The sequence below is a fragment of the Rattus rattus genome, chromosome 7, assembly GCF_011064425.1.
Source record: "Rattus rattus isolate New Zealand chromosome 7, Rrattus_CSIRO_v1, whole genome shotgun sequence".
Lineage (NCBI taxonomy): Eukaryota > Metazoa > Chordata > Mammalia > Rodentia > Muridae > Rattus > Rattus rattus.
The window spans coordinates 68113644-68232246 of NC_046160.1; the positions used below are offsets into that span (position 1 = coordinate 68113644).

Consider the following 118603-nt stretch of genomic DNA (forward strand, 5'->3'; position numbering starts at 1 on the left):
GATTCTGCCTCCTGTCAGCACCTCATCTCCCCCTCCCCCACACTCCTCCATCTAACGAGAGCTTTCCCTCTGCACCGATCACTGTACAGCTACGGTAGCCTCCATGTGGCTCGGTTGGCAAATGTTTCACGGTTATCTGACAGATAGGAACAGGATCCAGTGACTTGGAGGCAGGAATCCAGGGAGTTATGAAGCTCCTACATTTTGAAACAGTGCACTGAGAAGACTGGGTCACTCTTGGTGAGGTAAAGCACTCAGTGAACCTGGCTTGGCCATTTCAAAAGAAAGGGGGGAGGGGAAGAAAAAAGACCTGCACTGTAAAGCATACTAGCGGAGTAGGTTTATTATGGCTACCCCGAATTCCAGAGCGATACAAGGAGCACGGAGTAAAAATGCCGCTGGTGTCTCGGCGGTTTACAATATTGGTTTAGTCCACGAGTTTAAGGCAAACATACTAACGCATCTGCTTCTCTTCAGAGATCATACGTATAAAGCTTACATAAAGTCTGACCCAAAACTTCTACGTTCATTAATTCAAAGTAAGTCTCATTAAGATGCTTTACACGAATACATGAAAGAACTAAGGAACAGGATGCTTAAAAAAATCAGAAAGGCAACCTTTATCTTGCGTGAACAATGTACTGAGAATGTTAAAACTGGACGAGCGATTCCTAGGTAATAAGGCCTGCAGGCACAGAATCGCCACATACGAGATAAACACAGTTGAGACAGGCTACTTAAAGAAAGAGAGGGTTCAACTTTGGGCTTCTTGGAAGGTGGAGTGCGAGGTGGCAGGGTGAGCCCTGCTGCTCCACGGTCTCTCAGAAGAGCTGATGCACTGTGCCCGCTGTTTCTTTTGTTCCCAGTGAGCTTAGATGCCGGAGGTCGTCAGGAAAACAAACCAGATTTGAAGGCAGCCCTTTTCAACAGAAGGTGGAGTGAAGCCTATGTGTCTCCATTTAAAACCGCAAGGCAGTTCTGCAGTAGCTGGAGGTTACCCTAGTAAGGAGGAAACAATCAATCACCATTTTTTTTTTTTAGTTCTGACAGCTTGAAAGAGTTGTTGTTTGTAAATATTTTTTATTGTTATTTGATGTATATGGGTGTTTTGCCTGCATGTATGTCAGGGGCCACACACAAGCAAGAAAGCATAAAAGAAAAAAACGTGGGGTTGGGGATTTAGCTCAGTGGTTAGAGCGCTTGCCTAGGAAGTGCAAGGCCTTGGGTTCGGTCCCCAGCACCGAAAAAAAAAAAAGAACCAAAAAAAAAAAAAAAAAAGAAAAAAAAGAAAAAAGTATTCTAATGTCACAATTCTAGAAACATTTCTATAACAGTTTAAAGAAGCAAAGTACCAACTTGTTCAGTAAATAAATTTCTACCTAGACGAGAATGGTTTCGATTGTTTTACTTAAAAGAAAAAAGGATTCATTTTTATTTTCTGTGTGTGAGTGCTTTGCCTGTATGCATGGCACCCCTGTTAGTCTGCAGAGGGCATCAGGCCCCCCGGAACTGGAATTACTATCACTCTAAGTCACCAGGTCAGCGCTGGAACTGAAGAACCTGGGTCCTGTACAAGAGCAGAGCAGAGCAGCCTACGCTCTCAGCAGCCAAACCATCTCTCCACACCCATGACATGTTTTTGGCAAGGGTAAAATAAGACTTTTGAGTCCAAGGTTAACTAGTGAGTTTGATTTCTGTTTGTGTGATAGGCCATTAAACTAGTATAAAAAAAACCCTCACTAATACTGCACACAAAAGTATTTTACAGAATTCACACGCAGTAGCTATTTGTAGAACATTTGAAGTTGCCTCAAAGCTTAAGAGATATTCGTGGGGTCTGGTGAGACACAGCTTTACTCCAGCAGGTGGATAGAGTTCAAGCAGAGTCAAGACTAGAGAGAAAGCCCCTGTTTAACGCCCCACAATATGGTGGTCTGAGTAAAGACACCCCTCACAGACTCAGGGCTGAATGAACACTTAGGGAGTGGCATTAGGAGCTGTGGCCTTGTTAGAGGAACTGTGCCCCGGGGCGGGTGGGGATGGGGTGAGTTTTGGGGTTTCAAATGCCCAAGCCAGACCCAGGCTCTCTTTGCTGGTAGCGTGGATCTGGATATGAAGGTCTCAGACTATTCTAGCTACTGCCTGCATGCTTCCATGCTCCCTGCTATGGTAATAATGGACAGAAAAATCCTGTTTCAAAAACCAAAAAGGAAAAAAAAGTTGTCTTGGTCATGGTGTCTCTTCACAGAATTAGAACAGTGACTAAGACACAACATTGTGCTGCTATCAGGAAGAACTTCCCATTGAGTAGGGGCAGAGGATTATGCCAGTAACTCTAGCCTCTGGGAGCCTGAGGCAGGAGACTGTCAGTTTGAGACCATGCTAGACAAAGCCCTGTCAATTTAAACCTGAGGCGTAGGGAACAGGTGGCAGGGCAGATTAAACAGGTAAAGACATTTGCTTCACCAGCCTGGTGACCTGCACTGGGTCCCTGGAGCCCTGTGGAAAGCTGAGTGTAGTGGAACATCTGTAATCACAGATGGTGGTTAGCTAGGGTTTCTACTTGCTGTGAAGAAGCACCATGACCATGGTAACTCTTGTAGAGGAAAACATTAAGTGGGGCTGGTGTACAGGTTCAGGGATTCAGTCCATTGTCATCATGGTGGGAGCATGGCAGCTTGGAGGCAGGCGTGTGCTGGATAGGTAACTGAGTGCTCTGCCTCTGGATCAGTGGAGGAGAGGGTAGAAGGAGGGGGTGAGAGGGAGACGACGATTATAGCATAATCTGGGAATCCCAGAACTCAGGACTGCCATGAGTTTACACCAAGCCTGAATTACAGAATGAGTTTAGTCTCAAATTAGAGAGGGAGGGAGACAGAGAAAGAGAGAGAGATGAATGGAGTATAGCTCAGTGGTAGAATACTTGCCTAGCATATGCAAAGTCCTGGATTTGACCAGCATCACAGAAAAGAAAAATGAAAATCAACATTCCAAAGCCAGCATAATAGTAGATTCAAGCAAGAACCGTCCATGGATTAAAAAAAAAAAAACCAAAACTCAGACTTATTTTATGTATGTGAGTTTTCTGTATATGTTTGTATGCCCACTCCAACTGTGATTACAAACCACATGTGGGTACTGGGAAAGAAACCCATCCCCTCTTACAAAACCAAGTGCTTTTAGCCTGTTGAGCTATCTCTCAGCACACACTGAGGTTTTAAAAAGTATCTTGCACTGGCTCAATGGTTAAAAGCACTACCTGTTCTTTCAGAGAACCTGGGTTTAATTCCCAGCATGGCAGCTCACAACTGTGTGTAACTCCAGTTCCAGAGGATCCAACACCCTCACAGACATACATGCAGGCAAACACCAATGCCATGAAATAAAAATAATTTAAAAAAATTACCTTGCTGGGTGGTGGTGCACACCTTTAATCCTACCACTTTGGAGGCAGAGACAGGCGGATCTCTGAGTTCAAAGCCAGCCTGGTCTATAGAGCAAGTTCCAGAATAGCCAAGGCTATACAAAATCCCTGTCTCAAAATAAAAACCTTCCGTGCTCTATTAGGACTTTATTTTATTTTTGCTTATCGTAGGATAATGGCCGGTGTATGAGTAGACTACAATCCATCCCTTCACTGGGTGGGATATTGGTTGCTTTCATGGTTTTCTTTTTCTGAGACACTTTCAGCTTTTAAAAAGATATGTTTTTATTTGTATGTGTAGAGTGCATATATCCGGGTGCTTAGAGAGGCCACAGAAGGATGTTCTATCTCCTAAATATGGAGCCAGGATGGTTACGAGCCACCTGATTCAGTTGCTGCTTGTAACTGCTGTGTCTTCTCTCTAGCCCCAAAGATGTGACCCAGGTTAGCCTTGAACTTGTGACCCTACCTCTGTCTCTTCAAATGTATCCTACACCAAACAGTATTTTTACATTATTTTGTGTGTGTCTCTGCATGTGTGTAGGTCAGAGTACAGACTCCCAAATGGAGGTTGAGTCAGAAAGATCACTGAGTTCAAGGCCAGCCTGGTCTACCCAGTAAGCTCTAACCAAGCCTATAGAGTTAAGAAGCTGCCTCAACTTCAGACAGACATCTAATTCCTATGCCATAAGGATGGGAATGAAGCTTAGTGACAGAATGCTGGCTGGCACGCACACGATCCTAGGTACAATTCTAGTACTGAAAACAAACCCCCAAATAAGGACCGGTGAGAGGGCTAATCAAGTATGAGCCCTTACTGCATAAGCCTGAACCCTTAGTTCATCAGGAAACTTATTCAAGGGAGAAGCAAACTCAAGGTGTCCTTTGACCTCCACATGTACATACATGCAAATGTGTACGCACATAAGTGTAAAAGGAAATATCCAAGTAATCCGAGGACAGTTGTGTCAATCTCCTGTAGGAGGCTGATCAAAGGATTAGCATCTATTTATAACTGATTCAACTTAAATTTACATGATTAAATATTCTCTTAAGATTTATTTATTATATGTAAGTACACTGTAGCTGTCTTCAGACACACAAGAAGAGGGCATCAGATCTCATTACAGATGGTTGTGAGCCACCATGTGGCTGCTGGGATTTGAACTCAGGACCTCTGGAAGAGCAGTCAGTGCTCTTAACTACTGAGCCATCTCCCCAGCCCCATGATTAAATATTTAATGACGCTACCTTTGCATGCTTCAGTTCTAGTTCTGCAAGTTCCACTAAATTTTTTCTGAATGCAGCAACTCTTCTTGTCTTAAAATCTATCAGTTCTGTAAACAGAAATAAAACAGTTAGGATGGCCACCACAAGGCAGGGCTGAGGCGGAAGGCGGGTCACGGTACCTTGTTTTGCAGATTCGGATATCTTTTCAAACTTCTGACAGCACAGCTGTTGGGAGGTCTCAGCCTGCAGTACATCTTTGTTTTTTGCTCTTGCTTTGTCCAGTGCTTTATTGGCATTTTCATAGTCCACCAGCGACCTAGACCTTCGATAGAGAAGGTCCTGCAAGACAACATTCACAGTGTCTGCTGGGCCCTTACTGCAGTTAGATGCAACACCACCATCAGCAGCAGTGACACTCACACAGTGGGGACTTCTAAATACTTTGTTTAGGGCCTAGAGCCAGGGCTCACACTTCATCACTAATTATGCTCCCAGCCCCTAAATGTTTTTAGTAAATAATAGCTTGATTGAAATAGAATTCACATACTTTACAACACACCCATTTAAAATATACAACTCAGGGCTTATACTGTGTGCACAGAGCTAAATAACTATCTGAACCAATTTTAGAGACTATTCACCTTTCAATAAGAAAACCCATATTCACCATCGGCTTTCTGTCTCCAAGAATTTACTATGTCCCAAGTAGTCCAGGGCAGTGCAAACTCACTAGAGCTGAAGGTGACCCCGTCTCCACTTCCCCAGGGCTAGGACTACAGGATGCCCAGCAATAGACCCGATTTAGCCCACCCCAGCCCCTTTTCCTCTGTGAGACAGTGTGTGTTACTATGTAACCCTGGCTGGCCTGGCGTCAAGTTCAACAGGGATACAGCTGCTTCGGCCTTCCCAGTGCTGGGATTAAAGCAAGTGCTACCACACCAGCTAACTTCTTCCTTCTTCAATCCCACAGTAGTTATTAAAAGGTAAATGCTCACCCTCAGGTGGGCTTAGAAAATACTGAACAGGGTGTGGCGATGTGTGACTTTAATCTGAGGAGGCAAAGGCTGGCAGATCCCTGTGAGCTGTAAGCCAAGGCCTTACAGTGGGACCACTCCACCTCAATCCCCCAGGATTCATGAATTTGCAAGTCATTCTTACACAGGGGTCACATTAATCTTCTCCACACATCCAAGCTAATACACGCGCTGCTGAACACTGCCAGGTTTACTTTTTTTTTTTTTTTTTTGGTTCTTTTTTTCGGAGCTGGGGACCGAACCCAGGGCCTTGCGCTTCCTAGGCAAGCGCTCTACCACTGAGCTAAATCCCCAACCCCCCAGGTTTACTTTTAAAGCCCTGTCTACAGGTGGTTACCTGTTTCAACCACATTTTAGAACAAAGCCTTCAGAAGTGAGTAACTGGGCTGGCGATATAGCTGAGCAGCAGAACAAATGCAAGAACCATGTTCAAGCCAGCTGGGGTGCACGTCTTAAACCCCAGCACATACCATTGAAGTTCACAAACCACAACTGATTTGAAAATTATGGTATTCTCAGTGCCTTTTATGCATATATCTTAAATATTTGTTTTATTTGTTTTTTTTTTTAATTTATTTATTATGTATACATCATACAGCTTTCTGCCTGCATGTATTCCTGCAGGCCAGAAGAGGGCACCAGATCTGATTATAGATGGCTGTGAGCCACCATGTGGTTGCTGGGAATTGAACTCAGGACCTCTGGAAGAGCAGACAGTGCTCTTTACCTCTGAGGCATCTCTCCAGCCCCTCTAGGTCTTTGCTATATGATAACTAAGTCTTTTATACACAGCAGGAAATGTGAGTTGCTTTAAAATACAAGGTACTTCTATTTTAATAGTGTTCTCAAGTCAGCCAGACACTTGTTTACAACAAATCAGAAACTAGCAGGTATACGAATCTTATCTGAGCATTTCACTTTAAAAAAAAAAAAAAAAAAGACAGGGTTTTGCTGTGTAACCCAGGCTGTCCTGGAACTTATATACCAGGCTGACCTCCAACTCAGAAATCCACCTGCCTCTGCCTCCTAAGTGCTGGGATTAAAGGCGTGCACGACTATGCCTGGCTCTGGGAAAGGCACTTTGATACAGCGTTTATTTATCTTTTGAGACAAGGTCTCACTACACAGCCCAAGATAGCCTCACACTTATTTCTCCTGTCCACCCCATTAAGTAGTTGGTTCCCAGCCATAACAGAGCACGGCACACCATGTAGAAATACAAATCAGTGTCCCATAAACCAATCTTCACTTTTCTATCCAATCATAGCTGAAGATGACAGCGGTTACCTTAGCTGCTTGAGACTCCCGCAAGTAGTACTTTAGTAGGTCAGAAAGCTTGAGGTCCTCATCAGCAGACACCCGAGCTTCTATTTTCTGAAAAAGGGGGACCTGTGTATTAGATTACCTGCTACATTCTACTTTAAGTGAAAACTCTGAAAACCTACAGACCCCACTCTTCTTTTTCAGGGTGTCTTTTGTAATTCTAACAAGAAATGAGCAGAAAAGTCAAATAACATTAATGAATGTCTACATTTGAAAACTGGCTGTCCTACCATTTTAGCTTCAGCATTATAGAATCTACTGAAATGGCTCTGGTGGGTGTCAATGAGATGGAAAGACGGTAGTGGTGGTGATGGCTCACAGCACTCTGAGGCAGGCCTTTAATCCCAGGCCAGCCAGGTCTTCAGATCAAGTTCCAGGACAGCCGGAATTACAGTCTCCAAAAGCCGTCCCCCTCCAAAGACAGTTGATGTGAAGGCAATGTTTTGTAGAAAGCATCTCACTATGTAGCGCAAGATGGCCTGAAGTCATGATTCCCCTCCCGCAGCCTCCAAGTGCTAGGGTCGTAAGCCCATTATATCTGGCTCATAATTTGGAGGGAGTGGTTTCTAAAGTTATTACTATTGTACGTATGGGTGTCTGGTGTACACACTACGACATGTATGGAAGTCAGAGAACAACTTTTGTACATTGGTTCCCTGCTTTCAATTTACATTGGTTTCAGGAATTTTGCAAAGCCTTTGCTTGCTACTCATCTTACCAGCTTCCTCCCACGTCATCCTCTCTCCCTCCTTCTCTCCCGCACCCAAAATAGGGTCTCACTCACAAGCCTAGGAAGCCCTAAACTTAGGACCCTACTACTGCTGCTCTCAAGTGTTGGAATCAATGTGTATACTGTACCATCAGACCCAGCTTAGAAATGTTGCTGATTTATTTTCTGAGAGAGTGAGTGTTTCACTGTGCAGCTCTGGCCGACCTTGAACTCAGAGATTCAACTACCTCTAATTCCTGAGCACTGGGATTAAACATGTACACCACACATCTGTCCAAAGAAATGTTTTATATGCTAAATGCAATGAGGGATCTAATGTGTTTCCTGACTTAAGTTATACCACTTAGAAAGTAAAAGAAGAAATCTGTATTTGGTAGCATTGAGAAAAACAATATTACTGGCTACATTTTTGTTTGACACAGGGTTTCTCTGTGTAGTCCTGGCTGTCCTAGAATTCTCTCTGTAGACCATGATGGCCTTGAATTCAGAGATCCACCTGCCTATGCCTCACAAGTTCTGGGACTAAAGGACTAAAGTATTGACTATTGTACTGGCTGGTTTTGTGTGTCAACTTGACACAAGCTGGAGTTATCACCGAGAAAGGAACCTTAGTTGAGGAAATGCCTCCATGAGATCCCAGCTATAAGGCATTTTCTCAATTAGTGATCCAGGGGGGAGGACCCAGCCCATTGTGGGTGGTGCCATCCCTGGGCTGGTAGTACTGGGTTCTATAAGAGAGCAAGCTGAGCAAGCCAGTAAGTAACATCCCTCCATGGCCTCTCATCAGCTCCTGCTTCCTGATCTGCTTGAGTTCCAATCCTGACTTCCTTTGGTGATGGACAGCAATGTGGAAGTGTAAGCTGAATAAACCCTTTCCTAACTTGCTTCTTTCTTGGTCATGATGTTTGTGCAGGAATAGAAACCGTGACTAAGACAGATGTATTAAGAAATAATTCAACCTTAAAAAGTGAATCAAGATGAAAATAGACTCAACAGACAAGCATGAGTATCTGGAATAAAAGAGCAAAGAAAATAAAAAATAAATAAAAAGCAACATATAAATGATGGTTTTCAGGGAGCCTTGGTAATGTGTATGTGACATTTCCTACTACTATATTCTTCTCTATACTATACTTACTACTCTACTTCCCTATAAATCTGCAATGAGGTCAGGTATGGTGGTACACACATGTAATCCTAGCACTTGAGAGGTGGAAACAGGATGACAGTATTCCAAGGTTATCCTCAGCTACACAGAGTTCAAGGCTAGCCTGGGCTGGACTCTGACTCAAAAATATGTATCTAAAATTACTGTTAAAATTGTGTGTTGTTTATTTCTTTTTTTTTTTTTTTTTTTTTTTTTTTTTTTTCGAGCTGGGGACCCGACCCAGGGCCTTGCGCTTGCTAGGCAAGCGCTCTACCACTGAGCTAAATCCCCAACCCGGTGTTGTTTATTTCTTAAAGGCATGCTCACCAAATAGCTAAAACACAGGTGACAAAGAAACAAGTGTGAGCAAGCCCACAGAGCAGCAGTTAGTCAAATGGCAACAAAAAGGGGTAAAATGGAACAACATGTGGTGCTAGTATTGAAGGTCAGAGGTCAGACTTTAGAAGTTGGTTCTTGGGGCTGGAGAGATGGCTCAGTGGTTAAGAGCACTGAGTGATCTTCCAGAGGTCCTGAGTTCAATTCCCAGTACCCACCTGGTGGCTCACAGCCATCTGTAGTGGGATTGATGCCCTCTCCTGGTGTGTCTGGAGACAGTGACAGTGTGCTCACATACATGAAATAAAAAGAAGCTGGCTCTCCTCTTCCATCATGTAGGCTCCAAGGATCAAACTCAGGTCATGACAGCAAAGGCCTGCACTTTAGCCCTTGAGCTATCTCACTGCTCCTAAAAGATTTTTTTTCTCAGATAGGTCATGCTATGCAGTCCAGTTTGGTCTTGAATTCAAAATCCTCTTTCCTCAGCTTCCTGAGTGCTAGGATTATTGGTATGGGTCACTGTAGAGAAATGGCGAGAGGAGACAGCTCCCGGCCTACTAGCTGCCAGGTGACTGAAGGACATCTGAGAATCCCAGCATACTGGGACAAAGAGTGAGCATCCTTTCTCTTCAGAGAATCCTGATGTTCTGCCAAGTGAGCTGCATGCTGAGGAAGTGGCCTTCTGATCCTTTTCTCATGAGAAAGTGACTTTGTTTTTAATTTTAAGAAGCAACACATCTAAGAGTTGGACTGCTGACAGATTCCTCAGTCTGTAAGGAGGCTTGGGCCACTCTGAACCAAGATAAGCTATTGCTAGGGAAACAGCAGCTGGTGAGAGCTGAAAACTGTACTGTGGGAAATCTTTATTCTGTTTTGTCTTTAAAAGAAGGCGAAACTTTGAATAAACTGCATTGGCTGACTAAGCCATGCACCCACTGTATCTTGTTAATGCAGTTCTATCCTTGGGACCCCAACATTCTTGATACTGACAGGTCACCACAGCTGATGTTTTGGACAATTTTTTTACATTACTATTACTTTTACTTAGTGCACATGTGTAGAAGTGTGATGGTCTCTTCTGCTTCATTGTTTTACAGTACGATACAATGTTAGGTTTATAATGCGATACAACGTAGTTTCTCCATACAGCACAATCTGTGCAGCAGTTCTCCTAAGCTTAGTACTTACTCTTGTTTTATCAAACAGTTCTGAAACTTTGAGGAAAAACCTGCAAGGGAAAAACACTTTCATCAGAAGCATCAATTGATTAATTTTTCACCTTGTTTAGAGATAATGACTCCAAACCATATTAATAAAGGACATTTTTGTTTCATCACATAAAACATGTGATGGTCTTGTTAACTAAAGACTTCAACAGTTAAAGAAAATACTCCCTGTACCTCTAACAATACACTGTTTATTTAAACCCCAGAACAGTATTCCTTTGATTCTCTAGCTCTGCACGGTGTTCAGAGAGAAAAACCTCCCACAAGTTGTCCTCTGATCTCCACTTATGCACACAAAAGTGTATCCAAATGAATAAAATGCCAAGCATGGTGGTGCACACCTTTAATCCCAGCACTCAGGAGGCAAAGGCAGGTGGCTTTCTGTGAGTTTCAAGCCAGTCTGGTCTACAAAGGTCTATAGAAATACAGTAAGACACTGTTTCCAAAAACAAAAAAAAAGTTAAAAAAAATTTTTTTAAAAAAAGCAAGCAATTAAAGGAAAACATTGACGTCAGAACAGCTTTTAGAATCCTCTGATAATATAGTTTGGTTCTAGGGCTGGAGAGATGGCTCAGCGGTTAAGAGCACTGACTACTACTCTTCCAGATTCCAGAGGTCCTGAGTTCAATTCCCAGCACCCACTTGGTGACTCACAACCACCTGTAATGGAATCCGATGCCCTGTTCTAGTGTGTCTGAAGACAGCTACAGTTTTATTCATATACATAAAGTAAGTATTTAAAAAAGTTGTTTGGTTCTTTATTTTTGGCATTTAAGACAATCAAGCCAGGGCCTCATGTACTCTAGGCAAGGACTCTACCACCAAACTACAGCCCCAGTTTAAACACTTCTAGGTAGAGCAGCTTTGTTCTGAACAACTAAGCAGCTGCTATCTCAGAACTCACTTTCAAATAGATAGCGTGGCAGGTCTAAATATCAATTCTTCAATACTCCAGGCTGGGTGGGTGAGATGGCTCAACTCTCAAATCACAGCACTTGGGAGGCAGAGGCAGGCAGATCTCTTTGAGTTAAAAGACTAGCACAGTTACACAGTAAGAATCTATCTCAACAAAAAGAGGGCTGGAGTGGGAAGGGCCTGTAATAGACGGCTCAGCAGTTAAAAAGTCCTTGCTGCTCTTCCAGAGAACCCAAGTTCTGTTCACAGCACCGTGTCAGGCAACTCCCAATTATCTATAACTGCAGCTCCTCTGAGGGCTCTAGCACACAGCTGTCACACACTCACACAGACACACACACACACACACACACAAATGGGAAGAAAAATATGTATGTATATAAAATATACAAAGTATATATATGTATAATTTATTTTTATGCATATGGGTATTCTGCCTATATGTAAATATATATAATTTAAAATTTTTTTCATTTATTTAACGTATGAGTGCTCTGCTACATATATACCTGCAGGCCAGAAGAGGGCACCAGATCCCCTTATAGATGGTTGTGAGCCACCATGTGGTTGATGAAAAGTGAACTCAGGACTTTTGGAAGAGTAGCCTATGCTCTTTTTTTTTTTTTTTTTTTTTTTTTTTTTTTTTTTCGGAGCTGGGGACCGAACCCAGGGCCTTAAGCGCTTTTAGGCAAGCGCTCTACCACTGAGCTAAATCCCCAACCCCTAGCCTATGCTCTTAATTGCTGAGCCAACTTACCAGCACCCTAAATTTTTATTAAACTTTAATGTAGGTATGTTGTGTGTGTATTCTATATATGTGCAGAAGAAGGTGTTGGAACTCCTGGGACTGAAATTACAGGTTAGCCACAAACATACCTGCTGGGGGATCAAACTGCTCTAGTTCCGAGACTTAATTTTTCCCTTCCTTCTTGGTTTTATGAGACAGGGTCTTACTATGTAGTTCAAGATAGCCTAGAATTTAAAATTGTTCTGTCTCAGCCTCAGGTGATAGGATGTGATGTATACCATATCTGTTCCCCAGTTTTACTTTTGAGACAAAGTGTCATGCACACCAAATTTGATCCAGCCTCAATTCCACGATGTGCTGTGATATACATCCCTATCACACATACATACACAAAATAAATAAATGTTAAAATCCCAGTGGCCAGCATTTAGGTAGTAGAAGCAGGAAAATCCAGAGTCCAAAGTAACTCTTGGCTACATAATAAGTCTGAAGCTTGCATGGATTACATATGACCTTGTGACAAAGTGTTGAAAAGGGGTGGGGGGGGAGTGAGGTGGGGCACTGGGTATTTAGCTCAGTAGTAGACTACTTTAATTGTTTAACACCTCACCGCTGGAGGAGGGAAAAAGGTAACCAAGGCATTATAAAAAAAGTTTAGTCTGACTTCCAATGAAATATATAGCAAATTTGTGGAGTGTCCAATGTCAATCTGTCTGTCTCTGTTTGCCTATCGGGAGGTTCTACCTGTCTATCTGTCTATCTATCCATGTATCTATTATCTATCTATAGAGAGGGTTTCACTATGTAGACAGAGCTGGCCTGGAACTATGTAGACCATGCTAGCCTCATACTCACAGATATCTGCCTGCCTTTGTTTCTTAGGTGATAGGATTAAAGGATGGACTACCATGCCCAGCCTGAAGTGCTGAACATTTTAAAATAAAATTAGAAAATGAGAAGATAAAATAAGAATCCAAGTATTTTATAATAATAAAAACCCAGTTTATAAAAAATACCCTAGAATGCCTATGGAAATTACAAGTACTATAGTACTATTTCCTTTGCTGGCAGCAGAGCCCTTCGTTGCTTTACTTATATTAATGTTTATATTAATGCTCTTCACTATAACTCTTACTTGCATATATCTGTGGAGTCCTGAGTTCCTAAAGCATATAGTGAAGACCCAATTCTATTGTAATCATCAGCAGCACCTATGGAGAAAGTTTTAAGAATTAAAAAACAAGTTTTAATAATATATTAACCTGTTGATTTAAAAATACTTACTGATCACCTATCTGCAAAACGTAATATAAGAAAGACACCCAGTAAAGGAATAAGCAACTGTAAAACAGCATGGCGGACAGCATCAGACATGTGCAAACTGCTTTAGGATGGGTGGGAGCAGAGGTGTATACACACACACACACACAGTTTATATACACATACACGCATACGTAAAATGCCACCTAGGCTGGGGAAACGGTGAAAACCACAGAATGAACTCGTGTGTAGGATGAGCACATCTTTACCAGGCTCTCTGCACCCTGACTAACGAGAATTGCATGGAGAAGGGTCAAAGCAATAGAGAACAACACACCTTAAAAGGTCTGGGGACAGCTGGGACAGGAAGCTCGTAGTTCAAGGCCAGACTGAATCAAAATAGGTGGGGCTATTAAAATAGGACTGTGGCTTCACTGGGGGTATTCTCTAAACATTCACAAAGCACTGGGTTTGACGGCCACCACCACATAAAAACTGGATATAACACATACCTGTAATCTCAGTTATGGCAAAACAAAGGACATTTTTTGTTACACAGTGATTTCAAGAACAGTTTGGGACACATTCTGACCCAAAGAAGACCTTAGGGCGGGCACCTGAATGTCACGGGCACTGTTCTATATTCAGATCTTTAAATTGTAAAAACATGTCGACTTTACAATTATTCCAGCTAAAAATCTAAGCTTGGAGGGTAGCAACATGGCGTAGTGGTTGAGATCTTGTAGAGGACCTGCCTCGGTTTGGTTCCCAGCACCTGTATCCGGTGGCTTACAACCACCCACAACTCCAGTTCCTCTTCTGGTCTCCATGGTACACATCCATACACCAAAGCATATGTGAACACACATTTTGGGGGGGGGGGCAGTTGGGGCCGGGTCTCTTTACAGAGCCCTGGCTGTCCTTGAACTAACAGACTGCCTTTTGAATACTGGAATTAAAGACATGCATCACCATGGCCAGCAAAACAAACAAATCTTTAAAAAAAAGTTTTACCACAGAAGCCTTACTTTTGTGAGATCTTGTCATTCTGTCAGACTTAGCAGATGCATCCTTAACTCGGTTGTGATATTCTAGAAGGAATGTTCTTTCATGTTCAAAGAAGTCATCTACATCCTGCGGGATGAAGAGAGAGTACTGGCTGTTTACACAAGCTTGCTCTACTGTGATCTAAAGCCTTGCCATCATTTACCATCAGGAAAGGAGCCACTACCTCCAAGCACTCTGCTTTACCCCATCAGCACAGGTAGACTTTAGCAGACAAGATATGGTTTACAGATGAAGGCTGGAGTGCCCACACTTATCCTCAAACAGGCACTGGCTGCGCTCTGCTGTCACAAACATCACTGCAGGAGTGAACAGGTGCTTTTGAGGAAAGGGGGAAGTTCTGGTATCTGTAAATGAGAAACCTATTGTTCCTGGCCTACTGTCCATTGCATGGTCACTCAGGGGCTGCCTAGCCAACAAGCTGCTTGGACAGACCTAGCCACATGAGCTCTGGGAACACCGACATTTAAGCACCACTTTCAATCTTTTTTGTCTTAACATTTATCTATTTTTCTTTCACACGTGTTGGTGTTTTGCTTGCACAAATGTCTGTGCACCACTTGCGAGCCTACTGCCACAGAGGAAAAAGAGGGCATTAGATCCCCTGAAACTGAATTGTAGACCATATGGATACCAGGAATCAGACCTGGGTCCACTGAAAGAAAGTCAGTGGTATTAACACTGAACAAATCATTTCTCCAGCCCCTAATCTCTTCTTGAAATAAGGATAGATCTATGCTTTAAATTAAAAAAAAAAAATCACTATTAGTGTTTTCTAGCAACTGTTCTTTGCATTACTGATATAATTCAGCATTTATAGCAACAGAGTCTGAGCAAGAGTCTGCTCTAAAGAAAGTGCCATCTACCATCACTTCAAACACACTACTTTTCTTTTTTTTCTTTTTTTTTTTTTTCTGGAGTTGGGGACGGAACCCAGGGCCTTGTGCTTGCTAGGCAAGCGCTCTACCGCTGAGCTAAATCCCCAACCCCCACACTACTCTTCTTAAACCACGAAAATGAGGATCATTATCTCTAACTTGTAGGGTTATAATGAACACTGTATGCACAAGCCTCAAATGAATATTTTATACACATTCAAAAACGTCCACTGACTACCAAAATCATAGCTAACAGTGGTTATGTTTACTACCTAAGAAAACCTTAACTATCAATGCACAGCAGCAGCAGAGAGGGCGCAGACCGAGTCTCCTCCACAGGAGAGCATCAGCACCACCCAGCCTGCCAACACCAGCTCAGAGTGAGTCAAACAGCACATAGGCTGCTTTCCTGCAGACCTAAGGGCTGGCAGCAACAATGAAATAAATAGAAGCACTATTTATCTTAATCTTTGCTGATATTGTAACATTTACAGAAAAAAAGATGCCAGATAAGTAAATTCTCATACCATTTAAAAAACATCATTAAGAAAAAATTTGTTGCTATTTAGTAACTAACATATATTTTCTCTCATATTTATCTTTCCCGAAATCCCATGAACCAAGTGATGCTACTTTATTTCAAGACAGAGAAACGGATTCAGAGAAGGCAGTTTTCCCGAGATCACACTTTACACAAAGACACTACTGAAACCTCAGCTGATATCTACCTAAATCCAAAGCCAGGTCTGCCCCAATATTTGCAAGCGAGAGCAAGCGCTCGGAGGCAGCCCATCCTACAGCTCTGCCCTGTGCCCTGAAGGCCCCATGTACGTGGGCTTTAACATCCATCTACACAAACATTTTCCCTTATCTCTCTCCTCTACCCAGCTGCCTCATGGTCAAACCTCCAGAGCATTCATAGAAGACACAGGGCAGCCAGGTATAGGGCACACACCTTTAATCCAGAATCTGAGAGGAACAGACAAGTAGGTCTGTGTGAATTCCAGTCCAATGAGGGCTTACAGTAAGACCCTACCTACAAAGCAAAGTCTGTATTCTCAACTAACGCTGCTTATCAAGTATAAACTTTACCTTTACTCCTGAAACAATTACTCCATCCGCTGACTTAACCATGTTTTTAAAGAAATCCTCGAGTTTTTCTTTTTTGTTTTTTCCTCGAACACTCAACTGAAAGGCAATTAAAAAAAAAAGTAAGTTTAATACAGGACTTTCTTTATACATAGGAAATGTAGTGCGGGCTGGAGAGATGGCTTTTTTTTTTTTTTTTTTTTGAGAATACTTATTGTTTTTCCAGAGGTCCTGAATTCAATTCCCAGCAACCACATGGTGGCCTGCAGGCATATATGTAGGCAGAACACTGTATATAATAAATAAATCTTAAAAAAAAAAAAAAGAATTATAGTGGATAACAAAATACTGTTATTCTTTATTAGCTGAGATACATTAGGCAATTTCTTTTTTTAATAAGATTTATGTATTATCTTATATGAGTACATTATATCCGATTTCACACAAATCTGAAGAGGGCATTGGATCCCATTACAGATGGTTGTGAGCCACCATGTGATTGCTGGGATTTGAACTCAGGACCTCTGGAAGAGCAGTCAGTGCTTCTAACCACTGAGCTCTCTCTCCAGCCCAAGGCAAATTTCTTATTCCCCTTACTCTGGACAGGACTTTTGTCTTGTGTTGGGGTTAGCAACCTAAAGTACAAGGGAGACAAAAGATAACTTTGAATAGCATGAGTGATTATTGGGTGAAACTGTCTAACAAAAATCCCCACATCAAACACGAGAAGCCTTTTGAGTTGCTGGCTCACCAGGGATGTCTGAGAGAATCCTAAAACGTACAGTGCTTCTATTCCTCTTGGTTATCCCCCCACCCTCCACATAAGTGTACTGCTGAAGATACTATGCACTTCAAAAACAGCCCAGAGGCTCTGCGCTGGAACCGACCTGAATCTCCCCCCCTCCATCAAGTCTAGCTTTCATGGTACCTGAAGGTGTCATGTATGCTTCCAAAGGAGGAAGGCAACCAACAGCCTAGCTAGCTATATGCCTATGAACCATGTCAATGACCAGCGTGATAACCCTACAGGTGCAGTAGTGACATGCATATCTTAGCAGGAAACAACAGCTCTCTAATTGGGCTTAAACCTGCTCAACAAGAGGGATCATGCCTGAAATCATGGTTATTAAAAGAGAATCTACAACTATTAATTTACTAAGCCAGTACAGTCCCTAACAACAGTCTATAAATAGGTTTTTATATCCATAGATAATTGTAGTTCTCACCTCTCATCAAAGAAACCCATCTTTGCAATAGAAAAGCACAACCAATCAAAATATACAACCGAGAAGCCCAATCCTAATGGGTACAATGTTTCAGAAGTGGGGGTGTAAACATTTTAATAGCCAGACGATTGAGGAGTTTGCTATAAGACTATGTCTCTTAGTAACATCAGGAACCCCCACCCCCAATCTCACCAACATGGCTTGCCCAACTGTGACCTGAAATACAATGACATCACTGAATGCATCAAACTGAATGGGGAAAGCCGATGAGGCTCAACCCTACACAAGGAATTACAGGCAAGCACAGTGCTTTGAATTTGAGCCCCATAGGCTCATAGATTTGAATGCTTAGGGAGTGGCATTAGGAGTGTGGCCTTGTTGGAGGAAGTATGCTTTGAGTTTCAGAAGCTCAAGCCAGCCCCAGGGTCATTTTCTCTTCCTGATGCTGGCTACTCCAGATGTAGAACTCTCAGCAACTTCTCCAGCACTATGTCTGCCTGCATTCTGCCATGTGTCCTGAAACCTCTGAAATGTAAGCCAGCCCCAATTAAATGTTCCTTTATAAGAGTTGCTGTGGTCATAATGTCTCTTCACAGCAATAGAAACAACTGTTGTAAAGCTAGGAGAGGTGGCTCTCCCTAGAGAACAGCACACCAACTGGTTGTCTAGTGCCCAAAGGCCTGCCCTGAAAACATACATACAATTAACATTATATGAACTCAACAGGTCTAGACATATATGTATATACAAATACACAGATGCCTGTGATAACCATGAGTGATAAAAAGAGGCCATGAGTTTGAAGGAGACTGGGGAGGGGTGCATGGTTTGGAGAGAGCAAAGGAAGGGAAAATGCTACATTATAATGCTAAAAACAAAGAAACAAACCTCACACAAACAAGAAGAAAAAACTCAATTAATATAGTTAGACCTTGTCTCAAAAAACCACAAGTAAAGCACAGCCAGGCATGATGGCACACACTTTAGTCTCACCACTCTGGGTGATAGATAGAGGTAGGAGGATCTCTGAGTTAAGAGACCTGACTCGTCTACAGAGCGAATTCCAAGACAGCTAGGGCTGCATAAGGAGACCCTGTCTAAAACAGACAAACAGAAGTGCTGCATAAATCATTCTCTTTACTCAGCCTCTCTAAATGAATACAAGAAAGGCACACTGGATGGTCAGGTGCTAACCATATAATCTCTAACTAGGTGTGGTCATGTGTGCCTATAATTCCAACACTGGGAACACAAAGCAGGAGGATTCTGCAAGTTTGAGGCACAACCTGTTTCAAAGAGCCAAAATAAAATTAAAACCTAATCTCTATTCCTCTTTTTAGGACGGGGGTGGGTGTACAGGGTCTCTCTACATAGCCCAGCCCGGTTTTGAGAGAGCTACCTGTTTTCTTGGTCTACCACACTGGCTTTGTTAAAAACTTAAAAGTGGGGCTGGAGATAGCTCAGAGGTTGAGAGCACTGACTGCTCTTCTAGGGGTCCTGAGTTCAATTCCCAGCAACCACATGGTGGCTAACAACCATCTGTAATGAGATCTGATGACCTCTTCTGACACACAGGCATATATGCAGGCAGAACACTGTGTATACAATGAAAACAAAAACAAAAACAAAAAACCCTTAAAAGTATACAACTTCCTTTCTGACAACTCAAATGCTACCAACGGCTGTTTCAAATATCATTCAAAATGAAAGACATGAGTAATAAACTGTATTAAATAAAGGACAAACCAGGAAGATGGCTAAGTAGGTAAAGGAACTTACTACTGAACCTAGCAACCTGCACCTACAGCCCTTTTACAATTATTTAATTTTTAAAAACTTTACTTTTATTCCACGTGCATTGGTGTTTGCCTGCATGTATGTCTGTGTCAGAGTGTCTAATCCCCTGGATCTGGGGATTATCATGAGTGATAATTTTGAATTGCCATGTTGGTGATGGGACTTAAAACTCAGGTCCTCTGGAAGAGCAGCCAGTTCTCTTAATTGCTGAGCCATGTCTCCAACCCACAGGTATTTATTCTTAGAGGTACTTTTAAAATTACATTTTACTTTCATATTTGCATACTTTACTTAAAAACAATACACTTAGAGCCACCAAAATTGAATATCATCATTAGCTTATTCATCCCCTGAATTTAGAAAAGAAACTTAAGAGCTCTTAGTTCCTATTTAGTTGTTTTGGTTGTTTTGTTTTGTTTTTCAAGACAGCTACTCTGGGTAGCCTGGCTATCCTGGAACTCACTCTGTAGACAAGGCTAGCCATGGAACTTACAGAAATCCACCTGCCTCTGTTTCCAAGTGCTTGGATTACTGCCTGGCCAAAAGAAACTTCTTACGCCACAAAAATAAGCATTTGGCCTTACATTAATTGATATAACTATAAAACTTAGAATACTTGAATATCAAACAATCTGGCCCAGACTCAGCTGGGAGCTTGGTGTTAAAAGAAAAGGTTATTTGGAGCTCAGAGGATAGAGCTCACATTAGGTGTCTTCTCTAAGGCATCTCATAGGCCCTGAAACTTACTAAGTATTAAAAAAATAAATAAATAAAAGGTTTGGATTTAAGTACTAAGTAAGCAAGCAGAGACAGCATCGAGTTGGAAGCTAGTCTGAAATACAGACTAAAAAATAGAAAAAAAGGCTAAGTAAATCTCTAGGTTCTATCCCCGTACCACATTCAAACTGGATGTGGCAGCACATGCCTATAATCATAGCAATCATGATGGGGAAAGAGGATCAGACATCCTGTACCATCCAGGGCTGCTGCAAGAAGTTTGAGACAAAGTTTTCGATTTCAGGCTTTTGGATTACGGAAGTTCAATTTATAATTTGATTTAACTGATCCACTCAAGTTCTACTGAAACTCTACTTCACTACTGAAAATGTGGCACTTTAAACTGCCCTGAAAAATCCAAGCATTCAGACCAGTAAGATGCTCTGCAGTTAAAGTGCTCACTGGCAACTCAAGTGTGACCTCCAAGTCCCACGTGGTGGAAGGAGTTCTTCAGTGTTCCCTCTGACTCAAATGGCTGCTGGCATCAAGCCCAGCTGGGCCAGGGCAGTGCTGCTCCCCCACCTTCCAAACCCTTGCAAAAATAAGACAGCCGCAACAACTCCCATCGCTGCTTTCATTGATCTGACACTCACATCTTGATTATATTCCAAGAAGACGTGGAAATTTAAATCTTTTCTCAAAATGGGATGCGCGGCAACACGACACAGGAACACCTCATGCATCGCAACTGTCTTCTTGAAGATTGCCAGATACTCACTAGAAACAACATGAAGTTAAGAGTAAGCAAAGCTATCAACTACAAAGTCACCCCACGCTCCATTAGCTGGAGCGTTCTAAATGTAAAAAAAACCGCAAACACATAATTCACATCAACAAAGCTTTTAGTTGAACTGTTAAATAAAAGTCTAAGATTCATTTCTGAGAAAGCCTCATGCTATTTTAGTATTTATTATATCTAGATGTTAAAATCTTAACTCTTAACAAACTTTTCTATTATGCAAGTTGATGTTAGGTTGGGATATTTGTTGTTTTAGGTATAGAGTAATTATTTGATACAATCGTAACAACACAATTTTTGTATAATTACAGCCTGGATATACATTTGCAAAAAAAAATACCCAAATTTCATTAATCATTTTCAGTGTTAATATTATTTTCACACATACACCGCAGAGCAACTATTTGTGACATTATATTGAAGAAATGTGTTTAAGTTATATTATCAATGAATTCAAGCAACCATGGAGCAGCATACAACAGTTTTGTTATATATGCATGTGTGTGCATGTGTGGGTCTGTCTCTGTCTGTGTGCAGTGGTGCTCACTCAAGGGAAAAGCCTGATATTCTTGCTTCAACTTTATGCAAGAAGTTTAAGTACGTTTTATGTACCAGCACCCCAGCAGGGTCAGTGTTGGGAGCAGTCTGACCTCTGGGAGGGTGGTCGTTATCAGTGGAGAGAAAAAGGGTGCAGAGGATGCAGGTGGCAGTAGGACAAACTCAGTGTTCTGCTATCAACCCCTAACCAGACCACAGAAGAACCATGATCAGGGCCACGCACGGGGAAGCCAGAGGCTTCGACAGTAATGTGTTCCGCTAGTTTCTAGCTTCTATCTTATTGGACTACTGCTGCACCCAGACCTGACAGAATTCTGATGTGTCGCTTCACATTTTAACAACGATCTGCTTTGTTCATTTATTGCTTCACAATAACTCAGCATTCTGAAAGGAGTTTAGTAGCACTGTGATTAGATGCTTGAAAGCAAACAAAGATAAAGAAAATGCACAAAGAGAGAGATGGCCATATTGTGTTCAACGGTCACCCCATTACTTAAGATCTGGACAGGTGGCTGGCAAGTACCTCTGCTGCAGGCAGCGGGACGGATGCTCTGGGATATGAGATCACACATGATGGCAATCCCTACTGTCATAAAAACTAAAGTAAGTTTCCACACCTCCTAAAACTACAAAGTTCAACAGAGAGTAAAACTATTTTGTCAAATGTGTTAAAAGTAAAAAAATATCAAAATTTCAAGGACTTAATATGTTGAGTGTATATAAAAATAATAGTTTTGTCTGCATGTGTTTGTGTACACGAACGAGTTTGATTGCCAGGGAGGTCAGAAGAGGCGGGAGTTATAGTTGTAAGCCATCTGATCTGCTCTGGTCCTCTGTAAGAGCTGAAAGCACTCCAGCCTCTGAGCCATCTCTCCACCCCCTAAAAGAAATTAATGAGAAAAACACTTGTCTAACTCTTCTCGTTAGTGTGGTCCCAGTCACCTAGAGCTGGCAGAGGAAAGAAAATGAAATATACATGCACTTTATGCTTTTTGTTATTGTTGTTGTGGCCCGGGTTGGCTTTAAAATCACTATATAGATGAGGCTGGCCTTGAACTCCTGATCATGCTGCCTTGACCACCCAGGTACTAGGATTAGAGGTCTGTGCTTCCCCCTCCCCCATTTTGTTTTTTGAGACTGTTTTTCTTTCTAACAGATCCAGCTGACCTGGAACTCACTCTATAAAGCAGGCTGGCCTCAAATTCAAAGAAATCTGACTGTGTCTGCCTCCACAGTGCTTGGACTAAAGGTTTGTGCCAGCAGACCTGGTTGGTTTGTGCTACTATGATTAGGCTCTTTTCATTTGGTTGACTGATTTGTGGTTTTTGTTTTTGTTTTTTTTGAGACAAGAAGTCACTATGTACACCTTGGCCAGCCTGGAATTCACTGTGTGGACTGGGCTGTTCTTGATCTGAAACGTATCTGCTTTTGTTTCCCAAGTGTTAGGGTCAAAGGCATGCACCACCATGCCTGCTTTGTTTTATTCTTTATCTTTGGTTTTTGGGTTTTTTTGAGGCAGGGTTTCCCTGTATAGCCTTGGCTGTGTGGAACTACTCTGTAGACCAGGCCATAAAAGAGAACTGTAAAGAATTGCTCAGCACACTTTCTACAAGAAATGGAAGCTGCGGAGCAGATACAGGTTGAGAAAACAGACTAGGCTGCTATGACGGAGGCCTTACAAATACTTTTCAGAAAATGTATACTGTTTTAAAGTCATACTGCCTTCCTACTACTTCAATAAGGTTTTAGAACCTTACTTTTCAATTTTTAGAGTCTATTTAAATAATGTAAAAATCTGACAATGGAGACAATGGTATACTTTTTCTGAAGAGGCTCTGATCATGGTCATTAATAGACTTACTCTGGCTTTTTCGGTCACTTTGGTGAAATGGGTATCAGAGAGCAGAGTTAATATAAGTAACAAATAACATCACATACGCTTCCAGTTCCTGTTTCATCTTTGTGAATTCTTCCTTTGTCATTGACCCTTCCCCTTCTCCAAGCTTCTGCAGTTTTTCCCGTGAAGCATCAAAGTCGGGTCTTGGTGGTGCTGGTGGGATCTATAACAAAACAAAATAACTAACTTTAATGAAAAATTTCATTTTTTTAAACATTTATGTGTGTGTGCGTGCATGCACACACTAGTCCTAGCATGTGTAGAGTGATCAGAGAATGACTTGCAGGATCTGGTTCTCCTCTTCCGCCATCTCAGACCTGGGGTCAGACTCAGGCCTTCAGGGCTCGGTGGCAGACGATCTCACCAGCCCTGGTCCATTTCTTTCAGTACTGTGCCACGGTATCTGGGGATGATGGCTCCAGTGCTCAGGAAACTGAGGTAGGATGGCCGCAAATTTGAGACCAACCTAATACTTCTGAGTACAGTCTTAATTACAAGTAAAACCCTGACTCAAACAAAATACAACACTGTATTGATAAAGTACAAAATATGAACTGAACACCAGAGATATCAAACTTCAGATTAGAAAACATCTCCAGTTCTAGAAGTTGAGATCTGTGGGTTCTACTGGTGGTGGTGGTGGTAGTGGTGCACATCTTTAATCCCAGCCCTCAGGAGGAAAAAGTAGGCTGATCAGAGTGAGCTATATAGAGTAAGCCAGGGGCTGGAGAGATGGCTCAGAGGTTAAGAGCACTGTCTGCTCTTCCAGAGATCCTGAGTTCAATTCCCAGCAACCACATGGTGGCTCACAACCATCTGTAATCAGGTCTGGTGCCCTCTTCTGGCCTGCAGGCCTACATGCAGGCAGAAAGCTGTATGACGTATACATAATAAATAAATAAATGTTAAAAAAAATCTTTAGAGTAAGCCAATCTTGAAAAAACTAAACCCTCTTGCCTCACCCCTCCAAGCGGCCAGCCCCCATCATACTTTGTTTACTTGTTTGTTTGTTTGTGCACAGTCCACAAAGGGTGGGAGTGGTGGTGCCCTGGGAAGCAGACTGGTGGGAAGCCGATGGGAACAAACACAGAGAGCCACTGTTGGACCATGTACAGACAGTGAGAGACCCTGGAACACCCAGTCCTAAACGGATGTCTCTACCAAACTGCCCCTCAGTGCTCTGAACAAGGCACCAAGGAAGCAAGGGCTTCGCTCCTCCTAGACACAGCAGGACTGACACACAAACGAACTTCCAGACCTGCAGCACATATAGGGCCTGCACAGGTCTAAGTCAGACAGGATCCCAGCCAAGAGAGGAGGAAGTCAACACTGAGCTCCCATCCCTAACCAAGAAGCTAACTCCAACCGATAATCTCTCAAAGGAAAATTAGTTTCCTCCAATAGAGTCTCACTGGGTATAAAAATCACACTTACGGGCAGGCCCCACCACAGCGGCAAATGGACAACACAAATGAACTCATTAGTGTTTTTTATAGATTTTTTTAAATATCATAATGTTTTGTCTGGGCATTTCTAACCCTACCAGTCTTTCACTTATATATTCTGTGTGTGTGTGTGTGTGTGTGTGTGTGTGTGTGTGTGTGTGTGTGTGTGTGTGTGTGAGCTCCTCTCCCTATTTGTTTTTATTTGTCTGTTTTCTAAACAGAGAAGGATAAATGGGTGGGGAGTTGGGGAGAATGGGAGGCAATGAAGGAAGGGAAACCATGATTAAAATACATTGCGTGAAAAAAAAAATCTATCTTCAATCTTTAAAAAGCCCAGATAAGGGGTTGGGGATTTAGCTCAGTGGTAGAGCGCTTGCCTAGGGAAGCGCAAGGCCCTGGGTTCGGGTCCCCAGCTCCAAAAAAAAAAAAAAAAAAAAAGCCCAGATAAATAGATACATATGCATTGAATTTTTTATTAAAAAACTTGATGTGCATTTGTGTAGAAAACATGCCCATGCACTATATGCATTCCTAGTGCCCACAGGGACAGAAGGAAGCATAGGAGCCCTGCAGTTCCCAGGTATCTGTGAGCTGCAATGTGGGTGCTGGGAACTGAACTTAGGTCTCTGCAAGAGCATCGAGTGTTCCTAACTATCAAACCATCTCTCGGGGTTGGGGATTTGGCTCAGTGGTAGAGTGCTTGCCTAGCAAGCACAAGGCCCTGGATTCGTCCCCAGCTCAAAAAAAAAAAAAAAAAAAAAAAAAACAACTCTTTGTCCCCCAAAACAAAACAAACAACAACAAACTGCTCTGAGAACAGGGACAGAGTCAAATAGCATCAGATACATTTCAGGATATATATATTAAACAGATCCTATATAGCAGGTACCATGGTGAGCAAGGAGTATAAAGATAACCGAGACAGTCTTAATTGATGAGAAATAGCCTCCTGGTAGAGAAAGCAGAGAAAAGGCACCACCATTTGAGAGGTTGAGAGAAAAAATGGGATTAGAATGCAAAAGAAGGGGTTGGGGATTTAGCTCAGTGGTAGAGCGCTTGCCTAGGAAGCACAAGGCCCTGGGTTCGTCCCCCAGCTCGGGGGGGCAAAAAAAAAAACCCAAAGAATTCAAAATCAAGTAAGAAATGTAACAGACTCAAAATTAAGACATGCCAGCCCAGGGTAAAGGTGATAAGTCAACGCCTCACGGCTGCCATTTCTTAAGTCACATCAGTTACTAAAAATGCTAAACGAAACCACAGGAGTTTCCAAAATACTCTTAAAAAATGAAAACTTAGGCTGGGGAGATGCTCAGCAGTAAAGACACCGGTGTCTTGCAGAGGACCAAGATCAGTTCCTGATCCTGTCGGGTGAATCTGTACTTACCACTTATAAGTCCAACTCTAGAACATCCGATGCCTCTGGCCTCCACAGGCACCTGCACTGCATGCACACAGCCACACAGATACACATATGCATCATTGAAAATAAACTAAGAGCTGGAGAGATGCATCAGCAGTTTATTACTCTTCTATAGGACCTGAGTTTGGTTCCTAGCACCCATGTCAGACAGCTTACAATTTACTGTAACTCAAATTCTAGGGTACCTCTGCTGGTCTCTGTGGGTACTCACACACAACACCCAGATACGTGCACATCAAAAAAAAAAAAAAAAAAAAAAAAGACCCCCCCCCATACTTACAATGTAACCTGCATAGTCTTCATTTTCAACAAAGGAATCATGAAGCCAGATAAATTCCTCATGTTGTCGAACGACTGAAAATTCATTTTGCTTAAAATTTGGCAATGAACTCTGTAAAGACAGCAATTTTCTTGAATAAAAATAAAATTATCGTCAGATCTTTAAAAAACAAGTTAAATTACTAAGCACTTATATATTACACTGCTATCCTTTTAAATTCATACTTTAGCTGGGTGTGAAGGTGATCACCTTGAACCCCAGCAGTCCAGAGGCAGAGGCAGAGGCAGAGGCAGAGGCAGAGGCAGAGGCAGAGGCAGAGGCAGAGGCAGAGGCAGAGGCAGAGGCAGAGGCAGAGGCAGAGGCAGAGGCAGAGGCAGAGGCAGAGGCAGAGCAGGCAAACCTAGGAGTTGAGATGAGCCTCACCTACACAGTGAGTCCCTGGACAGCCAAAGCTACTTGGTCAGACATATGTGCATACACACACACACACACACACACACACACACACACACACACACACAGAGAGAGAGAGAGAGAGAGAGAAAGAGAGAGAGAAAGAGAAAGAGACAGAGAGAGAGAGAGAAACCGAGAGTGCAGAAATAGAAATTATAAGTAACTTTTCCAGCCTGATCTACATAGGCAGTTCCCAGACAGGTAGAACTACATACTATTTCAAAAACAAAAACAAAACAAACAAAAGTAACTTCCCTAATCTTGTTTGTTAAAATAGTCAATTAAGACCCATGACTCTTCCCAATATATTTAAAATTTAAGTTCAAATCAACATATTACACAAGTAACAGCCTTTCTAAAGTAACGCAAAATACAAAGCCCCACTTTACCTTTGTGTGAACAGTGAATTTGACTTTATCCCTTTCACTAAGAGCGTCCGAAATGTCCACTTGTAGAGCAGCATCACTTTGGAGATCTACATTTATTGACTTAAGCTAAAAAAGAGAAAATACAACATAAAGATAAATTTCTGTCTTATCTGTGTGTGAGTGTGTGAATATGTGCACCCTGTGCATGAAGGGGCCCAATCGGGTCAGAAGGGCGCGCAGGGCCTCTCTGGACTGCAGTACTGGCAGTTATGTGGTTTTCACCAAGAGGTCATCTTTTCAGTCTTTTTTTTTTAAAGTCTCTTTTTAAAAGACAAACTTGTGATCGTCCTCCCTCTGCCTCCTGAGGGCTGGAATGAAAGGTATATTACAAAGCCTGGTTCTGTATACTTAAGTAATTCCACTCTTCCTCCAACAAGACAACACAAAACCAACAGAGGCCAGGCCTGTTCTCTCCTGTGGTTCAGCACACAGGAGGCGGAGACAGACCCCATCTTAAAACCTCCACCACCAAAACTTTGGGACTCTTTTTCCTTTCTGGTTTGTTTTTTAACTCATGTTCAAGCCACTTTTAAAATAATTACTGTGGCCGGCTGGCTAATGACTCCCAAAAGGTTTCTATATCCAAATCCCCACAATCTGTCAATGGGCCTTATGCAGTCAAAAGATCTTGCAGATGTGATTCACTTAGAAGAGGAGGTCATTCTGGTGCACCTTAAGTCTTATTTATTTTTATTCTATATATTTTATGTATATGAGTACACTGTCAGGGTCTTCACAGCAGAAGAGGGTGCCAGATCCCATCACAGATTCTGGAGGGAAGATACTGGGTCTCAGGGCAGCCATGCTGATTTCTGACCTCTCCTCTAGAACTATGGAAACCGCTCTTGATTTAGCACATTTGAGGTGATCTTTTTTTATAACACCCAAAGCAAACTAGTACATTAATCATATAGTTTTGAGACTAACTTTACCTATATTTTGTTCTTTGTGCAGGCCTGCACGAGCTGGGGTGGGGTGTCATGGTTGATCCTTGCACAAGGTAAGTGTAGCACTGAGCTACACTCCCAGCTCACATTTCCTAAACACAACTGATCAAAACCAACTTGGTACCAGGGGTGCTGATGCACACCTGAAATTCCAGACACAAGGTACATAGGAGTGTACACAATGACCATGGGCCAGCCTGAGTGTACACCAGGACCCTGCCTCAGAAGGCAAAGATTACTCCAGATTACAGGTTTTTTCTTCAACTTCCTCATCTTTCTATACCAAATACAATGCCTGCCCCCACCCCACCCCCACCAATGGCACAACACTTGGCTTTTCCTTGTTTGTTATCTGAGCTAAAACCTTTACAGTCCTGGTTGACCTTGAGTTCAAGGGCTCCTGAGGGCTGGGATTCACAGGTTCCATGGAATTATAGGCAACCACCACCATGCCCCAATTGTCTTTTGGATTCTTCTATCTTTATAAATATCCCTGTGTCACACAATGAACTTTTATTTAGTCCAGTGGTTCTCAACCTTCCTAATGCTGCCACCCTTTAATATAGCTCATCATGTTGCTGTGATCCTCACCTATAAAATTGTTTACATAGCTACTTCGTAACTTTAATTTTCCTGGTGTTATGAACCATAATGTAACTATGTTTTCCAATTGTCTTAAGCAACCCCTGTGAAAGGGCTGTCTAGCCCCCAAAGGGCTCAAAACCCACAGGTTGAGAACTGCTGACTTAGTCCTTGACTATAACTTGTAGATATGATTTACATATAATATCCAAGTCTTAACAATCACATGCACCTTCCACATGTTCAGAAGCTGCACACAAGAACCAAAGGCAGAAAAGTAAGTTTGTTAAAGGGATGCAAAGGAACTCTCCGAAAGAGCATGTGTTAGGTGCCATTAAAGACAAGTGCCAATGTCAAGTGTCACCCTCTGTCACGCTGCAAATCTATATTTGTTTTATTTTTCTATTTTTTTTTTGAGATAAGCTATCAACTGTGTAGCCCTGGTCATATTAGAATTTGCAAACACAGATAAGATAGCTTGTTCCTCTCAAGTACTAGGATTAAAGGAGTATGACACCATGCCCAGCTGATACTATCTTTTGAGACAGAGTCTCTCATCAAACCTGAAGCTGACTGATTGGTCACCCACCTCCTGGGACCTGCCTTTACCCATGTCCTCAGTACTGGAATCAGAAGTACACACTGCCATGTTCAACTTTCTTTTTCAGCAGGTTCTGGAGGTCTGTACGGTTTTTACCCAGTGAAGCATCTCTTCATCAGCCTGTTTTATGTGCATTGGTTGATTTACCTTTATGTATGTCTGACACCTAGTCAGATCCTTTAGAACTGGAGTTACAGACAGGTGTGAGCTCTCATGTGGGTGCTGGGAATTGAACCTGGGCCTTCCGAAAGAGCAGTCAGTGCTCTTTTTTTAAAAAATATTTTATTTATTTAATGGATATGAATACATTGTAGCTGTCTTGAGATACACCAGAATCTGTTACAGATGGTTGTGAGCCATGATGTAGTTGCTGGGAATTGAACTCAGGACCTCTGAAAGAGCAGCTAGTGCTCTTAACCACTCAGCCATCTCTCTAGTCCTGAGAACTAGCTCTTAGCTTCCTAACTTTTCTGTTACTTCTCTTTGCACACCTTATTAAAGTATATTATACACTTTACATAATACCTTAAAAGTTATTAATGCAATCTACCATGTCTTTTTCACTTTAAAAACTGAGTCACCACAATGTTCCAAAAATAAAATCTAGCTCTACAGCTGACTTTAGGAAGTACACACCAAACAGGCAGTGGTGACACAGGCCTTTAACCTCAGCACTCCGGAAGCAGAAGCAGGCAGATCTCTGAGTTCAAGGCCAGCCTGGTCAAGAGAAACCCTGTCTTAAAAAAAAAAAAAAAGTGGACATAAAGGATTATTTTATTTGACAGTAAGTTGCACTTCATACTATATATACATAAGACTTTTCAAGACTTGTTTATAATAACCAACATATACAGTGGAGAAGCCAGTCTCTAAAATGAAATCCCTCTGCTTCCTTATCTCAAGTGGTACTGTATCACATCAACACAAAATTCCACTGAAAGTTATTTTGCTATATTGTTTCAGTGCTTTTTTTCCCCCCTTCTGGTTTTGAAACAGGGTTTCTATGTATAGCCCTGGCTGTCCTGGAACTCTCTTTATAGACCAAGATGTTCTTGTCCTCACAGAGATCTGCCTGCCTCTGTTTCCAGATTAAAGGTGTGTGTCACCACCTCTGGGTGTTTAGTGAGCATTTTTATATTTCAACACACTTGAAATAGATCTTTCAGTTAACTATACTTCTTGGTATTACACAGAAAATATTTTTAATCACCTTCACTAGGCATCATAAAACATTATATTATAAATCTATCAATCACATAAATGATATAGATTTCCCAGGTAGACTCTGTTTTCATTCTGGAAAAAAAAAAAAGGCCAGTAACTTTAGAAGGTTTTAATAAGGGAAAGACTTAATGTAGACATCCTATGATCATGAACATTTAATCAAATTTCTGCAACTAGTTAGCTCAGCTTGAGGAAATTTCTAACTAGACTTAACTGGTTTTATCTTTATTTGGACAAATAAAGTTTGTACTTTAGAGAGAGTGGGTTAAACATTCATGTTGTTCTTCCTAAGAGAGACAAGGACACAAATGTTAAGCAACAAAAAAGTACAGAATCATTAAAAATAACTTAAAAAGCCAGAGAAGGGGTGCACAACTTTAATTCTAGGGCCGGAGGCAGCACCAGACAGCTCTCTGGGAATTTGAGGCCAGACTGGTGTATATAGCAAGCTCTGACTCAAAAAAGAAATACATATAAATAAATAAAATAGAAATTTAAAGATTTTGGGATGGAGAGATGGCTCAGCCGTTTAACAGTACTTGCTGTTTTCCCACAGGCTGGAGGACAGACATTTGATTTATAGCACATGCACGGTGGCTCATAACTCTTCCAGCTCCAGAGGATCCAACACCCTTTTCAGGCTTTTAAGGGTACATGCACTGCAAACATGTACACACACACACACACACACACACACACACACACACACACACACTTACTTAAAAATAAATAAATCTTATAATGATGATAATCACTTAGAGACCTCTAAGTCAGGTGTGGTAGTGCACTTGGGAGGTGGAATCCCTTGGGTCAGAAGTTCAAGGTCATTTTTATCTGTACAGGAAGCTGAAGCCAACCTATGCTGTAAAGACCTAGGCTCTAAGCACCAGAACACAAAAAGAAAAAGATGCTGATCAGTTGCTGGGAAGTTAATTCTCCACTTACAGCTACTTAGACAAACGGCATTTTCAGGGTGGTGGGATGGCTCAGCTGGTAGATGTGCTTGCTGTCAAGCCCGAGGACCCGAGTCTGATCCCTAGACCCCACCGGAAGGAGAGTTATTTATCACATACATGTGTGCAGACATGAGATAAATAAATATTAAAAAATTAATATTTTCTTTTGCTAGAAAAGCATTAGCATTAGTAAATTGTAGAGATGGATGAGAAATAACAATTATTGAATCTCCTGATGGTTTCTTGCTTCTGTTTTGCCCTTCAGTAACATGTTCCTTATAGACCCACTGCTACAATCTCATCATACTAGATATTATTCCTGAGTTCAAAAAGGTTTCCACTTGGAAAAGCCAAAGTCACTACGGCAGCCCACCAGGATGTCTAATCCACTATGACTCTGGCTCATTTCAGCCCTGCCATGGGTCCTTGTCACCTCTAGAACATACAAGCAAACTGCCATTTCAGAAGTCTCTACACCATACCACAAGGGAACTCAATGCTTTGTATTCTAAGTAAAACAAATCCCAGCCCTCAGGAGAATTGCTGAGTTTGAGGCTAGTCTAGGCTATACAACAAAAACTAAATGAAACTAAGCTGACCATTGCGGGACATGCCGTTAACCCCAGGACTCCAAAGACAGGCGGGCGGATCTCCAAGTCAGAGGAAGCTTGGGCTACGTAGTGAGACCGTGTCTCAAAATCAAAGTTATTTTTATTTAAAGGGGGTGGGGGAGCTAAATTCATGAGCAAGACTGCTAAATGTTCCAGAATTAAAACTTTCTTTCCGGGGCTGGGGATTTAGCTCAGCGGTAGAGCGCTTACCTAGGAAGCGCAAGGCCCTGGGTTCGGTCCCCAGCTCCGAAAAAAAGAACCAAAAAAAAAAAAAAAAAACTTTCTTTCCAAGGCTTACAGGACGGTTCAGTGGGTATAAAAGCTTGGCACCAAGCCTAAGCCCGATGACCAAGTTCTATTGCCTGATCCCATTTACACCCAGGGGAAGGACAGAATCAACTCCAGCACGGTGTTTCCTGACTATCACTACTACCAGGTCTCATACATGTACACACACACACACACACAGAGTAAATGTATTTTTTTAAATATATTTCCTTTTACTATATTTTATTTGTGTGTGCATGTGTTTTGTATGTGTATGTACATGCATACCATGCATACATAGTTCTCTCCTTCCTTGTTGGTCCTGGATTGAATTCAGGTCATAAGGTTTAGTAGCAAACACCTTTATTTGCTGAACCATATTGCTAGGCCCTAAAATTGCCTTATATTTTCTGGCTAAAGAGATGGCTCAGCAGTTAACTGCACTTGCTGTTCTTGGACCCAGGTCCAGTTCCCAGAACCTACATGACCACTTGCAACTGCCCTTAACTCCAGTTCCAAGTGTCTGCCACTTTCTTCCTACCTCCATAGGTACCAGCATGCACAAAATACACTTACATACATGAACAAAATACTTATTCATACACATTAAATAAAAAATAAATCCATAAACCTGGCAGTGGTAGTGCATGCCTTTGATACCAGCACTTGGGAGGAACAGACAGGCAGATCTCTGTGAGTTTAAGGTCAGCCTGATCTACAGAGCTGGTTCTAGGACAACCAAGGCTACACATTAAAAAAAAACAAGGGGCTGGGGATTTAGCTCAGTGGTAGAGCGCTTACCTAGGAAGCGCAAGGCCCTGGGTTCGGTCCCCAGCTCCGAAAAAAAGAACCAAAAAAAAAACAAAAAACAAAAAACAAAACAAAACAAAACAAAAAAAACAACAACAAAAAAAAACAAACAAAAACCAAATAAAACATGTCTTGAAAAAACAAAAATGAATAAATTAAAAAACTTTATTAGAAAATTAAATTTCTTTAATAGAAAATTAAACTAGGGGCTGGAGAGATGACTCAGTGGTAAAGAGCACTGACTGCTCTTCCAGAGGTCCTGAGTTCAAATCCCAGCAACCACATGTGGCTCACAACCATCTGTAATAGGATCTGCTGTCCTTTTCTGGCATGCAGGCATACATGTAAACAGAGAACTCACAGGCAAAGATGGATGGATGGGCGGGCAGATAAATAGGCCAGCTGCTGGTGGCACATGCCTTTAATCCTAGCACTTGGGAAGCAGAGGCACATGGACCATGTGAGTCCAGCCTAATCTATGTGACACACTTCAGGATAGCCAAATCTCCATAGTGAGACCCTGTTTTAAAAAACCATCAAATAGCTGTAGAGATGGCTCAGTGGTTAAGAGCACTGACTGCTCTTCCAGAGGTCCTGAGTTCAAATCCCACATAGTGGCTCACACATAGTGTCAACCACATAGTGGCTCACAACCATCTGTAATGGGATCCGATGCCCTTTTCCGGTGCTAAGATATCTACAGTGTACTCATATACATAAAAAACCATCAAATAAGGGGCTGGAGAGATGGCTCAGTGGTTAAGAGCACTGACTGCTCTTCCAGAGGTCCTGAGTTCAACTCCTAGCAACCACATGGTGGCTCACAACCATCTGTAATGGGACCTGATTCCCTCTTCTGCTGTGTCTGAAGACTGCTACAGTGTACTCATATAAATGAAATAAATAAAAAATAAATCTTCAAGTTGTAGCTTTATAAAAAATAAAAAGAAAGAAAACCCTCAAATAAAGAAATGAAATAGAAATCACCTTGTATATGAAAGGAGGAGGGACTAGTTGAAAAGAGGAAAGCGGTACTGGGAGTTGAGTAGGGGTACAAGAGAGGATGGCTTATTGTGAGTATGCTCAAAGTACGTTACATATATGTATCAAAATATTATAAAGTGAGCCAAAGAGACGGCTCAGTAGATAAGGGCCCTTGTTACCAAGCATGATGACCTGAGTTTGGTTCTTAGTACCTACCTACATAGAGAGCAGAAAGAGAAAACTGGTCCTGCACGTTATTTTTTATCTCCAATTGAATACTGTGCATGACATGCCCTTTTACTTCCTTACACACAAAATAAACAAATTTAATCTTTTTTAAAAAAGAAAAAAATGACATAATGAAATGTATTGTGTATGCTAATAGAAATCTTTTTCATATATCGCATATCAATCTGACCATACTTTCTGTATACATTATGGTCATGTAGCTGAGTCTACTGTTTTTACAAAGATCAGGTTGCCGACATTTGTTGGCATTAAGTGAGCATCATAATTATCCCAAGCTGAATTTCAATCAAGTGCATGCACACAACAGACTAGAATGTGTGCTAATTTTAGTTATGTATGTTTAACTTTTACAAAATAAACTGATTTTAAATAAATCTTTTTTTTTTTCTTTTTTTCAGAGCTGGGGACCGAACCCAGGGCCTTGCGCTTGCTAGGCAAGTGCTCTACCGCTGAGCTAAATCTCCAACCCCAATAAACTGATTTTAAAACAAATAAAAATAGGGCTGTAGAGATGTCTTAGTTGTTAAGAACATTCACAGCTCTTGAAAAATCCCCAAGTCCAGTTCTCAACACACAGGTCAGGAGGCTCACAACTGTCTCCCCCTCTAACTTCAGGGGATTCTAGAATGCTCTTGCAGCCTCATGTGTTCACCATGGGCTCTTTGTGTACAAAGACATACATACAAACATGTAATTAATATAACCAAAATAAACCTTGCCTGGAACTCACTGCCTTCTCCATCCCAGGACTCCTTCAGCCTTAGCTCCGCTCTTCCCATACCTCAGCTGCTGTATTCCAATTCCCTATTAACTGCTTTGGTTGCTTTTCTGAAAGGAAGCATCAATCCACTCTCTATGTCAGGAGTAAGCTATAACACTGGCAGTGTCTGAACACCACAACCAATGTCTCAAGCAGGTCAGGCGCCCCACGGAGAACTAAAGAGGGCGCTCACATGCACACTATCCATCTTCAGCTCTCCTCCTTCCCTCTCTCAGATTCTACAATATTCCTCATCAATATTCAGGAATTAGCTCATTTTGGTGGCAACAAAAAGGTTAGCAGTCCATACACTAGAGCTCAATAGTGTGTTTGACTACAGCTCCTAGTAGTTATATATGACCACAACCAGTTCTTCAATCTTTCTGAATCTGTGTAGATGTATAAACACTGTACAGGCACATGAATAAAGCAAATATCTGTTTCAGATTTTAAAAGAATTTATGTGAGGAGACAGGCAGACAGGGCTTGTGTGGGTGGGAGAAGTATGGGCCAGCCAGCCACAAAGGGTTGTCAACAGTGATAAATAGAGCTGAAGGTGTCTGGACTTTACTCCAAAAGAAATGGACAGGGCAGTCCTTTCGGAAAGTGAAGTGATTTAATGATTTAATTATGAAATGGTGAGAAAACAATGAGGGAGAATGGAAACCAGAAGGGTGGAAGAGCAGCAGTGAACACTGCTACGTCCCAGAGAAACACCAAGCCTGCAGAAGAGAAAGACAGAGAGGGCCAATGGGATGTCAGGGGATGAAGGCACTTGCCACTTGTGCTGGGTTTTGTCAACACAGATTAGGAAACGAGCAAACTTAAGTGAGGGACTGACTTTATCAGACTAGCCCACAGTAGGTAGTGCCAACCTGCTCAGGTGAGCCTGGGTGCTTAAGTAAAGCGGCTGAACAGGCCAGCAAGCAGCATTCCTCCTCCTCCTCCTCGACTCTGCTTCAGTTCCTGCCTTGAGCTCCGGCCCTGGCTTCCCTCACTGGACTATATAACCTGTAAGCCATATAAAGCCTCTCCTTCCCAGGGTGGTTCTGATGAGTGTTGTATCCCAACAGAGAGCAAACCAGAACACCATTCAACGATGAGAGCCTATGTAAAGGAAGAAAGAACCAATTTCATGAAGCTGTCCTCTGACCTCCACACATCAATTAACAATAAATAAAAGTTTTAGAAACCTTAAAAAAAAATACAGCAAATATTCCCAAGGTGAAATTAAACTGGTCTCCATGACTGTTCTGATCTGAGGATCTGTGTGTGACTGAGAGTTCTTTACACAGCTGGAATATGACATCACTAAGACAGGGAGTCCAGAAGATGCAGTTGCCCCACCCACTAAGGTTGTTTTTTAAAACAGCGTGCCATTTAGAATTGAAAGCACATGCTAAGAGAATTAGGCCATCACTCTGACATGCATTGCACATCAAAACATAGTGATGTTCCAGTTCAAAGGACTCATCTGTTTATTAAATGGTGTGTTACCGTCCTTCATTTCTGTATGTGGCTCCTGAAGAGGTGGAGCTAAAGAAAACAAGGTTTAGCCTACAGCTGTGATGCTGAGTGAGGTTTTGTTGTTTTTTTTTTTTTTTAGCTTTTTGAGGGTAGGGAAGCACACCAAGATAGGGTCTCATCCCTCTGCCTCAGTTCTCTCAATAACATGCATTACTGGTAGATGCCATCAAATACACTATTTTAAGCTTTCTTTTTAGTCGCCATAAAACATTTTCCTTTTGTCCTCAGAGCCTGTCCTGATAAAAATACCATGATGAAACCCTGTGTCTGCTTTAAAAGATTTCCTTTAAAATATTGGCTTTACTTTTACCTGCTCATTATTCTATATGCCTGTGTTATTTCTGAATCTTTAATGTCTCTTTTTGCAGCCTAGATCAGACACTCACTTTATACTTTTCTCTCAGACTCTGTTTCAAAAGCTGGAGGTGACAGTCCCAGTGCTTGGGAAGGGGAGGAGGAAAACCAGGGACTTGGAGCTACACAGGGAACCCTATGTAAAGAACAAAACAAAGGAAAGAGGGGTAGGAGAAAGGCTGGTGCAATGACTCAGTGGGTGAAGGAGTCTGAGAATGTGGGTTCCCACACGGCAGGAGACAACCAACACCCACTAGTGGTCCTTTGTCCTTAAATGCACACCCCCCCACCCAAATAAACAAGTACAATGAGAAGGGAAGGGGGGGAAAGAGTCCCTTTTCTATAGACTGAGCAAAATGATCTAAAGCAGTGGTTCTCAGCCTTCCTAACCCTGCGACCCTTTAATATAGTTCTTCCTGTTGGGTGGTCACCTCTAACCAAAGTTATTTTGTTGCTATTTCATAACTGTAACTTTGCTACTGTTATGAATTGTAATGTAAATATCTGTTTTCTGATGGTCTTAGGTGACCTCTGTGAAAGGGTTCTTACACTTCCCACAAAGGAGTCACAACCTACTGGTTGAAAACTACTGATCTGAAGTCTCAATGAAAATTGCAATGCTTTAAACTCTGACTACTGGGATCTACTTCTAACAGACAGACATGACATATGCAAATTCAAACAGGCCAGACATTTCTATTCCTAAAATGAGGAAATAGCAAACTCAATGTGCAACAATAATCAAACTTCAGTGAACAAGAAACTTCATGGGTTGCTGGAGGCAGAGAGAAAGAGCTCAGTAAGGGAACTGTGTGCTGTCCAGGCCTGCTGACCCGAGTTTGGGCTCAGGGACCCACTGTCTATCACAGAACTGACTCCTGAAGCTTGTCTTCTGACCTCTGTACATGGGCTGGAGGGATGGCTGTGTGGCTGTGATGTCTGCAGCCCTTCCAGGAGACCTGTGCTTGGTTTACACTGCTTGTGCCGTGCTGCTGCCACCTGTCACACACTCACTCTTCCCAAATAAATGTAAAAGGAGAGAAAAACTAGGCTTCAGATATTGACCGAAAGGTCTGCACAGTGCGTAACACAACATCCAGTCGTAACTGCTGACTCACCAGTTCCACAGCCCCACAGTACAGAAGAACTGGACAGTGAGTACAGCCACCCCTACATCCGAACACCCTAAACATTTCTTTTTAAAGATCCAGTGTTTCTTTTTCTCCTTTTCTTTCTTTCTTTTTTTTTTTTTTTAAACATTTTACTTTTTTTCCCGTGAGGGATGAGGCAAGCCACTGAATGCATGTGGAGGTCAGTAACTGGGCAACTTGTGAGAACTGGTTTTCTCTCCATCATCTGCATCCCTGGACTGAACTGAGGCCTTCCACCTCGGTGTGTGGAACCATGCTTACAGTATACAATTTCTAACTCATGATGCCTTTTTCCACTTAGGGGAGGGGAGCTCAAACGCAGTCACAGAACTGTGCAGAGCCAGCTGCCCCACTGGGTTATACCTCGAGCCTCTGTTCTGTTTGTGTTTGTTCCACTTAGAGTATGCCTCCTTGGAACGCTTTCCACTCTCTGGAGTCTTTCTCACTTTTCCTTAATAAATTGACATTTGCTCTACTAAAAATAGATAACTTTTTCATTTACAATGTTCCACAATTACCCCACCCCGACAGCTCTGCTCTTTGTTTTCTCTCCAATTTTGTGACATGTAAAAAGTTCCCAGACTTATCACTTTTCATTTACAACGTTCCACAGTTACCCCCACCCTGGACAGCTCTGCTGTTTTCTCTCCAATTTTGTGACATGTAAAAAGTCCCCAGACTTATCACTGAAGAACTTTCAGTTCTATACACAAAGGCAAAAGCCACCAACACAAGCTATGAATTAGAAAACACTCCACTTTTCATATCATTAATGTAAAAAATATTTAAAACATTAACACTTTAGCTGGGCTGTGGTGGTGCAGGCCTTTAACCCCAGCAGATCTCTGAGTTTGAGGCCAACCTGGTCTACAGAGGGAGCTCCAGGATGGCTGGGGCCACACAGAGAAACCCTGTTTTGAAAAACCAAAACCAAACAAAATTAACACTTGAACAATTCTTGTTTGCTTTTTATTTATTTATTTATTTTTTGGTTCTTTTTTTTTTTTGGTTCTTTTTTTCGGAGCTGGGGACCGAACCCAGGGCCTTGCGCTTCCTAGGCAAGTGCTCTACCACTGAGCTAAATCCCCAACCCCTGTTTGCTTTTTAAACAAAAGACAGTTTTTATCTAAACAAAGACTACATGTTTTTTTTTGTTTTTTTTTTGTTTTTTGTTTCGGAGCTGGGGACCGAACCCAGGGCCTTGTGCTTCCTAGGCAAGCGCTCTACCACTGAGCTAAATCCCCAACCCCTGTTTGCTTTTTAAACAAAAGACAGTTTTTATCTAAACAAAGACTACATGTTTTTTTTTGTTTTTTGTTTCGGAGCTGAGGACCGAACCCAGGGCCTTCCGCTTGCTAGGCAAGTGCTCTACCACTGAGCTAAATCCCCAACCCCCGAGACAACATGTTTTTAGAACCATCAATTTAACCGAACTAAAACTAATCTCATTTCATCAATAACTGCTAGTTTCTTCTATTTTATTTCCAGTATCAAGGATCGAGGCCAAGGTCTTACACACACCACTGATTTTCAATACTACTGCTTTTTCCCTTAAAATCCAAACTATGCCAAGCAGTGGCTCATGCCTTTAACATTAGTACTGAGGAGGCAAGGCATGCAAACATCTATCAGTTCCTGGCCAGTCATAGCTACAAAGAGGGACCCTGTCTCAAAAAACAAACCAACTAATTCTGTCTTATCCAAAAATCACACAGACACAGACACAGACACAGACACACACACACACACACACACACACACACACACACACACACACACACACACACATTGTTTTGTAATTAATGCACACAAACATTGTTTTGTAGTTTTAGAAACCAGAAATCATATGGTGCTGCTATGTAAACCGAGGGAGTTAATTTAATCATTTACAAAAGCATCTGGCTGCAACTCTCAAGTCCACCTTGATGAGTCTATATCCACACAAGTCTTGTCTTTCTTTCTGAGAGAATGGCTCTTTCCTAACCTCCTAACCCTCATGCTTGAAGCCTGTATTAAATATCTTTATTAAACCCCAACCTTGGCCAAGATGGCTTTAGTAAAAGTAAAGTGCTTGCTGACAACCTGAGTTCAATCCCAGAACCCATGTATAAGTGGAAGGAGAGTTGTTCTCTGCAATGGAATACAGAAAAGCAGGAGCTCACACTCTGTTAGAAAAAGCAGAAAGGAGGAAGGAAACGGATTAGCAGTAGTAGTTTGTGCCTCTCTATGATACTAACTTTTAAAAACTCTGCTTCAGGGGCTGGTGAGATGACTTCAGTAGTTAGAGCACACTGCTCTTACAGACCTGAATTCAGTTCCCAGCATCCACACAGACTGTTCTCAACCACCTGTAACTCCAGCGTCTGGGATCTGACACTGTCTAGCCTTACAGCACACAGTTCACAGAGCTGCATCTACCCACTACTCTGTCAAAGAATTAATCACGAACCAACAACATCCTTCAATGTTTATCATCTATCCCAAACCCACCACTAACACCTGCACCTCTCACATTATTTACGATGGATAAGGAAAAGCAAAAGGAAAACCGGGCTGGGTGACGTACACCTATCATCTACACTTGGGAGGCAGGAAAAATGCCTTGTACAAGGAAACTTGTCAAAAAAAAAAAAAAAAAAAGCCTAACAAAGTGTGAGCTGTTAAATGATAAAATGGTAACAATGAAACTTTGCTTAGTGACAGTGATTCAGTATTTTTCAGTCTTGCACCTGTACAAGGCACTACATGTTACCCTTCACTAAGGCTTGGGGGACCAACTTGGAGGGAGAAATCAGACCTTTAAATAAGAGGCAGGAAGAGGGAACGGGGAGGGGAGGGGGGAGGGAGTGGTCAGAGGATACAACTTTCAGTTTTAAGTTCTGGATACTTAATGTACAGTGGAGTTATTAATAATAATGTATACTTGAAACTGCCTGGAGTAAACCAAGTGTTCTCATCAAAAACAAAACGAAGGTACCTGAGTGAGGTCTATGTTAATTAACTTGACAATGGTAATTATTTCACAACCTCTACACGCATCCAAATATCAAGCTGTATATCTTTATGTAAATTATTATTTTGTAAGTCATACCTTAATAGAGCTAGTGATGGGAAACAATACCGAGAGAACCCTGAAAAGGATGGGGGTTGAGGGATATACTGGGAAAAAGTAAAGATACCGAAGGCTATCAGTTCTTTGCAAAATCTTTTAGGGCACAACTGAGATTTGCTGATTGAAAAAAAAAAAATCACTACAAAAGAATAAATTTAGACCAAATCCATACCATTCAGCAGAGAAAGGAGAAACGAGGTCCCAGAAAGCCACAGAAAGATTTTGACGGTACCACCGGGAAGACCTGAAAATGGGTTTCCTGACCCAGAGAGTCAAGGATGGGGGCGTTCCAACCCGGCCACCACCTTCGCCACCCCACCTGCAGCGAGGCCTGGAAAAAGCAAGCTCAGCACAGGGTTGGATCGCCCGCCCAAGGCGAGAAAGCGGCCACCGGACCAGCGGAACCAAGAAGCGCCCGACCCCAGGGAAGAAGGGCTGCAGAAGGGCGGGGCGCGCGCCGCGGAGGTCGGAAGGGCGACTCAGGGCGGCAGCGCAGCCTGGGACCCTTCCTCAGGCCACGGCGGGGGAGGGACGGAGGGTCCTAGACGACAGAAGACACAACTTACTCCGCGGTCTTCCTCCGAGAGGAAGTCGGGGCCGTCATCCAGGCCTTCCTGCGGAGTCAGCGGGCCCAGCACACCGAAAGGGAGGAAGGGAAGGGAGAGACACAAGGAGAGATATTAGCGCCCAGTCCGCGCTGTCCCCGCGCCCGCCACCCCCACCGCGCGCCCCGAGTTCGGCGCCGCCGTGAACACCCACCATCATGGCTGCTTCGAGTCCAGGTCTCGCGCAGACTCACAAGCAAGGCCACGAACCGAGCCGGCCGCGCGGGTGGGGCTGAGGGCGGGGCCGAAAGCCAGCCCCGCCCCCTGCCCGCTGCAAGAGGGGGAGCTGTCCCTGAAGGGGAAAGGACGCAGGATCCTTTGCTCCAGGTAAGAGGGAGGGTCGGCCCCAGAACAATAGTCGCTGTTCACTGCTGGGGAGCTCAGGCTTAGGAAGGCCCCAGGGCCACCCGGAGAACCGTCCAGTTCCCTTGCCCCGAGGGCCCCTAAAAATCTGTACAAGCACTCCCAGGAAGTCACAGTAAATATTCTTGTCTTTGTATTGAGTTACATGATGATTAATCACCATTAATACAATATTGCCTGTGGAAGTTTAAGGAACCATAAGCCTTCACACAGTAAGCAGTCAGGGGCTATAATCAAGCTTTTACTGCTGGGGAAGTAATAACTACCTCAGTTCGGGGTGCTAATGACTGAGCACTATAAAAACAGAGCTGTTCTCATTACAAGAGTATTCCTTGCCTTTATACTAAGAAACAATCCCCAGACCTGAGCTAACTGTCCAGCTGAATAGCGCCAAACCAATATCTACAGACACTTCAAGAAAATAATCCCCTGGGCCAGCATGATGGCTTAGCAGTAAGGAAAAGTACTTGCTGCTAAGCCTAGAGACCTGAGTTCAATCCACAGGACTACTGACCCACAAGATAGAATGGTACTGCAGTTGACATTCATTCATTCTCTTTCTCCTCCTCCTCCTCCTCCCTCCCTCCTCCTCCTCCTCCTCCTCCTCCTCCTCCTCCTTCTCTCTCTCTCTCTCTCTCTCTCTCTCTCTCTCTCTCTCTCTCTCTCTCAGAGATAGGGTTTGATCCACGGGTAGAAAGGTACTGCAAGTTGTTCTTTGACACATTTGACACACACAAACACATGCACACACAACTAGTAAATAGATGTAATTTTATAAGGAATAGCTATTTCTAACTTACCGCACCTCGCTTCTACAAAGGGTCACTCAAGCAAAGCTCGTGTCTCCATTTAGTGGCATCATCACTTTCAAAGGTTCAAGCCAGGTTTCTACTGTCCTATTCGTATCCTTCATCTCCTCACTCCTCACATCCAAACAAATACCACCGTGTCTGCAGTTGATTCATCTTCTCCACCTCCCTTCCTATATATATACATGCATATATCCACCCCCTGTCATGAATCTTCTCCCCGCCCCTGGCCTTACCAGCATCTCAGCCTTCCTGGGCCCTGACAATGACACCTTAATTTCAGCTAAGAAGCAGTTACAGATTACATTGCCCCTTATCATCAACAAAAAGTTTAAATGTCAGATCCAAAAAAATGGCTGGCTGTGGTACCTATTAGCCACCAAAGTGCATGCTGGCCTCCAGGTTCTCTAAGCATCTCAAATATCTACTACAAGGCCCATGCTGGCTGCCTGGCTCCTCTCCACTCTTCTCAACTCTCCCTTACCCTAAACAGCTCCAGTTCATGGGCGTCCCCTCCCCAGCTTCCATTCCTATATAGCCCTGCCATTCTGACGATGTGCTTTCTTGGTCCCCTCTCTCTTGGTTCTCCTTTCCCTTCCTCTTTCACTCTCCCCATCCTTCCTCTTCTCCTTTCATGGCCTGGTTCAGTCTGCTGCTCATGTGCTATCCATTTTCTCTCCTTGCTTCAGACTATTCCTCGTATCTACAATAAGAACCTCCCCTCAACCATGCCTTGGAGAGACCATTGAAGTGAAAACCTAGGGGGTCTTTGGAAAGTCGATTGGATGGTGTTTTGCTGGGGCAAACACGTGAAGGAACGATTCCTTAAAGTGGACACAGGTATGAGAGACTAAGGCAGACTGGTGAAGGAACATTTGGCTGAAGCACACACAGGACAGAGGATGCTAAAGGAAACACGTGAAAGGGCATGTGATGAAAGGCTCTTGCTAATGACACACATGTATTGGTCCACCTTACATTGCCTGGTTTAGCTGCATTTGTCAGGGATGCCATAGAGAGAAACCTATCAAGAAAACTTCTGGTGGTGTATTACGGTTTGTTGTGGCTTCCAAGGACTCGGGCTGATTGGATGCGCATGCTGAGGCAAGAGCCATGCTCAGGCACAGCACGTGGAGGACACGTGACATTTAGAGATTATAAATAAGACTCCATGGAATGAGAGAGTGCCCCTTGTGTACATGTATGAAAGGTCAAAGGTTGAAGGGTATTATCTTCCTCCACACGCTCTTCTTCATTGCTAAAGACAGGGTCTCTCACTGAACCTGAAGTTTACCTATTGGCTAGGCTGCCTGGCCATCAAACCCCATGACTCTCCTGTCTGTGCCTCCCCGGTCCGGGATTATAGGTTCATGCTTCCACGTTCATGGTCATGTTTTCTTTTGTTTGTTTTTTGTTTTTAATGTAGCTGCTGGGGGTTTAAGTTCAGATCATGGGGTAGAGACTTGAGTTCAAATCCAGGCAACCACATGGTGGCTCACAACCATCTTTAATGAGATCTGATGCCCTCTTCTGGTGTGTCTGGTGTACACTATCGCTGTCTTCACACACACCAGAAGAGTGCATCGGATCCCAAGACCTCTGGAAGAGCAGTCAGTGCTCTTAACCGCTGAGCCATCTCTCCAGCCCAATAAATAAATCTTTAAAAAAAAAAAAAATCATAGCAATGAATATCCTAGTAAGAGCACCAGTGGAAGGGGAAGCCCTGGGTCCTGCAAGACTGAACCCCAGTGAACTAGACTGTTGGGAGAGGGAAGCAAGGGGGAGGGGTTGGGAGGGAACACCCATAAGGAAGGGAGGGGAGGGGGCATGTTTGCCGGAAACCGGAAAGGAATAACACTCGAAATGTATATAAGAAATACTCAAGTTAATAATAATAAAAAAAATATAAAAAAGGAATATAATGTAAAAAAAATAGTACATGTACTGAATAAGTTATGTATAGGAATATATATATATATGTATATACATGCATGGTAGTGGAATAGGTTATGTATAGGAATATATATGTATATACACACTTGGTAGTGAAAAAGGAGGACAAGGATTTCAAGGAGAGTAGGGAAAGTTATACAGGAAGATTTTTCTGTGAGGAGAGGGAAGGGAGAAATAATATTAAATTATCTTTTCAAAAAAAAAAAATCAGATTCTGGAGTTTGCATAGAAGCACTTTACCCTCCCAGTTGTCACTATTCTGTAATGGTCCAAACTGTTCATACTGCCATTTTAAGCCCTCCCAGTTTGAATACCTCCCGATGTGCCGTGTCCTCCATCCTGTCTCACAGAAATGAAGCTCTTAAGAAATGTGAAATTTGCTAATAATTCCATGAAGTTATTTTGTGTGCCAGGAAAGCTGAGACAGGAGAGCTTTAGTTTCTGCTCCAACAAAGATTACTCCCCAAAATGGTGTGAAGAAGGACTTTACATTTTTTTTTTTTTTTTTTGGTTCTTTTTTTGAGCTGGGGACCCAACCCAGGGCCTTGGCGCTTCCTAGGCAAGCGCCTACCACTGAGCTAAATCCCAACCCCGGACTTTACATTTTGTCTTTTGTTTCTGTTGCCCCAGAGTACTGTAATGGCTACTAAAGAGGTCTTTAAAAAAATGTATTGCTGGGCGGTGGTGGCACATGCCTTTACTCAGAGGTAGAGGCAGGTGGATCTCTGAGTTCAAGTCCAGCCTGGTTCACAGTGTGAGTTCGGGACAGCCAGGGCTACACACAAAAAACAAAGCCTCTGTCTGTTCGTGTGCACATAGGCGTACGTGTGTGTAGGTCAAAAGACAACCTCAGGTGCTCTCCTTAGGAAGGTTGTTGCCTTTCTCTGACACAGGGTGTTTCATTTGGCTGAAGCTCACTAACTAGGCTGGACTGTCTTGCTAGCAAGATTCCCTCATTTTAAACACTGGCAACACAAGCGTGTCGTGGCATACACACAGGCAACGCCATGTCTAGCATTTTCCCACCGGTTCTAGGGATGGAATTCACTGGTTCAGATCCACAGCCCCTAAAATAGTCTTCTACACTTCGAGCCATGAGGCATCGTGCCATATCAATTAGGTGTGATAAAGTACCAGGAGAGATGTTTTAAATGCCAGCCAGGCATTTGTAGTGGCTCACATTCATAATCCCAATACTTAGGAGGCTGAGGCAGGAGAATTGCCAGACGTTGGAGGCCAGATTAGGCTACATTGTGAGTTCTGGGAGAGCATGGGCTACATGTGAAAACCCACCTCAAAAAACAACACTATAATCCCAAGCAGGTAGAGGTAGGAAGATCAGGACCACAGGGTCTTCCCCAGCTGGAAAGGGAATTTGAAACCAGCAAAAGCCACATGGGATCCTCCCACCCTTTCTCTATCCCTCCCTCTGTTCCTGCTTCTCTCTCTCTCTCTGTCTCTCTCTCTCTGTCTCTCTCTCTCTCTCTCTGTCTCTCTGTCTCTGTCTCTCTCTCTCTCTCTCTCTCACACACACACACACAACACACACACACAAAAAGGAGTCCTTACGTGACTTATTAACAGATAAGAAGATGCTAATTTGTTTCTGACTGAAGATAATGTGTCTGCCGTGACTAGGTTGAGAAAGAGGAGGGGAGCTGCAATTAATGAGCAGGATTTGTGCACAACTCATAGCAGAGTCATGTTTGGCCATGTGGATGAAGGTTGAGAAGGATCACACCAAAACACTTCATGTCTTATTTATTACTATTTGCGTGTGTGTGATGTGAATGATTGTGGGTAGGCACATGCCACGGTGTACATGGGGAGGTCAGAGACAACTTTTGAGAATTGTTTCTCTCTTCCCTCACCATGTGTTCAACGTCTTGAACTGAAGTACTCAGCTCTTCACGTCACCTTTACCCACTGAGCCATCTTGCGGGTCCTACCTCAGTCATTACCCAAAAGTCTTAAATGGCGTTTAAATGAAGCCCAGAAACACTGTAATCTTTACATGCCAAAGGGTTAAAATCCCTATAAAAAACACACAGGACAGGACTGAAAATACAAGTAGCACAAGTTAAATGACCAGCAAAGACCTATGGTACTGACTGCAGCTGAATTCCACAGCAGAAAACTCGTGTGCATAAAGAATCTGTCCTTGAAACAATAAGGTTGTTAATACCTAAGCTTTCCTTCTGCGCAAAGGTCACAAGCAATATTCTGTGAGAGATTTAGAAAGTAATTATCAGCAGAGCATGGAGGCATACACCTTTAATCTCAGCACTGGAAGCCAGAAGCAGGTGGGTCTCTTCAAATTCAAGGTCAGTCTTATCTACATAGTAAATTCCAGGATAGGCAGAGCTCCATAGAGAGAGACTATCTCAAAAACCAAAAACATAAGTATCAGTAACTGATAGTAAACAACCCTCCAAAAGTTATCAAAGTTGAGGAGAGACCTGGAGAGGGGGTCCCGGGGTCAAAAGCATGGGCTGCTCTACAAAGCACTCACTTCTTGTAACTCCAGCTCCTGGGGTGTGCTGCCCTTCCAGCTTCCATAGGCACCCATGGCATTTACACACCCATATACTCATAAATTTAAAACTAACTAAAAATAATTTCGGCCAGCCTGGTCTACAGAATGAGTTCCAGGGCAACCAGGGCTACACAGAAATTCAGTCTCCAACCAGCCAATCAACCAAACAAACAAATCTTTTTTCGAACTTTAAGGATGGGTTTGGGGAATGGTTTGGTGAATAAGAGCATTTGTTTTACAACCACGAGGACCTGAGTTTGAATACCTAGCACCCACATAAAAACACCAAACAAGGCTGTGTTTTCCTGTAACCCCAACACTAGGAGATAGACTGCCCTGCGAGTTGACTGGCTGGCCAGCCTAGCTGAACTGTTGAGCTTCCCGTTCATCAAGAGAGCCTATCTCAAGCAGTATGGTGGAAAGTGATAGAAAAGGAACACAAGACATCCTGCTCTGGCCTCTGAGTTCTCACTCAGGCTCGTGCACATGTGATCTCATATGTATGCCTATATACAACACACACACATGTTAAGGAATTTCTTTCTCTGTCTCACACAGCCCAGATGGCCTCAAACTCTCTATATACCCCAAAATGTCTTTTAAGTTCTGATCTTCCTGTTCCAATTCTTGAGTGCTGGGATTATAGGCATGTGCCATGGCACCTGGCTGTGAGCCTATACTTAAAAGACTTTGCAGGGGGTCGGCCAGATACTCAGTGGATTAAAGGTACTTGCCACCATGCTTGACAACCTGAGCTCAATCTCTAGAACCTACATGGTAGAGAGAATTAATTTTTACAGTTGTCCTCTGACCTACATAAGTGCTCTGTGGCAAACACACACACACACACACACACACACACACACACACACACACACACACACCACAATTAAGTTTTGAAAAGTGATGAGATGGTTTGGTGGATAAAGGAACTTGCCTCAACACCTTACGACCTGAATTCAATCCCTGGGGGCCTCGTGGTGGTAAGAGAGAACCTATCCTTGAAGTTGAGCTCAGACCTCCAACTCAGGCCACAGTGTGTGTATCCACATACATAAACACACATACACTAAATAATGTTTTAAAAGACCCTGTACGGCAGACATGGTGGTGGTTTGAATGAAAATGACTCCCCAGACACAGGCAAATGACTCCCTGAAGGCTTGTATGTTTGAATTGGCCCCCAACTGATAGAGCTGTTTGGGAAAGATTAGGAGGTGTGGCCTTGTTCGAGGCGTGTCTCTGGGAATGGGCTCCTGTTCCCAAAGAGTCTCCATTTTCAGTGTCTCACTGTCTCTGCTCCTACTTTCAGATCAAGATGTGAGCTCTCACCTGTTGCTGCCACCACGCCTTTGCCTCTCCATTATAGACTCCTACCCTCTGAAGCAGTAAGACAATTGAGCAATTTCTTAATAAGTTACTTTGATGTTAGTGTTTTGTCTCAAAGATTGAAAAGTAATTAAGACAGAAGAAGGTGAGATGACTCAGCAGATAAAGATGTGTTCTACCACACAGGGACCTGAGTTGTTCTCTGACCATATGAGTGCCATGGAATACGTGTGCGCGTGAGTGCACACACACACACACACACACACACACACACACACACACACACACACCCCTTGGGCCTGGGGTCCTATGTCTTTAATCCCATCCAAGAGGCAAAGGCAGGCGGATCTCTTGAGTTCAAGGCCAGCCTGATCTACAGAGCAAGTTCCAGGACAGCCAGGGCTACACAGAGAAACCTTGTTTTGAAAACCCTACACCAGGGCTGGAGAGATGGCTCAGAGGTTAAGAGCACTGACTGCTCCTCCAGAGGTCCTGAGTCCAAATCCTAGCAAGCACATGGTGGCTCACAACCATCTGTAATGGGATCCGATGCCCTCTTCTGGTGTGTCTGAAGACAGGGACAGTGTACTCATGTACATTAAATAAATAAATCTTTAAAAGAAAGAAAGGAAAAAAGAAAACCCTAAACCCAAACAAACACACTCACACGTATTTTACAAAGCAAAGACACAGAAGAGGACTCAGCACACATTTGCAGCTCATCCGCTGTTTGTTTGTTTTTTGTTTTTTTCTTTTCTTTTTTTCAGAGCTGGGGACCGAACCCAAGGCCTTGTGCTTGCCAGGCAAGCGCTCTACCACTGAGCTAAATCCCCAACCCCTCATCGGCTGTTTGTTACAGTGACATTATTATTGCCTGGCCCATTAAGAACACGTATGTATCTGTCCGTGTAGGGGTGTGTTCATATGAGCATATGCATGCCTTGGGAGGACGAAGAGGGTGTCAGATCCCCTGGAGCTGAGGATAGTTGTTTGAGAGCTGCCAGTATGGGTTCTGGGAACTAAACTCAGGTCCTCTAGAAGATGCTCTTAACCGCTGAGCCGTCTCTGCAGCCCCCACTTAAATCTTCAAGAAAGCTGTCTGTCTGTCTACTCTGAGAAATGTGTGCTGTGTACCACTAGGGAGAAATCCTTTTTCTGGCCTTTTTATCATTTTATCATTTAAAAATATCAGGAATATTTTTAGTTGAGTTGCAATAAAATGCAGAAAGAAGCTGGAAACTAGGAAGCAGGACTAATAGGGGGCGGAAAGGCCAGAGAATGGGCTTCCCAAGCACTGGCTTAAATCAGACAGAATTGCTTGGACTTGAGTCTTGGACTTGCCACTTAAACAAAATGGAGTTTGCTTTTTGTAAATACCAAAATACCAAGTTTAGCCAGTGTCACACGCCTTTAGGCCCAGCACTTGGAAGGCAGAGGCAAGCTGATCTCTGAATTGAGGCCAGCCTGTTCTACATAGTGAGTTCCAGGACAACCAGGCTGCATAATGAAACTCTGTCCTGAATGAATGAATGAATGAATGAATGCATGCATGCATGCATGCACGCCAAATGTAAGTCTCTAATTTTGATGTCTAAACTTTATTCTATAGCTTTCCATTTGTAGGCTAAGATCCTGGAGGTTTACTGCCCCAAGCTGAGGCTCTTCCTTGCCACAGGAGCACAGTGAGGTGAGGTACCAGCAGGCAGGCCCCTTATTAGTCAGCGCAGCTCCATTCAGGCAGAGGGAACTCTGGAGGTGTGGCTTTCTCTGTGGTATGATGGAACCTCCAAATCTTCCTTTCTCAGCCTGCGTGAGCCCATCCTCAAACTCCAGAGTTGGCTGAGTCTGGGCAACAGGTCTTCCATGGTGGAGCTCCTGTGAAACTGGAAAGAGGTCTTCAGAGGGCTCAGACCAAAGGGAAAAGGCTTGGTAGCAGATCCTGTGTTTGGGAAGCTGAGGCAAGAGGATTGCCACAAGTTTAAGAACAATCTGGTTTATATACTAACAGCAAGACCTAGGCTCCATACCAAGACCTGTTTCAAAGAAGGAAGGGAGAGGAGGGTGGAGGGAAGAAGTGGGAGGAAGAGGAAGGGGAGGGAAGAAGTGGGAGGAAGAGGAAGGGGAGGGAGGGAGGGAGGGAGGGAGGGGGAGGGAAGGAAGGGACAAAATGAAAAGAAAGCCTGACCCTAATATAATGGTTACCATGCCTGACTTAGGCCCTCTTCCTGTCTATCTCTACCCTTTTTCTGTTCCCGTTCCTCACCACATCTAGAAGGGATTTAGTCCTGGCCTTCTGAGAAGCCTAGAGCCAGCACCCATGACCTCCTGCTGTTTGTTTCTGCTCAGGAGTCCAGAAATGAGTTGAGTTATTTACTCTGAGATTCCACAGCCAGATTAGTTAGTCCCTTCCTCAGCCTTGATGTTTACATAATTTCCTTAGCTCTGGAGTTTCTAAAGGCAGGTAACACAGAACACATGTGTGTCCTCACTTTAGAACCATAGACAGCATACGCTGAATTCTAAATTTATTCAGATTATTTCTTTACCCCCTCTTCCATTTAACAAAACAGGTACCTTCCTTACCTGTGGTTTAGGAAACCTTCAAAACTTCCAACAGAAACCAACCTCGGTTGTGCAGAATTCACCAAGACACTGAGATAGATGGTAAAGGTCATGAAAGTATGGTGTGACCAAGATGTCACACATATTCTTTTTCTCTAGAAATTTCCATCAAAGTCTATAAAGGAGGCAGGTCAGGAGCAGCTGTGTGAGAGATTTAATGGACAATGGCTGGAAATGAAGTTCTCACACCTACCCCCAGTAAACTTTCTTGGCAGACCAGGAACCAGGTGGTTGTGAGCCACCATGTGGTTGCTGGGAATTGAACTCATGACCTCTGGAAGAGCAGTCGGGTGCTCTTTTTTTTTTTTTTTTTTTTTCCTTTTTTCTTTTTTTTCGGAGCTGGGGACCGAACCCAGGGCCTTGTGCTTGCTAGGCAAGTGCTCCACCACTGAGCTAAATCCCCAACCCCTCAGTCGGGTGCTCTTAACCGCTGAGCCATCTCTCCAGCCCTTGCTTAATCTTTAAACTTTATTGTAAAGTATATCCTATGAGCAGTGTAACTTAAATAGTCATGGATCTGGTTCTAGTAGCAGTCTTGTGATCCCAGTACTTGGGAGGTGGAGGTAAGAGGAGGTAAAGTTTAGGGTCACCCTTGGCATCATCATCATCATCATCATCATCATGCATATATATTTCTCCATCCATAAAGGGGTCTCTCCCCATTGCAAAGCACTTAGGTTATGTCTGCTCCATTTTTTAAAGCGTCCATTGAAATTTAAAGTGTGTATTCTCCTTTATCTTAATAAATTCAGACACAGAGCTGGAGAGATGGCTCAGTGGTTAAAAGCATTAGCTGCTCTTCCAAAGGACCTGGGTTCAGTTCCCAGCACCCACATGGCAGCTCACAACTGTCTGTCCAGTTCCAGGGGCTCTGGCATCCTCACACAGACATACAGGCAAAGCATCAGTGCACATAAAAATAAATAAACCTTAAAAAATAAATTTAGACTCATCCCAAAATCGTTTTCTGAGACATGATCAAGAATCGAGCTTTACCTGAATGAGTATCTCTAAGTGGGAAGGGATGGCATCCCCTGTTTTGACTAACATAGACCAGGATTACAGGCATACACAATCATACCAGGCTTCCTATGTTTCTTTGTCGTTTGTGGTACTAGAGATAAAGTCCAGGCGTTGTAAATGCCAGGCAAGCACTTTGCCACTGCATGGCACTCTTTGCCCTTAAATGAGCTTATTATGCAAGAGAGAGAGAGAGAGAGAGAGAGAGAGAGAGAGAGAGGTGGAGTTTTCGTGTGGGTGAACATCAGGATCATTTATTAATCTTGCTTTTGCAAAGGTCTGTAGGACTCCTAACCCCGTGGACCTAAAATAAAACAACAAATTGGACTTGGTAGGCTGTGTATGCATCCCAGCATTTAAGAGGCCGAGGCAGGGGAAGGCTGAGTTTGAGGGCAGGTTGGGCTGCATAGTGAGCTCCCGGCCAAGCTTTGGTAGAAGTAAGACAGTACCTCACAGCCAGTTGTGGTGGCACATGCCTTTAGCCTCAGCGCTGCAGAAGGGGACACTTGATCCTTGTGAGTGTAAGGCCAGCCAGCACTACATAGTGAGGCCTTGTCTCAAAAACAAACAATAAAAAAACCCCACAAAGACAAAGACATTTTAAAGGGGATTAGTGGGATGGCTCAGCAGTTAAAAGAACTTACGGCTTGTCACCGAGCCTGGTCACCTGAGTTTGACCTCTGGGACCCTCATGGTAGAGCAGAACCAATTCCTAAAACCGCTTTTATAGCATCCATAAACATCCCTTCCCCCAACTGAATAAATGTTAGAAAATATTAAGGACTCAGTAAGACCGAGTGGCATACCTTGAATCCCAACACTCAGGAAGCAGAAGCAGGTGGATCTCTGTGAGTTTGAGGCCAGCCTGGTCTACATATCGAGTTCTAGGGCAGCCAGGACTATTTAGTGATATCCTGTCTCAAAAAAACCAAACCAAGCAGACAAAGAAGAAAGAGAGTAGCAGGAGGAAGAGGAGGAGGAAGAGGATGAAGAGGAGGAGGAAGGAGGAGGAAAGAAGAGGAAGAGGAGAAGAATCATCTCATCTTCTGGTAAAGAGCTCACTGTGCAAGCCTGAACCCCAGAATCCAACTCTCCCTCCCCTGAAGCCTCTGTAAAGGTGGGAGGAGAGAGCCAACCCCACACACATGTCCTCCGACATCTGCATGTCATGGCCACCATCATACGTTCACACACCTATGAAATCATAATAAACCTGTTAACCCCATGCTCTGTGGCCTGTGGCCTGTGGCCTGTGGCCTGTGGCCTCTGGCTGGGCAGTGTTGGGGTTGGAGGGAAAAGAGTGTAGCATATTATTACTAAGACTCAATTTGCAGTTTACTCAGGCAAGAAGCCACAAGCTAAGTCCTGGAGAGAATTTATTCCTTTAGCCTTTTGGGAAGCTTCAACAGCACACGTGGAAAGGACTGGGTTCTTGGGCCTTAAGCCTGACTGTGTCTCCGCTGTCTGCCTTAAGCCCAGTCTAGTCAACCAAACTCATTGCCCCAACACCCTATTTTTGGGGGGACGGTGAGGGGGGTTCATTATCCCAGACTGGCCTCAAACCTACTATGTAGCCAAGGGTGACTTTAAACTTCCTGCTCTCCGGGTTGGGGATTTAGCTCAGCGGTAGAGCGCTTGCCTAGAGAGCGCAAGGCCCTGGGTTCGGTCCCCAGCTCCGGAAAAAAAAAAAGAAAAAAACAAAACAAAACAAAAAAAAACCAAAAAATTTCCTGAAAAACAAAAACAAAAAAAAAAAAACCACAAAAACAAAAACTTCCTGCTCTCACCCCTCCAGTGCTGGGGTAACAATGGTTCATTACCACCACACCCAGCTGGCGGTTTGTTGGTTTGTTTGTTTGTTTGAGACAGGAATTCACTTTGTATCCTAGGCTGGCCTGGAACTCACTGTGTAGCTTCCAAGTTGTGAAAATGACCCTGCCTTAGTCCCTTGAATACTAGGATTTCAGGTGTGAGCCACCACGCCTGGTTGAATGATTGTGAAAGCAGTCACTGGAGTAACCACTGAAATGTTTCCTTTATTAAAATAAGGTCTCACCATATAACCCAGAATGGCCTTGAACTCATGGTGGGTGATCTTCCTGCCTTGGTCTTCCAAGTGAAGGGATTACATGTGTGTGCTAATAAACCTCCTGAACACTGACTGAGACTTTATCCATCCATCCTGTCTGTCTGTCTTTCTGTCTGTCTTTCTTTCTGAGACCAGATGTCACTGTGTGGCATTAGCTACCCTGGGACTCCCTGTGTAGACCAGGCTGGACTCAAACTCACAGAGATCCAGTTGCCTTTCTGCCTGCATGTGCTACTGTGCCTAGCCTGAGACTGGAATTTTAATATTGAATAGAAGTGAGGACATGACTGTTCCTAGGTGTGGTCGAGGAGAAGGTTTCTACTGTAGATGTGAGGGAAAATGCTGCAGGATATTTGATCACATTATGAACCCTAGATTGTGAACTAGAAAAACCTTGGGTCGTGGCTCAGCCCTAACACTCACCTCTAATCCAAGAGCTAAATAAAGTCAACTCTAGGTCAAGAGACGGAGCAAGCAACCAGCTGACAGACACCGAACGTAAGTAAACAGAAAGGAGGGACACTGTGTTAAGGGGGATTTAAGACAGCGTGGAGAAGGAGCTTTTTCCTTCTGGGACATTGGCTGAGGAGGAAGGTCAGCTGACTGCTTTCTCTGCCTCTCTGAGCTTGCAGGTTTTCACTCCAGCATCTGGTTCCTGAGTCTTCCATGGTAAGATTGAACAAATGGGATTTAGTTACTTAAAACAAGAGAAAACAGCCAAGGGCATCTGGAAAAGTCCAGACTGAAGAAGACCAGCAGGAAGACCAGGGCACGAGAGGAGAGAGGTAGGGGGAGAGCAAGAGAAGAGGAGAGGAGCAAGAGAGGGGACCAGGAGTCAAGAGCAGAGGACCAAGATGACAAAGAAAACAAAGAGGCAGGGTGGCTGAAATGGCAGGTTTTTATAGGATATGGAAGCTGGGAGAAGGGAAGCTAAGCTCAGGGGGGCTGGTGAGGTTTAGGGTAGGGGGCAGGAGTGAGAAGTGCTGGGAGGGACCGGGACTCTGGGACAAGTACCAGAGGCCAGCTTGTACTTTGGTCTGTTAAATGGGCACCCAGTTATCCATTTGCCCTGACGTTCTTTGGGACCTGACAATATGTTTCACACACAGGTTAGTATAAAACAGGAGTTAGGGCACTAAGTAAATGGGGATGCTGTGGAAATGGAACAAGGTACCCCAGAGTAGAGACTGGGAGTCCTACCCAAGTGCAGCAGCTGTCTTCAATGACAGACTGAAAGTGCCATGTGGAAGAAAATGGAGGAGAGGGCACCAGACAGGAGCAGATCAAAGGTAACGACAGAACCCGAGATGGAATGCAAGGCCCGTCACATGACAAACACCTGAGCCACTGCTGACTGGGTAGCCTGGGCTTGAGACTGGAATGCTAACTTTGGACAGAAAAAATTCAAGTTGTTAGAATGTCCTTTGAACTGTTCCCCGTGGTGCAGAGGACTCTGCACACTGGTGAGAATGTGGTGGTGAGAGTTGGAATGTCACAGATCCAGAGTCACAATTGTCTTGGGGTATCCCTTTATCTCCTTAATAGTAACTGACTCCCATTTCTATATCAAACTTACTATTCTTTAAACCAGTGCCTCTCAACCTTCCTAATGCTACCACCCTGCAATACAGTTCCTCATCTATGCACACTCCCAACCATAAAATTGTTTTTGTTGCTACTTCATAACTGTATTATGAATTGTCTTATTTGACCCCTGTGAAAGGGTTGTTTGATCCCCAAAGGGGTGGAGACCTCAGGCAGAAAAATACTGCTTTAGACTATCGAAATCTTTGTAATATATTAACTTAGCTAAGAATGTCATTTGAAAGCACCTGAAACCCACTGAAGAATTCTATCTATCCTCTTGGCTGTAACCCAGATACCTGGTGCCCCCATTGGTGTATTTGATGAATGTATTTATTTATACTTTTGCTCTGTTACTATAAAAAGGTCATGCATCTGAACCTGGGCATGGTGGAGCACGCTAGCAATCCCAGCACTTGGAAGGTAGAGGCAGGAGGACCAGGAGTTCAAGGTCATACTTAGCTACATAGGGAGTTTGAGAAGAGCGTGGGCTAGAGACCTTGTCTCAAACAAATAATCCAATCTGGCTGGGTAAGGTGATGCATGGCTTCAACCCTAGTAATCAAGAGGCAAAGTTTGCAGATCACTGTGAGTTCAAGGCCAGCTTGAGCTGTCTCAGAAAGATAATAATGCAATCCTAGCAGGTATAAAATTTGAGTACTAAGTGTGGTGGTGCACTCCTGGCACTTGGTAGGCAGAGGCAGGGGCTTCTCTGTGAGTTCAAGGCCAGCCTGGTCTACATAGTGAGCTCTGGAACAGCTAAGGTTACACAGAGTGAGACCCTTTCTCAAAACAAAAAGAGACAGAGTGGCCAAGTACCTGAGACCAGATAGGCCAGGGACCTAGGGGAAAACCAAATACTACTGTTCTGCTAGGGGAACACAGCCAGAAAAAGACTCCTAACAAAATTCCGCTCTACTCCTAGACTAGTGTCTTTCTCCGTCAACATCAGAAGAGTGTCCTCCTGCAGTAGATGAGAACAAATACAGAGACCCACAGCTGGACTATGTGCAGAGAGTGAGAGATCTTCCAACACTCAGTTCTTTTTTTTAAAAAAAGATTTATTTATTTCATGTATGTGAGTACACTGTAGCTGTCTTCAGACACACCAGAAGAGGGCATCAGATCTCATTACAGATGGTTGTGAGCCACCATGTGGTTGCTGGGAATTGAACTCAGGACCTCAGAAGAGCAGTCAGTGCTCTTAACCGCTGAGCCATCTCTCCAGCCCCCAACACTCAGTTCTAACTGGGATGTCTTCATCAAATTTCTCCCCGCAGGGCTCAGGGAACTCTGTGGAAGAGATGGCAGAAAGAGACAAGGGATGAAAGACACCAAGGAAACAAGGCCCTCTAAACACAGTAGGACTGGTACACACATGAACTCACAGAGACTGTGACAGCATGCACAGGCCTACCTGGGTCTAAGCCCGATGGGGTCCCAGGACCAAGAAGGGAAGTGAGCAGAAGCCCATGTTCTTAACCCTGAGCACCCAAGAAAACCCCAACCCCAACTGCCCCTCCTTTATCACCATATCCCGGCCTACACCTCCAGTGGCCTCCTATCCCATCAGAGGCCAGACCAGAATCCTGAAAACCAGGCAGAAATCTCCTATTCCACCAGAGACCAGGCCAGAATCCTCAACTCCAGAGGACCCCCAGGGCCATCAGAAGGCACACACATCAACAGACCTTCAGACCCAAATGTGGGGAGAAACCCCCTACTTAATAAGAGTCATTCAGGCCATAAGAAGTCCAGTTCCCAACTCAGGTGATCCTCTATTCAACAACAGGCCACTCCAGCCAGAAGACCGGATAGGAAACAGAAACCAAAGGATAAAACACCCATCCAACAGAGACAAGCCCAGAAGTCAGCACCTAGACCTATAATCACTCCAAACCCACATGCTTAAAAATCAGTAAGAGTACAGAGGACCACAGCCAGGGCAGTGTGCCACTACTAGAGCCCAGCCATCCCACTACAGCAGGCCCTGTCTCCAACACAGCTGACGCATCAGAAGACAACCTCAAGATGGGCGTGGTGGCGCACGCCTTACTCCAGGCACTGGGGGCAGAGGCAGGTGGATCTTGTGAGTTGGAGGCCAGCCTGGTGGCTCACAACCATCTGTAATGAGATCTGATGCCCTCTTCTGGTGTGTCTGAAGACAGCTACAGTGTACTCATATATAATAAATAAATAAATTTAAAAAAAAAAGGGGTTGGGGATTTAGCTCAGTGGTAGAGCGCTTGCCTAAAAAGCTCAAGCCCCTGGGTTCGGTCCCCAGCTCCAAAAAAAAAAAAAAAAAAAAAAAAAAGAATCCCTGCTCAAAGGCCCAGAAAATGTTTTTAACAAAAGCATAGAAAAATTTCCTAACATAAAGAAGGACATGCCTATAATAAAGGTACAAGAAGCTTACAGAACACTAATAGATTGGACCAGAAAAGAAAATCACCACATAGTAATAAACCCTAAACCCTAAACACACCAATCAAAGAAAGAATATTAACTGCAAGAGAAAAGGCCAAGGAACATAAAAAAAGCAGACCTACTAGAATTACACCTGACTTCTCAATGGAGGCTCTAAAAGCCAGAAGGGCCCGAACAGATGTGCTGTAGACTTTAAGAGACCTCTGATGCCAGCCCAAACTACAATATCTACCAAACTTTTTTTTTTTTTTTTTAAGATTTATTTATTTTATGTATGTGAATACACCGTGGCTGTCTTCAGACACACCAGGAGAGGGCATCAGATCCCATTACAGATGGTTGTGAGCCACCATGTGGTTGCTGGGAATTGAACTCAGGAGCTCTGGAAGAGCAGTCAGTGTTCTTAACGCTGAGCCATCTCTCCAGTCCTCCCACGCCCACCCCAGCAAACTTTTTAATCACCATAGGGAGAGAAAACAAGATATTCCATGATTAAGTTAAATTTAAACATTGGTCCACAAATCTGCACCGTAGAAGGTACTAGAAGGAAAATTCCAATCCAAGGAGGTTAACTAATCCACAACCACTAGAGACAATAATTGCATATAGCAAAACCCAAAGAAGGGAAACACACACACACACACACACACACACACACACACACACACACACACACACACTACCAACGACAACAAAATAATCAATGGACTTAATTCCCCAATAAAAAGACACAGACTAACAGAATGGAACTGAAAACAGAAACCATCCTTCTGATACATACAAGAAACAGACCTTACCATGAAAGATACACATTACCTCCAAGTAAAAGGTTGGAAAAAGATTTCCCAAGCAAATGCCCCAAGTAGCAAGCTAGTGTAGCTGTTTCAATATCTAACAAAATAGACTTCCAACCAAAATTAATTTAAAAATATGGGGAAGGATACTTCATACTCATAGAAAAAAAAACAAAAAACCAACACCAAGATGACAGCTTCAAGTCTTAACATCTATGCTGCAAATGCAAGGGCACCACATCTGTGAAAGAAACACGACTATAACTTCGGTCACACATCGACTCTCACACAGTGATAGTGGGAGTCTTCAATAACCACCTCTCACCAACAGATAGGTCATCTAGACAAGAACTAAACAGAGAAATGATGGAGTTGACAGTTATCTATAGAACATTTCACCCAAACACAAAAGAATATACCTTTTTTCTCAGCACCTCATGTAACATTTTCCAGAATTGTCCACATACGCTGTCACAAAGCAAATTTCAGCAGATACAAGATAATTGAAATAATCCCTCGCATCCTATCACACTAATAAAGTTGGACTTCAATAACAACAGAACAATTTGAAACAGAACAATTCTATATCGAGTGACTATTGGGTCAAGGCAGAAATAAAGCAATCGAAGACTTCCTAGAATTCAATGAGACTCAAGGCACAACACACACAAACTTATGGGACACAAAGAAAGCAGTGCTAAGAGGAAAAGTTCATAGCACTGAGTGCCTTCATAAAGAAATTGGAAAGATCCCATACTAGTAACTTAGCAGCACACCTGAAAGATCCAGAACAATAGAAGCGAACACACCCAAGACAACGAGTAGAAGGCAGGAAGTGTTCAGACTACTCCTAAGGGTAGGCCCCGTACGCAGCAGTAGTTGGCCAGCACAAACTGAACTCAGTGGCTCTGTGTGTGCACATAAGCTTTGCTCTGTGTGTGCACATAAGCTTTGCACTGTGTGTGCACATAAGCTTTGCTCTGTGTGTGCACATAAGCTTTGCACTGTGTATGTTTCTGATGCTTTTTCTTTGTTTTTTCTTCTTCTTCCTGTTTTGTCCTAAGCCAGTTTTGTTTTGTTTTATGTTATCTTGTATTATTGTTGTTTACATGCCTATTTGTTTTCTTTTTTTAAAGATTTATTTATTTTATGTATGTGAATATACACCAGAAGGGGGCATCAGATCCCATTACAGATGGTTGTGAACTGACAAATGGTTGCTGGGACTTGAACTCAGGACCTCTGAAAGAACAGTCAGTGCTCTTAACCACTGAGCTATCTCTTCAGCCCTCCTGTTCGCTTTTTTTTTTCTTTTCTTTTTTTCGGAGCTGGGGACCGAACCCAGGGCCTTGTGCTTGCTAGGCAAGCGCTCTACCACTGAGCTAAATCCCCAACCCCTCCTGTTTGCTTTTTTAAGGAGATATAGAAAGGGTGTGGATTTGGAAGAGGGGAAATAGGAAGTAGAAATATATTCAGAATAAATTGTATGAAAAGATCTATTCAATAAAAGAAGAAGGGGGGGGTAAATCAAAGACAAACAAAACTTTGAGTGCTGCTAAGAAAAAGTTCCCATGAAGCTTTGTCTTCCCGGTTGGGGATTTAGCTCAGTGGTAGAGCGCTTGCCTAGCAAGCGCAAGGCCCTGGGTTCAGTCCCCAGCTCCGAAAAAAAGAAAAAAGGAAAAAAAAAAAAAAGCTTTGTCTTCCTCTCTTTCTGCCAATCTGAAGGCATCCTGATAGAAAGCCTTCCGCTCAGGCTGACCCTGTCCTGTCGCTTGCCCAGATGACACATGTCCCTGACACATGTCTCATACTTGCTTATTATTTACTTATTTAGGGACACACGGATGTGGAGGTCACAGGACAACTTCTGGGAGTTGGTTTTCTTCTACCATGTAGGTTCCAGGGATCCAACTCAGGTCTTCAGGTTTGGTGACAGTCACCTTTTGCCTGCTGAGCCATCTTTATCCCACAGTGGTGGCACACTTCTATGTTGCACACTTCTGTTGTGCAATAGGCAAGATACTGAGCACACCCTCTAGTCCATGTGCTAACCCCTAACAACTGCGACTGTACTGGCTTTCATGACAAAGGACAACTAACTTTACAGAGGAATCAAAGACCTGCAGATGAGGAGATCCTTCTGGCCTACACAGATAAGCATACGTAGATCTGACATAATCCAGAGGCTGTTACAAGTGGGGGATGAGGCCGAGTAGGAAACTAACATAGCACTGTGAGAGAGACCAGTGCAGCCCGGCTCCTGAAGCAGGACAAGACCAGGAAACCGGCTGTCTCCAGAAGGACTGCAGCTCGGCCAACGCCCTGATTATAGGCCTTGATTTTAGTTGTTTCTTTTGCACTCTGACAATCCACAACCTTATTAGTGTTTTGTTTTGGGGTTTTGTTTTTTTGAGGCTTTGTTTGTTTGTGTTGTTTTATTTTAAGATTAGGTCTCACTATGTGGGCCTGGCTGGCTTGGAACTTGTTATATAGCTCAGGCTGGCCTTGAAGTTACAGAGATGCACCTGCCCCTACCTCCCAAGCGCTGGGCTTAAATGTGCACAACCACACCAGGCTTGTTTTGTTTGTTTTAAAACGTCAGTCCAGGCTGGCCTGGGACTCATGATGTAGGTCACCACGACCTTGGCCTCTGGACTCTCCAGTTTCCATCTACAGTTCTGTGATTACAGGCAGGTACCTACCACTACCCAGAGCTGGAGATCAACCAGGGCTCTGATCCAGCTTGCTAGGCAAGCAGACTGAGCTACACCCCAGTTCCAGGCAAGGGGAAAGGAATGCACAGAGCACTCTACCTTCTGTGGAGCTCAACTTCCCTTAAATTCCCTTTTACTGAAGCTCGTTTGTGCTGAGTTTTGCTCTTCAGCAACTCAGTTTACAAAGATCGCAGAGTCATTCAACAGTGCTTCTCATTAGAGGGGAAAAACAGATATTCAGACATAAAATCTATTGACTTCTACCCACTTTACTTCTTTTCAGTGGGTTCTTCTCACAGCCTGAAGGCTGCTGGGTGTGGCAGCAACACCTCGGTGGCCCCAGGCCCCACCTTTTAGCACTTTTCAAAGACCACTAGCAGACATCTAAACTATTCCTTCAAACTTTTGTTATCCTTTAGAGAGAGAGAGAGAGAGAGAGAGAGAGAGAGAGAGAGAGAGAGAGAGAGAGAAAGCTAGCTCTGTGGCACATTTACTCCCTGTTACTCAACTGGCAGAAAGCAGAAGTCAGACATAGCAATTACAGATGCAGGACCCTTCCCTGAACACGTTAGTTACCCCTGATGATGTTCTGTCCTCAAGGGTCTCAGATTCAACAGATGTATAGACCACCTGTTGGTTTCATAGATCTTCCCAAATCTTTTGAAATTCAGACAGTAGTTCAAAACCTTTCTCAGTTTGGGGAAGCTGTCGGGATGGTGTCCTTCTTAGGGTTACTATTGCTATGATGAAACACCATAACCAAAGCAAGTTGGGGAGGAAGGGATTTGGCTTACACCTCCACATCATTGTCCATCACTGAAGGAAATCAGGATGGAAACTCAAATGGCAGGAACCTGGAGACTGGAGCTGAGACAGAGGCCTTTGTGGAGAGGTGCTGCTTACTGTCTTGTGCCCATGGCTTTCTCAGCCTGTCAGCCCAGGGATGGCATCACCCAAAATGGGCTGGGTCTTCCCTCATTAACGTTAATAAAGAAAATGCCTAGGCTGGGTGTGGTGGTGCATGCTTCTAATCCCAGCACTGGGGAGGCAGGGGTAGGTAGACCTCTGTTAAGCTTGAGGCCATCCTGGTCTACAGAGGGAAGGACATCCAGGACTGTCACCTTCTTGAAAAACAAACAACAAAGAAACGAAGAAAAAAGAGAGGAAGAAAGAAAGAAAGAAAGAAAGAAAGGAAGGAAGGAAGGAAGGAAGAAAGAAAGAAAGAAAGAAAGAAAGAAAGAAAGAAAGAAAGAAAGAAAGAAAGAAAGAAAGAAAGAAAAGAGAGAAAGGAAGTGCCTGGCTCTTACAGAGGCATTTTCTCAGTTGAAGTTCCCTCCTGGCAGATGACTCGAGTTGATAGAAAACCAGCCAGGACAGATGGGTCAGGAGTTAAGAGTATGTGTTACTCTGGCAGAGAACTGCATTTGGTTCTCAGCATCCTCATAGCAGCTCACAACCTTCTGTGACTTCAATTCCAGGGGTTTGGTCAGTCACCCTTCTGGCCTCTGAGGGAAAGTGGTGCATATGCGGTGCACAAATAAATAAACAGGCAAAGGCTTACACGGATAAAATAAAGTGTACTTATTTTACTTTATGTGTATACATGTTGGCCCGCTTGTGTATGTGTACCACATGTATGCTTGTTGGATCCCCTGCAACTGGGGTTGCGATGTTGGTAAGCCTTTGTGTGGGTACTGGAAATGGAACCCTTGTCCTCTATAAGAACATCAAGTGGGGCTGGAGAGATGGCTTGGTGGTTAGGAGCACTGACTGCTTTTCCAGAGAGAGGCCCTGAGTTCATTTCCCAGCAACCACATGACAGCTCTATAATGGGATCTGATGCCCTTTTCTGGTGCATCTGAAGATAGCAACAGTGTGCTCATACACATAAAATAAATCTTAAAAAGAAAAAAAAGAGCATATGTACTTTTAGCCACTGGACCATTTCTATAGTCCCCCAGATAAATAAGTAGACAAGCAAGCCATTCCCAGTTGGGAGCACAGGGGTGCCCTTTGACTCTTGAGGTCTCGCCAGAATTCCAGTAACATCAGTGAGGGGCATCTTGGAGAGAGGCCCTCAGTTGAGAAAATGGCCTATAAGCAAGTCTGTGGGGGCATTTTCTTAAGATTGCCTTGGGAGGGCACAGCTCATGGTGGGTATGTCACCTCTGTGGCACTGACAGGTATAAGAAAGGCAGCTGAACATGAGCTGAGATGCGTAAGCCAGAAAGTGGTGTTCCTCCATGGTCTCTGCTTCAGTTCCTGCCTCCAGGTTCCTGCTCACTTTAGTTCCTGCCTTCCATTCTCCAAAATAATGGGCCTTGATCGGGGTGTATAAGCCAAATAAACCCTTTCCTTCCCAAGTTGCCTTTGGTTGTGATGTCTAGAACCTCTGGTAAAAAGAAAATCTCTCTAAAGCACCACTCCTCCCTAGTATATAAGAACAGACAATATTGAAGGCAGAAGGCTAGGACCATGACTTCTGGAGTCGAGGAACCTATACTGGAGTCTAACATTTCTGAACTTCAAACCTACAGTTCATTCTCTCTTAACATGAAGCTATACAAAGCTATACTGTCTTATCTCCTCCTTTCAGCCTGTAGCCCCTGGACAATATGCTAGGTCCTTCCGAAGGTCCCTGCTGTGAACACTTTGAAAAAGGTGTCACAGTGGCAAGGCCGCAGACCTCGAGGCCTGACAGCAGAGAGTAGGCAAGTCCCCCTCCTATTTTTTCTTTTTTAAATATTTATTTATTATATAAGTGCACTGTATCTGTCTTCAGACATACCAGAAGAGAGCATCAGATCTCATTACAGATGGTTGTGAGCCACATTGTGGTTGCTGGGATTCGAACTCAGGACCTCTGGAAAGGCAGTCAGTGCTCTTAACCACTGAGCCATCTCTCCAGCCCTCTCCTGTCCTTAATTTCTCAAAATCATCTTCGTTTCATTTTGTTTGTTGTTGTTTGTTTTTGTTTTTTCTAGTCAGGGTTTCTCTGTAGCCCAGACTGTCCTTGAACGCATTCCGAGACCAGGCTGGCCTTGTACAAAGAACAAGACTGCCTCCAGAGAGCTGGGATTGGAGATGTGGGCCAGCGCTGCCCAGCTCGTTCCTTTTTTCCTTCTTTTTTTAAAATTCAAAATATTTATTTTATATTGCTTGCTTGCTGTATGCGTATGTGTATGAATGTATGTATGGGGTATGTATGTATGTCTGTGGGCATGTGTATGTCACAGGATACATGTGGAAGTCAGAGGACACCTTGAAGGACTCAGTTCTCTACTTGTACCATGTGAGTTCCAGGGATTGAACTCTGGTCATGGGTAGTGGTGGGAGGGTGGGGGTGAGGGTGGTGGTGGTGGGGGTGGTGGTGGTGGTGGTGGTGGGGGTGGGGTGTTAGTGGCTTCTGAGTCTGCTGGGCTGTCTGTCTTGCTGGTTCTTGTTCATTTTCCATGGAGAAGTTTAACTCTTTCCTGAATGGATCCCAGGCCATTTGGCTTGTTTTCAGAGTGCCTCATCCTTATAGTTAATTGTAAAATGTGTCCGTATATGTCTACAGTTCTAAGACTGGAGAGAGTTGAGGTTTCATGAACACCCTGAAGATGGTGGTGACAAGGAATAACAACACCTGGGTGATTGTGTTGGGTTTTGTTTTGTTGTTGGCTTTGTTTTTGTTTTGTCTTTTTATTTTGTCTTTTGTTTTTCCAAGACAGGGTTTCTTTGTGTAGCCTGGAACTCACCCTGTAGACCAAGCTGGCCTGGAACTCACAGAGATCCGCCTGCTTCTGCCTCCTGAGTGCTGGGGCTAAAGGCATGTGCCACCACCCCCTGGCACAATCAATATGTTTCATATAAAGGAAAAAAAAAAGACTTTTCCAAGAACACAGATGGCCTTTTATTTGACACAGAAGACATATTGCTGTTCACTGTGGAATATAAACCGGTGTCTCTAGAACACTTTCCGCTTTTAAAATGGAAGACGCTTCGCTCTGCAGATGGCTTCTGTAAATGTATGCGTAGGGCAGCATGCCAGCAATTCCTGGAAGGCAACAGGATATGTGCCTCACTCTGTGAAGCATGCGTCTTACTGGCGTCATCAGATTCTCCACTGCCCAAGGAGAAGGAAAAAGACACAGGCACCGTTTGACATAGTTTCTTCTGCAATTCAAATAAGCGCTGACAGTGCCCGAGGACAAGGAAAGCAAGTGAAATGTGCATGCCAAGCACAGGCTCCGTTCCGATTTAAAATTTAAATAAGCTATATCTTGGGACCAGAGAGAAGTAGGAGCTTCTGCTACACACTCCACACACATTTCTTTACATCCTCAGCAGTGTTGTGATTAAACAAACACACAGTAGATTTTTGGTGTTTTGTTTGTTTGTTTTTGAGAGGGTCTTATCGCATAACTTTGACTAGCCTGGGACTCCTTGCATAGGTTGAACTAACCATAAACTCACCAGACCTACCTGCCTCTACCTCCCCAGTGCTAGGATTAATGTAGTACCCTCGGCCCGCAATGGGTAGACGCTTAACTAGGTGTAAGGTCAATAGAAAGTCTCTTTTGAGATTTCTATCAACTATGGCAAAAGAAGAATTTGATGAGGATTAAGAGATCTGAGATGGGCCAGCAAGATGGCTCAGTAGGGAAAGGCACTTTCTGCCAAACCTGAAGATTGGAGTTTGACCCCTGGGACCCACGCGGTGGGAGTCACAATCAATTTCTGTAAATTTAAATTCTCCTCTGACCTCCACTCATTGTCATGGTGCCCCACCCCTCCCTTCCCCCACATAAATAAAGCTGAAATGAGCCAGGAACCAGCCTCCTGTGCCTCACTGAGCCTCAGCTTCTCTCTCTCTCTCTCTCTCTCTCTCTCTCTCTCTCTCTCTCTCTCTCTCTCTCTCTCTCCCCCCTGTCTGTCTTCTAGACAGGCTCTCTATGTAGTCTTGGATGTCTAGAACTAGTTCCATACACCAGGTTGGCCTCAAACTCACAGAGATCCCTCTGCCTCTGCCTGCCAAGTTCTGGGATTAAAGGTGTGAGCCGCTACTCTGGGTTCTTATTTGTTTGTTTTAAACATATATTTGTAGCTGTGTCTGGGTCTGTGTAGTATGTGTATATGAGTTCAGTGCCTGAAGAGGTCAGAAGAGGCTGCCGAGTTCTCTGCAGCTAGAGTTGGAAGGAGTTCTGAGCCACTTGTAGGTGCTGGCAACTGGGCTCCTTGGCCCTGTAAGAGCAGTGAGCATTCTTACCTCTCCAGCCCAAGGCTCAGTTTTCTTCCTCTATGCCCTAGGTAAAATAAAGTATTACCCCATAAAATTAGCGATGAAGATGAAATTTAGGAATAATTTTATGAAGTTCACAGTGTAGGTCCTGAAGCCCGACAGTGTCCACTAATACGTGGCAACTCAAAGCAACTGCAGAGAGAAGCTAGGGGCACATTTATCCTAGAGTTATTCTGTCACCTCGAGGTATCTTAGGCCAAACATTAGGTTTCAAGCTGCTCTACAAGAGATAAAGAGTACTGATGCGCTCGAGGGAGAGGGAGGCTGGAAGAACACTTTTCTAGCATGCAGTAGGAAGACCCTGGTTTATTCTCTGTAGTGGAGAGAGAGAGAGAGACAGAGAGACAGAGAGAGAGAGAGAGAGAGAGAGAGAGAATATAAAGAATATAAAGAAGAATATAAAGAATATAAAGATTTGGGCAAACAATTTTTATTAACTGAATGTTGGTTTAAATGATTACATTATAATTAAATTATCAAATATACCGAAACCTATACACTAAGTATGCTATGTTGCTCTAAATATACACGTATAATTTATACAGGTCTGTACAAATGACATAAAGAATGCTAAGGGGGCTGGAGAGATGGCTCAGCGGTTAAGAGCACTGACTGCTCTTCCAGAGGTCCTGAGTTCAAATCCCAGCAACCACATGGTGGCTCACAGTCATCTGTAATGGAATCTGATGCCCTCTTCTGGTGTGTATGAAGACAGCTACAGTGTACTCATATATAATAAACAAACAAACAAACAATCTTTAAAAACAAAAAGAATGCTAAGGATACAATATTGCAGTCTTAGTGGCTTTAGCCTTTCTTCTTCCTCCTTCTTTTTTTGAGACAGGATTTTCTGTAGCCCAAGCTGGCTGGGAACTCATTATGGGCCAGGTTGACTTTGACCTCCTTACATTTCTGATCCTGCCTCTACCTCCTAAAGGCTGAGATTTCAGGCACTTAATTCAAAGTACTTTGTACTTTAAGAAACTTAAAGCAGTCAGGCATGAGAGCTAATACAGTATTCCCAGCATTCATGAGGCTGAAACAGGAGGATTCCTATGAGCTTGAGGCCAGGCTATGCTGTAGTGTAAGACCTTGTATCAGACAACAGAAAGAGTAAAAATAAAGAACTTAATGAAGTTAAGTAGTTACTAGTACTTAAGAATAAATCAACTGACTAAGAACTGTCCCTTGGGGCTGGAGAGATGACTCAGAGGTCGAGAGTAATTGATTTTCTTATACAGGACTAGTGTTTGGTGATCAGCAACTCCCCAGGCAGTGAACAACTGCCTCTTACTGCAGTTCCAGGATGCAGTGGCCTCTTCTGGCCTCCATAGGCACCTGCACATGCATTCTCAAGGACACACACAGAGGCACAGTCATAAACATAAAAAAAAAAAAAAATTAAAACCTACCCCTTAATTTGTACTGTGGCACAGGCTCGTAATGCCAGCACTTGGGAGATGGAGGCACAAGGATTGGGAGTTCAAAGTTACCCTCGGTTACATAGTGAGTTTGAGATTAGTTTGGGCTCCTTGAGACTGTCTCAAAAAATAAACACAAGAACAAAGTTCAACAGCGAAGAACTACCCTTTATTTCTGATCTAGCACATGTGGAGACGTGCTAGAACACGGCCCTCATTTATAATAATAAGAACAAATGAAGGGGTTGGGATTTAGCTCAGTGGTAGAGCGCTTGCCTAGCAAGCGCCAAGGCCCTAAGGTTCCATCCCCAGCTCGAAAAAAAAAAGAAAAGAAAAAAAAAAAAAAAAAAAAAAAAAAAAAAAAAAAAAAAAAAAAAAAAAACCAAAAAAAAAAAAAAAAAACCCAAAAAAAAAAAAAAAAAAAAAAAAAAAAAAAAAAAAAAAAAAAAAAAAGAGCAAATGATCTTATAGAGAGCCTGAAGGATGTCAACTAGGACAAGCGATTTGTACTTGAACTTCCAGCATAGGGAAGTACAGGAGGGAGGATCGGATCAGGAGCTGAAGGTATGTGGTACCACCCACAGTGAGCTGTCCCCCCCCTCCCACCTCAGTCACTAACCACCCACAGTGAGCTGTCCCTTCCCACCTCAGTCACTACCTACCCCACAGTGAGCTGCCCCCCCACTTCAGTCACTAACCACCCACAGTGAGCTGTCCCCCCCCACCTCAGTCACTAACCACCCACAGTGAGCTGTCCCCCCCCACCTCAGTCACTAACCACCCACAGTGAGCTGTCCCCCCCCCCCCCCGCCCCAAACACCCACAGTGCGCTGTCCCCCCCCCCCCCCGTCCCCAACCACCCACAGTGAGCTGTCCCCCCACCTCAGTCCTAACCACCCACAGTGAGCTGTCCCCTCCCACCTCAGTCACTAACCACCCACAGTGAGCTGTCCCCCCCCCACCTCAGTCACTAACCACCCACAGTGAGCTGTCCCCTCCCACCTCAGTTCCTAATTACAGATACATTACTGAGCTGCTCACAGGCTGAGCCCACAGGAGGCATTTTCTCAAAGTTCCCTCTTCCAGGTGACCTTTGCTTGTCTCAAGCTGACTTAAAATTGTACCAAGCTTAGGGTGGCTTTGTGACTGAGACAGAATGAGGAGATGCTTCACAGAATTGGGGGATTTTAAGCAAAGAGGCAAACAAAAGGGTCAGACTCAAGCTTCCGAAAAAGCCCTCTTCTACCAGTGCAGAAGAAAGTGGAAAGACAGGGACCAAAGTTAGGAAGCTATTAAGCCAGGCTAGGGACGTAGGTCAGCAGAAAAGGAGGAAGAGGAAGAAGAAATGGGAGGAGGAGGGATGAGGAGGGGGGTAAGGGGGAAGAGAAGAAGAAGGAGGGGGAGAGGGATGAGGGGAAGGGGGAGGAGGAGGAATATCTCTGCCTCCCTGGTGCTGGGATTAGGCATGTGCCTCTAGGCTTTATCATTTTCATTTTCTTTTTATTTGTTTGCTCAGTTTTTGTTTTTGTCTCTGTGTAGCCCTGGCTGTCCTGGAACTCACTCTGCAGAACAGGCTGGCCTTGAACTTGGAGATCTGCCTCTGCCTCCCATGCACCACCACATCTTCATTTTTTCTTTCTTTCTTTTTTTTTCTTTTTTTTTTTTTTTTTTTTCGGAGCTGGGACGGAACCCAGGGCCTTTGCTAGCTAGGCAAGCGCTCTACCACTGAGCTAAATCCCCAACCCCTTCATTTTTCTTAATGAGGTTTTCTTTTTTTTAAAGAATTGACCAGAGCCAAGCATGGTAGCTTACATCAGAGGCTGAGGAAAGAGGATTGTAGGTAGATCTAATGAGGTTCTATCTTAAAAAAAGAAAGAAAGGAAGGAAGGAAGAAAGAAAAGAGAGAGAGAAAAGAAAAGAAAAAGGAAAAATAAAACTTCCCCAAGAAAAATAGTAACTTTATTATTTTTTAACTTCTTATTTTCTGTCTGTCTGCTGGGTCTTCTATATCTTGTATAATGCTCAGGCTGGCCTCAATATGGCTGAAACAACAACACAAGAATATCAATAACTTAAAGTTTATTAACCTATATGCTTGCTTCAACTTTTTTTTTTTTTTTCTTTTTAGCCCAAGAACAATCTTTAGGAAGCTACCATCATTTACATGGAAGAAGCATTTCTTGGAATTCCTGACCTTACCTCAAGCTCTCCCCTGGAACCGCAGGGAGACAAAGCTCTGGTCTCCCTGCCCCAGTTCTCAGATGCGCCTCCTTTGCTCAACAGGGCCCTGACAGACAGCAGCATTGCTGAGTGCCTGCATGGGAACTGTGCTGGAGTCACTGTGTGGGGCACGGACTGTGACGTGATGTCCTTGGAAAAGCATCCCTCAACGACTTGTCTTCTTGGTGCTTCCCAAAGAGCCTGCCACTGCATGAGGAGGGGAGTCAGTGTGAGATGATTCGAGGGGCCTTTCTGAATCATGCCCGTGTGCTGTGTTAGTTTTGTCCACTTAACACAAGCTGGGGTCATCTGGGAAGAGGGAACTAAGAGCTGGAGTCAGCCTCCATCTCAGGCACAAGGCCATCTTACAATAAAGACAAACCAGGTTCCTGTTTGCCAACCTCTGTTTCTCAAGGACTGGGCTATGCCTCACCTGTAACCTTTATTCGGTTGCTTGCTTTGGTTAATTTGGCCATGCTGAATGGTGTCAGTAGTCTTTCTCCTCCCATCTTTGGGATTGATAGGAACCTTGCTTGAGAAAATGCCTTCCCATCATATCAGCCTGTATACAAATCTGGGGCGTTTTCTTGATTATGATTGATGTGGAAGGACCCAGGTGCAGGTCCTAGGTGCTTTTAGAAAGCAGACTGAGCAAGCCAGTAAACATCATTCCTCCACGGCCTCTACTTCAGTTCCTACCTCCACATTCCTGCCTTGAGTCTTGTTTTTGTCGTGATGTAGAAGTGTGAACCTCTTCTCTCATGTTGCTTTTGATTATGACATTTTTTTAAAAGATCTATTTATTTATTATATATAAGTACACTGTAGCTGTCTTCAGACACGTCAGAAGAGGGCATCTGATCCCATTACAGATGGTTGTAGCCACCATGTGGTTGCTGGGATTTGAACTCAGGACCTCTGGAAGAGCAGTCAGTGCTCTTAACCGCTGAGCCATCCCTCCAGCCCTGATTATGACGTTTATCACAGCAATAGAAACCTAACTAGTACAGCATGGATGCGTGTCTCTTGTGTTTGCGTAGGAGCTGCTCTTCAATCATCTTGCTCTTCAGAGCCATTGACCTGCAGAGAGTAGGTCAACGCAAGCCACTAGAGTCCGACCGGAGAGATGTCCCGTGGAGACCGGAAGAGGTCAGGCTGATGGAGGTATTGCCCAACTTCATCCTGGAAAGCTCTACTAGGGCTGGCGGGTGCCCCTCCACGGCTCCCTCCTTCTCCCAGCCCCCAGGAGTCAAAGCTTTTCTGTTCCCTTGAGCAGCAGTGCACACTCTCGAGAAACTGTGATACACAGACCCTCCCTTGAGTCCTGCTAATTGAGTGTGCCACCTGTTTCGTCTTGGGACTTTGACAGATACACCTTGATTGAAGCAATTTACTACGCTAGGCTTATCCATAAACACCCAATTACAAATTAGCTTATGGAACTGCTTCCAAGGACTAATGACATACAGCCGGCCCGGAGAGGGCAGGACAGAGAACAAATACATCTTTACGAAACAGGAGGAGGCCGGGGGTGGAGCTCACTGGTAGGTTCCTGCCTCATAGATATACAAAGACCTGGTTCAGATTCTGTGTTGAAAGAGAAGAGACTCAATGCAGGGCAGGAAGCAAGGCTCTCGAACACCACCTGAGGGTCCACATCAGCAATTTGTAACCTCTGGAACGCCTCTCTCTCTCTCTCTCTCTCTCTCTCTCTCTCTCTCTCTCTCAAGAGCACCCATTTCTCTCTTTCTCCTTCCCTTACCCCCTCCTACCCCTTTCCCCACAGGCGACTTCCTTGGCCTTGGTCCCTGGGGCCAGTGAACTCACCAACTGGAGAGCAGCTTCCCAATAAACCTGCCTTTATTCTAATCTAATCTGGCAGCAATAACAGAAATGTGGAGATGCAGAAGAAATAAAGAGATAAATCTGACTTAGTCGCTGTTCTATTTCTGTGAAGAGACATCTTAACTAAGGCAACTCAGGAAAGCATTTAACTGAGTTCTGCTTACAGTTTCCAGGACTTAGTCTGTTATCATCATGGTGGGGAGCACGGAGGTAGGCAGGTATGGTGTTGAAGTTGCTAGGAGCTATGTCCTGATCTGTAGGCTGAGCCTGGCATGGGCTTTTTGACACTTCTACCCGCCCCACCCCCATACCCCGTGACACACTTCCTCCAACAAGGCCACACCTCCTAACCATTCCAATCTTTTCAAAGAAGAGTTCCACCCCCTGGTGTCTAAGCATTCAAATATCTGAGCCTAAGGGGCGGGGATCCAATAAAAACAAAACAAACAAACGAACAAAAAAAAAATGGCAGGACTCAGAAGAGTGAAGCAGCTGGGACTGGGAGGTTGAGCCTGAACTATATATTTTAATAGACCCTCAGACCTTAGCACAACTGACTCCATGATGGAAGTACCATTAAGGCTGTAAACTTCAGCACGCAGACAGTACCACCTGCCAAAATGAAAACAGAGACCTAATCCATAAAGGCTGGAAAGTTCTGGGAAAGTCTCTGAATATATGAACTCTTTTGCTCCTTTTGTAGTTCTACTTTCTTTGGTTTTTGTAGCTCTGCTTCTGGCTAACTGTTCTTGTTAACTGAAGTGTGTGGAGCTAGAACATGTTTTTGTGTTTAAAATCTCACCGAGAACTAAGCCACTACCCAAAGACTATACAAGGACTGACCCTGGACTCTGACCTGGGTATCAGGTAGCAATGAATATTCTAGTAAGAGCACCAGTGGAAGGGGAAGCCCTTGGTTCTGCCAAGACTGAACCCACTGTGAATGTGATTGTTGGGGGGAGGGCGGTAATGGGGGGAGGATGGGGAGGGGAACACCCATAAAGAAGGGGAGGGGTAGGGGTTAGGGGGATGTTGGCCCGGAAACCGGGAAAGCTAATAACAATCAAAATGTAAATAAGAAATAAAAAAGTTAATAAAGATGAAAAAAAAAAGAGAGATAAAAAAATAAACTCTCGGGGTTGGGGATTTAGCTCAGCGGTAGAGCGTTTGCCTAGGAAGCACAAGGTCCTGGGTTCGGACCCCAGCTCCGAAAAATAAAAAAATAAAAAATAAAAAAAAAAACCTCTCAAGGTGTGGATCAGCTAAAGGAAGAGAGAGCTACACAATTTCCCAATAACTTCAACTTACATACATGGACGAGACAGAAGTACTCAAGATATTTCTGTTTAGCTCCTTCTCTGATTCTATCCCAGTACCATGTTCAGTAGATGTTGCTATTATAGTAAATTCTGAACAAATGGTAAATTAAATTTCTGAAGAAAACAAGTATGAAGCTCATTGCTGTACTTATTTACAAACAACTATTATATTAATAATATGGAAGTAATTGACTGTTATGTATAATTTTACACAAAAATTATATTCATATTTACAAGGCTTAACTCTTGAAAGAATTTAAGGTATCTACCAGATATGTTTATGAATGTAACATGCCTAGGGATGTTTTTATGTGGGTGGCTATGGGAGGTCATGGAGGGGTGGGAAAAAGGAAAAATGTGACCAAATATATTATCGGAAAATTCTTTTTTTTTTTTTAAAGATTTATTTATTTATTATATATAAGTACACTGTAGCTGTCTTCAGACACACCAGAAGAGGGCATCGGATCCCATTACAGATGGTTGCGAGCCACCATGTGGTTGCTGGGAATTGAACTCAGGACCTCTGGAAGAGCAGGTCCGTGCCCTTAACCACTGAGCCATCTCTCCAGCCCAGAAAATTCTTAAAATAAATTAAGAAATAGAAAAAAAAATCTCACCCTGAGAAAGGCTCAGGGATACCCGGGGATCCCCAAACCCAGTACAGTTGCCATTAGAGACTTTTAATTGGCTTAAAACCAAGTATGAGCAGTCTTCTCTGGTGACTGCCCCACAACAATATAACAAGACTATTGTTTTAAAAAATCAGATAGAGACAGGTCTTGTGGCAAACACCTTTAATCCCATCACTCAGGAGGCAGACAGACCTCTGTGAGCTCAAGGCCAGTCTGGTCTACAGAGGAAGTTCCAACAACAACAACAACAACAACAACAACAACAACAACAACAACAACAACAACAAGCCCCAAACATTTCTCTACTTTTAATAGGATATTACCAGAGACAGAGAGTTGTATTTGCGAGTCTACAAAGCTTTAGTGGTGCATGGCTCTGCTGAGGAAACCACTAGAGGGCGGGCTTGCCTTACACACTGTGGCAGATGGCTGTGAATTCCTCTGAGAGGTCAGCTTTAACAAGATACTTCAGCCTTAGTATAGGAACTTGCCTGTTAAACTATAGAATGGATTTGGGGTGTGTTAATTAACATACTCCAATAATTTAAAAATAATTCCCAGAGAGTGAGAAATCGAAACACAGACTGCAAGAAAACATCTGTAAAAGATGCATCTGGCTGGGTGCTGGCAACAGACCTGTAATTCTGGCACAATTCTGGAGGCTGAGGCAGAATCAGAAGTTCAAAGTCATCATTGGCTCTAAAGGACCTGTGAGGTCAATCTGGACTCCAAACGAGAATGTGTTTGGGTCCAGCAGTCATATTAAAATGAGAGCATGGCTTCATTGTTGGAGGTGGAGACAGAGGATTGGCGGCTTACCAGGTTCAACGAGAAACAGTCTCAAAGACTCAAAAGGTAAGTGGAATCTCACATTTGCATACAGCACACACTCATACACTTTACTCACACGCACACACATATATGTATACACACACATATATGTATACACACACACACACACACACACACACACACACACAAACATTCACATACATGCATACATACACCAGAAAGATGTCTTCCCAGGATGGCAAAACACACCTGTAACCAATCCCGGCACTGGGGAGGTAGAGGCAGGAGTATTTGGAGTACGAGGTTTTCGTGGGCTATGTGAGATCCTGTCTCAACAATACTCCCTACCGAATGTCCTGCACAGCTGAGTGGATAAACTGTAGTATATCCAGACAAGGGAATATTAATTCATCACTAAAACAAAATGAGATTCAAAGCCATGAAAAGACACAGGGTACCTTAATACTTAAATAATAGTTAAATACTTATTAGTAAAAGAAGCCAAGGATGCATGCTGTATGATTCCAACTTCGCCTTAAGAAAGACGGAAAACCATGGGGCTGGTAGACAAGATGAGTGGTTGCCAGTGCTTAGGAAGGAAGGAAGGATGGTGATGGTGAGTAGAAGGGCACAGGGCAGGTGTACTATCTACCTAACTACCTATCTACCTAACTACCTATCTATCTATCTACCTATCTGCCTATCATCTATGATCTACCTATCTATCTACCTACCTACCTATCTACCTACTTATCTATCTTCTATGATCTACCTCTCTACCTCTATCTACCTATCTATAATCTATGATCTATCTCATCTATCACCTATCATTTATCTATCTATCTATCATCTATCTATCTATCTATCTATCTACTTATCATCTATCTATCTATCTATCTATCTATCTACCTACCTACCTACCTATCTATTTTTTTTTTTTTTTTGGAGCTGGGGACCGAACCCAGGGCCTTGCATTTGCTAGGCAAGCGCTCTACCACTGAGCTAAATCCCCAACCCCCTACCTATACCTATCTATTTTTAAGGCAAGGTCTGGCCTTGTCCCCCACCTGAGTGCTTGGATTACTTTCTATCTCACACACTAGTGGACACACTCATCAACCTATGATTGTAGTACTAAAGATGAACTGTGAAAGGTGCTGTGACAAGGACACATCATGTAGACCCAAGAACGAAACACTGTCCCTGTCTGTGGTGGGATGTTGCTGTATGGGGGTAGTAGGTATATGAGGTGTCTTTGTTCCTACAGCTCAGAACCAACCTAAAAGTGCTATCTAAAAAATCTTTTAAACACTGGCATGGTAGTGTACACCTTTAATCCCAGACCTCAGGTGCAGAAGAGACTACCAAGAGTATGTAGAGACCCTGTCTCAAAAAAAGTCTAGTTTTTATTTATTTTTAATTTTTAAATTTTTATTTATTTATTTTTCTTTTTTCTTTTTGTCGGAGCTGGGGACTGAACCCAGGGCCTTGCGCTTGCTAGGCAAGCGCTCTACCACTGAGCTAAATCCCCAATCCATTTATTTATTTATTTATTTATTTATTTATTTATTTATTTTCTTTTTTTTCGGAGCTGGGGACCGAACTCAGGGCCTTGTGCTTGCTAGGCAAGTGCTCTACCACTGAGCTAAATCCCCAACCCCCCTTTATTTATTTTTTATGATAGTTTTTTTTCTATATAACAGCCCTGCTGTCCTGGAACTTACTCTGTAGATCAGGCTGGTCGTGTACTCAAGAGATTCACCCACCTCTACCTCCTGAGGGGTAGGCGTGTGCCACCACTGCCCAGCAAAAATCTAGTTTTTTAAAAAATGCAATTCTCCTGAGGACTGGAGCATCCCGGAGGTATTAGTGTGTTCTTTGAGTCAGTTAGTTAACTGGTTTCCAAGCTATAACATGAGCACAGTTGACAGGATTTCTGAGTCCTAAACGCTCTTTTCTGAACAGAATTCCTGCATACATCTATTGGTTTCCCCCGTTCCTCTAGTTAACTCTACACTACTACTTGTGACCTGTCACGCCCTGAGCCTCACAGTGGGAGCACAAGCACCCCTTTACCTTTTATTACAGGGTATGAATTGGGATTATCCTTTTCCCTGCAAACACCCAGGAATAGAACTTCTTTAGAAATAAATCAGTAAGTGCTTCTGATGCATCAAAGTCCACGTGGAGGAGGACAGAAAGCTAATAATCGCTGGAGTCCTCCCAGTGTGACCGCTGGTGTTTTGCACACCTGGTCTCATTGCACAGCTCTGTGATGGTGCCTGCTCACAGCTGGGAGACTAGAGATGCCTGAGGGAGAGCAGCTAGCTAGAGGCAAGGGCAGGGAGGAGCAGTCCCAGAGATTACTGGCTCCTGTGTCACGTCCCGGGAACTGACCTGATCTATATTCAGACTCACTGCCATGACTTTCCTTAGTGCTCACTAGGGCTGTGTCCACAGCGGGGCTCATGATTAGTGACTCCTGAGTGTCCACAGTGGGGCTCTGACTTCTAGTGACTCCTGACTTTTGATCTTGGAATCTGCCTTCTGTTCAAAAGCTTCCAAAGCCAGCATGGTGGTGGTTGTTTCTTTTAAACTCTTGTAGGAGCAGGGTGATAGGAGAGGGAGTTCGAACAAGGGTGGTGATAGAAGACTGGCTGTGTATACTTCTGTAATTCAAAAATATTTCCTGATTACAATGTATTCATGTGTAACCTTTTTTAGTAAGGAAGGGGAAAAAGAAATTTCTAGACAAATATTTGGAAATGGTGTACAGCTACATTGCAGTATATAGCCTAATTTTAACCATACATGCAAACACGAACTATTATATATATTTAAGAAATTATGGGGTTGAGGATTTGGCTCAGTGGTAGAGCGCTTACCTAGGAAGCGCAAGGTCCTGGGTTCGGTCCCCAGCCCCAGAAAAAAAGAAAAACAAACAAACAAACAAACAAACAAAGAAATTATATACTATATATATATTTATATATTTATATATAAAGAAAGAAAGAACATAAAATTGGATGGGGAGGGAGGAGGATAAATAGGGGGAACAGACATCATGGTCAAAATAGATTGTATGACATGTTACCCTCCCCCCCCAATAAGAAGTAAAAAGAAGAAAAGAAAAAAGACAATGGTGGCAAAACCCACCCCCAGTCAGCTACTCTGTCTTGTATAATTTATTTTGAAAGAATTCATTATTAAATAAGAGTTTAAGTAAAAAAAGATTGTAATATATATATATATATATATATATATATATATATATATATATATATATATGATTAAGGATGCTTTTGAGAGGAAAATGAGGGTCAGCACAGCAGTGTGTGGGTATTTGCTGTTCTTTGTCCCTTGTACCCCACACAGAAGCACAAACAAAAGCTTCTCATTGTTGCCTCTAACCAGCTGATGACTAAGTCATCCTGAGTGGCTGAAACCCCATTCCCAGTCACTTGACGCCAAGTAGGGAATGTGCAGCTGTTCAAATCTCCACCCCGCCCCCACTGGAAGCCGGGCCCCGGAGGAGCAGGAGGGCTCAATTCTTCTTTACAGGAAACTGTTTCCGTGAACAGCTGTCCGGTTAACCTAAGGGTGAAACACACTTCTCCCTTTTCCGTAACTGTAGCAAGACTGTTTTCATAATTAATTGGAGGCAAAATGCAGTGCTGGGGGTTGGTTTCTTAGCAGTGATCATCTCCCCATGATGAGTCACTCTCTAAGAAGAGCTCACCGCAGAGAACACAGCAGTGGCCGCTCACACTCTTCTCATGCCCATTCTGCCTCAAAGCTAAACTACAGCCCCCACGCCCGGAAGGGTCACGCTTTTGCTGTTTCTTGTTTCGTTTTGGGAGAGGAGCTGGTGTAGCTCAGGCTGAACTTGAACTGGTGACGTAACCAAAGGATAACTTTAAACTCAGCACTTGCGCCACCACCGTTGGTTTCACTCCCTGCTTTTCTTTTTTTTTTTTTTTTTTTTTTTTTTTTCAGAGTTGGGGACCGAACTCAGGGCCTTGTGCTTGCTAGGCAAGCGCCTACCACTGAGTTAAATCCCAACCCCACTCCCTGCTTTTCAATCTGATGAACCCTGATAAGCTGAATGGATTTGTTGTGGTCATTTGTGACTGTTATATTCACTGACTTAACGTCAACAGGTTTTATTATGTTCAAATGTGTTCATGTGTGTGCATGTGTCATGGCACATGTGTGGAAGTCAGAGGACAGCTTGTGTAAATAAGTCCTTCCCTTTACCCTATGGGTTCCAGGGGTCAAACTCAGGTCATGAGGCTCGGAGGCAGGCAAGCACCGAACTGACCAGTTAGCCCAACGTTTTTATCTCAACTTAAGATTCTTTGGTAACTATGGTAACTATGGTTTTTTTGGGGTGGGGGATTTCAATTCGTTGCCTTGGGCCATCTCAACACACATACACACAAACAAATATATACATATACATATGTTGTTTGTACATAAGTATATATGCATATGGGGCTCCGGTCAAAAATAAAGTGTTTTTCTCAATAGCGCTCAATCTCATTTTTAAAAAACATTGTGTGTGTGTGTGTGTGTGTGTGTGTGTGTGTGTGTGTGTGTACCACAGTGCACAGAGTGGAGGGGCAGAAAACCACTTCTGAGAAAGAATCTGGTTTCTTCCCACCAAGTGGGTCCGGTGGCAGAGGTCTTACTGGTTCCTCTAGTCTGTTTTTGAGTAGGATCTCTCACTTATTCAGCCGGAGTGGCTGGCCAGTGAGCCTCCATCCTCCTGCTGTCCTAGAATAGTATTTCTGTGCCATCCCAGTGAGAAATCACTTTTCACACTTGGAGATTAACAGAGGGAAAGGGCCTTGTGGTATTATAGTATAGTGTGCATGCGGCTCTGGCTATGGTCACAGAGGAACCAGCCATGAGTAGATTCTACTCACCTACATACGAGTTCGCTTCATGCATTCCACAAACACTGTCATCCTAAAGTTTCCTTCAAATCCTGGCCCCAGGTCACACTTTGAACAATTTAAACAGAGAGAGGAAACTGCTAGTCTGGCTGTTTAGGCAGATGGGAGACTCACACCGCACAGGTATTACATGTTGCTAGAAAGATTTTAAGTACACAGTGTTGTTCTGTTTTGAACGGTTGTTCCATGGGGTCATCTTGCCCATGTGGCAGAATTAGCTTCTCTCTCTTTTTCCAATTTTATAAATTATTTCATTTTTTTTATATGCATGGGTGTTTTGCTTGCATGTATGTCTCTGCACCAGTGCATGCCTGTGCCCGGGGAGGTCAGAACAAGGCATCTGATTCCCCTGAAACTGGGTTACAGGAGGTTGTGAGCCGCCCACTAGCATAGGAGGGTGCTAGGAACTGAACCCAGGACTCTGGAAGGGCAGTTAGTGCTCCTAACTGCTGAGCCATCTCTCCGGCCCTGGAAGTAGCTTTTCTTCAGGAGAGAATTGGAAGGGGTTGTAAGGCAGGGTTTGTCTTGTCCCGGAATAGAGCTGGTCAGTACTTGTGAACGAATATTTATATCCTGAATGTCCTTGTCTCTGACGGGCCGGGTCAACATAGTACTACACTTTGGGGTGTTTTGGAGGCAGGACTCCCTTAGCTAAATTCTACTTGTGTGATGTAATGTCTCCCCAGCAAATCTAGTAAGTCATTTGTTGTTGTTGTTTTAGTTTTTTAGAACAGGGTTTTTTTGTGTAGTTCTGGCTGTCCTGGAATTCACTTTGTAGACCAGACTGGCCTCTGATTCTCAGAAATCCACATGTTGCTGCCTCACAAGTGCTAGGATTAAACACATGTGCCACCCGCCTGGTGTCAAACATTTTTTGATTGCCTTTTAAAAAAGTATTATTTTAAATTATGCAGGGAGGTGGACACATATGAGACCATGGGGGCCAGAAGATGGGATCCGATCCTCTGGAGCTAGGGTTACAGGCAGTTACAGGCTGTCAGATATGAGTGCTAAGGACGGAACCCTGGTCCTCTGCAAGGGCAGTGTATGTTCTTAATCACTGCAGCCCCTATTTTTAAAATGGTTCAGAAATTTATCCTACACAGCAAGCTTCCTGCAAGTGTCCGTGTGTTGCTTTTGGAGTTGGCTAATTTAGTGGTTTCCTGTTGTCGAGGGCATAGATTCTTTTCACTTGTTCCCTGGCTATCCTGACGGCATTGGTCTTACTCTCAGCTTGACTCTTTGTGGGCCCCTTCTCTTCCTGATGATTATTCTTGAATTCCTGCCCCTGGATCCCAGCTCCAGTGCCTGCTCAGGTCTTCCCCAAAGGAGTCTTGCCCTAGGAGTGTTGAGGGCTGGGGCTTGGCACCTCACCTGATCTCTGTTCTACCCCCCAGGTTAGCTGATAGGACTCCAGCCCTGCCCCTAGCTTTTCTAGCTCCATCTTAAGAATTAATCCGGGGTTGGGGATTTAGCTCAGTGGTAGAGCGCTTGCCTAGGAAGCGCAAGGCCCTGGGTTCGGTCCCCAGCTCCGAAAAAAAGAACCAAAAAAAAAAAAAAAAAAAGAATTAATCCATGGGGCTGGAGAGATGGCTCAGTGGTCAAGAGCACTGGCTGCTCTTCCAGAGGTCCTGAGTTCAAATCACAGCAACCACACGGTGGCTCACAACCATCTGTAATGAGATCTGATGCCCTCTTCTGGTGTGTCTGAAGACAGCTACAGTGTAGTCATAGAAATAAAATAAATAAATCTTTTAAAAAAAAATTAATCCACATCTTGAGTGAAAAGCCACCAGCATCTTGGGAGTGGGATTTGTCGATGTCTCTTTATCTACACTCACATTCCTTCCTTCCCTCTGGGAGGTCCTGCCCCATGCTGCTTTCTCTTTCCAGATGTGTCCCAGAGTTCAGGCTCACTCATTCACACAAGTGTCTCTTATTAGGAATAGTCACTCACTGTGAGAACCCCTTTCACATCTCTACTGGTGGCTTTTTCCTTTTAAAAACTATTTCTATTTTCTTTTGTGTGTATGAGAGCTTTCCCTGTATTCGTGATTGTGCACCAGGTGCCCACAGAAGCTAAAAGAGACCATTAGTTATGGATGGGTTACAAGCCACTTCGTAGGTGCTGCGAATTGAACCCAGGTCCTCTGGAAGAGCAACCAGTGATGTCTTCACCACTCTTGTCCATAGATGACTTACTTATCTACTTTCCTGGGGATTTTTACTTGTTTGTTTTGTTGTTTGTTTCTTTGTTTGTTTGACACTTTTTTTTCTGCGTAGCCCTGGCTATCCTGGCAGTTGCTCTGTAGCCCAGGCCATCTTACCTTTTTTTTTTTTTTGTTTTTTTTGTTTTTGGTTTTTTGAGACGGGGTTTCTCTGTATAACAGAGCCCTGGCTGTGGCTGTCCTGGACTTGTTTTGTAGGCTGGGTGGCCTCGAACCTACAGAGATTTTCCTGCCTCAACCTCCTGAGGGTTGGATTAAAGCAGGATCTCTTTCTCTACCTTAAAAGGTTCCATCTCCATGTCTTGTCACCTAGATAGCCTGCCACTACTTAGGTGAGGGAATGTCTTAAATGGAATGCTTTTTCTCTGGTCTGCCAGCACCTGTCCTTGTATAGGTATAAGCTGTTAACATTTACTATTGGATATACTGATTGGTGAAAGCTAAGAGCTGAGTAGAGTACATTCAGCACAAACCGCCTTCTCTGTTCCTGTCAATACTTGTCTAAAAAATGGTGACTCTGAAGATGGAGACAGGAGGATCCTGAGTTTGAGGCCAGCCTGGTTGTATGAAGAGAACTTACCTAAAAAGCAATCGATGATGATGATGATGATGATGATGATGATGATGACGACGACGACAACGATGACAACGACAAATTCTGGGACCTGCGTTTACACATGACTTCATTTACATATGACCTCCAGTGAAGTAAATGAAAAGTGAATAGGAAGATCACACACCTAGCTCTAAAGACTGGAGGGCTCAACTTCAGAAGTGATTACAGGAGACATGATAGTTGAATGCAAAGTGACATTTAGTTTCTTTTTTGGGTCTAGACTTACTTATTAATTTTGTTCTTATTATTATTATCATGAGTGCATTATGTGTGTATGCATGAGTATGCGTGGGCTTCAGTGCGTGCATAGAGGTCAAAGGACAATTTTTCAGAGTTGGTTCCCTCCCTCAGTTTATGTGGGTTCCAAGCACTGGGGTCAGGTCTCCAGAGCAGGTGCCTAACCAGCTGAGCGCTTCCTTGGCCCGTTTTGTTCATTTTGTTTTTAGACAGGGTCTCACGCACATATATAAATAGGTGTGGGCTTAAAGGCTGGGGGAGGAGAAAGAGCGTCCTACTGACCGTTCTACTGCTCCCTTGAGACAGACTTTCTCACTGACTCGTAGGCTATCGAGACTCTGAGATCTTCCCTCTGCTCTCCATGGCACTGGCGTGACAGGGTACGCACACTCATTTTCGGCCTTTTGCATTGGTTCCAGGTTCTGGAGATTGAGTAGCAAGTAGTCACTCTCACCCACTGAGCTGGCCTTCCAGGTCCCTGACTCAGATTTTTAGACGGATTACAGGTGCAAGCCACCACACTTGGCTTACCATTTTTATATATTTGAAACATTTCAAAACAAATAGTTCCAGAAAGGCTGTGTGGCAGAGAACTCCTGAGGACTGAGTGTGTGCATGCACACTTTCATTCTCAGATGAGTAGATTAGAGGTGCAATCATGCAAGGCAGCTAATGAGATCACTGTCTACTTGAAAGTCCCGTAAACAGTTTGATGGAAGCCCTCCTACTCCTTTTCAGTGCAGCTCTATTTTAAATGTGTCTGTTTGGCAATTGTGATGGTTGTATATGCCAAGGAGTAGCATTATTTGGAGGTGTAGCCTTGTTGGAATAGGTGTGCCACTGTGGGTGTGGCCTTTAAGTACACTGTCGTGATCTTCAGACACACCAGAAGAGGGAATCAGATTTCATTACAGATGGCTGTGAGCCACCATGTGGTCGCTGGGAACTGAACTCAGGACCTCTGGAAGGGCAGCCAGTGCTCTTAACCACTGAGCCATCTCTCCAGCCTGGGTGTGGGCTTTCAGACCCTTGTCCTAGCTGCCTGGAAGCTAGTCTTCTCCTATTGGCCTTAAGATAAAGATGTAGAGGGCTGGAGAGATGGCTCAGTGGTTAAGAGCACTGACTGCCCTTCCAGAGGTCCTGAGTTCAAATCCCAGCAACCACAAGGTGGCTCACAACCATCTGTAATATACATTAAATAAATAAATATTTTGAAAAAAAAAGATGAAGATGTAGAACATTCAACTCCTCCTGCACCATGCTTGCCTGGATGCTGCCATGCTCTTGCCTTGATGATAATGGACTGAACCTCTGAACCTGTAAGCCAGGCCCAATTAAATGTAGTTCTTGTAAGAGTTGCCTTGGTCATGCTGTCTGTTCACAGCAGTAAAACCCTAAGACAGCATCTTAGCTAACAAAAGTAGGCTCTCAGGGAAGACTGTCAATATTTTCACACAGCCAGGAAGGCCAGAGTCATTTCTGTCTTTCCACATTGGATGGTGATGACTCTGTGGAATGACCTCATCTAGGTAAATGTGAACTGCCTTAGTCAGGGTTTCCATTGCTGTGAAGAGACATCACAACCAAGGCAACTCTTAAAAGGGACAACATTTAATTGAAGCTGACTTACAAGTTCAGAGGTTTAGTCCATTATCATCATGGCAGGAAGCATGGCAGCGTCCAGGCAGACACGGTGCTGGAGAAGGAGTTGAGAGCTCTGCACTGAGTGGAGCTTCAGAGCTCACCTCCACCACAGTGATGCACTTTCTCTAAGACCACACTTCCTGATAGCGCATTCACCATGGCCACGCATACTCAAACCAGACATTCCACTCCCTAGCTCCAGGAGTCTGTGGGGGCCATACCTAAACAGAGCATAATGCTAGATACATTTAGTACACCTCAAAAGTCCCCATGGCCTATAGCAGTCTCAACAATGTCATAAATCCAAAGTTCAAAGTCTTTTCTGAGATTCATCCACTTAGCTGTAATCTCCTATAAAATCAAAATCAAAAAGAAGATTGCATACCTCCAACATCATGGGATATACATTACCATTCCAAATGGCATTGTGAGGAGATACTGGATAAAAGACCAAAAACCAGCTGGGCAAACCCCAAGCTCAGCACCTCCATGTCTGCTGTCAATGCTCTCTTCAGATCTCCAACTCCTTTCATCTTTGTTGGCTGCAACATAGTTCTTCCTCTTCTCTAGCTCTGCCCTCTGTAGCACTCTAGGTTCGGGTTGACTCACTCCAATAGCCTCTCATAGGCTCCCTTCATGGTGCCAAGTCTACTTCTTTGAATGACCCCTTTAGTCCTCAGCCGTTAACTGCAATTGAGGGCACCTTCACTAATGACCTCTCCTGGCCACTCTCAGTGCCAAGCCTCAGCTGCTCTCTGTGACCCATTCATGTCTTCAAAACCAGTACCACCTGGGTGACTCTTACACATTACCAACTAGCTGGTAGCATGGGGATATCTCTGGAAAACAGCTACTTTGTGCTCTCAGAAAACACTTTCCAGAAGATTCTACCTCAATGATGCTGGTCTCTCTTTTTTTTTTTTTTTGGGGGGGGTGTCCAATGAACTTTATTGATGGTATTCAAGAGAGAAGGGAGGGCTCCCTACGCCCCTCCTGTTATTATGGGGTCTGGGATGGAATTGTGAGGGAGATGCTCAGTGTTGGGGGCTGAGTTGGGATGGGGACTCCTCAGCAAATGAGGGCCTCTCTCTTGCTCTCAGTATCCTTGCTGGGCTGGGTGGTCCAGGGTTTCTTACTCCTTGGAGGCCAGGTAGGCCATGAGGTCCACCACCCTGCTGCTGTAGCCATATTCACTGTCATACCAGGAAATGAGCTTTACAAAGCTGTCGTTGAGAGCAATTCCAGCTCCAGCATCAAAGGTGGAAGAGTAGGAGTTGCTGTTGAAGTCACAGGAGACAACCTGGTCCTCAGTGTAGCCCAGGATGCCCTTTAGTGGGCCCTCGGCCGCTTGCTTCACCACTTTCTTGATGTCATCATACTTGGCAGGTTTCTCCAGGCAGCATGTCAGATCCACAATGGATACACTGGGGGTAGGAACACGGAAGGCCATGCCAGTGAGCTTCCCGTTCATCTCTGGGATGACCTTGCCCACAGCCTTGGCAGCACCAGTGGATGCAGGGATGATGTTCTGGGCTGCCCCACGGCCATCACACCACAGCTTCCAGAGGGGCCATCCACAGTCTTCTGAGTGGCAGTGAAGGCATGGACTGTGGTCATGAGCCCTTCCACGATGCCAAAGTTGTCATGGATGACCTTGGCCAGGGGGCTGAGCATATGATGGTATAGGATGCATTACAGACAATCTTGAGTGAGTTGTCATATTTCTCGTGGTTCACACCCATCACAAACATGGGAGCATTGGCAGAAGGGGCAGAGATGATGACCCTTTTGGCCCCACCCTTCAGGTGAGCCCCAGCCTTCTCCATGGTGGTGAAGATGCCAGTAGACTCCATGACATACTCAGCACCAGCGTCACCCCATTTGATGTTAGTGGGATCTCGCTCCTGGAAGATGGTGATGGCCTTCCCGTTGATGACAAGCTTCCCATCCTCAGCCTTGACTGTGCCGTTGAACTTGCCATGGGCAGAGTCATACTGGAACACGTAGACCATGAAGTTGAGGTCAATGAAGGGGTTGTTGATGGCAACAATCTCCACTTTGCTAGATGAGAAGGCAGCCCTGGTAACCAGGTGCCCAATATGGCCAAATCCATTCACACCGACCTTCACCATCTTGTCTATGAGACGAGGCTGGCACGGCAGGAGAAGATGAGGCTGTCTCTGGAGCAGGGAGGAGCAGAGAGCTGCTGGTCTCTTCTTAATCACTGTTAATTTCTTAGCTCCAGCTAACCAGTATCAATTGTCCCAGTAGTCCTGTCTGCTCTTGGCTCTAAAGACAGAGCCACATGGCTGAAGTTGCTGAGTTCTGCTGCTTGCTGGGGCTGGAACATGCCCTTCCCCACCCACACCCTCCCCTGTTTACTGCCAATGCTTGGCTGTCCTGGAACTTGCTCTGTAAACTATCCTTAAACTCAGAGTTCTGCATGCCTGTCTCCTGAGTTTTGGAATTAAAGGCATGTACCACTGCACCTGGACCTAAGCTTTGCTGTACTTGGAACTTGCTCTGTATTAGGCAGGCCTTGAACTCAGAGATCTGCTTGCCTCTGTCTCCTGGGATTGAAGGCATGTAACACCATGCATGAGCCTAAGCTTTTCACAGTTACTAAGCCTCAAGATCCAGATCAAAAGCCTGTGTCTTCCAGCCTCAAGATCTGGATCACAGGTGTGCCTTCCATTCCTGGACTGTAGTTCAATTCAATTAAAAGTCCAAATGAGTACAATAATCAGCTCTTGATAATGCCAGACATAATATAACTATCCCCTGTTCAACTGGGAACACATAAACAATAACTTAGCTGGGTAGGATCTTGCCCTGAGGTCACTACTCCCCTAATCTGTTTCTCTCCTTGAACACAGGATTTAGTTCCATTCCATTTCCTGGTTCCCCTTTATTACTTGAACCATACATTTTAGATTTTTCCTTTCTACACTTGCTATGCTTGATCAAAATTTTCTTTGTGACAGTAAACCAGAGGACAACATCTATGCTGCGCTTTTTTGAGATTTCCTTTGTCAATGCAATTAATCTGATTCTCTTCACTTTAGCCTTTGCCTCAGGCAGACTCTTCAGACAAGGGCAAAAAGTAGCAAAAATATTAATCACAAGAATAGTCTCTAGGCCATAGACTAAAATTCTTCTCCAAAACCTCCTGAGCTAGGGCCCCAGACTTCAAATCACACTCAGCGAGGATGTCTTCCATATTCCCACTGTGATGCTCCATTAAGCCCTGCTTAAAGCATCCCATTGCTTTCCAGAGTCCCAAGGCCCACATTCTTCCAAACAAAACCATGGTCAAGCACCCCAGTGCCTGGTCTCAACTTTCCTCTTAGTCAGGGTTTCCCATGGCTAGGAAGAGACACCATGACCATTATAAGGGACAGCATTTAATTGGGCCTGGCTTACAGGTTTAGAGGTTGAGTCCATTATCATCATGGCAGGAAGCACGGCAGCATCCAGGCAGACATGGTGCTGGAGGAGCCTACAGTTCTACATCTTGATCTGAAGGCAGTTAGGAGAAGAGACTGTCTTCTAGGCAGTCAGGAGAAGAGACTGTCTTCTAGGCAGTCAGGAGAAGAGACTGTCTTCTAGGCAGCTAGGAGAAGGGGCCCCAAGCCCACCCCAACATTGACACACAGGCCACTCCAGCAAAGCCACAACTCCTAACAGTGATACTCCCTAGGCCAATCATAGTCAAACCACCACACAGGGTTTCTCTGTGTAGTCCTGGCTATCTTGAAACTCACTCTGTAGATTAGGCTGGCCTTGAACTCAGAGATCCACCTGCTTCTGCCTCATGAATGCTGGGATTAAATGTTTGTCTCACGACTGGACAGCTAAGCCTTGGATTTTAAAAAGATGCATATTTCCTGATCATTCCCTGATTAGAAGTACAATAAATAGCCAGAGGTTGAGGTGGAATAGCCTATTATAAGATCTAGACACCCATGATAACCTGTATTCTCTTCAGTTTACACGAAAGATTATTAATTTAATAACCTTCCATTTGGATGATTTTGTGTGCCAGGAACCATTTCAGACACTAGAGTTCAAATTTTTAGAGGTGCTAAAAAGAGTCTGAAGCATAAAAATGTTAGGAGGGAAGTAAAAAAGAAAAATACTTGGAGATATTCAGGGGAGTAAGCTGCAAGGAACAGTAATTGGGGTCCTCTCTCCACCCTCTAGAGCCCTTAGAGGACTGGTTACCCTTCCTTCCTTAAGGAGTTGAGAATAAGCATCGAGAACATTTTAGAGCTCTGACACTGGAACACAGAACCAGTGGATCTGTGTGGTGAACAGAGCTGTTTCCCAACTCTCAGGGTTGGTTGCATACAGCTGGAGCCAGGAACAAATCATGTGGAGTAGTACCCTGTTGTCAGTCTGTTTGTTTATTCTGAGTCATGGTCTTAGGTAGTCAAATTAGTCTAGAATTAGCTGCTGCTGCTGACCTTGGACTTTTGACATTACTGAGGCTACCTCCCAAGCGCTAGGATATAGGCATGCTCCACCGTACCCAGTAGTGAATGCTAGGTGAACACTCTACCCACCAAGCCACATCCTCAACTCTTATTTTGATGATTTTAGGTCTCATGTAGCTGAGGCCAGACTCTACCTTGCTATGTAGTAGAGGTTGAACCTGAGGACTGACTTTCCTTGTCTCTACCTCTCATGTGCTGGAATTACAAGCCCTACAGGAGAATAAAGACACTCGGCCTCATGGATGTTTGGGAAGTGCTATGTTTTGGGTGTGGTGTTTTCAGTCAGTCCCAGGGCCTGATAGATACTAGGCAATCACTACCACTGAGCTGCATCCCTATATTTGCCCTCTACTTCTTGTTCAGCCTTTAAGCCATTTGAGTTGACATCTACAGGAAAGCTATCGCCCCTAGAGCTAAATTTAGATTCCATTCTGTCTTCATGAATGACACACCTGCAGTGTCTGGACTCCTGAGTTGGCAGAAGCATAGCATGTGTCTTGTTGCTGGTGGCAACTCTGCCTTTGTGACTTCTGTCCTAACACTCCTGGCCCATCTCTCCCTTGCCGTCCTCATATATGTTTCTGCTAGGCATTTCACTGATGCTCCATGACTTCAGCTATATGCTGTCACTTTTCAGATGTCTCTTTTCAGAGTTACAAATCTGCTTAGCATGTCTACAAGAGAATCAGTTTACAATTAGAAGAAGGTAGGTGGAGAGTCTTTCTTTTCGCACAGTTATCTTCAAAGGTGTCAGAGTGGTTCACACCTGCAGTTCCGGGATGTAAGGGGCTGAGGATTGCTTGAGCTCCAGGCTAGTCTAGCCTGCATTGGAAAGCCCTGTCTAAAAAAAAAGTTATTTTAAAATTATGTATCCTCAAAGTTCCTGCATGTGAACTCACTGTTCACTGTTCACTGTTCCTGCAGGCTGACCTTAGGGCAGCCTCCTGCCTCATCTTGAGTGAGATTAAAGGTGTATGTCACCACGGTTATCCAGAGGCAGTGGTCAAAGATTTACTCTTATTTTATGTGTATGAGTTTGTGCCTTCATTATATGTCTGTGCACCACAAGCATGCAGCGTCTTGGGAATCTAGAAGAGGGTGCTGGATCCCTTGGAGCTAGAATTATAGTTTTTTTTTTCTTTTTCCGGAGCTCAGGACCAAACCCAGGGCCTTGTGCTTGCTAGGCAAGTGCTCTACCACTGAGCTAAATCCCCAACCCACCAGGAGCTAGAATTATAGAAGGTTGTGAGCCTCCGTGTGGATGCACACAATTGAACCCTTTGCAATTGAATCCTCTGCAAGAGCAGTATGTGCTCTAAACTGCTGGACTGCCTCTCCAGCCCCCCAGAAACTGTTCTTATACCAAATAAAATTTTATAAAGATATTGATATATGGAACAAAATAAAAGCATGAGTAAAGCACCCACTGTGAGCACATTTAGCCTGGGACTTCTTAGGCTATCCTATATGCCACAGGGGTTCTTAGCATGGAATAGGGAACTCCAGGAGTATGGCCCTGCTATGGTCCTGTACCTTTTGTAAAATGTCTTAAGAGGAGGACTTCTGCTCTTTCTTATTATTGAAAAGTTGTATTAGCTTTATTTTAGTGTGTGTGTGTGGTTGTGTGTGTGTGTGTGTGTGTGTGTGTGTGTGCTATGTATGTTGTATGTAGGGGAACTTTCTGTAGTTAGTTCTCTCATTCTCTGCTGTGGATTCTACAGACTGAACTCAGTTGTCAGCCTTGGTGGTGGGCACTATCACCCCTGAGTCAGTCTCACTAGCCTGGCTCCTTTATTCTTGATCCTGAGTAGATATGCTCAGCGTAGAGCAAGCCTATCAGAAATTCACCTCACATATTCTGTATTTGGAGGATGACCCAGGTTTATATGTTCTAAGCACGATTTAAAATGTACTTCTGACAACTGTCTTAGTTAGGGTTTATGGCTATGAACAGACACAATGACCAAGGCAACTCTCATAAGGACAACATTTAATTGGAGCTGGCTTACAGGTTCAGAGGTTCAGTCCATTATTGTCAAGGCAAGAGAGCATGGCAGCATCCAGGCAGGCATGGTGCAGGAGGAGCTGAGTTCTACATCTTCATCTGAAGGCTGCTACTGGAAGACTCACCTCCAGGCAGCTAGGGTGAGGGCCTTATAGCCCATGCCCACAGTGGCACACCTACTCCAACAGGGCCACACCTCCTAACTGAGCCATTCCCTGGGCTGAGCATAGACAGACCATCACAGCAACATTTCTTGGATCCTTTTTTCTTCCCATGAGCTATTCAGTTGCTTATCGCTGAACACTTATTGGTTCACAGGTCAAGTTTGTCTCTCCAGCTGGAGTATAAAAGTGCCCTTGAGAAGTTTCTTGGGATAGCCTGGAATGTTCTACAAATAGACACTCAATGAACGATTCCTGGTGACTGGAAGGCCTTCAGAAAAGTGAATTTACTTACCGAAGAAGGCAGATTAATAACTTGTATTAGATGAGAAAAAAGATGAACCTCTGGTTCTAGATACTCTAGATGAAAGGAACTAGGGGATTATGCTTAAATGGCTTCTGTCTGCTAGTAGGAGTTTTGTTTATCTGTTTGAGACAGGGTCTCACTGTATATCCCTGGCTAACCTGGAACTCACTATATATGTAGACAAGGCTAGCCTGGAATTTAGAGAGCAATCAGCCTCCCCAGTTCTGGGATTAAGCACGTGCATCACTATGCCTAGCCTAATGGGGGCTTAAAGGCTTCTTTAATAGAAAGTGGTTGTTCAGATAACCTCAAGTTCTGGGTTTGTCACCAGCAAAGAGTGGGGCAAGCTTTCTCTACTGAGCACATTATATAGACAGATGATAAAGGACAAAGAAAAATTAAGATCTAAATTTCATCTTTTTTAGGTTTATTGCGTGTTTACTTATGTATGTGTGTGTCTGTCTCTTGCAGAGAACCTGAGTGTGGTTATGGGCAGCTACATCAGGCAGCTCCCAAGAGGCTGTAACTCCAGCACTGGGGACTCTGATGATGGCTCTGTCTGGTCTCTATGGTCATCAGCATACATGAGGCATATACTTACACTGACACACATAAACACACTTCAAAAAAATTAAGCTTTTAAAAAGTCCAATATTCCATGAATATATTTTAAAAATATATAAGTACAAGACTGTCTTAGGGTTTCTTTTTTTTAAAGATTTATTTATTTTATGTCAGTGCACTGTAGCTGTCTTCAGATACAGCAGGAGAGGGCATTAGATCTCATTAGATGGTTGTGAGCCACCATGTGGTTGCTGGGATTTGAACTCAGGAACTCTGGAAGGGCAGTCAGTACTCTTAACCACCGAACCATCTCTCCAGCCCTGTCTTAGGGTTTCTATTGCTGTGAAGAGACACCATGACCACAACAACTTTTTAAAAAGTGGCTTATTATTTTTATGTGCATTGGTGCATTGCCTACATATATGTCTATGTACCAGATCCCCTGGAACTGGACTTATAGATAATTGTAAGTGCTATGTGGGTGCTGGGAATTGAACTCAGGACCTCTGGAAGAGCAGCCAGTGGTCTTACCGCTGAGGCATCTCTCCAGTCCTGACCAAGACAACTCTTTTTTTTTTTTTTTTTAGATTTATTCATTTATTCTATATAAGTACACTGTAGCTGTCTTCAGATACACCAGAAGAGGACATCAGATCTCTTTACAGATGGTTGTGAGCCACCATGTGGTTGCTGGGATTTGAACTCAGGACCTCTGGAAGAGCAGTCGGTGCTCTTAACCGCTGAGCCATCTCTCCAGCCCCCCCAAGGCAACTCTTATAAAGGAAAACATTTAATTGGGGTTAGCTGGTAGCTTCAGAAGCTCAATCCATTACCATCATGGTGGCACTCATGCAGACATGGTGCTGGAGCAGCTGAGCAGTCTACGACTTGATCCAAAGGCAGCAGAAGCAACCATGTGTCACATAGGAATTTTCAATAGGGCATAGCTGTGCATATGAGACCTGCCCCCACAGTGACACATTTCTTCCAACAAAGCCTCACCCACTCCAACAGGGGAAACCTAATAGTGCCACTCCTAATGGGCCACGCATTCAAATACACGAGTCTCTGGGGCCATCTCTATTCAAAGCACCACACAGACCAAATAACCTTCCCCCTTCTTTTAGAGAGAGTCTCATTATGTAGCCTTGCCTGACTTGGAAATGCCTATGTAGATCATCAGACTTGCCTTGAGCTCACCTATGCTCCTGCCTCTGTGTCCCCTTTCTTTATGGAATTCACGTACCTCATCATTTGTGTGTGTGTGTGTGTGTGTGTGTGTGTGTGTGTGTGTGTGTGTGTGTGTTAGTTTGTTTTTGTTTTTGTTTCTCTGAGGCTGGGTTTCTCTCTGTATCCTTTGCTGTCCTGAACTCCCTTTGTAGATCAGGCTGGCCTCAAACTCAGAGATCTGCCGGCCTCTGCCTCCCGAGTGCTGGGATAAAGGTGTTCACAACCAGCACCCGGGTGATTATTTAGTTTTGAGGCTGGAGAGATGGTTCAGCAGTTTAAGAGCACAGTTATTCTTGCAGAGGACCCAGGTTTAACTCCCAGCACCCACGTGGTTGCTCACAATGATCCGTAACTCTAATCCCAGGTATTTAACTCCCTCTTCTGGCCCCCACAGGCTTTGCATGACTGTGACACACAGACACACCTGCAGGTAAAACATACACATAAAATAAAAATAAAGCTTAAAATATTTAGTCTTGGGTAGAGAGATGGCCCAGCAGTTAAGAGCACTGGTTTCTCTTCAGAGTACCCAGGTTCAATTCCAAGCAACCACACAGCAGCTAACAACTGTCTGTATTTCCAATTCCAATACTCTTTTCTGTACAGACACACATGCAGACTAAATATCCACACTGATAAAATAAATAAACCTTTTTAAACGTTTACTTTTATTATTTTTATAAATGTGGTGTGTGTGTGTGTGTGTGTGTGTGTGTGTGTGTGTGTGTGCGCGCACGCGCGCGCGCACGCGCGCGCGCACGTGTGCACGAAGAGCTGATTCCAGAAGTAGAAGTGGTGAGCTGTCTGATGTGGATGCTAGGGACTGAGAGCATTACACGCTCTTAATTATTTAGCCCTCTCTCCAGTCCCACAATTAATCATTAGTTTGAAAGGCACAGGCACAGGTCTGGTCAGGCAGGGTAGTGCAGGCTCGTAACTCAGAACTGAGGAAGTTGAGCAGGAGGATCTTGAGTTCAAGTCAATGGGGGCGACATAGCAAGACACTGCTAAGGGGCGGGGCAGGAAGGAGGAGGAAGAAGATCATAAATATCAACCCTGGGGGCCAACAGAATTGTTCAGCGGGTAAAGGTATTTGCTGTCAGGTTTGCCTACCTTAGAAGATAACTGACTTCCACACATTGCTCTTTAAATGCATGCTAGGGCATGAGTTCACCATCTAACCCCAATAAATAAATGAAATGTAATAAAAATATTTGGAGCTGGGAAGATGGCTCTGTGGCTAAAGTGCTTGCCGTGAAAGCATGAAGAACTGAGTTCTGTTCCCAACACCCACATACGTTTGGCATAGGAATGGGCAGTGGTGGTGCATACCTTTAATCCCAGCCGTTGGGAGGCAGAGGCAGGCAGATCTCTGTGAGTTTAAAGGTAGCCTGTTCTACAGAGTGAGTTCCAGGACAGCCAGAGCTGTTACACAGACAAACCCTGTCTCAAAAGCAAACAAACAAACATTTGGCATAGAGGCGCACATCTCTAGCTTCAGAGCTCCTGGTGATGGTGCTGAAGACAGACAGTTCTAGCCAGCCTAGTTAAAATGGTTCCCTGAGAGACCCTGCCTCAAAAAATAAAGTGGAGGAGAAGCTACAGAAATAGCTTAGTGATTAGGGGCACTTGGCTTGAGTCCCAACACCTACACAGTAGTTAATGAATATATCTATAATTCTAATTCCAGGAAATCCCTCTTCTGACCTCTGCGCATAATAAACACATGTGGTATACAGGCATATAAAAAGGCAAAGGGCCACAATCATTAATTTCTAAAAAAATAAATAAGGATCTGGATGTGGTGGCACACATATTTAATCCTAGCACTCTGAAGGTAGAGGGAGGAAGATCTCTGTGAGTTCAAGGCTAGCCTGGTCTACATAAGAAGTTCCAGGCTAACCAGGACTACAATCGTAAGATCCTGTCTCAAAACAGCAGCAGCAACAGCAACAAATAAGGTGGAGAGTCACAGAGAAAGGCCCTGGACGTTGGTCTCTGGCTTCCACATGCGCACACACACAGGCAACTGCAACTTCACTGAGCTGTACAGAGTGCATTTACACGCGTGAGTGGATCTGCACTGTTGATGCGTGCACAGCCACATCAAGGACCCCTATGTCTCACCTCAGACATGGAAACAGCAAATCCTCCACCAGCTCAGGCTCAGGGTAATGGCAAAGCCCTGGGCAAAGAAAGAATATTGACTGTACAGAGAGTATCAACCACATCAACCACAGCCAACCCCCACAGGATGACTTCATCCTGAGACGCCCATGTAAACCGCCCACTGAAACTGGGTAACATGCTCCTTGTTCAGCTGTACAAAATAAATGGTCATTCCTCAGCTCAGATGTGTACAATAGACGCACTGAGTTCCCAGGCTGCCGTGGCAAGTGTGGCTCCATCACAGAGGACGGCCCACACGACCCCAGCCTCTTTGTTGGTGTGTTTGTAAATCTTCACTCCCTCAATTCCTTCAGTCCCTAGTGGTGCAGAACACAGCAACCAACAAGAGATTTAACTTCTCCTGGCCTTCCGTTTAATTACATTTTAAAAGCGTTGTCACTTCTCCTACCTCCTACCTCTTAAGGTACCTGCCCTGGATGTAGTTTTCATTGCCTCCTTCCTGGCTTCCTGGAGCTTCTTCTTTTTCTTAGATTAAAAATAGATTTCCCCCAACCCAAGGCCAGCCTGGTCTACAAAGTAAGCCTAGGACAGCCAGGGCTATTACACAGAGAAACCCTGTCTCAAAAGCCAAAAACAAAAAAAAAAAATCATAAAATATATTCTGATTATGGTTTTTCTCTCCTCCAAATCCTCCCAGATCCTCCCCCACTGACCCAGATCCACGTCCTTTCTTGCCCTCTTTTATTAGAAAACAATCTAAAAAAGACAAAAAGTTATAACAAAATAAGAGAAAAATAAGCAAACCTGAATAGGACAAAACACACAAGCAGAAAAAAAGCCAAGAAAGAAAGAAAGAGAGAGAGAGAGAGAGAGAGAGAGAGAGAGAGAGAGAGAGAGAAAGTAACACACATAGGCCAGAGACACTCATTGGCAAACACAGAAATCCCATAGAAACACAAAATTGGAAACCATGATATATAAGCAAAAGACCTTTAGAGTAAGAAGAGAAGAAAAGAACATGTTCAGTAAACCATTATGAGATCAAAAACCACCAACCAACCAACCAACCAAAACTAAAACCCACAGCCAAAACCTTCCAAAAATACTACTGGTTTGTTTTGTGTTTGCCAGTTACTGTTGGGCATGGGGCCTGCCCTTGCCGGCTGCTTGCTGTCACCGAAATAGACAAGTTCATGAAATCTGGGAAAGTGGTGCTGGTCCTGGCCAGATGCTATCTGGACGCAAAGCTGTCATTGTGAAGAACATTGATGACGGCACCTCAGAGCCCTTGTGGCTACAACTGACCGCTATCCTGGAAAAGTGACAGCTGCCATGGACAAGAAGAAAATTGCCAAGCGATCCAAGATCTGGTCCTTTGCGAAAGTTTATAACTACAGCCACCTCAGACCCAGCTCTTGTCAATGAGGATGCGTTCAGAGACCCAGCTTTGAAATGCAAGGCCAGGCAGGAGGCCAAGGTCAAGTTTGAGGATTGATACAAGACAGGGAAGAATAAATGGCTTTTCCAGAAGCTTCACTTTTAGGTATATTTTTTTGTTTTCATCATTAAAAATTTGTAAAAAAAAAAAAAAAAAAAAAAGAATAGTTTGTGTACCCAGTGAGCCTCCAATTGGATAAAAGTAATTGGCGATAGCTCCTGGGTTAGGGATGTGGCCTTTGTCCACTTCCACTCTAAGCACTGGGATCCTGTGCATGCTGCCACAGCCTCTGTGAGAGTTCACATGTCCCGCTGCATTTAGAAGGCCCTGTTTCCCTGATGTCCTCTGTCCCTTCTGTTTTCTTTCTTCCACACATTCTCATTACAGTGTCAGTCAGAGGTGCATTCCAGAAAGAGCAACCGCTCTGCCTTGACAGGAAGAGTAGTTCTTCAGCTACTACAGGTTTCCCATTTGACCTTGTGACATGGTAGCCTCAAGGACCTGGCTCATGCCACCGCTCCCAACTTCTCCAAGGCTTCACACTAAGTCCACTGGCTGTGCTGCTTGGCAGTGGCTGTGGACGGCTTCCCTTCTATCATCTCACCCCAGCTGGATACTCCTTCTCCTAACGCCAAAGTCACTCCTCCTGTTAGTTCTTGTACTCTATCATTGCCCTAGCACAGCATTCAAGAAAAGCGATGCACACAAATAATCTGGAATTTTTGAGAATAAAAAAGGCACACATGCTTGTTGAATGGAGCTGAATTTGATGTACCGATCTGAGTAACCGGGAAGCAGAGAAGGGAGGCTTCCAGAGTGATTCACAGCTGCAGGTGATCAAGTTTCTCCACAGTAAACATAAATCTTACATTGCTGTAAGCCTGGGGATTACCAGACTGTCTTGGAACAGCATGCAAAAAACAAGCACCCTCTTATGCTAAGTGAAAGCTAAGGAGTTACTATTAGGCCTGCGGAATACGAGGCAAATTAATAAAAATTACTTCTCTATCATTTGTAGAGTGCATCTACTTAATGCAAAACACAGACATCCTGCTTCATCTTCAAGCTTTTAGCAAAGACAAACAGAATATAGGTAGCTTAATTCAGACAGGAATTAGTACCTATTAAACTTTATCACACAATTAATAGGAAGGAAGAGTTTCAGTATATTTGAAATTATTTTGTTAAAACAATTCATGCATATGGTGCACACTATCAATGCCCAAAAGTAGGAGGCATAACAATACAGGAAAAATTTGTGGTTTCAAATATTTATGGCAAAAATACAAATGAACTGGGCATAATGACAAGCCTGTAAGGACAACACTAGGAAAATGGAGGTTGAGGAGTTCAAGACTAGCCTTGGCTACATTACCTCAAGTTCTGTGAGAGCCTGAGCTATATGACATCTTGTCTCATGAAACTAAAACCAACTGTCTTAGTTAGGGTTTCCATTGCTGTGAAGAGACACATGACCAAGGCAACTCTTAAAAGGACAACGTTTAATTGGGGCTGGCTTACAGAGGCTCAGTCCATTATCATCATGGCAGGCATGGCACTGGAGGAACTGAGAGTTTACATCTTCATCCAAAGGAAGCCAGGAGCAGACTGTTTTCAGGTAGCTAGGAGAAAGGTCTCAAAATCAACCCCACAGTGACACACTTCCTCCAGCAAGGCCATGCCTCCTAACAGTGTCACTCCCTGAGCCAAGCATATTCAAACCACACCAACCAAGCATACATGCATATCCTAAAATTCCAAGCTTTGCTGGGCATGGCGGTGTACAGCTTTAATCCCAGCACTCAGGAGGCAGAGGCATGCAGATCTCTGTGAGTTCAAGGCCAGCCTGTGTTTCAGTAAAAAATTTAAAAAAGGTTTCTTTTATCCTGTGCTAGCCAGCACCATAGGGCCACATAGGGACACATGGCATCTGCTGGATATTTTCATCTCAGTCAGCAAAGCGTCTCACCTGCTAAGCTCCATCCCATCTCACACTGCCGATGGCTACTGTCTGAGCCCTGCTGCAATCTCTGTGCCCATCTAGTTCCCAAGGCGGGTCGCTGCCACGCCAGCTTCATGCAGAGACCGCCAATCTCGAGGCTCTCTTACTGAGGACTCTGCTCACATTTCCAGCATCCACCCGCTGGTCCCAGCAGCTGTTACCCTCTTGTAACTCTGCTGATGCTCTGTTTACATCCCCAACATCTGCCCCCTAATAGTTATGGTATAAACTCCCAACAGCCCGTTAAAATCAAGACTCAACAAACTGCAACCCAACAATCAGATTTCTATGTTAAATTCTCAATCCACAATACATCTACATGGTAAACTCACAACCAATTGATAAGGATATAAACCGCCCACCTAGGTAAGATAAATTTGCCTACAGAAATCCATCCCAGTTACCTTGGCAATTCAAGACCACCTGGATCTGGGTCATTCTTCTCCATCTCCATCTTGATTCTCCTTCCTTCTTCTTTCTGGCCTTACAAAAGCTTTGTCCCCACCTTATTTTTTTACTGTCCAATCATGGCCTTGACCTAACTGGTGCTAGTCCTCACCTGCATATAGACAGCAACCTACACACCTGGTCTACACAGAGAACCCCAGGACGGTATGTAAAACTCTGTTACCAAACAAACAAACAAACAGTGTGTTATGTTGTTTATTCATATGGGCATGCAAGTGCGCTCTCCCCCCCCGCCCCCGCTTCTCTCTCTCTCTCTCTCTCTCTCTTTCCTCTCTCTCGACAGGATTTCTCTGTGTTCTTCAGCTAGCTCTGTAGACCAGGCTGGCCTTGAATTCAAGAGATCTGCCTGCCTCTGTCTCCCAATTGCTGGGACTAAAGGCATATGCTACCACTGCCAGGTTCTCTCTCTTTAAAGACTTTTAAAAAAAAAAATTGATTTTGTGTGTGTGGGAGCAGGAGCACCATGGCATGTGCTTGAGGTCAGAGGACACCTTGTGGGAGTTTTTCTATCCCTCACCATGGGTTGTGGTGATGGAACTCAGGTCCTCAGATCTAGCAGTAGAGGCATCTCACTGGCTCTGAACATGTTAATTCAGAAATAATACAATTTTTTAAAACTCCACAATTAGGTGTTGGGTTTTTATTGTTTTTGAAACAGGACTTCTCTATATAGACCTGACTGTCCAGGAACCCATTCCGTGGACCAGGCTGGCCTCCAACTCAGATCCATCTGCCTCTGCCTTCTAAGTGCTGGGATGAAATGTTTACGTCCTCAGTGCAGGGCCCATGACTAAGTTTTAAACATTTATTTTAAAAAACGGGTGTTTGCCTGCATATATGTGCATGCACACATAAAATGCCTAATGGAGTCAGAGGAAGGCATCAGATCCTTTGGAACTGGATATACACATAGCTGTCAGATACAAGATGGATGCTAGGAACTGAACCTGGTCATCTGCAAGATCAACAAGTGTTAATCACTGAGTCATCTTTACAGCTCCCCACAACTAGTTTTTAAGAGTTACCCAGTAGAAGCTAGGTATGGTGGCATAGGTCTGTAATCATAGGCCTTAGAAAGCAGAGACAGGAGGATCCCAAGTTCAAAACTAGCCTGGGCTACACGGAGTTCCAGAGTAATCAACCTTGGCTATAAAGTGAGATGTTCTTTAAAAAAAAAAAAAAAAAAAAAGGGTTGGGGATTTAGCTCAGTGGTAGAGCGCTTGCCTCACGGGCAAGGCCCTGGGTTCGGTCCCCAGCTCCAAAAAAAGAACCAAAAAAAAAAAAAAAAAAAAAAAAAAAAAAACAAACAAAAAAAAACCCCAAAGAGGAATATCCAGAAAAATGTCAACCATACCACATCAGCCAAAACTTCAAAACTTTCCTATAAGGATGTCCTTAGATTTTTTTTAAAAAGTGTAAGTCTCATTTCTAGTATTCCACTCATTATTTTGTACATTGCAAGTATTTATGTTTATTCTAATATTTCTTCATTATTTAATTGTCAAAAGCAGAAAATAAATCTGAGTAACAGATTGAAATAAGACTAGCTAAGAGTAGAAAACTTCTGTGGTGGCAATGACATTGAATGACATCTAATTCTGAAACTTTTTCTATAATTAGGACCCAAGACACTTATCTAAATCACACCTCTGGTCCTCATCATCCCCTCGCTGTGCTCCCCTCCTCTTTTCACACAGGGCCATGCTACTAGCCCAGGCAGTATGCTCTCAGTTCACCACCTAGGATTTAAAAAAAACAAACAAACAAACCTGCTACACTGGGCGGGGGAGCAAAACCAGGGCTTGGGCAAGCAATAGGTAGAGTAAGCAGAGAGACAGAAACAAGAAAAAAAAATCTTTGCTTTAAAGGTAGAACTGACTCCCCAAAGTTACCCTCTGATCAAACCCTCCACAACACATCTCACACACAATAAATAAAACAATATAAAGTAATAAATTAAAAATTGCCAGTTGTGATGCTAAGGAGGTAAAGGCACGAGGATCATAAGTTCAAGGGTAGCCTGGGCTACCTTTAGGCTACACCTTTAGGGCTGACAGGATGAGGGCAGGGAACGCCCTTACCTCGAAGCCTAATTATCCAGGCTCCATCCAGGGACCCACTTGGCACTAAATCCTGCAAGTTTTCCTCTGACCTCTTCATGTATGTTATGGTACATGCATTGTTTCTTCCAAACAAACAATTTTTATAAAAAGATATTTAAAAACAGCCACCATGTCCTTGTGCATGCCCACCACACAGTCTCCAGCCCTAACCCCTAGTACTGCATGGATTTGTTTAAAGGCAGGCCTTGAGCTAGCAATCTTCCTGCCACATCTCTAACGTGATAGGATAACAAACCATGGCTTCTAGCTTAACTAATTTTTAAAAATTACATTTATTTACATGTATGGGAACTCAGAAGACAACTTGTGGTCGACAGTTCTCTCCTTCTATCATGTAGTTTCTGGGGGAGTCAAACATAGGTTGTGTCTTTACCCCAGCCATCTTGATAGCCTCTGATTTTTACAAATCTCATGGCTATGAAGTGCTGACTATAATTGTGAAGTTCTCTCTTCCTTTGTGTTTTCCTCCAATACTTGGAAACTCTGCTATTAGACGCATATATTTATGGTCATTTTCTTTTCTCAAGACAGGATCTCACTATGTAGCTATGGCTGGTCTGAAATTCAATACATAGACCAGGCTGGCCTCAAAATCAGAGATAAGGCATGTGCTGTGCCATCATGCCCTGCTGACCGTTCTTCTTTCTGATGAATTAACTCACTAATTTGTCATTATGTGATGTCTCTCTGTCTTTGGTAATATTCTTTCTCTTGAAGTCTACTTTATTTTCTATTTTAGTATAAAAGTTCTTAGAAATGAAAACATCACACCTCCAGGTTGGTTTACAAAGTGAGAACCAGGACAGCCAGAGCTACACAGAGAAACTGTCTCAAAAAACCAAACCAATCAAATAGACAAAACACACACAAAATATATATATATATATATTCAGCTTTTAGTGACGCTTGCTTCCTTTTACCATTACTCCTGCCTATTTAACTATCTGTAATTTTTTAATAATATATTTTTATAGACAGTGGGTGTGGCTGTATAAATTTTTTAGTCCAAGCACTTGGGAAAGCAGAGGCAGGTGGATCTCTGAATTCGAGGCCAGCCTGGTCCTCATAGTGAGTTCTAGGACATCCAAGTCTATTTAGTGAGACACTGTCTCAAAAGTTATTTTACTATAGACAAAATATTCTGGGACTTAAAAACAGATTAATTACATGCATGCATGTCTGTGTTCATGTACATGACCGGTTGCCTATGAAGGTCAGAAGAAGACCTGGAGCTGAACTGGAGGTAATTATTAGCTCCCTGCAGTGGATGTTGAGAATCAAACTCAGGATCTCTTCAAGCAGTTTGCACTCTTAACTACTGAGCTCATGCTCTAGCTCCAGGTGCTTCTTTTTAAAAGACAAGGCCTTGCGATAAAGCCTGGGCTAGTCTGCAACTATATAATCCAGCCTGGCCCTGACTTTGCTCTGCATCCCGAGTACCTTACCATGTCCCGCTTGAACATTATTTTCTAATCATTTATGTGAGTCTGTCTTGTAGCTGGAATATTTACTCCATTCATACTTAAATGAAATTTGGATGTGTTTAGTTTGTCAGGGTTCAATAATTCTCAGAATTCTGTTTTTCACTTTTTTCCTTTCTTTTGTTTCAGTCCTGTCTGGCTTGGGACTTGGAGTGGAGACCAGGCTAGCCCTGAACTTCCATTGATCTTCTTACCTCTGCTATCTGAGTATGCATGCCACCTCATTTAGCGTCAGAATTCAATTATTGTCAATTTAGCTATGTCTCTTCAAGTGTTTTCTGCTTATAAAGAACAAACATTTCTGTTTTAGAACCTGATAATCCATGAGCAAGACAGCAGCTGACAGGGTCTGTCAGTGGGCTCTCTGGTTTATTGATGTGTCTCCTCACTGTGTCATCAATGGTAGGACTTACATTTTATTTAGTAGCTACCTTTACAGTCCATTTAAAGGAAAATGCTACAGCAGTTCTCAGAGAATCCAAGAATCCAAGAATCCTGAGCTCGCACAGCTCCACGAATACCTTCTCTGCTCTACAATAGCTATTAATGTTGTACAGGTGCTCTGCTCCTCAGATTTTTATTTATTTATTTATTTTAAACAGCTACCTTGGTACCATAATAAAGGACTTGGGGTGGGAGTGCCTGTGCCACAGTGCTAGTGGCCTTGCTTACCATGGGCAAAGCTCCATGCTGCATTCCCAACACAACAAACAGTAAACAACAGAAGGAAAACAACAGAAAAGGAGAAAGTGAAACATGTTTCTTTGGTAAACTGATAAACAAAATAAAAACACGGAAACAGCTTTACTATTTTCCTAAAAAAAGATAATTAAGTAGCAAATATTCGATGCATATATATATTTATTTATTTATATAACCAAACTAGCCAGCAGGGGCGGAAATCAATGAAAATTGTCCAGCTTAATAATTAATAACTAAACTTTTGAGTGTAGGGTTCAGATGAGGAAAATCTAATGAGCTGAACTGGCATTTTATTTTGTGGGGTAAAGTCTCTGTGTGTTATAGCTGGCTTTGAGCTCCTGACTCAAACAGTCCCAAGAGTTGGACTACAGCTTATAAACCAGGCCTACTTTCTGTGTCCTCACATGCTGTAGGATTTATCATTTAGTGATCACTTCAGGGCTTATGTAAAATAAACAGACAACATTTACATTTTATAGATGTAGCCACTGTGCCTGGCTGGTTTTCTGTTGTTTTTCTAAGACAAGGTCTCTCTATGTAGCTCTGGCTGTCATGAAACTATTTAGACCAAGTTAGTCTTAAAAATATAGAGATCTGATTGCCTCTGCCTCCCAAGTGCTGAGATTAAAGGTGTGCGCTATGCTCAGTTTTGTACATTTTTCAAACACTTTGTTTACATTTATGGAGGTCAAAGAACGACTTTCCAGAGTCAGTTCTCTCCTGAGGTCCCAGGCATCTCAGGTTGGCAGGCTTGCTAGCAAGCACCTTTAGCTGCTGAGCTTGTGTTGTTTTTAAAAGTAATTTTAAAGATTATTTTGTTTTATTAAATAGTTTCTGTACCTTATTTTTAGCCTTTTGATTGTTTTAAACTAGGGTCTTTAATGTAGCCCAGGCTAGCCTGGAATTTACTATGTAGCTCAGGATAGCCCTGGACTTCTGATTTTCCTGCCCCCGCCCCCCCGCCCCCCGTTGGGCTCATAGGTGTGTACCACTCCTGGTTTATGGAAATGGATTCCAAAGTGGATTGAATACTGCTAGGCAAGTACTCAATCAACTAGGTAATATCCCCAGCTATTTTTAGCTTTTTAAGACACCGTATTAATACATAGCTACATGCCTGGCCTTAAATTTATGGTGACCCTCTAGCTTCTGCCTATCCTGTGCTCAGAGTATGCACCATCAACACTCAGAATTTTATCTCAAGTACTCCAAACTCTACAGTATACTTTTCTGAGAACTGTAGTGGTAGCCTGGTGTAGTGGAGCATGCAGGTAATTCCAGTGTTTGGGAAGCTGAGGCAAGGCAGAATGACTCATTAATGTATGTCCTGGGCACACAGAGATCCTGTCTCAGAATAAGCCAGATCTGGTGTAGCATGCCTGTAATTCCAGCACCTATGAAGTGGGGACATGAGGATCAGGAGTTCAAGCACACCTTCCTACATATAGTGAATTTGAGGCTAACCTGAGCTATGCGTGATCTTTGCCTTAAAAAAATAACAATCATGGGCTGGAGAGATGGCTTAGTGGTTAAGAGCTCTGACTGGGCTCTTCCAGAGGTCCTGAGTTCAATTCCTAGCAACCACATAGTGGCTCACAACCATCTGTAATGGGATCTGATGCCCTATTCTGCTGTGTCTGAAGACAGCAACATTAAATATTTTAAATAATAATAATAATCATGAAGTTACAGACTTTAACACTATGGGTAATAACTTTGGGCTTCTACATGGGTGCACAGCAAGCACTTAGTTGAGTCACCCCTAGTACTCTATATGATATACTTCTAAAAGACATTCTCTATCAGCTAATTATTACTTAAACTATGAGAACAAGTGGAACTGTTACGAAAATAGAACAGTGATCTTCAATACACCAGCCTACTCCCCGCCTTAGCTTCCTAAGTGCTGGGATTACAGGTGTGTGTCACCGTACCAGGCTGTTTAATGCCTTTTAAAAAAGAATCTACTTGGGTTGGGGATTTAGCTCAGTGGTAGAGCACTTGCCTAGCAAGCGCAAGGCCCTGGGTTCGATCCCCAGCTCCAAAAAAAAGAAAAAAAAAAGAAAAGAAAAAAAACAGAATCTACTTAACTATTAAAGGTCAGTGGTGAGATGGCTCATCTGTGAAGAGCATCTGGTGCTCTTGCAGGGGGCCTCAATTCAGTTCCCAGCACTACACTACACTGTGGCTGACAGCCACCTATTACTCCTGTGCCCTCTTTTGGTTTCCTTTGACACCAGGCACACATATGGCACACATACATATATGCAGACACTCATATACATAAAATAAAAAACAAATACATCTTTATAGGTAAGAGATTTAAAACTTTTCACATTTACATAGCATTTTTCTGTTTTTACAAAGCATTTCTAGAACCGCCTGGAAGCACGATACCCAGGTTTGATTCCCAGCACTGCAAAGCACTAAGTATTTCTACATTTGATACTAAGATGCCAGATATGGTAGACATTATCTTTCCCTATATTATGGCTCAAAAACCCTGAAACTAACCAGGTGTCACATTGTACAGCTTTAATCACAACACTCAAGAGGCAGAGACAAACAGATCTCTGAGTTTGAGGCCAGCATGGTCTACATAGGCTGGCCACAGCAACAGGGAAGGCAGTATCTCAAAGCAAAATTAATACCTTAAACCTGAGTTATCTGAAAAGCAAGTCACATTCAGAGGGTCTCACAATTTGTTTGTATAGGGTCTTACTTGGTAGCCTTGGCCTAGACCTTGCCATATAACCCAGGCTAGTCTCAAACTTGCACTGATTCTCCTGTCTTAATTTCCTGAGTGCTGGGATTTTAAGCTTGTACAACTGACACTAGCCTTTCGGTGGCTTTTACAGTCAGAGAAAGTGAATGTTCATGGCATTTTGTATAGTCTAACTACTACTAAATAACAACAGAAACCCCCTTCTCCCCTTTACTTACCTGTGTGTGTGAGGAACTCAGAGGACCCCTTTTGGGAGCTGACTCTTCTGCCATGTGAATTCAGATCAAACTCCGAGGTCAGACTCAGTGACAAGTGCCTTTACTCAATGAGCCAACTAGCTGGTTCCAAAGCGGGTTTTGTCTGTTGGTTTCCCATAGTCTAGGCTATCCTCAAACTTACTATAATCCCCCTGCTTCAGCCGGAGTGCTGAGACTACAGGCACATGCCACATCTGGCTTAAGATACTTTTATAAGAGGGAAACAGCCTCTACATTTATTTACCACAGCTGAGACTATTCTTTAATGAGAAACCTCTTTCAAAAGATCCCATAAGGGCTGGAGAGATGGCCCAGAAGTTCAGAACAATTCTCCTTTCAGAAGACCTGGGATCTTACACCTACCTGGCAGCTGGCAGCTAACAACTATCTGTAACTCCAATTCCAGGGGATCAGAACCTGCTTTAATATAAGCCAGGCTGGTCTTGAACTTGCACTGATCCTCCTGTCTCAATCCTCTGAGTGCTGGGACCTCTACAGGCCCAAGGCACTCACACTGCACACATACATACAGGAGGCAAAACACTCATACACATAAAACAAAAACAAATGAACCTTTTTAAAATTATAATGCTGGCCACATCATTAATACGGAAAATGACAGGTGGAAGTCAGTTTAGGACAAATGCCAACTGTACCATTTGTCTGAAAATGCTAACACTGCTGTAATACTAAGTGACACTCTTTTGTGTCATGTAATCTAGGCTTGCTTGGAATTCACTATGTACCTGGATAAGACCTTGAAGTGCCCATCCTGATTCTGAAGCCCCTTGAGTGCTGGGATTTCAGATATGCGCCATCAAGCCTAATTCTGAAATTGGGATTTCTAAAACCCCATATCTACTCTTACTGTGTTTCTGTGTGCATGATGAGTGTATGTGCACATGTATGTGTCCCTTTGTTCCTTCCTCTGTTAAGTGGGAACTGTGGTCAGATGGCCAGGCTTCCACAGTCTTTACCTATTAGGCCATCTCTTGGGCCTGAAACAGGATTCCTAAACAAAAGCATAGGAACTAAAATCCTGAAAAGGGCTGCAGATAATACTGCCTCTGTAATCCACAATCTTAGTTTTCCCACTTTCAGTGTTTTAAAATGGAAGTAAACACATCTGAACAGCTTTAAATATTTTCATGTATTTTATTTTTAAAACACTTAAAATTTTGCAAGCTAGCAGTAAAATATTGCCCTTAATATTTTACTAATTAGCACCGTATAGCTTTTAAAGCTAACTGGAACATTGTTTCACTGTAAATGACTGTAAAATAAGATGTCAAATTAGTCTCAACATAAGATCATAAATTAAATCATTATTTTTTTTTTGGCTCTAGGCACATATGTGTACTTTAAAGATGAATTTAACTACATTAATGTATTTGGCCAATCTAAAACTCAAAGTATAATAGTTTAAAGCAGCACTTAATCTTTGAAATTATTCTAAAAAAGCATATAAAGAAATTGAGAAATCAGCTATAAAAAAAAAGGTCACTCCTTTACTTTTTAAAAACCTCTTAATATTTGGAAGAATAACAAAATAACTTGGTGAAAAAGTCCTTTGGTGCGAAGATCAGTTTAAACATATGGTTTAGCACACACCATTCTCATGCTTTGCTTATTAGCAGCCTTACCAAAAAGCCACAGAAAGGTCTGGAACAACTCACAGCGACAGCTGAAAGGCTGAAATAAAATTGCTTAGTGCTAAAAAGATCCCACGTTCAGTTGTGTAGTTTTAAATGGAAGCCTAGACATTTAACCGCTATGTTAATGTTCTCATCTGAAGAAAAAAACTTTCAAAAAGAAAAAAATTAATTACACCCAAATTACTTCCACATATTTTAAAAAAGGACATTTCATTTCCTATATTCTGATAAAAGCACTCCACAGGCTACGGCAATGGAGTCCAGAGCCACAAACGAGTGCTCACTAGCACGCCTGCCTTGCATACCGGTAGAATCAAGTCCAGTTTTGCCATCTGTGGATGACTATGACAAGATACAAAAGCATGTGTTTGCCATAAATAGCTCTGGCTAATAGCAAAGAGCGCACACTGAGCAGATCAAGTTCTCTATAAGGAGGAGAACGCTCGGGACCACAGCCAAATCCCATTACTAATGTTTAAGACGGCTATACTATTTTCTCCTCCAATTCAATTTGGAAAAGATATTAAGGAATTGTGGCTGAAACAGACTTTCCTAAATATCACAATCATCATTAAACCTTTGAATGACATTTTACAAATTATTTTCATTATGACCAAGTAATAAAACATCCTATTCATCCGACTCAATTATTTATAACGTAACTCTGAATTAATCTCCTAATTTATCTAGAGAACAAATTAAGTGGAGTATGCCAAAGTGCAGAAAAATTTTGATCTCCATATTGTAACATAAACATTTATAAAAGTACCACTCTTTTAATGATTGTATATAAGTGATTTTAAGATATTTTTAAACCAAAGATTAAAGGAAAAAAATTCCAAATACCAGTGCAGAGCTTAGTCACCATTTACCCTAAACTTTCACATAATAATTTGCAAAATTTCCAAGGAAAACAAGGCAACATTCTGTAATCTGCCACAATTTTTATTGCAACGTGGCCACTTTTATGAGGGCAGGGAGTTTGATCTCAAAACAATGTTCCATTTAAGGCTCTTTTATACAGAAATTGCCATCATGACTGATATTCAAAATATCTGTAGTGTTTCAAGACTCATATGGTAAACATAAAACTCCTATAATTATACAGTAGTGTACACTCATTGGGAATCCAAAGACATCAACACAGCTATTCCTTTGAAGAAAATATGCAGGTAAGAAGAATGAACACTGAGATACTAGGATAAATTGAAGACAGGTAATGAAACTTAATTGGCATTCTTTATAAGGGACTAAACGCATTACAAAATAAAAGTGCTTTTAACCAATAGTGTTTAACCTGTGCTGCCATGTCACAATAGGCGAGCCAAGGCGGGTGAGGTGTGTGACTGCTCCAGTGCCGCAGAGAACTGTGATCAAGTGCAGCTCGACTATAAATAATACTGAAACAAGTTTCCCATATGACCAGTGGAGAATACTTTCAAGGCATTCAATTAGCTCACCCTCTGTAGTACTCTAAGCTATTCACGCTGACAACGACATCCGTTGTAGTGCTCACGCAAGGAAGGCATGGAACCAGTTGTTTTGGCTAAAATAGGACGGGAAGGCATTCCTTGGGATCTACAGAAAGTAACCATATGAAACAGTCTAATGGCGATCACTGACAGGCTTCTTATATTCACTCATTCATTGTGTTGAACGGGACCAGTGGAAAGGGAATAAACAAAAAACAAAACCTAATACAATTCCAGTGGACTGAGCTGGAGAAATAAATGTAAGCCCCTTAAGATCAAATGGCACTTGGCTATTATTTTACAGTGGCTTTCCTTCCAGGGAAACTACAACACTGCCTCCCAGTTTCTCTCCCAGTGTCGAGCGGTCCTTAATATCGTCCAAGCCATTTACTTGCCACTCATGTTTAATACCTAAAAAGAAAAAAAAGCACAACCCGTTAACCTTACAATCAAGAAAAAGTCACTTTGTTCTGTACAAAACAATCAATGTTTATACCTGTAAATTTCTTTTTAATGGCATCTTTAGAGCTAGCATAAATCATCTTGCTTTTTAACGGTGCACTTTCAGGAGCCCTACGGGGGAGAAAATGTTGAATTTCAAAAGAAAAACAAAGGCAAAAACCGACTATGATAATAATAATAATCCTTGCATTTTTAAAAGTACGTTTTTTCTTTTGTTTTTACACACCAGAATATAAATACTAGGTCTTCTTTCTTAGACTCTTTTGTTTCGTATGTGGCATCGTACAAAGCATATCGGCAATCATTCAGAGGTAGCAACTTCACAAAAGATGTGTAGGGGTCCTCTACAGTATCACCAATGTCACCCACCAAGATCTGCTTTGCTTCCTCTACAATTATTTGTCTTTTGTCATCGCTTAAACAGAAGAGAACTGCTTTCTTTCTTTTTTTGATCTCCTCCTGGGTAGAAGATTTTCTTACTTTCATATCATTAAAAACTTTGATGACTTCATCATTCACTGTAACTCCAGATGCCTGAAAACAAACAAAGGATGGGAATTTAGAACAAGGATTTTGATTTTAACCAAAACCGTTGACTACTAACAAGGCTTCAACTTCAGTCTGGCCAGACTATTAAAAACTGCACCAAACAACGTAAGCGGTCCTATTAGATCGGTCACATTTAAATATCAGAAGATATGGCCAAAATGTCTAACTCATACTGCCCATTCATCCTTCTTAAAGGAGTATGGAGAGAAACGCTAACGGGAGGTGGGAAGGGACAAATAGAGTTGAGCCATGCCTGAAATGTTTCCTATTTCACTGGGTGATGTCAGAGCTTCAGGAGCAGCAGCAAAAATACCTTCTGTATTGTGTCAACTCTGCGGGCCTTAAAAAACACTCCAGGATTTCAGTTAACGCTTCTACTATTTTTTTTTCTTTAAAGCCGTCTTAGCCACTGCTGCTTCCACATAAGGAAAGAGAATCAAGTGTAAACTCCAACCGCTGCGGCTTACAGCAAAAACGCCCCACCGCCCATTGGCAGCCGCTTTGAAACTAACGGGTCCAGTGAAAGGGCTTCCTACGGCGAGAAAGCGTTTTAAAATAGGTTTCTACCTGCTCAAATCTCCTCAGAGTGGTGTTATGGCGGGCCTCCTAGACCCTCACCCAGAAGCTTCTGGGCACGTACCAACCTTAAAGCGCGCGAGTTAAAAACATTAAGCCGCGCAGGGCTGAGCAGCACGCGGAGCCGTGGCCCAAGGAGCGACCCTCTCGCGCCAGGCCTGCGCCGGGCTCTCCCGCCTCAGGACTCCGAGCGGCCCGCCTGCCGCAGGGCCTCGAGCCCCCGGCCCGCAGCGCGGAAGCGCCCACCGCACAGGCCCAGGCAGGGTAAGATGGCGGCCGCGCGGGGCTCCGCGCCGCGCCCAGCATCCCCCGCCAGCGCGCCCACCTTACCATAGTGCCCGCGGCTGAGGTTGCTGCGGCGGCGGCGGCTCGGGCTCCGGCTCGGTGGCACTGGAACGAGAAGAAGGAGGGGCCGGCGGCGGGCAGCAGAGAGTGCAGGGGACGCCGGGAGCTGCAGCCGGGCGGGCGGCGGGCTGGAGGGCCGCAGGGCGGGCGGGGCAGTCACGTGGTCCGGCCCCGCCCCCCGCCGCCGGCCGGTGTCCTCCGCCTGACCCCCGAGCTCCAGAACCGCTAGAAGAACAACGCAGTGGCGGCGGGAGCCCTGATGCTGGCCGTAGCGACCATCCGGGTTCATCACTCGAGCGGTTCGCGGGCTCCGGGCGCTGCTCCGTGGTTACGACGAGAGGAAACGGGGTGTGGTGGTAGAGTAGAGCGCCTTGCTTCATTCACCTGTGCTTTTCACTGAAAGGGTCAGCATTGTAACATTTCGGGTTCCCTTTGGAAAGCCCCAACTTTGAATGAATCGCATAGATCTTTCTCTTCTTTGTGTGTTTGAATGGAGACAGGATCTCATTTGGAGCCTTTGCGGGTCTCTTGATACATGATGTAGTTGCAGATGACCTTGAACTGATCATGCCTCCATCCTGCAGGTGTTGGGATTACAGGCAAGCACTGTCTCCCTGGGTTTAGACCCCTCTTATCACTAAAACGAGAACAAACACTGTAAATATTACCTCAGTGATTGAAGTACTAAGCAAAGGCAGAATGAGAAGCAGGGATGTTGGCTTACACCTGTAATCCTGCAAGAAGAGGGAGGAGAAGTCACAAAATGCTCTGGAGATACCTTGGACAGAATTATAACCCAAGTAAGAACAGAAGCTACTAGAGTTACATTTCTTTTCCCCTGTAAATGGGATGTATTGAGATTACTAGAAGAATACATGTTTACATGTGGAGGGAAAAAGGCCTTAAGCGTGTGATTTGGTAATTTTGTTGATATCCTCTCTCTCTCTCTCTCTCTCTCTCTCTCTCTCTCTCTCTCTCTCTCTGTGTGTGTGTGTGTGTGTGTGTGTGAGAGAGAGAGAGAGAGAGAGAGAGAGAGAGAGAGAGAGAATGCTATGGCACACATGAAGAAGGTCAAAAAGACAATTCATGGGAGTCATTTCTCCTTTCTCCTGTGTGCCCTGGGAATTAAACTTGAGTCATCAAGCTTGGTAGTACCCTGTCCCCATGTCAGACAGCACACAGTCAATAACCTGTGACTTCAGCTCCAGGGGCTCTGACCCCCTCTTTAGCTTCCATAAGCACCTGCACATGTGCACACACATAAAAAATAAATATAAAAGAATCCTTTTATTTTTACTCATGCACATGTGTGTGTGTATCTGTGTGAAGGTCGACTATGTGTGCGCAGGTGCCCTTAGTGGCCAGAAGAGGTGTGTTCACCAGAGCTAGAGTTGCAGACCCTCATGAGCTGCCTGATATGGGTGCTGGGAACCAAACTTGGGTCCTTTCTTAGAGCAGGAAGTGCTCTTAAGTGCTGAGCTATCTCTTCAGACACACACACACACACACACGCACACACACACCACACACACACGCACACACACACACACACCTTTCTCTGTGTATCCCTGGCAGTCTTGGAACTCACTCTGTAGAACAGGCTGTCCTCAGACTTGGAGATCTGCCTGCCTCTGCCTCCCCAGCACTGGGATTAAAGGCGTGCACCACCACCACCCTTTTGTTTATTTATTTTTAAAGCATACACATTTCTTTCATATGTTTTATATAACAGGAGCAGTTGTAATAAAAATGAGGCTCATGACCACACCAGCTTATAGTTTTGTCTTCTTAAGAATGAGTGCTTGCGGGGTTGGGGATTTAGCTCAGTGGTAGAGCACTTGCCTAGCAAGCGCAAGGCCCTGGGTTCGGTCCCCAGCTCCAAAAAGGAAAAAAGAATGAGTGCTTGCTGGGGATGGGGGAAGGATTTGGGAGGGGTGACTGGGATGGGGGCAGGATATAAAGTGAATAAGTAAAAAAAAATTAAATAAAAATAAAAAAAGAGGAAGAGTGCTTGCTTTTAGGAATTGTATAGTGAAGTCCCATGTAGGACAGCTGGCATCAAATAAGTAAGCCAAGAGTAGAAATTCTTTTCTCATCCACTATTCTAGTAAAGCCTATTGCTGACCCAGTGCAACTTGTCCTTTAAAAAGTTATTACTCTTTTGAGACCGGGTCTCACTACATGTGTAGCACTGACTGGTCTGAATTTGCTATGTAGACCAGGTTAGCCTACTTCTGCCTGCTTCTGCGTCCTGAGTTCTGGGATTAAAGGTGTGCTGGCCTATTTTATTAGTTGGTGCCATTACGACTTATGCATCGTCTGTTGTCATCTTCCTCTGCCTTCTGCCTCTGCTGTACGGAAGCTTTTAACCTCGCATGATCTATTTGTCAGCCATTGGCATCATTTCCTGAGGTTTTGGAATCCTTTTTAGAGAATCCTTGTCTAGGCTTATATCTTGAAACTTTTTCCTATATTTTCCTCTAGCAGTTTCAAAGTTTGGAGTCTCACATGAAGGTTTTTGATCCATCTTAAATTTGCATGTCCATGTAGAGAGAGACCATTTTCCTCTATGTGGAAATCCAGTTTCCTGAGATCATTTGCTTAACAACCTTTTCCCCAAAGTACTTCAAATTCTTTTCATTGAGATTTTTATAGACTTTTATTTTACGCACATGAGTTATTTGCCTGTATGTATCATATCTGTGCACCGTGGAGGTCAGAGAGGGCACCAGTTCCCTAGAACTGGAGTTACAGATGGTCATGAACTGCCATGCAGGGGCTGGGGATCAAACCCAGGTCTTTTGGAAAAGCAGCCAGTGCTCTTAATTGCTGAGTCATCTTTCTAGTTCCTCAATATGTGTGTCTGGCATCTTTATCCAAGTTAGACAACTATAGTTGGGTTTTTTTTTTTGAACCTAGTGTTCTATTGGTCTGTATGTCTACATGTCTTTGACGTTTTGTTACTGTGACAGACCAAGTATTTGAGACTAAGTTTTCTAATAACTCCAGAAACACTCTTTGTCCTGGGGGTTGCCCTTTATAGTTTTGTAAATAAAGTCATTGAATTTTAAGATGGATTTTATTGACTGCTTTTGTTAATGTAAGCATTTTTATAATATCACTTCTACCAATCTGAGCATGGGGCAGGATCCTCCCATCTTCCAGGATCTTCTTTAGCCCCTGAAGTGTCAAAAAGTTTTTATGGTAGAGGCTTTTCATCTCCTTGACTAGGTTTACTCCTTGGTATTTGTTTATTTATTTGAAAATGATTAGAGCTGGGTGCAGTGGCACACACCTTTAACTCCAGCACTCTAGAGGCAGAGGCTGGTGGATCTCTGTGAGTCTGAGGCCAGCCTGGTTCCTCTCTGTCTCTGTCTCTCTCTTCTCTCTGTCAAAAAAATTGAAACCATATTTCTAGACTACCTTATTTTATATGTATAAGTGTTTTTGCTCCCATCTACGTACTTAGACCACTGTGTGCTTAGACCCCTGAGGAGGTCAGAAGAGGGCATTGGTTCCCTGGAACTGGAGTTATGGGGTTATGAGCCACTATGTTGGTACTGGGAATTAAACCCAGGTCCTCTGCACGAACCAGTGCTCTTAACTACCAAGCCATCTTTTTATGAGCATATTTATTTATCTTAAAGATTTATTTTATGTGCATGAGTGTTTCACCTGCAGATGTACATGTATGCCATGTGCATGCCTCGTGCCTTGAGGGGTGAGAGGTGATGTCATATTTCCTGGATCTGGAGTCACAGATGGCTGTGAGTTGCCATGTGGATGCTGGGAACAGGGCCTGGGTCCTTGCAAGAGCAGCTGTCTTAGGGTTTCTATTGCTGTGAAGAGATATAATGACCAAGGCAGCTCTTATAAAGCTCAACATTTAACTGGGGGTGGCTTACAGGTTCAGAGGTTCAGTCCATTATCATCAGAGTGGGAATCATGGCAGCTTCCAGGCAGGCATGGTGCTGGAGAAGGAGCTGAATTTCTACATCTTGATCCAAAGGCAGTCAGGAGAAGACGGTCTACCAGGCAGCCAGGAGGAGGGTCTCAAAGCCCACCCCTATGATGACATACTTCCTTCAACAAAGCCACACCTCCTAATAGTGCCATTCCCTGGACCAAGTATATTCAAACCACCACAGTGGTCAATGCTTCTAATGATAAGCCATCTCTCTAACCCCTATGTTTATTTTTTATTTTTCCATAATTTTTATTCACTTTGCATCCCAATAGAAGCCCCCTCCCTCTTCTCCCACTCCTGCTCTTACAAATCCTTCCCCCAATTACCTTCTCTCTTCCTCAGACAAGCAGGAGTCCCCCTTGAGTACCACTCCACACTGGGACATCTAGTTCTAGCAGGAATAGGCTGTCTTTTCCCCCTGAAGCCCAAACAGGCAGCCTAGGTAGGAGAAGGGGACCCAATAACAGGCAGCAGAGTCAGAGGCAGCCTCCTCTCCAGTTGTTAGAGGCCCCACATGAAGAACAAGCTGCACATCTGCTACAGATCTGTAGGGGCCTAGGCCCAGTCCGTGCGAGCTCTTTAGTTGGTGGGTCAGTCTCTCTGAGCTCCATGGGCCCAGGTTAGCTGACTCTATAGGTCTTCTTGTGGTGTCCTGGACCCCTCCAGCTTGCTCAAGTCTCTGATGTGTTTGTTTTTAATAGCCAAATAGTATTCCGTAGTATAGATGCTCTTGGTCTAGAGATTAAAATGAAAAGGGCCATCCCAGTCACTGAATTTTTTTCACTCATTCTTAATCCGTTTGCTCTGCTCATTCCTCATCTATATTTCTTTATTCGTCTTGGGAACTAATTCTGGAAACACTGGTGGCTTTGGTGATCATCTACTACCCTAGCTTTGAGTTAAGTTCACCAGAAGCTGAGAAAGGCTCCTTTGTTTAAAAACAAATAAACCTACAACAGAGCTCCACACCTCCTTTCACTTTTCCTTAATCTACTGTTTATTCTGCTAAAAGATGAAGAAAAGGAAGAGGAAGAGGAGGAATGGGAAGAGGGGGAAAGAGGATGAGGAGGAAAGGAAGGAGAGAGAGACAGAGACAGAGAGAGAGAGACAGAGAGAGAGACAGAGAGAGAGATCTTCCCCAGTATACAAACATGATCTCCATATAAAACACCAGGGAGAGAAGACCCTTAGGGTCTGATATTTGCTATTTGCTATGTCTCTGGGTTTTGTTTTGTTTCTCTTTTTGCTGTTTTGAGGCAGACTCTCACTATGAAACCCTGGCTGTCTTGGAACTCCCAAGGTAAGCCAGGGTGGCCTTGAACTCACAGAGATCTATCTGCCTCAGCCACTCTGCCTCCCAAGTGCTGGGTTTAAAAATGAGTGCTGCCATTCCTGGGTGGGTCTGTTCCTTCCAAGGTCCCCTGCTGTTCTAACCTGGAAAGGAAGAATCGACCAGCTCCAGGTGAACAGGTCTGTTCCTGCCAAAGCTGGGATTCCAAAGATGTTAATGAGCCTTCCACAATGACATTAACCATTACACAAGCAAGCCTGTCCTCTCCTCCTTAGATGTAGTTCTATCTCCCTTGCTGTGTTCATTTCCCTAATACACCTTTGTCTCCACACATATTTTGCATTACTCTAACTTGTTCCCACCACCCCATTGACTATAAGCTACTTAAGGATTTGAATCTCCCTCTCAGTGAATTTCTAGAGGCCAGCACATAGTGCTCAGGAGATGCTGGAATACTAAACTAGTTTAGTGCTATGAAGAGGGAAGCCGGGGCTGGAGATGTACCTCGTTTGGTAGAGTGCTTGCCTAGTGTATACAAAGCCCTGGTGTGATCCCCAGTATCCCACGAACCAGGTATAGAACCACAATCCCAG

General features: G+C 43.6%; 2 protein-coding genes and 1 pseudogene across 5 annotated transcripts; all 3 read right to left on the reverse strand.

Moving 5' to 3' along the window:
• Positions 1–322: 322 nt before the first annotated feature.
• Positions 323–42368, reverse strand: Snx6 (sorting nexin 6). 3 transcript variants are annotated; one of them, XM_032907737.1, is made up of 14 exons: positions 42320–42368; positions 42127–42174; positions 27387–27491; positions 26545–26655; positions 23441–23562; positions 20799–20922; positions 16409–16504; positions 14402–14507; positions 13249–13324; positions 10413–10452; positions 6976–7062; positions 4834–4993; positions 4676–4761; positions 324–999 (listed from the first exon to the last, which is right to left on the reverse strand). In XM_032907737.1, the coding sequence occupies exons 1-14, from the start codon at positions 42323–42325 to the stop codon at positions 946–948; spliced, it is 1221 nt and encodes a 406-aa protein (XP_032763628.1). In that variant the 5' UTR covers positions 42326–42368; the 3' UTR covers positions 324–945. The 3 variants fall into 3 exon arrangements, with proteins under 3 accessions (XP_032763629.1, XP_032763632.1, XP_032763628.1); XM_032907738.1 differs by lacking the exon at positions 42127–42174 and having other exon boundaries at positions 323–999; positions 42320–42331; XM_032907741.1 differs by lacking the exons at positions 27387–27491; positions 42320–42368 and having other exon boundaries at positions 323–999; positions 42127–42168.
• A 44368-nt stretch (positions 42369–86736) lies between these two features.
• LOC116905709 lies at positions 86737–87736 on the reverse strand (annotated as a pseudogene).
• A 21096-nt stretch (positions 87737–108832) lies between these two features.
• Cfl2 (cofilin 2) lies at positions 108833–112892 on the reverse strand. 2 transcript variants are annotated; one of them, XM_032907742.1, is made up of 4 exons: positions 112738–112892; positions 111509–111816; positions 111317–111393; positions 108833–111231 (listed from the first exon to the last, which is right to left on the reverse strand). In XM_032907742.1, the coding sequence occupies exons 1-4, from the start codon at positions 112738–112740 to the stop codon at positions 111119–111121; spliced, it is 501 nt and encodes a 166-aa protein (XP_032763633.1). In that variant the 5' UTR covers positions 112741–112892; the 3' UTR covers positions 108833–111118. The 2 variants fall into 2 exon arrangements, with proteins under 2 accessions (XP_032763633.1, XP_032763634.1); XM_032907743.1 differs by lacking the exon at positions 112738–112892 and adding an exon at positions 112476–112615.
• Between the last annotated feature and the right edge of the window lie 5711 nt (positions 112893–118603).

Bases quoted from the DNA above. Each gene is read 5' to 3' on its own strand.
- Snx6 (XM_032907737.1), bottom strand. The intron at 14,508-16,408 runs GTAAAGTTTATA...TTCATCCCGCAG, and splicing joins TAATTGTTTCAGGAGTAAAG to GATGTAGATGACTTCTTTGA. The intron at 4,994-6,975 runs GTAACCGCTGTC...GTTGTCTTGCAG, and splicing joins GGGAGTCTCAAGCAGCTAAG to GACCTTCTCTATCGAAGGTC.
- Cfl2 (XM_032907742.1), bottom strand. The intron at 111,394-111,508 runs GTGTGTAAAAAC...TCTCCCCCGTAG, and splicing joins GACCTAGTATTTATATTCTG to GGCTCCTGAAAGTGCACCGT. The intron at 111,232-111,316 runs GTATAAACATTG...TTTTCTTTTTAG, and splicing joins CATTAAAAAGAAATTTACAG to GTATTAAACATGAGTGGCAA.